At 40.8% G+C, this 143,524-nt stretch overlaps 8 protein-coding genes across 13 annotated transcripts in view; 5 read left to right on the forward strand and 3 right to left on the reverse strand.

The window, feature by feature from the left end:
* Window positions 1–12,958, forward strand: part of nr1h4 (nuclear receptor subfamily 1, group H, member 4) — a 13,062-nt gene extending 104 nt beyond the window's left edge. Inside the window, exons 1-10 of one of the 4 annotated variants that reach the window (XM_038705617.1) lie at window positions 1–97; window positions 791–966; window positions 3,336–3,713; window positions 6,028–6,168; window positions 7,349–7,515; window positions 7,638–7,736; window positions 8,513–8,612; window positions 8,745–8,891; window positions 11,131–11,244; window positions 11,381–12,958. The exon at window positions 1–97 is cut by the window's left edge and continues 104 nt beyond it. In XM_038705617.1, coding sequence (XP_038561545.1) covers window positions 870–966; window positions 3,336–3,713; window positions 6,028–6,168; window positions 7,349–7,515; window positions 7,638–7,736; window positions 8,513–8,612; window positions 8,745–8,891; window positions 11,131–11,244; window positions 11,381–11,619 — 1,482 coding nt within the window. In that variant the 5' untranslated portion in view covers window positions 1–97; window positions 791–869 and the 3' untranslated portion in view covers window positions 11,620–12,958. Of the gene's footprint in view, window positions 98–790; window positions 967–1,920; window positions 2,093–3,335; window positions 3,714–6,027; window positions 6,169–7,348; window positions 7,516–7,637; window positions 7,737–8,512; window positions 8,613–8,744; window positions 8,892–11,130; window positions 11,245–11,380 lie in introns of those variants that run through there. The other 3 variants (XM_038705619.1, XM_038705620.1, XM_038705621.1) reach the window with 3 other exon arrangements.
* A 47-nt stretch (window positions 12,959–13,005) lies between these two features.
* c1qtnf13 (C1q and TNF related 13) lies at window positions 13,006–14,924 on the reverse strand. The gene is given in 1 exon segment (XM_038705622.1): window positions 13,006–14,924. A coding segment is annotated over 1 exon segment (1,101 nt). The 3' UTR covers window positions 13,006–13,823.
* Window positions 14,925–18,554: 3,630 nt separating this feature from the next.
* ube2na (ubiquitin-conjugating enzyme E2Na) lies at window positions 18,555–24,094 on the forward strand. The gene is made up of 4 exons (XM_038706495.1): window positions 18,555–18,699; window positions 21,348–21,594; window positions 22,075–22,215; window positions 22,894–24,094. The coding sequence occupies exons 1-4, from the start codon at window positions 18,670–18,672 to the stop codon at window positions 22,938–22,940; spliced, it is 465 nt and encodes a 154-aa protein (XP_038562423.1). The 5' UTR covers window positions 18,555–18,669; the 3' UTR covers window positions 22,941–24,094.
* Window positions 24,095–25,897: 1,803 nt separating this feature from the next.
* nudt4a (nudix (nucleoside diphosphate linked moiety X)-type motif 4a) lies at window positions 25,898–39,944 on the forward strand. Of its 2 annotated transcripts, none has more exons than XM_038707212.1 (5): window positions 25,898–26,398; window positions 32,662–32,814; window positions 34,734–34,778; window positions 35,075–35,162; window positions 38,319–39,944. In XM_038707212.1, exons 1-5 carry the CDS (start codon window positions 26,300–26,302, stop codon window positions 38,543–38,545), a joined length of 612 nt encoding a protein of 203 aa, XP_038563140.1. In that variant the 5' UTR covers window positions 25,898–26,299; the 3' UTR covers window positions 38,546–39,944. The 2 variants fall into 2 exon arrangements, with proteins under 2 accessions (XP_038563140.1, XP_038563142.1); XM_038707214.1 differs by having other exon boundaries at window positions 32,704–32,814.
* Window positions 39,945–40,036: 92 nt separating this feature from the next.
* Window positions 40,037–63,420, forward strand: eea1 (early endosome antigen 1). 2 transcript variants are annotated; one of them, XM_038707210.1, is made up of 29 exons: window positions 40,037–40,197; window positions 44,070–44,147; window positions 44,284–44,396; window positions 44,504–44,558; window positions 44,642–44,707; window positions 44,824–44,854; window positions 44,936–45,040; window positions 45,331–45,452; window positions 45,988–46,143; window positions 48,932–49,048; window positions 51,365–51,703; window positions 52,338–52,487; window positions 52,751–52,870; window positions 53,251–53,454; window positions 53,777–53,977; window positions 54,131–54,244; window positions 54,390–54,545; window positions 54,678–54,817; window positions 55,780–56,110; window positions 56,268–56,369; window positions 56,454–56,648; window positions 56,818–57,000; window positions 57,239–57,424; window positions 57,518–57,649; window positions 57,986–58,171; window positions 58,274–58,512; window positions 60,161–60,281; window positions 60,431–60,529; window positions 60,641–63,420. In XM_038707210.1, exons 1-29 carry the CDS (start codon window positions 40,174–40,176, stop codon window positions 60,761–60,763), a joined length of 4,188 nt encoding a protein of 1,395 aa, XP_038563138.1. In that variant the 5' UTR covers window positions 40,037–40,173; the 3' UTR covers window positions 60,764–63,420. The 2 variants fall into 2 exon arrangements, with proteins under 2 accessions (XP_038563138.1, XP_038563139.1); XM_038707211.1 differs by lacking the exons at window positions 40,037–40,197; window positions 44,070–44,147 and having other exon boundaries at window positions 44,310–44,396; window positions 44,642–44,703.
* A 1,699-nt stretch (window positions 63,421–65,119) lies between these two features.
* On the reverse strand, window positions 65,120–80,400 carry plekhg7 (pleckstrin homology domain containing, family G (with RhoGef domain) member 7). Its single transcript, XM_038706682.1, has 17 exons — window positions 80,121–80,400; window positions 78,785–79,556; window positions 77,052–77,074; window positions 74,485–74,603; window positions 73,719–73,759; window positions 73,271–73,372; window positions 72,723–72,872; window positions 72,432–72,527; window positions 71,213–71,311; window positions 70,363–70,476; window positions 69,804–69,978; window positions 68,754–68,869; window positions 68,404–68,491; window positions 68,229–68,308; window positions 66,481–66,634; window positions 66,094–66,191; window positions 65,120–65,410 (listed from the first exon to the last, which is right to left on the reverse strand). The coding sequence occupies exons 2-17, from the start codon at window positions 79,412–79,414 to the stop codon at window positions 65,300–65,302; spliced, it is 2,196 nt and encodes a 731-aa protein (XP_038562610.1). The 5' UTR covers window positions 79,415–79,556; window positions 80,121–80,400; the 3' UTR covers window positions 65,120–65,299.
* Window positions 80,401–83,710: 3,310 nt separating this feature from the next.
* On the forward strand, window positions 83,711–140,156 carry itpr2 (inositol 1,4,5-trisphosphate receptor, type 2). The gene is made up of 57 exons (XM_038705548.1): window positions 83,711–84,112; window positions 88,742–88,812; window positions 89,107–89,225; window positions 89,321–89,407; window positions 90,572–90,730; window positions 91,577–91,675; window positions 91,960–92,043; window positions 92,183–92,329; window positions 93,156–93,251; window positions 93,567–93,611; window positions 95,397–95,548; window positions 96,465–96,564; window positions 96,662–96,822; window positions 96,916–97,057; window positions 97,320–97,478; window positions 98,386–98,558; window positions 99,079–99,198; window positions 99,426–99,608; window positions 99,765–100,016; window positions 100,091–100,238; window positions 100,359–100,506; window positions 101,299–101,486; window positions 101,585–101,708; window positions 101,828–101,885; window positions 101,995–102,160; window positions 102,520–102,687; window positions 103,214–103,300; window positions 103,386–103,511; window positions 103,642–103,764; window positions 104,014–104,214; window positions 104,734–104,985; window positions 105,186–105,311; window positions 105,483–105,611; window positions 105,971–106,091; window positions 106,333–106,514; window positions 107,167–107,309; window positions 107,912–108,020; window positions 118,298–118,418; window positions 118,733–118,920; window positions 119,047–119,227; window positions 119,963–120,216; window positions 120,318–120,518; window positions 121,943–122,053; window positions 122,505–122,600; window positions 122,717–122,836; window positions 124,349–124,483; window positions 124,633–124,825; window positions 125,027–125,152; window positions 126,440–126,615; window positions 126,701–126,865; window positions 127,007–127,190; window positions 128,630–128,716; window positions 130,538–130,659; window positions 130,862–131,027; window positions 131,130–131,290; window positions 136,923–137,084; window positions 138,798–140,156. The coding sequence occupies exons 1-57, from the start codon at window positions 84,021–84,023 to the stop codon at window positions 138,876–138,878; spliced, it is 8,070 nt and encodes a 2,689-aa protein (XP_038561476.1). The 5' UTR covers window positions 83,711–84,020; the 3' UTR covers window positions 138,879–140,156.
* A 2,393-nt stretch (window positions 140,157–142,549) lies between these two features.
* Window positions 142,550–143,524, reverse strand: part of sspn (sarcospan (Kras oncogene-associated gene)) — a 6,271-nt gene continuing 5,296 nt past the window's right edge. Inside the window, exon 3 of the mRNA XM_038705433.1 lies at window positions 142,550–143,524. This exon is cut by the window's right edge and continues 914 nt beyond it. The gene's annotated coding sequence lies outside the window, so the exon portion shown is untranslated.

Raw genomic sequence — 143,524 nt, forward strand, 5'->3', positions numbered from 1 at the left:
TTGATTGAGCTGAAGCTCACGGCGTGGATATCAGAAACAAGGCTGAAAAAGAGGAAATTTAGCGTGCAGGAATTCAACATCAAGTGGCCAAGATAAGGTAAGAACTATGAGATTGAGTCTGAACATATTTTATTTTTCACTGGTGAACAGGTGACTTCTTACGAGCCCTCAGTGTGCCACTGTGTCTGAGGTATGTTTGGCTGCTGTGTGGGTTGTGAGAGTGGACTGGAGGTTTCTGAATCCTTGTGGGTTGCTTTTGGACTCAGGGGAAATTACACTGAGTTAATTAAAAACAAAAAGTGGCAGATGAAGCCTATAAAAGTAATGTCTCACATGTGACCATGTTGTGGCCTTGACACCAGAAAGTTGTTTGTTACTCATGAGATACCTTCAAGAACATATACAATTCAGATTTTTATCACATTTTTTAAATGAGCTGTAGATTCTGAACACTCACATATATTATATTTGGTAAAATTACATTAAGAAAGACAACTGATTTTGTCATACATCCTGTCAAGTGAGCCTTTATGACACAATTTGTATTTGAATATGTAATGAGTGAAAACATGTAATTACTGCACTGACAGGAGGTCGTAAGAAAATGCTATTTCCATGACTCACTCTTTGGGAGGCCTGCCATGTGTCTTGCCATGTGTGTTGATGTAGAGACTCCCAGGCTGATGTTTAATTACACTGTGGTGCAGGTTGCAGAGGATCCTGCAGATCTATAAGGGTGTTCCGGAGATTTTCACCATGGTTTACAAATCACTGTTTATGCTTGTTGCAGAAGTTAACAGAGGCTTACTACTACTTTGTGGCCCAGTCCAACCTGTAGTTTCTGAGTTGGTACCTGTCGACCCTCCTGAATGAATGAGTGGGTGGGCCCCGACATCAATGTGGTGGGACCACTGGAAATCCCACCCAGCAATGAATTCGCCATCTCGGAGAGCTCCCACTTTTTTGGTAAGTTTACTTGTCAGGAACCAGCTCACAGACAGATGAAGCCACAGAAGAGTCTACAGCCGCACAGCAGTGCTTTGAGCTAAATGCTTACTTCAGCATGCTAACATCCTCGCAACGACATTAACTTGCTGATGTTTAGCAGATAAATTTTTTTACCATGTTCACTATCTTAGATGAGTATATTAGCATGCTAACAGTTCAAATTCAAATTCAAATCAGCTTTATTGGCATGAATGTGTAACAACAATATTGCCAAAGCTACAACTAAATTACAAAAGATCGATTAATTTCATACATTGTTTCATACAGCTAACAGTTTTTATTTAGCACTTAACCCCAAATGAAGTTTATGTCTAGTTTTGCAGGCATTTGGTCTTAAAGCAAAGGTGCAAAATTTGACCGAATGGCCTAACGTTAGATGAATTGTCAGGGGATCACCAAAGTTATTATAATTGATCCCGGGGTAGACTTGAATGTCTGTACCAATTTGCATGGCAATCCATCCTACAGTTTTTGAGATAATTCACTCTGGACCAAAAGTGGTGGTCCAACATTCCCTCATGGCCATGTCTCTAGCATGGCCAAAAATACGTTCATGCTGCTGTGTCCTTCCCAATTCTTTTATTCTCCATGGACATGACGACACAAATGATCCTCCTCTCCTCAGGTAAACATGAAGATATAGGCACACCTATAGGCTAAACATGTAAATGCATGAACCAGTTCACATCCATGTCTGTCGACTCACAAACTCAAGCAGCACCATTCAGTAGCAGTCAGCTGGTACCCAAATCTGGAAATGACTCCACACATTAGCCAGCTATTGTAATGATGTGAATAAATGTGACGGTGTGTGGTTAATGAGTAACCGTGGTGACCTTTGCTCTCCTTGGGATTTCTCAAACAAGCGCCAAGTAGTTCAGTACTTGATCTGCTGTTCTCACATCTTTTAAGGAAGGTTTCCCATGAAATGAAATAAATGGAAGACGATTTGTTAGTTAGAGGCAAAGGAAGGACTGATCTCTAAACCAAAGCTGGACTGTCGGGATCAGAGAGTGAAGTCTCTGAATAGTTTGTGTGTTTGGTCACACAGACATGGCCATGGTCCAGACCAAGTCTTCAAGAGGTTAGTGGTACATATACTTATACAGCTGTTGTATTAGTGTCAGGTTGCTTCGATGAACGCCTGACAACATTTCAGTGAAGTTGAGGGATTATTCTTGTGGACTTGACATGGTGTTTGAAATTGTGATCACCACCCTTCTGATGTTTTTAAAGGAAATGTCATATCATGAACATGTCACACTTGTTCTGGAAATCAGTAATGACTCTGCAATCCTATTAACATTCCTGTTTTTGTTTTAAAAGTGCTTGTTTTCTAAAAGACGTGGTGTTCTCTGTCCAAGCGAGTTGTTAATCATTTATGGGTTTATAGCGTGTGCTATGTGGGTTACCGACTACTGCTGAGCCAGTTCCTATTATTATATATTATTATATTGTTATTATTATAACATGCTTCTGCAGGGAAGCACTTGAAATAAAAACCAAACCAGATATATCACATGTCAGAGATATCAGAGCATGAAAATAGAAGTCACTTGACTTGACATTATGTAAAATTGATCTAGTTTGCTATTTGGCTGCTTCAGACACTTAAACTTCACCATTTTTATTTGAGTAACCAGTCCACATTATTAAACCTACACTAATCAATATTTTTATAAAAACAATATGTTGAATGACCTTAATGTGAAAGGGGTCACTCTTAGTGATGGTCCCTCAGATAATTCTCATCAGACTCTGCACCTCACAGTTCTACGACACGATTTAGCATCTTTCAGCTCATTGTTTTGGTTTTCTGGCCTGTAACTTTACTGTTTAGGTTCACTCTCTTGACTCTTATTTGCGTCATTTCCAGACAAAGTTGGCGACAAGCGGATGAACATAGTAGAGCTTAGCAGCTAAAGAGACATATATTTCCCTCTGTAGTTGGTGGAGACCAAAAACAGTTAAAAGATAGGGAATATTGGACTTTTATTAATCAGGTGGCCAGAAACATATCAACCTCTTATGGTAATGATAGGTCAATGCTGTGTTTACAGCTTGTTACTCTGCAAACCAAGTGGCCCAAAAAAAGTTATTGTTAGTTTAACTTTTGGTATCTGAAACAGATTTTTAAGCTCTTGGGATCTAAAAGTAAATGTGACTTGCCTATCTATTATGTTCAATTGTATAGGCATTAATGTTCATTCTTCACCTTGAAAATGGCAGATCGAAGCCAGTAAGTGGACCTTGAGTTGAGGGTTTTTTTGTCTTCTGTACATGCTGTTTTTAGGTAGTTTATCATCCCTCTCCTACTTCTGTCTTAGATATTCTGGCAGATCAAGGCAGTCCTCTCCTGCAGGATCCAGACATCTTACCCTTCACCAGTTATCCCAGCATGCAGTACCCGTCCCAGGAGCCAACCATGTCTTCGACACCATACTACTCCAGTCAGAATTACTACCCTCCGTACAATGTAGATGAATGGTACTCACACACAGGGATTTATGAACTGAGGAAAGGACCCCTGGAGGTCAGCTATGATGCTGAGATGGAGGAGGTGTCCCCTGTGGTGCCTGTTGTGTGCAGGAGGACCCGGCACATGTTGCAGACCGGACGGGTCAAGGGCGAGGAACTGTGTGTTGTGTGTGGAGACAAGGCCTCTGGATACCACTATAACGCTCTCACCTGTGAGGGATGTAAAGGTGAGGGAAGATGCACTGTAGCAACACAAATACGCTGGATTTAAATGCAGAACAGTTATATTGGTGATTTTTGGTCCCCTCTCTTCTGGCAGATTTGCTTGTATTTTATTAATAAGGGCTGTTGGTGTAAAGGGAGCTTTACTTTTTAAATATAATAAATAGTCCACAACAAGTTTAAACAAAAATTAGAAACACGTTCTGTAAAGAAGCTTCCAGGCAGATGATGTGTTTGTGATCAACTATTCAGGCAAAAGGCAGAGTCTAAATTAACAACCTATGAGACATGCATTGTATTTATCTGAGGTTGTGTTTGTACTGTTTAAAGTACATCTCCAGGCACAGGCAAAGGCTGTTGCTGGTGTAGAGTATATAGTAGATTATCATTTGGCATTTGGCATTTGTGCTTACTAAGGGGGCAGGTAAGGGACAATTGTTCAAAGAATATGCTTTGGTGCTGCACCTGATTTACTGTTTGTGTGCTACTGGTAAAAACAGATTGAGAGTTGTTTAATAGTATATTACTACTACTGCTGCACACTGTGGCATAATGCTGTTGATTGAATATTTAATTATATGCCAGGAACAGGCAGTAACATCCACGCAATCATACAGTGCATCAAGTTCAGATCCGAGTGTGACTTCTTCAGCTGCAGATAAGATTGAGGCCGATTTAACGAGAACAAAGGATGTATGAAGAAATATTACACTAAGAGCAAACATAACTTTACAGCCCCTCTCCATGTAAAAATGATCCACTTGGGGACAGTGGAGTTGTGGCCTTTAGTACCTCCTCCCCACGCTTTTATGGCAGTAAATTTGCTGTGATTCCTGCCAAAACACAGGGTGAATGGATATGAGTGTAATTCCACACTGTGAGCTTGGACAATGCCAGGAGTGCAGCAGCTGGCCTGTCCTGCCGTTTGACTGAGAATAGGCTCAGGTCTACCTGGTACTGCTGCCAGATTGGGTTCCCTCTCACCTTTCTGTAGCACAATGCAGGAGCAACCTGAGCTCAGTTACGCTAATGCATGCCATTCTGCTTAATGTTGTATGTCAGAATGTCTAATACCTGTTCCAACGTTATTCTGTGTGTGTGTGTGTGTTGACTTGGGCTACCCTCTGTGACACAATTCAGACTAAAGACCAGTTAATTGAGGACGGCTTGTCCAATTGGGTACAAAAGTTGTGTCCCTAATTAGGAAAAAGCAGATTTTTGGGTCAGTGGTTAAGGTTAGGGTTGGTTTCCAGGAATGAATGTAAATCTATGTAATGTCCCCAAATGTGACTTAAGCAAACGTGTGTGGTGTATGTGTCTGTGTGCGTGCTTTTTTGCTCTGTTGCTCTCTCCTTATCTGGAGCATTGCCAGCTGGATTCTCTCTGTGACATTATTAGAACAATGTGTAACCAATGAGGCTGGAAGAAGATCAGATCCTTTACTTATGTAAAAGTAGCAATACTAAATTTGAGTCAGTGTAAAAGGATCATCTGCAAAAAAAAGCAGTTATAATCAATGTTTTCATCTTAATAATCGCACAAATGACTATGTGTATGTGGAAGGGGTCACTCGCTATGAACCATTTAGCGTCTCATTATTTTGGTTTTCTGGCCTGCAAATTTTGTGTTGTGGTTCACCCTCACCAGCGTTCTCATAAGCGTTGTTTTGTGCTCCAGCAGCCAGCTTTAAAAACTGACTGTACACTACCTGCCCAGCACCAGACAGCTGACAGACACGGTTAGAGACTAGCTGGTAAACATCAGGAGCTGGTGTAGACCAAAAACAGAGCTAAAACATGTTCACCATATAAACATAATAGATGATATGTCACTGTTGTTTTCACAGCTTGTTTCTGCTGCTACCATGTGGGCCAAAAATCCCCCACTAGAATGTGATATCCAGAATAAGCTCTTCCAAAGTTGTAATTTTATTATCCCTGTCACATTTTATGCAAGCAGCCATTTACTGCTGCTTCTGAGATCATTTACACCACTTTATATCATGTTATATAGTTACTTACAAGATTGCATCATATTTGTAAGACAAATGTCTTTTTGAGTAGATCCTTAATCTGCAAAGTAACTAGTACCTATAGTTGGCATTAAATATAGTTAGAAAAATTTGTAAAAAGTACAGTCTGAAATGTAGTCCAGCAGAGGTATAATTAGTATTAAATTTGAGTAAGTACAAGTACCATAGAAATGTACTTAAATGCATTATTTTAAAGAATGTACTTATTACTTTAAGTGTGAACATTCTGCATCAGCATCTTCTGTGCCTGGCTCACAACCATGGCCTGTTTTGTCATCCGTGTCCAGGTTTCTTCAGACGGAGCATCACAAAGAATGCAGTGTACAAATGCAAGAGTGGCGGAAACTGTGAGATGGACATGTATATGCGCAGGAAATGCCAGGAGTGTCGGCTAAGAAAGTGCAAGGAGATGGGCATGCTGGCTGAATGTGAGTATCGCTTAGGTTATGGTGACAAGATGCCGAAACAATCAGTGCTACGGGAAATTAAAAAATTGTGGGCATATTTCCACTTGCTATCATGCATCAATTCAAACTGACGTGCAGCGTCCACATGCAACACACTGTCCTGTTAAATGCTGACGTGGTGAGCCCTCATTTTCCATTCTGACATGGCCTGTTGAGTTTTACTGGGGGATTGAATGTCACATATCACACAAGAAAAAAACAGACACCTTAAGCTCCATTTAGGAAAACTGAACTTCAAATTGGCTTCCGTCATTGAGAGTAATATGCTATGGAGTGCTGTTTGCCTTAAAAAGCTGTCTTAACACTTTTGGCTATCTGGGAATGTAGTTGTGTATTTTCATACCTCAGTGTGAAGACAGAACTTGTAAATGTGAACATGTACTTTCTGAGTCTTTAGAGGATTATTCGTTCTTGGGTCTATCAAGAGCTGTCAGTTGAAATGAGCAGGAGGATGGACTGGACTCCTGTTGTTCATAAATAATGAGGGGGAGTTGTGATGAATATTGCAGGGTGGCAGGAATTCATGACTCCACCTGCGGGCACAATAAGAGCTCAACAAGTTAGACTTTTTTGGTAATATTGTAAAAAGACAGATGCTTACTTACGGGAGAGGTGGCTTTCTGTCGTATTTCTTTGATCACTCCTCTAGCAGCATTGTCCTCTCAATTTGTGTTTAAAGAGGGAAATTATTTCAACACTATTTGATTGAAGTCAAATAGAAATTATGTAAAGAACTAACAAGGTTTCACATTCAAGAATTGTAGTTAGAAAAAGTTATCATACTAAAGGATGGCGAAGTGAAAAATGTAGCCATTACTACAGCAAAAGTAGCTTTAAAACAAACACATAATAAGGTCATAAAATGGAAAGTAAAAGAGTAAAATTGAATGAAATAAGACAATAAATCTAAAAAAGGAATAGAAACAATAATGCAAACATTGAAATTTAATTTTTGACTTATGGATCACTGACACGATTACGTTACAGTTGATATAATATATGATGTTTACAAAAAGAATAATTAAGATTCTCACTTCACTAGTATTTCTATGCAGTATTAGTTCTAACTTTCATATACTCTGAAAATGAACATTTATAAATGCTGTTGAATAAAGCGCTGTGAGGTATTTAACACACATAGTGAAGCCTTCATCACCGCTGGCAGGCCTGCTGACAGAGATCCAGTGTAAATCTAAAAGGCTGCGAAAGAACACCAAGGCCTCCCCGGGACAGTCTACTGGAGACGAGACAGAGGGGGCAGACAACACAGACAACAAACAGGTCACATCAACCACCAAAGTGTCAAAGGTAATCACAGCCTCTGCAGAGTCCTGAAAGATGGTGTTTTTTCCACCCTTGTTTTATATAATGTGACATAACCTGCATCGCCACTTAAGGATGTGTTGTCTCTGTTTTCTGCTTGTTTCCAGGAAAAAGTTGAAATCACCAAAGAGCAGCGGGCACTCATGAATCTCATCGTAGATGCTTACAACAGACATCAAATTCCTCAAGATATGGCCAAAAAACTGGTACATCAGCCTCAATATCACTTCAGACTTCAGACTACATCAACATTAAAAAAGATCCAATAGATAAGAATTGGTAACAGAGGGCGCGGCTCATGTCCTGGTTTGGAAACCTATCCTTAAAGAACAGAAACTCTCTGAACCAAATTGTCAAATGGTCTCGTAGACTGATTGAGTGAGTCACAGCTTAACCCAGCGTCCCTGTACACCAGACAGTTACAGTAGATAACTGGCTCGATTTTAAATGATGACTCACTCCCTTTGCACAATGAATTTCACCTTCTTCCTTCTAGATGAAGGTTTATAGCCCTAAAGTGCAGAACAAAGTGGCATAAAAATAGCTTTGTTCCAGCAGCCACTCAGAGAAACTAGTTGCACAGATGATATAGAAGCAACGCTTATTTATTTATTTGATTGATGATTGGAACCTTGAGTACTTTTATTATGTTTATCTACTGTATACTGCCCAGGACTATTGTCTGTGTTTGTTTCTAAAATGTGAGGATGACTTGTCCACTGCAAGACAAGTTTACCTATGGGTACAAATAAAGTAACCTAACCTAACATACTAAGCCAGAACAGAAAGATGCCACACTCGGACCATTCGGCTGACATCTATCTAAATTTCAGACACAGAAGTTCACATGATGACATCCCTAGATCTTTAATGCCGCTATCGATTCAGATGCTGAATGTTGTTGTTCTCAGACTCACAGCACTGCTGTAACCTACTGTTGCAGCTTGGTCTTGGCTGTTTACTCTTGTTGTTTCCCCTTCAGCTACAAGAACAGTACAGCGCAGAGGAGAACTTCCTCCTATTGACAGAAATGGCAACAAGTCAAGTTCAAGTTCTGGTGGAATTTACAAAAAACATTCCAGGTATTGTTTCCTAAATTGCAAATGTTATAGATTAAAGACAGTGTAACTCACTGATACCATAAGATCAGTACAAATCCAAATAGCTTCAGTGGTCTTTGCTGGATGTAATGAGTGGCGCGATACATCTGGCAGGCTTTCTCTCTCTGGACCGTGAGGATCAGATCGCTCTGCTGAAGGGTTCGGCTGTGGAAGCCATGTTTCTGCGCTCAGCTCAGGTTTTGAGCCGAAAGATGCCCAACGGACACACAGAAGTTTTGGAGGAGAGGATACGCAAGAGCGGTGAGTCAACTGAAGTGATGTATGAAAATGTAAAGTACTGTCTGATTCTACACACTGTACTTTAGGTACTCTTGAACAGCGTTATCAAAATTTAGACACATATCCTTGTTGTTATACAGTAAAAACTATGGCCTTAAAAACTCTCATGACGCAAATGAATTTTTAAGTGTGAAACTAGAATATTTTTGCTCTTAATTCATGACCTTCAAGATTCATGATCCTTTGCTCTACCAGATCAGCACTTTGCAGCATCATGACATTTGTAGTTCCACCTGCTGCCAAGCAGCCAGGGCTAGTCAGATCCTCCTTCAATAATTGATCTGCCTGATCTGATCTGTGTGATGCAGCTGGGAGATGTGTGCTGACCTGTTGATCTCTGGCTGGGTGTAGGTTACACACGCACACACAACCTCGCTGGGTACACTTTCACTCTGTTTAGGCATGTGTGTGGGCATGCTGACAGGTGAACGAGTGCATTCAAACAAAACCCAGCACTATAGTGGCACTAGGTTTGATTTATTAAAACACACACAAGTTGTTTCGTCCATGGAAAGGTTTTTCTCTCTATTTACACAAATATCCCACATCAAATAGTTTACTGCTGGGTGGTTTTAAATAATCATTCATATGTATCCGATGTGTCATTATGTCAACCAGGTTGGACAGTTAGACAGACAGCGGCAGTGATGGCAGGAGTATGTGTGAGTCACTGGGTCCCTCAGCGCAGCTCTGGTGTGAATGGTGGGGATAAGATATATTCACACTAAAGGCCAGTCTGGGAGAATAAGGGAGCAAAGCTGTCTGAAGAGACCATTGTTCCTTATCAAAACATCAGGAGTGGCATTGTCCACTTCTCTCCCTCTGAGCTTCACTGGCATTTCTGAATGCTCGATGATGTGTTCGAGCAGCCAGACAACCTCTGCCAGTTTGAAGAGGGTTGAAATTAGGAACTGTTGCCAGTGTGCAACAGCAAACTGAATGCAAACAAAATTAAATTAAATAGGGAGCAGTTTGTAATAATCATCCTTATTTATTTTTGCATCACTAGCTAAAGAAGAAAAGAACAGAAGTTTATATCTGTTACATGCTGAAGGGCTTTGCAGATATTTTCTCATTTTAGAGAATATGATCTGTAAAAATGTATGACCAGGAAATATATGATGCAAAGTACTTACAATCCTCTTGTGGAATGATGAAAATTTGAAACTTGTTACATAGAATAGATATTACAGCTAAAATGTTTATTATAAAAACGTCTATTCTCTAAAATTCACCCCCTTTCTTCTGTTTGCCTTAGTTAATCTCATTTATTTTGGATGCCAGTCAGGTTCATAAATATATATGTGCAGTATTTTCACAAATGGAGTCAAGAATATTCGTGTTATTTCTTTCTGGGCTTTTTTTCAGCTATTTTTTTCATCCTCTTACTCTCCTTTTCTTTGCCAGTTCAACTGTAACACTCACCTCAAAACAGTTAATTAGAGCATACCTTTGACCCTCTGATTTCTATTTGAGTTTTACAGTTAGTGTTTGAACCCTTGAGTAGTCAGTGTGAAATGCGATTTCAGCAAATTGTCAGAGTGTCAAATGTGCAAAACTGTAAAACGTTTAGAAAAAGTGTTAAATTTAGTCTGTTTTTAATTGATTACATTAACTATTGATAGTTGAATGTGTCTCAGGTTCCATTGTTACCATGTAAACAACTGAGGAAAAACTAATAACATATGATAAATAAATCATAACAGGCAAATATATGGGAAGGGGCAAAAACTTAAAGCATTGTTTTCAGGTTAGTTGTCTAGCTTTGTTTATGTCACTATTGATTTCAGTTTGACATTTTTGCACACATACTTATTTCATCTACATTGAGATATAGATCACTTCTTATTTTGAAAGGTAATTATTTCATTTATTTAAGTCAGTTTACAGTGTTTAAATTTTGACATCAAGGAGATTTCCAGTAGCCCATATATGAATAAATAGATTGTTATACATCTAGGGGAACAGCAGATATAAATCTGTAGTATTTAACCTCAACAGTCAGAACTTTGTGGTCAAAGAAAGGTTTACCTTAAATGTATCAATTTTGCATTGCTAATGTGTTACTGTATATATATGTGCTGAAACTACAGTAGGTAATAAAACCATGGCTTAAAAGACAGCTCATTCACTGATCACTGATCTAAGGTCTGGACATTCAGCAAAGTGTTTCTAAATAACATCTTGCTTATTTCTGCAGGTATATCAGATGAGTTTATCACACCATTGTTCAACTTCTACAAAAGCATCGGTGAACTCCACATGGTGCAGGAGGAACAGGCTCTCCTAACCACCATAACCATCCTGACACCAGGTGAGCCGGTATCAAGAGCTTTCAAAGTGCCAGAAGTAGTTTATAATGACACTATGTAAGGTGTTTTTTAAAATTCAAAATAATTTCAATAATGTTTTCATATTCTATCATCACGGTTCGCTCTACTCCTCTCCAGATCGGCCTTATGTGAAGGATCAGCTGGCTGTTGAGAGACTTCAGGAGACCATGCTGGACATGCTGAGGAAGCTGTGTGTCCTGCAGCATCCACAGGAGCCACAGTACTTTGCTCGTCTCCTGGGCCGCCTGACGGAGCTGAGAACACTCAGCCACTACCACGCAGAGATGCTCACATCCTGGCGAATGAACGACCACAAATTTACCCCGCTGCTCTGCGAGATTTGGGATGTGCAGTGACACACCAGGAGAAGTGAAGAGAGTGATGACGACGTGAACATTTCACCTTGCAAAACAAAGTCGGTCCAACTACAGTGCATATGTGTGGCCTGACCTACGTGGCATTAGTCATGTACTAACTCAGTCAGTCGTTTAGAGCAGGGGTTTTCAGTCTGAGACTCTGGGCCTCCCCTCAGACAAAGCTTGGAAAAAGGTGCCCCCTAGCCCCCTCTTAGTTTACTTGTTTAATTTCGCTCAATTTCTGTAGACCTGGATTGTCATGTTATGATTGATATTTCCGATAGGCTCTCAACAATGGAGCCAAGACATCCTGCTGTTTGACATTACTTCAGACTTACCAAATACATAAAAAAGGGCCGACCTAAGGTATTTATTAGTTTCTGACTCTGGGAAAGACAGTAAACTCCCCCAAAACAAATGTATTCTGAACTATCTCTGGAACCAGTCACATTTTGGCTATTCTATGTGATTTTCTTTTGATAACAATATTTTTTCACTGTCTTTCACTGAGCCTCCCCTGTTTGGTGCCCCACTGGGGAGGCCCTCCTCCAACTTTGAAAACCTCTGGTTTAAAGTATTGTTTGTGTTTATTGTGCTCAGTTTTTTTTATTTTATAGTTTCATCATGTCTTTTTACTGTGTGATTCTTGAGAATTGTGTCATTGTTGAGACGTTTGAAATGACTTATTTTTCACTGTGTAGGCTACATCGTGTAAAACATGTCCCAAGCGTGATTAGTCAGACAAGTACAAACACTGGAACTTATTCAAAGCAAAGACGGTGCTCATAAGAAGTGTGAGGTTTAGATTACATTGAGTTTAATAATGGGCTCATTTATTTTTTATTTGTAAAACTCACAGTATTTACTACATATGTGCTTTAAATATGTTATATGCCTCAATAAAAGACAAGATTAACAGGAAAAAGGTTGATGTTGGAACATTCATGCCTGTTAGTCAGCACAGACTATTCGAGCGTGCATATACTGCATGATTCTTGTTCCTCTTTAATCTTTCTGAAACTTCTTAATAATCTAATTCTCAATAAACTAAACTCAAATATGTTCAAATTACTTAAAGAGCACTGATCATGTATTAAAATATGAATGCCTAAGGGGTTTCCTTGATAAAATATGGTCTTCCACCTGCAACAACAGCTTACAAAAACAAGCACATTTTATGCCTTATTTATGCCTACATTTAACCCTCTGCTAATATTTATTTTCAGTGGAGCATCAGAACAAATGCACCACAGTTACAGGACCAAAACTGTGTTTAATTATAGAATATTTAACTTTGAGGTTGCCCATTATAATGTATACCATTACAGTGGTGAATTGGTTTAAATGTTTAATGTGTGGTTCCTCTGTTTTCCCTTTTTGTAAAGCTCTTTCTTTCTTTTTTTTATGCATAGTGACACCTGGCATACTGTTATTATTGCTGGTAGTAGCCGAAGCTGCTCATTGCAACAGCAACACCACCCCCACCTGGAGTAGTATTAGTATCAGTATTAGTAGTAGTAGTAGTAGTAGTAGTAGTAATAGCTGTAGTGAGGATCCATGTTTCGAGCAACAGACATTTACCACATTGTGAGTACTGTGTATACTTTAAGAGTAATGAAAATTTTAATCGGTTGCAGTAGCTACCCCACGCAACATAAACTTAACCGACAGTAAATTCACATTGTACTCAATGCAGTATATTTCATGATTAGCATTAGCACTAGAAGAAACAAGACCTTTAAATTTCATTGCAGTTTATTTATTTAGCTTTTACTTAAAATGCACAGAAAAAATAATATAAAAGTCTCATAACATAACTATAACCAACATGACCATGATGTATCTCTAAATCTTATTTTTACAGTAAGTAAATGTTAATAAACTATACATCATTTACACATTTTTCCATTTTTCCATTTTTCCGTAGTAAAACATATATATATTCTAAATGCAAAGAATTTAAAAAGTAAATAAAAGTAAATGTATCTGCAAACAAAAACTTATGACTTAATTAAGAAGTTTTCATATTTGTGATGTCTTGCAGCTAATTGCACTTTTAGGACAAATCTAACCAAGTTGCATGCTGGTTAGTGTCCACAATTGTATCATAGCACCATCTTATGGAGTAATCTGGTAACACATGTTAGCCCTGGAATTTTGTACTTTATTTTGTTTAGACAGGACACCATGAAGGGTAAAGACATTTAGAGGTGAGTTCTGTCCTGTGTGGTGGGAGGTGTGAGTGTTTCTGCTTCAAGATAAACCAGGAAGCCAGAAAATGTGGTGTACCTCCCCTGGTTGCTATAGACGGCATAACGCTCATCCTGCTGACTATACAGCCACACACTGTCGCCCCGGCGGAGAGACAGCAGCAAGCTCTGACTCTGCATCTCCCTTCTCTTCGACGTGTCCTCATCAAACACCATGGCCTGCACCTCGCCCTTCCCCGTCATCAGCTTCACAGAAACAGCCTTGCGGGGGTGTTTCCCCACAGTGAAGGAGAAGAAGTATGCACCCGGGAAGTGGCAAGTGAACAAGCCCGAGGTTTTGTTGAAATGCCCCCCAATGTTAACATATTCCACATCAAAGGTCAGAGGTAACTTGTACTGCTGCCTGCTACTCTGACCTATGAGTGTGGATGTCCGTGCCATAGAGAAGGCAGACCGTGGCTGCTCTGAGGTTTGACCTCTGGCCCAGGGGTCAGCCTGAGGGGGACAGTTTGGGTAAGACAGCCCTGGTGGGGACAGGTGGTTGGTGATGTAGCTGGTTGGGGAGATGTCAGGATACACAAGGTAACCAGAGAAGGTGATGTAAGGGCCAGCGTTGCTGTACAAAGCATACTGGGGACTCTGCTGTAAAAGCAGCCACACTATGTCCATTTCCTTCAAAGTGATCATCACACTTTGACTTTCAACTTTCCTTCCTTTCTTGCGGTAGTCGTCATATGCTATAGCCTGTACCTCCTCTCCATTCTTCACCAGCATCACAGAGAGCATTTTCTTTGGAAATTTCCCCACGGAGAAGGAGAAGTAGTAAGCCCCAGGGATGCGGCATCGGAAGTGACCGGAGTCTGGATTGAAATCCCCTCCTACGTTGACCACGAGTCTGTTGAATGTCACTGCCTTCTGCTTGCCTCCCACTATGCTCTTGGTTTGTGTGGCAGAGAAAGCAGACCGGAGACCTGTTGTCACTGGAGGATCATGAAGGGGTGAAACCGGTCCAGAGCAGGCAGTCATGATAACTAAACATGCCAGGTAGCAGTGTGCTCTCCACTGAGCTGAAAAAGAAAATCAAAGAAATTTCATTTACAGATGACCGACACCAAAAGTATTAGTGAGGTAGATATTTGAGGTGTTTTTGCTATACAAAAGTCTAGTCTTGTAGTTCCCAACATAGTGGTTGGTACCTCCAAAGGGGGCATAAAATAAATCTGAGAGGCTGCCAGATATTTAAAGGAATAGTTCCACATTTTGGGAAGTAGCCTAGGCTTATTTGCTTTTTTACAGAGAGTTAGATGAAAAGATTGATGTCACTTTGATATTTGTCATTTGAATAAGAAGCAACAGCCAGTGGATGCTAGCTTAGCTCAGCACAGAGGCTTGAAATAGTTAGGCTGGCTCTGTGTAAAGGTAACAAAATCCGCCTGCCAGCACTAACTTACACTTACACTTACATTATATCCAGTTTGTTGAATCCCTACAAAAACACAAGTGTAAAAACAAAAGTTGCTGCTAGGTGATGGTGGGCAGATTTTGTTACTGTTGAAAAGAGCTAGACCTTCCCTGTTTGTGCTAAGTTGACCAGCAGCTGGTGTAGATTCATATTCACCGGAAAGATATGAGAATGGATTTGATCTTCTCACCTAACTCTCTGCCAGGAAGCCAATACGAGTAGTATTTCTAGAATTGTGTAACTTTTACTTAAAAGGGTTGAGAAAGGAAAAAAAGTATGTTTTAGAAAACTGTGTATTCTCTGGCATTTCTATAATTTTTTTCTTGTAAAATGCTTCAAATAAAACAAATTGAAAAGAACACAATCACAGTTTAGCTGAACTCTTCACGATACATACTGTATCCTCTGATGGGGGGTTACAAGTATAGACAGTGATTCATTTAAACTCTCATTATCAAAGAAAAATACACTTCTTTTAGATTGAGTCTTGAACCCGTAATGCCTTTCTATAAAATATTCCAAGTCGATAAGGAAGTCTGGCTAAGCCCTGTCGAGATAGATCTTGCAACTCAAATCAGGCACTCTAATGTGGCTGATATTGTCTGTTATCTCTGTGCACTGAGAGAAGGGGCTAGATTAGGTGCTGGTTCATCTGTTCCTGTGTGTGTTGAACAATGGAAATTTTTGGAGGGTTGGTAAGGTGGGGCAGGGCAAACTGCTAAAAGATACCACTGCAAAGAGTAAATAGAACATGACTTTGAAGTGCTGGCATGTTGCAGGAAATCGGTTATTATTGTGAGAATATTTTCATGAAAATTATAGTTTTTTTTTTATTTGAGGGATTAAAAAATTGTGCCATTTTACCTTTACAGACATTAGAGAGACATATGCAGATTCAGACAAAAAATGATTATCCGTCTAAAAACTATTTTTTAATAATGTTTGCTTACATGCACAAAAATAGATCACTTTAAAATCCTACAAGCTCAGACTGGTCTGAAGAGCATCCGTGATCAAAACTAAATGAGCAGAAACTTGTACATGTAAGGCAACAAACACGAGCAACAATTATAGGCTCAGATTTTTACATCTGGCTGTTTCTCCTGTTGCCTGTAATACACATATTTTACAAAAGACTAACAATAGATTTTTAGCCTTCAACTGTGGTGGAAAAGCCAAGGTCAGTGTCAGGAAAAGAGTGAGCTGGCAAAAGAACAGATGAAAGACAGAATAAGTCAAATACTCACTTTCAGGTTAAAATAACATTAGGACATTAAAAAAACACGTCTAAAATATTAATTAAAAGTAACAGTAAATAAAGCCTGAATACAATGAACGAGATCAGAGAATTTATGATTATGACAGAATTCAACAATTTTTATAGTAAAACTTGCACACACACATATTTGTTATTCCACTTTCTATACACTGAATTCATGCTCAAAAGACTAACCTATTACAAGAGCATCAAACCCACCTGTTGGGCTTTGTCGGGACAGAAACTGCATGTTGTACTTCTTCTTAGTGAGCTTTTTAAAATAAAGTTCCTCTTAGTTTGCTGCACTCCTAATGCCCATGGCACAGGCCTGACACCCAAAGGGACAATACTTTTGTCCATACAGATATGACAGGAGGAGGAGCTCCTAACCCCCTCCAATCTATGGCTCTTATTCAGCCTGCAGAGCAAAATGCCTGCAGGGCAAAATGAAAATACAACCTTACTGGCCTGTGGAAGTGTTAAGTCTAGTTCATGATTTGTTTTGTCTAAAACAGGTAGAGTAGCTGTGGGACAAAGTTTGACTCTTCAACTTCAGGGAAATGTTCCTTCCTACTTCCAAATCAAGCAATCAGTTTAGATGAACAGGTCTTGGAAAAGTACATTTCAAAAATGAATGAAATCAGGTGCTTTAATGCTTAAAATGCACTTTTTAGATGTGATATGGTGAGATGGTATTGACAAAGTATTGTGGAGGGTCTTCATTAAACTAAAAAAAATATCACAGTGTAAAAATACACTGTAAAGGTTTCAAATGTTACTTTAAAATAGTAAACTGTAAAATATACAAAACAATCTATGTGTTAAATAGTTGCCACTACTACATGTCATAGAATTGATGCTATAATAATGTGTGTGAGTTTACAGTCTGCTCTCATGCCTTATTTGGTTCATACAAAAGCTAAACAAGGAAAAAATGAAACATGAACAGGGCTACATAAAGGTTTTCGAGGCACTATAGATGACCATTGTTTTGATGGCTTTCAGATTTTTTGTTAAGGTACATGTAGGCTATGCATACACAACTTTGAACCTTCGTCCCACACAACATTTCAAAAAAATGTTGCACATCTGTTCAAAAACCTGTAAATTCAGAAATGAAATGCATTGTTTCTGTGGTAAATATGACAGAATCCAGAGAAATATTTCTTGTTTGTTGGGTAGATTAAATGTGTAATCTTAAAATACATCCTGACTTTGTGACAAAAACTTGTTATTAGAAGACTAAATACATTTCCAATTAATATCGTCAACGTAAATTACTCAAATAATGCTTACCATTTGAAGTTGGAGGGTTATGAAGCGTAATCATATCTGTTGGATGTTTTTGATCCTTAATATTGATAAACATTTGTATAATATCTGTCCTGAACATTAGTTGTACATCAGATTTTTTTTCACCTTATGGACATTTTCAATAAACAAACAGGCATCTTTGTAACTGTTACACAGACCTAACATTAAAGTACATCTAAGCAGCAACAACTTAACAAAAAATAAATAAATACATAAATAAAAATAAATTAAGGGAATTTAATACAATGAAGGTGACTCAGAGAATCTTCAGGCACTATTCTCTTCCAGCATTGTCAATGACCAAAAAAATATCTTCAAATCATTAAAAAAAATCTACACATGAATATAAAATTTTGCTCTGATGAAGATGTTATTACACAAGAACTCATTGTTTTCCATAAAATAACCCAACTTCACATTATGGTAATCAAACACAGGTATTACATTCTTTGTGCCTATCCAATCATATAATCTTTCCCAGAACAATGTCACAAAATTTCAGCTGTAGAAAAGATGTTCTGAGATTCAATATCAGTCTGACAAAATGTACATACATTACAATCTAAATTAAATCTTACTCTTAAGAATTCATTACATGGATAAATATCATTACCTGTTTTGTTTTTCATTTTAGGAAACGAGCCTTGACAGTGTCAACTGATTGTACATCAGATAAATTAATGATTTGCTCCATCAGTCCCTCCATCCACTGTCATGACGCAAAGAACCCGGAAGACGTGTGTTTGCTGTCAATGCCAGCGACAGAGGAGGCATTGAGCGCTAAAAGCCCCCGCATCTAAGACAAGATGGCAGGACTGCCCCGCAGGATCATTAAGGTAGTTATTTCACACTTTGAACAGCAGCATGTGTGACTTTTCTGTCATGGCTAACACTCTACATACGCAGTCTAAACTCGCAGTGATCTGCTGGTACGCCCCGGGTTTTGTGTGCTAATGTTAGCATCCAGCAGCAGCTCGCTAACGCCACACCGAGACACAGTGGGCTACAAATACATCAGCGCTTTGTAAATATCTCGGATACATCTGATATGTGCCCGGAATTATCTTTTCTAAATAAACTTCTCAAGCACAACAGTGTTCTCAAGTTGCTACCGGTCAGACGGCAGTGCTGACTGAATAGCTGGCTAGCTATGCTAACCACGGCTAGTTTGTTAGCTTTGTTATTGGGTTTGAATGATAAAAACAGGAACAATTCACAAGCTAGCCTGTTAGCCTCAATGTCCCAGCGTTACACTTAAGATGGGACGTTTGCCTTTTGCAGTCTTTTCTTTTTGCACTGTTTCGACTTTTCATTTAGTTTTCTTATGGTAGCTACAGGGTAAACGTTAGCTGTCACCATAACTTAACGGTAGTCAGTCATACATGTGCAAAAGTATTGTAAATGAGGCATTTAATACTTAGATCAGAAATCAGTTACACTGCACACGTTAGCCGCACGGCCCCTAGTTTATGAGGCAGCATCAGCAGGTGATGTTAGCATCTAACTGAAGAGGGTTGCTCAGCATACTTACAGAAGGATGATACTGAAGGAGCTACATCCGCAGCCTTCAACTATATGATACTGATTCTGTTTTAACATATATTGTTGTTTTAAGATAGGTTCTGATTACAGAGAGTTCGGTTGCAACTAATGTTTGCATTTTTTTAGAAATACATATGCAATGGTTAATCATTTGGTCTATAAAATGTCAAAAACCAAAATGTTCCCAGAGACCACAGTGATGTGTTGAAAATGCTTCCACCGTCTGACCAGCAGCCACAAATTTTAATTAACAATTTAAATAAAAGTAGGTGATTCTTCATTTTTATATCTTTAAAGTTTTTAACCCATGCTTCACTTAGTGGTTAATAGAAAAGCCTTACTGAAGCCACTTACTTTCTCCTTTTTCTTTGTGGAACCTTTAACATGCTCTTGCTGTAATTGTGTATATATGTAGTCATTTATTCAGTGTACTTGTGTGACCATATTTACTGGAATTGCAGTTTATGGTTTGTAAAGGAATATATCTTAGCCTGTATTGAGTTTTATTAGGGAAGCAGTAAAGGACATGACTGTTGTTTAAGAGGAGGTTGCACAGGTGGGTGAGTGAGCAGACCGCAGACTAGCGTTGGTGGGAAAAGGTGGGAGGGCTGGGAACAGTACTTAGCGGACCGAGCCCTTGAGCCCTCAGAGCGTGTGACTGGGACTGGGAGCCCCTCTCTCGTCTGTGTTTTCACTGCATGGTTTTGTCTGTGGGTTATCTGAAACATTTCAGGAATCTCACTCCCAGTTGTATTCAGGAAAAGAACGTCAAAAGCCTGTTGGTAGGCTTCATTAGATGGTATATTTTCATACTTAGTTGGCTGTTCTGTTATTTATTTATTGGTCCGTTGTAGTGGTGCATATGTTACACAAGGCTGCATTTCAAACAGGCACAAGGGGATACTGGGGTTATAGATTAGGAAAATAATCAAAGGGCCTCATATAGCAGGATAATTGTATTATCAGTGCTGCAGTTTGGAGAATGCAGAATGTACAGTGAAGAGTTGAGAGCACTGCAGTGTGTGTCGTGCTCTGCAGTGAGCTTAAATGTTTCCATATCAAAAGCATCTCTCAGGTGTCTCTCATGCTGCCTCATGCATACCACAAGAGATATCGGATACCTGCTCCTCTTTCACAGTAAAGGTGTGCATTTCTGTATGTCACTTGGCTGTCCGCATGTGTTGGGAGAAGCTATCTGTAGTGGCTGATGGGAATGAAAGTAATGGTCTCTTGTGGTGCAGAGGCTGTTGGTGACATGTCTAAAAGATGGCTATATACAGCACAAAGCCACCCTCCCCTCTGTTAACAAATAAAAGCCCCACAGACTACAGTCCACCTCCTATCTATAACTTTTTTCAGCTCTGAGGTGTGGCCTAGGGCTTTAAAAACTTTCAAATTCATAATTATAATAAACAAGTTTTTCCATTATCAAATAAAAAAACTCCAAGGGCATTTCACAGGGCACAGGTGTAAATGTCATATAATTAATAATTATAAATAAATAATAAATATAAATAATTTTCAAATATCTCTGTTGTTGCTTTAAAAATGCTTCAGTAAATATCAAAAGATGACAATCTGCTCCTTTCAGTCACCACAAATGTTTTTGAACATGCACAGAAAGTTAAAAAAATAGCTGTATTCTATAAAAAAATGGCTCGTAATTGTCACATTAACATATCTTTTTATGCAAAAACTTACTTTTCAAAGTTTTTTCACATTATACAGTCAACTCATGTCTCAGTGTTGCCCTGCCCTAACACTGGGATTTGCATCCCTCCACTGAAATATAGAGTTCAAAAGCATTTCTCCACACATCTCGGTCTGTAAGGGGCTTCATGATAGTGACTATGAAAAGTAAAGTAAAACACTATGTGGCACCGGCTGGTAATGTGGTGGCACTGACTAATATTAATTTCTTTCTGTCTTTTTTCTGTACCAGGAAACTCAGCGTTTACTTGCAGAGCCTGTCCCAGGCATCAAGGCAGATCCAGATGAAGGCAACGCCCGCTACTTTCATGTGGTCATTGCTGGACCTCAGGACTCCCCTTTTGAGGGGGGTACATTTAAACTTGAACTGTTTTTACCAGAGGAATATCCCATGGCAGCTCCTAAAGTACGCTTCATGACCAAAATATATCATCCCAATGTAGACAAGTTGGGAAGAATATGTCTAGACATTTTGAAAGGTAAGTCAGAACTCTGTAACGTTACAGCTTATGCTTGGCCAGTCACGTGTGGTCTACATTGTGCTTGACCTTTTTAAAGGACATATTTTCAGTTGACAGAAAATGTGTCTTTTCCAAACAGTCACTTTGCATCTGTTGTGTCTTTGCTCTGTGGAGTCAGGCTTTACTAGACGTTACTGTAGGAGAGCCTGTATGTATTGTGTCCTGTGATGTTTGGCCTGTGATTGAAGTGAGGGATTTGCCAATTTCATCTTGCTCAAAAGATCAAAGGCCTCTTGCGGTACTTTTGTGACACCTAACTGGAGCTTTGTGCCTATGCTGCATATCAGCACTGTCTCTTCACTGCCCCTGTAGCTTCAAATGGACACACTATTCCTGTGCATCTTCTTTACTCCCCCCTCTCTTTCAGTGTCTGACACATTGTCCCTCTGCTTTTCTTGGTCTCAGTCGCATTAATCCCTCTGTTTGCAATTTTTTCAGATAAATGGTCGCCAGCTCTGCAGATTCGTACAGTGCTGCTATCTATCCAGGCGTTACTAAGTGCCCCCAACCCTGATGATCCCCTAGCCAATGATGTTGCAGAGAAGTGGAAGTCCAATGAAGCTGAAGCCATAGAAACAGGTGAGAGCTATGATCTGGATGGGTTCAACAGAGGGTTTGTTACGTTTTTCATCCAGCTCTTGCCTAGTGCGTCATTCGGATTAAAGGGATATCCAGCCTCAATACACACGTGTGCAAAAAAAACCTTCACTTTGCATTTTGGGCAGGACTTTATCTTGAACTAGTATTATTTATACCATATCCCTATTGTATACTGTATATCTTGGTTACTGAAATGTGATGAAGCTACAATATTAGAAATCATTTTTTTATCAATATACTGTATGTTAATACTTTGGTTTGCTTAATTCATGACCCCATTGACTTTCTCATGATTTTTGTGTTGCATATCTATTGTGTTTGCATTTGCTGATATTTTTATTCAATTATTTTATTTTTACGTAAGTTTTAATTTATTTAATGTTTATTTTTAATCAGGTAATTACAAAAAATACTGTCGTCCATGCTTTTGCACCCTTTACATGTCTGACCATCCTGGTTGACGATGAGTTTTCCCTTGCACTCATTGAGGATTTAATGTTTGTGTATGTATGTGTGGGTATGGGGGTCATTACATTAATGTTTCTTAATGCAGGCTTTGTAAAAAAAAAAAAAAAAAAAAAAAATTGAAAAAGCTGTATTGGAAATTTGTGACTCATGTTCATATTCTTTTTGTATTTTTTTTTTTTTATTTTACAGCCAAGTCATGGACCAGGCTTTATGCTGGAAACAAAAATGAAGTGTAGAGCAGTCTAACAAGTGGAAGTCAAGTGTGAACACTGCTCACGTTCTGCCAAGACCTCTTCCGACTTCATTTCCATTTAAAGGACACGTTCTTAATATACATATATAATATAAAATAAACATGAATATATTGTAAAGGAAAAACAGCTGCTGACAATTGATGATTTAAATGCACACTAATGAAATGACTTGTCTTTGTCCTAACTCACTACTGTTCAAATGCATGGGCAGAGGTTTTAGTCCTACTCACGTGGCTTTCTATGTCCATTGATTTTCAAAGGCTTTTGCCAACTGCTGCTTTAAAACAAGCATGTTTAGCAGGGGAAAGAGTGTCCTAAGTGGAACGTGTGGGGAGGAGAGGAGAGACTGGCTAGATGTGGCCCATAGTGTATACTTTTTATATTTCTTTTTACTTAGTTTTATCGCTGTTTGTTTATTAAAAGCAGCTAACTACTACTAGCCTACTGTATGTAGACACTCACCTGGAGGCAGACCAGTTTTTTGTAGACGGCCTAGCAGGACAAACAGTCATAGCCCTACTTATTATTTAAGTCATCTGGCTGCATTAAATACTAAATAATATGACTGAAAACCAAACTGAGCCTGCCACTGTCACATTAACTTTTTCAACCACCCCTTGCGTAAAGTGTAGACTTGTGGATGGTGTGGGAGGGAAGCGTGGACACTGTGGACCTTTTTTCTTAGTTTTAGCACATATGTTTTCTTACCATATCCAGTCTTTTATATGTGAATCTTTCTCCTGATTGCCAAACTAACTACTTTGTACCCCCCGGTATGTCATCACAGTCTAATGTTACAAAACTCAGTGGTTTACTTCTTCCAATGGCATTTATTTCACAAAGCAGTTGTTACATTTGAGCTGTCAGTTGTTTGATGATGCGAGTTCGGGTGGGTCTCATCTGTATGAGAGGAGGTGCTGGGTCGTTACGGGATCAAACTCCAGAAGATCAATGAAGGCTTTGCTTCTCAATTGTCGTGATAGGTCTTTGGCTGAAAAGTCTGTATTCAGTGAAGTGTTTGTAAATTCATTCTTTCTATTAATCTGGGGCAGAAATGTTTTCCTACACTCAGAATGCTCTGAAAGAGTCCACCTGCATACCATTATGTTCTGTAAATAAATCTGTTGATTAATATATAGTTGGCTGGGTGTATTTATTAGCAGTTGGCAAGACCAGGGCTCCATTGTGGGCACCGCTATGCTCATTTAGACAACATGTGGACACATCTTTATACACACGATACTATGATACCATGCTGTTGATTTAAACCAGTGGTTCTCAAACTTTTTGTCACGCGCCCCATTAGAAGGCAAAAAACGTTCAAGCCCCCCGACTCCAGCTAAAGTGGATTTCATTTTTATCCATCATTAACAACACGGCGATTGACATAAAACACAAGATTCAGGCTAGTAAAATAGCCTTGCTTGCCACCACATGAATCACATGCATGCAGCTTTAGGTCTGCTCAACATCCATGCCCCCCCCTGCAGTGGCACTATATGGCCCCCATTAGCCAGTTTGACAACCACTGATATAAACCATGAATAAATACCAACTCTCCCTAAATGCACTAAACTCTTATTAACTTTGTGCTTAATGCAAATCAAACCAAATCCATGCTGTTCTCTAAACTTTGTGCCTAAAACCTTCACACAGTTAACAGAAGAATAAGCTGTGTGTCCTCTCCAGCCACATGGGTCTGGTTCAGTCAGATGAAGTGAAAAGTTTAAAAGGGTCTTCAGAGTTGTCCCACTGGCCTGGAAAATTGAAGCTTGTATGCTTGCACGCCCCTGACATTTTAGTAATTATCTTTGGAGAGTCCTGGTCCTTGACTTTTCACAACCCTTTTAATCCTCATGTGAGCTTAGTGCTGCTTCTGATGTGGGTCAGTTTCCTTCATAATTCCTAGTATTCAAGACCTGGTTACTGCCAATCAGATGTCTGAGTCCTACGGTTATGAATGTCCATGTTCTGATTTATAGAATCAGTAGGCTATACCACGGACAATACACATCCAACTAGACCCTGTCATTTTCAAAGACTTCTTGTGGTTTAAAGACAATCTACATCCACTAGAGGGAAACCCTGAGTTTTGTAACTTCACATTATTTGCTTCACTACCTAACTACAAGAAATATACTGCTGTAAATAACTGGTTCTGCACTGAGATGAACAGGGTTTGAGGCGTCCATTGTTTTGTTTATTTGACCTTAAAACAGTTGGGAACGGCCTTTATGCTTGTTTCAGTTACTGTGGGAAGTTAGGTAGTCATGAGAATCCAAGTGTGACTGATAAAGCCCCTCCCCACATGTACCTTAGTTCTGCAGACTTGTGAGTTCAGGCAGCAGATTATGTAACAAATCAACAACTAGCTATCAGCTTATTTATTCAATTCATACCACTTCTAAACTGTCAGTATCATGTAATTGCTGATATAAATATAAATGTAATACAAATTTGCTGCAATTGGTGAAAAGAAGGGGTTATTTATTTAGGTATTTATCTGGGTGTTTTTGTTTGTTTTTGTTTCTGTCAGTGTAGAAATTGTCGGCCCCCTTCCATTCCCCCTTTTTTCTATATATGTTAAGTAGAGATTAAAGTGGAGTGAAATGAGGAAATGGGAGTTTTAATGCTGTTAAATTGGTTATATGCTGTAAACTGATAATAAAAATGATCTTAAATAATAATATCTGACATAGAATTCACAAATCTTAAACTATTAGTTTAAAATCGCCTGCTTTGTTAGTATCCCACACGAAAAGGCACTCAAAAAATCTTCAGAGCAACTTAAGTTTGGTGTTTGGTAAGAACTCACGAGCGGCACTTGAAAGCAGCATTAATTCTGAGAAAGGCATCGCTCACGCACGATGATACTAGGCAACCACGGCCACGCGGAGCTGAACGGAGACACGTGACCCATGTTTGGCTTATTAATCGTCGTGTTAATGATGAACATGAAGCTCTGTGTAACGCGGGGGCAAACAGGCAGCTTGTTGAGCAGCTCTCAGGTCAGCTGCTAGCTGACCACTGAACACAGATGTGAGCGAGATTCTTGTATTATGCTTGTTGACAGCGGCACTAAACCGCCGTGGTCGGTACAATATACGACCAGACGCAGTCTGACATTGACCAGGGATGAAAGAACCGACTTCACACTTTGTCACTGGGACTAGGTCTCTGAAGAAGGTTAAACTGAGAAGATTTCGGGGAGATACGCTGCTCCTGCCCTCCCACTTGCTCGGAGAGCCGAAGGTACGTTCTTCAGGTCTGGTTGGATCCAGATTTTGGCTTTTGCCAACACTTTTTTGACGTTTCCTGGCACTCGACGATTGGCAACATAAATGATGAAGTACAAGCCCAACCAGACCAGGACGTACGACGGCGAAGGGTTCAAGAGAAGAGCGGCGTGTGTGTGTTTCAAAAACGAACAAGAGGACGAAGTAAGTGTCCGTCGACGGCTGAAGCTGGTGGTTAAACCAGCTTGCAGTTAGGGGAGGGCAAATAAAGTTTATTTTTGACAAAGTCCACATTTAGCTAACTCCTGACATCTGGCTTACTATTATACACTACCCTGCTTTATCAGTGTAGCTAACAGACCTGTCTCACACACACAACGCAGTTTAATATTTGTGTGCATGTGTGTGAGAGTGCGTTCACGTGTCTGATACCTTTCATTGAGGTGTTGGACAGAGATGAACATAACGTGGCTGAAGGGCCAAATACTTTACCCATTAAAACAACAGGTGGCACCAGTACTGTAACCAACACCCAGCAGGAGACCATCGTTTTCATTTCCTGTCCAGGAGGAAATCCAGATAAGTCATAATTCATAAAGACAAGGCGTCCTCCTTGTGTCCTGGCAGTGCAAACTGTGCTGGCTGAAGTGTTATTCTACAGTGCGCAAGAATTTATTTTGATTTATATTTCTTCACAGCAGATGCATTTCATAGATGTAATATAGCATGTGATTATAACCTTCAGTGCCACCTCTTCTATGTGATGCACTGCAGCCTATAAATACCATCTGTCATAATATCTTGTACAGGCTAATTTCCCTATCAGCACGTATCATTGTGATCACTCATCCTTTGCTGAGACACCATGCAACTTCTGCACTGTTGCTGCTACATTTCTTACAATCTGTGCAATTGTGTGTTTTTGCTTGCTCTAAGCTGTAGTATGATTGCAAGGGAGTGCAGCAACATTAGTCTTGTCATGTTTAGTCTGTATTGAAATATACCTCCATAAAGGAAAATTAGCATAGGCAGGACTCACCCACTCAAAAATGCTTATCTTTAAATTAAAGGAGGGATTTCTGTAGTCAAATGTGACATGTCACCTCAGATACTAATATCAAAGGCCAAGGCCGTAGAATTGACACTACCAACTTCCAGCGACTACTGAATGGTCCCTAGAATTCATTTGGATCAAAACAATTAAAAATAACCACTTAAGACTTCAAATTTGATATGTAATTTCAAATCTTCTTAAAATGTACAAATGTGTGGTGTGTTAACAAGGTGACATTAAATGTCTGTCCTTGTCAAATGCAACATGCCACCCAACTGGGTAATGTGGCTAATGATGAACTTTAAAATGTGTATGTCCCCCATTTGACTTATTCTACAACTAACATGAATTCTTTAAAAAAACATGTAAAGATTGCAGGCATTCATTTTTCCCTTGATGGTGCTAAAATTAAGGGGATTTTTAGTTGGGGTAATAATTTAGACTGAGTTAATATGGATGTTTTTCAATAGGGACAGGGGCTGTCCTAGATCACAAAACGTGTCTGCCCAGTGACGGCGGCCCATCTCAGGACCACATGTGATAGGGGGAGTGGGGTCGTAGGGGCCTGGTTAGGGGGTTGAGTGTTACACTGTGTGCTAAACACCAAGTGACCTATCGGCTGCAATTTATAGAAACAAGGTGCAGGCACTTGCTGTCCCCTGACAGATTTGCTTTCCTGTCTCTCTCTCTCTCTCCCAATTCAGCTTTATTGGCTTGAATTTCAAACAATATTGCCAAAGCTGAAAATATAATGCAAAAGAACAATTCATTTCATACTGTTCATTAAATAAAAATAAATAAAAAGTAAGTGTGTTTGTTAAAATAAATATTTAAAAATAAATAAAGAATAATAATAAAATACAACAGTAAGTTAGTCTGAGACTGTGATGAAAAGTAACAGAGAGAGCTGATTTTCATCATAGTCTGGTCTCTCTTGTTCATCTGTGACTGAGTGCTGACATACGCTAAAAGTCTGTTTTGATTATTGTTGATTGCACCGGAAGATGATGAAATCACATCTCACCTCACATGCCATGCTCACTGTCTTTGCTTCGATTGCATGTGTCACACTTCATGTGGTAAACTATCCGTCCAGTCTGCATGCCTGGTTTACAGTCACTTCCTCAACATGTCAGCTGGAGTCCAGGAGGACAGGAACAGGTCTCCGGAAAAATACTACACAGATGACTTGACATTGTTTGTAGTCAGAAAAACCTTTCAATACCGGGGGAAACAACATTATCATTACTTGCTGTGTTTATTCTTTATATAATTGTACTTTCTGGCACATAAAGTGTTGTTAGTAATTATCCTGCGAATAAGAAACATGTCTCCAATTAATCAGTGGGTCTTACAGTGTAATGCAATTAGGGCTGAACAATTAATCAAAACTGCAATATTTGTTCAAGTTGATGTGTGTGTCATAATAAAAATATAACCAATATAAAGATTCATCATATTTTAAAAACATCTTTGTTTGGTACAGATCCCCACGAAAACCACACCATTATTCATTCAAAAGCTTTTCAATGAAAATGAGAATAATTATGTCAAAGGTCATTTCCCCTAGTTTCACAAAGCATATTGCAATTGCAATATCAGTCAAAATAATCATAATTAGATACTAAATGCAATCTAGTACAAAAATGGTTTCCAAAATTATAATGGAATTTGTGGTTTTGGCTGGGCAGTTAATAGATTATATTTATCATTTAACAAAAGGTAATGTGAGTGAACAAAAGGAAAATCTAAATCAAATCAATATATGGTGTGACCACTCTTTGCCTTCAAAATGGCATCAATTCTTCTAAATACACTTGCACATAGGTTTTGAAGGAACTCGGCAGGTAGGTTGGCCCAAACATCTTGGAGAATTACCCACAGTTCTGTGGATTTAGGCAGCCTCAGTTGCTTCTCGCTCTTCATGTAATCCCAGACAGACTCAATGATGTTGAGATCAGGGCTTTGTGGGGGCAGTGCCATCACTTCCAGAAGTCCTTGTTCTTCTTTACGCTGAAGATAGTCCTGACTTTTGATATGTTTGAGCTCTTTGTCATGCTACAGAATAAATTTGGGGCCAATCAGATGCCCCCCTGATTGTATCTCAGCATTGAGGAGAGCATTCTGACCAAATCCCCATCGCCATTTGCAGAAATGCAGCCCCAAACTTGGAAGTTCCACCATGCTTCACTTTTGCCTACAGACGCTCATTCTTGAACTGATCTCCAGGCTTTAGGTGCACAAACAGCTTTCTGCTACAGCCAGATATTTCAAATTTTGACTCATCAGTCCAGAGCACGTGCTGCCATTTTTCTACACCCCAGTTCCCGTATTTCTATGCACGAGTCATGTGGCCTTGTTTCCATGTCAGAGGTATGGCTTTTTGGCCTCAAGTCTTCTATGAAGACCACTTCTCTGGACAGTAGATGGGTGTACCATGGTTTCACTGTTTTCTGCCACTTCTGAGCTGATGGTTCTGCTGGACATCTTTCGATTGCGAAGCAAAGTAAGCATGATGTGTCTTTCATCTACTGCAGGAAGTTTCTTTGGTCGACCACTGTGTCTAAGATCCTCAATCCTGCCCATTTCTTTGTACTTCTAAAAAAAACCTTGGACAGCACATCTGGAAACCCCTGTCTGCCTTGAAATTTCTGCTTGTGTAAGAACTTGCTGATGCAGAATAACCTTGTGTCTTGTTGTTCAGCTCAGTCTTGCCATGGTAAAATGCTTTTCACATGTAAAATAAGAATCTCAATAACTAATTTTGTTAGTTTAAAATTGCAATTAGAAATTAACTGACTTTAGTAAAACAGTCTGAAAATATGTTTTTGCTGAAGTTGAATAATATTGAAGCCTCATAATCCTTCTTGTGATGTAGTAAAATAATTTAAAATTGTACTGGAAGCTTCATGAGGAGCATGTCAGTAGCAATGCTGTTGAATCGGTTTGCATTACATTGTACAGAAGTTATTATTGTATAGTATTCAGGTCACAGCACCAGACATAATTGTCTGAAAGAAATAGAACCTCTACTTCATGCCTCATGATCTCTTCACCTCTTTCGTTTAGCTTCGTATAATATCTGCCAACAGTATGTTAGCTGTGATTGTGATCAGATATCACCTTAAAGCTGATGTGGTCACTCAAAGCTCTTCCTCACTCTCATCTCTCACTGAGGTTGTGTCTGTTGGGGTCATTAACCTCCTCTGCTAAGCTCCTTTGTTTTCATACAGAAAGGCAACTGCTGATCCAGTGGTTTTTGAGTGCCTACGTGATTCATGTGGCGTTTGTGTGAAATTGCGCATGCATGTGTGTGTGTGTGTGTTGTGTGCATTTGTGTCAGTGAGGCAGCTACCAGTGTTTCGACAGCCCCCAGGGCCCTGCACAGATAGTTCATGGAGCAGAGATCCAAATGAGTCTCACCAGTGTGCTCATCCTCTGCAGCTATTAATTTACCACCTCATCATCACGCAACAAACTTTTTACACCGTATTAACGTTACATACAGTACGACATTCCTTTTGGACATTATATGAATTAGTGAGGGCCTGTATTATAAGAGATCTGCTTTAACTTTGAAACTACAGGTGTCAAAAAGCCATCTAAAATCTACTTTGACTCAATTTTGTGAGACATGAAACAAAACATGAAAACTTCCAAGGTGGGTGAAGTAGGCAAATAGAATCTAGGTTGCTACATTACTGATTTAAGTAAGAAATGAAAGTAGGAAGGTGCAGGATTGCTTCATGGGATGCATCATGTTTTGGCATCCTTTGGCATCTATATTATGCATTTTCTTTGTCTATAGCTGAGTATTGTTCTAATTATAATGTCAATTATGCATTTAAATGTCTTTTTAATTTAAAATGTCACTACAAAGAGTCATGTAATGAACCAGTGAGGTGTAAAGATCTAGCTCGGTAGGTTCAGCTCACTGAGTACACGGCAGCAAATCCATACACAAATATTGACAGAGTTAAGAATAAGTCAGATGGTCTCCACAGAGTTCTGTAACTGCAACAACGGAAGCAAGGAGAGTTTCGTCACACCCACATGCATTTAAGCATTTATATCCACATAATGATCCACAGCATGAAAACAGGTTAGTAAGAGCTCTTTGTGTATTGTAATAGTGTGCTAATTCACTATGAGGTTATTGACTGAATTCGCCGTCAAAATGATGTTTGAATGAAGTCCTGTCTGAGTCCTGAGATTTCTTGTGGGTTTTATCTTACTCTTTACCCGGCTACAGAATGAGTTACAGTCAAGGGTCACACAGCGTGACGTTTCACTCATCAGTCATTTCTGTGCAACTGAGACCAGCTTTGACATCAGTGAAGATGGTATCATTAGTGCTCTTCATAAATCTATCCACTATCAGGTCTCAGCAGGAATGCGGACACATCTCAACATTGGGAAACCTCTCCTGGAACAGTTGCCTGTAGTGTATGAATGCAAATAGCAAATTTTAGGTGCTGGTTTTTAATGAATCTTTGCTGTCATGAGGGCTATTACAGGACAATGTAGTGGCTGCTTGTGTCCGGCAGAATTCAAAAAGCGTTCATATGTGAACTTAATGTAGGTCACTGTGATGCCAGATAAGGTTTAAAGTCAAGTCACTGCATCTCCAGAGGGCATCATGCTCAAAAAAGGCCAAGCCGCATGAGGTGAATTAAACATACTGTGTGGCTTTAGTTTGATTATTTAATATATATTTTAGCTTGACATTCTACCTATTCCTCTGGCTCCTACATGGCTATTTAGCGTTAATTTTTTTGTCATGTGTTCCAGCTTGTTTAAAAAAATAAAAATAAGTATTATTTGTGGCTGAAATGGGGCACTGTAATGTTAGGCTACTTGTGGGACTGTTTCATAGAGGATTTTATTTTATTTTCAACTGTACTGTAATTGAGTTTTGAGGTTGTTGTATTATATAGTCTACTTAAAATATGAGGTATTCCTTACAGGTGTTGCTTTTAGTGTATCCCCCGGTAGTAATATCTCAGGCAGGAAAAGTGAGTTAGGTTGTATTGTTGGGATTTTGTGAAATCATAATCATATCATGTTGCTTCATACCCACAGTACTGTAATAGTAAATGTAAAGGTGGCTGTATTTCATGTGTATCAATTACTGATTTTATTGCAGAGAGATCAAATGGCCTGAAAAATCACACTGGTTACTCTCATTCACTTATTTTAATTATGTGGCACAGGATGTGAAATGCCCAGCAGTTCAATCCACACCACACTCATATTGCATTAAGGAAATGAACTGAATGATTGGCATGACATGTGAGATGTTCAATACACATCCTGCTGAATGAATAAGGCCACACTCAGCTGCCACCAGACACTTACAGCAGTGCCGGACTCTGAACCTGGGCATGCCGTTGCCGTGTTTTTGGCACCGCAGGTTCGGCAGCAGACACCTGACGAAGACCTTTCTCCTTGGCAGGTGCTACTGGTGAGCAGCAGTCGACATCCAGACCAATGGATCGTGCCAGGAGGAGGAATGGAGCCTGAGGAGGAGCCCTGTGGGGCCGCCGTCAGGGAGGTGTACGAAGAGGTGAGCCCATCCCCTATAACAAAATTAAGAAAACATGCACCTACAGATTGTAAGTGTTCTTCTACATTTTGTGGTTGGAGCTACTTTAAAGCAGCCAGTAAAACCACCAAATATCTATAGTGGTGTTTTTGCATGTTTAATTACAGATTGCATACACTTGTCATTGCTGCTGACCAAAGTATGCTGTATGTATTTAGATGATTTTCTACCTGCAAGGGAACCACTGTTTTAAGTTTGTGCTAGAACAATATGAAAATCAGCTGGTGATTTGCTTGAGATTGCTAATTTCTGATAGTTTGATCTATTTTTGAAGGGGGTCGAAGTTAGAATAGTTTTGAGAGTCCGCTGATAGCAGCATTGCTTTCACAAGCTGTGTTGTCATAAAATGAAAAACAATATGCAGAGATATTGTGAGAAGGATATTGTGAACTAGGTCATATCTGGCGTTCTAAAGGTCTGTGGTGTAGAAGCCAAGCCACTCAGAAGTTCCCACAGACTTGTGAACGCATCAATAAGAATGTTTTTCTTTTGTTTGTTTTTTTAAACTGAGGTCTGCATTGCCACATGACCATTATCATAAATAAGCAGCAACTCTTGGCAGTTAGTGTTGTCATTGTTCACACTATGAGATGCTCCCACTGTTGTACGAGCCAGATCGAGATGACTGATAGAACTATTTGGCAATGTTACATAAATGACCAGTTAATTGTTCTGCGGTTTAGTCAAATGGGGCTGCTGGTAGAGTGTTTGTCGTGGACTGAGCTGTGAGCTCCTGCCTTGGATAGTAGTGTGCTGACAGCTTTGAGGTATGGCAGTGACATTTGGGAAGGGTTTCTAGTTACCCACATCCTGTGACTCCCAGACCAGACATGTGCCTGAATATGGATGAGCTGCAAACCAACTTCAAAACGTCAACACATTGACCTCATGGTTGCATGTGATAGTTTTAATTTGTGTAAATGCGAGATTTGTCTGTCCTTTGAGGCTATTTTCAGATGTAACTGATGTATCCTTTTATAACAGGTATTTGGCATGGAGGTTGTGTGTGTGGTGTGGGGGGTTGTCCATGCCAACTGGCTAAAAGGGGGCGTAGCAATGGGAGTTTCCTATCGCAAAAAGGCGCATAACTTACAGACACTGTGTGTGTGTGAGAGTGCATGCCTGTACGAGGTTGCAGCTATTGCTAATTTGCCCTTATTTGTATAATCACTACAGCAATCAAAAATAGATTAGATCACTCCAAATACAACCATGACAGTGACACATCTTGTGTGGTTTGTTGGGCCTTACTTTAGTCACTGGCTTTCCAATTCTATACGGCATACTAATTCTCTATAGGTTTTGATGACCTACTTTTGTTCAAAAGACAGCAAACACACCACAAAATCTTTTGTTTTTAAGTGTGTTGTTGGTGTACAACATTTCACCACAATGCTTTGCACAAAGGAATTTGAGGTGCTCTACCTTTTCTACAGCTAACTTCAGGTGCCACGTTCTTCTAAATATTTGTCACCAGTTATGCAGGAGCAGAAATGGATCTCGACTCGTGCACCCTACTTGTGTTAAACCTTTCTCTCTCGTCATCCTGTCACTAAGACAGTTGATGTTTAGCTCCACCTGGTCATCTCTGCGAAGCTGCCTCACAGGCACGTGGCGATGCTAGGGTGGTACCGAGCCACGGGGCTTCCTGAACTAAATGAGACAAATGTTCAGCTGAGAATGTGTGCACACATTACAAGAGAGACAAGCTGTTCCTCATACCAGGTCACGCTTTCCTGTTGTGTTGCAGCCGTATGAATGGAAAAGATGGACTTAAGGGTTGCATGTCATATTCAGAACTTGTAATAAACAACCTTTGTATAGTTACTCAATCTAAGTTTATTAAATGAGTTCTTGATTAGTTTTCTTCATGTGTGCAGGCTGGTGTGAAGGGAAAGCTTGGCAGACTACTTGGGATTTTTGAGGTAAGTTTGTCGAACTGTCATTGTCCAAAATTGTAATAAATTCTGACGTGGCATGTAATACATTATAAAATGCTGTTTAAAATCCTACTTTCATGCCTAGGATGCCTATGAAGTCATGCCTCATGTCTCTGTGTTGGTGCTCAGAGTCAGGCAGAACATTAAGTTCTGTTCATGTACAAAGAAACCGTGTAGTCAGTCACATCATGTCTTTACTGCATATGAAAGCTTTGCATGCGTTGAACTGACACAGTTTATTGCAGTGATACAAAGTCGTGTCTTCATCCTAACCTCTGCAGCACAATCAGGACAGAAAGCACAGGACGTACGTCTTTACCCTCATAGTGACGGAGACACTGGAGGACTGGGAGGACTCTGTCAACATTGGTAGGCCTCTACCTTTAAGTCTGACTTTGTCATCATATTACCGATAGTTTTCACGTAAATTATGCTGCGGGTATTTACTCACACACAGAAACAAGCATTTTGCGACAAATATGTCTTTATCAAACTGAGGGACTACCTTTGTTTTTAAGCCGTTTTGGTTCTCTTAGTCACATGAGATTAGGCACACTTAGACAATTTTCTCTATTTAGTAAGTAATTAGGGCCCCTTGACCTGCTGCAGAGACGTAAATTAAAGGTGCCCTGTAGAGACTTCTTGTACACAAACACAGTTTCAGATTACATTCAGTGTTTCTCACCACATTGTGTGTATGTTTAAGCTCTCTAACAAACGTGTTGAATGAATTTTCTTCCTCCAAAAAACTCTTGCAAAGCCAAGTTTTTTTTAATATTATTGTGAAATATTTCCATGCATGTTTGCTAGCTTGCAGTCTTCCTTTTCCTTGCCATGTTACAGCTACCAACTGTTGATTAGTGGGATAACATAAGACCAGCAGCAGGATGTGAATTGTCGTCCGCATGCTCGAGCTTTGTGTGTCCTCTTGCTGTGCTGTGCTATGATAACAAACAGGGGACCCACAAAAACACTGCTACACAGCACTGCAAGTGGGGGGGGGGGGTCCTTTTTAGCTGAAATGATGAGTTGATTCATGGATAGGTCGATCAACAGTAAATTTATCTGTTTGTTGAAGTTATTTTGTCAAGAGAAAATATTTCCAGCTTCTCATCTCTGAGGGGTTGATTTGATTTTGGTAAACTGAACTTAGAGGTTGAACAGAACAAGGTATCAAGAAGAAGTCATCCTGGGCTTTAGAATTTTGTGATGAGCATTTTTCAGTATTTTCATTTTATAGTCATTTTATAGATTAAACATAATAATGGAAATAACCATTAGTTGCATCTCTAAAATTGCTTATCTTTTACCCCGTCACTGTAAAATGACTAATGTTGCAGGCATTGTAGAGTATGTAGAGGCATGTGATCACTATTTGTTTTGAATGTGTTTGTTATTTTAAATGTAATGCTTAACTAAAACATGAACTGTTTCTAACTGGTCTGTAAAAAAGTTGGTCGTAATAATGTACTCCCTTCACTCACAGAAATAGCGTTCAGCCTGTTGACAAGGGGGAGGAATGTTTGCTGTGCCTAGTCGTTTTCCAGTTATCATCACTCACCACAGCCCCCTCTGTCTCACCTTAGCTAAAAGGCCAGTGGTGGTGTACTTCAGGGTGTAAATATAAAGTGATTGAATCCCCCTCCCCACACACACACATACACACACACATACCACTCTCTGATAATCACAGGCTGCGCTGAATTCCTTCACAAAAATGTTTTAGAAAGGTTTGGTGACATGTGGACTTCATAAACATTAACTGAATTAAATGCTCACAAGTCTCTGAGCTAGAGTCCAAGTCAAGTCTCAAGTCTCTCGTGGTTATAAAGAATGTTGTATCACCTGCTGCGTTCAATCCAGGCTGCTTATTAAATTGCACAGCTATAAGGAATTCTGTAACTGTAACCCGATTTTCACTTACAGAGCACAACCATGTAATGTGCAATGCAATTAATGACATCTTAACTATTGTAAGTCAACATCAACCGTAGACTCTCAAACCCAGTGTAACGTTAAGTAAATAAAACAGTAACATTACATGATCAACAATAAACCTAGTAACCTGTTTTTCACTTAGAGAGAGCACAATGTAGCCTAATAAATCTACAATTAATGACAGTTTAACTCCTGTAAGTCAACACACCACAGACTCTCAAACCAGTGTAATGTTAATTAAATTAATTACGTTAATCGACTGCCACAAGTTTGGCAAGTAAACAAATGCTCATTCATCTTTTCATAACAAACGACAGTCTTAGTATGTTAAACCTCCGGTAGGTCGTAGCTAAAGCAAGAAGCAAGCTAACGTTAGATGGCCAATGCTGAGCTAAACATGTTTACTAACTTCAGGTTACTAACCTATTTTGCGTTCAGCGCTTCCTTGTTTGGGCCTTGTTGTATGAAGTTTTAAAGCCAAAGTTTATGATTAATGGCACAACAGCTGCCGGTGTTTGTTGTCCTCTCTCACGTGTGGCCGCGCGCGGCCGATACTACCCGTTTCGTAGGCAGGTTATATGTAATGCAGGAAGGGGAATAACGGCAAGCTCATCAGACGTTTCCTAAAAATAAACATTGTTCACGAGCCCCGCACCTCGAGTCCGAGTCCAGTCTGAAGTCACTGTGTGTGCGACTTAAGTCGGGCTCGAGTCCGAGTCTCAAACTCGAGTCCCCCTCTCTGACTGAAGTAGGTCAGGAATGTCCGTTTTCCACTCTGACTTTAGGGCTGCAACATGTGCTGAACAGTTTATTCTTGCTTGTTGAACAGCTTGTTTTATAATGTTGTAATTTAGCAATTTAAGGTAGTTTTGCCTGTTGAGCAGTCTTACTCACCGCTCAGTCAGGCATACAGTTACACCTCTGAAGAGCTTTAGTGAAGAATGCCGTGGTCTGCAGTGCAGTAGTAGTTTCATCTTGGTTACCGATCAGTTTCATTATCATTACTTCCATTTAAGAGTCATATGTCGGCACAAGACCAAACTTCTACTTCCAAAAGAAATTTAAGATAGCAGTACAGATGATTGTTATACGTGCATTTTCTGCTTATATTAGCATTTAGCTCAAAGCACCACAGCCTGCTAATGCAGATGTAGAGCCTTGGTCTTGTTTAAAAAATAATAAGACTTAAAGCCAGCTGCTCAATGTAGTTTTTATCACAGGAGGAGACAGTCCATTTGTTTGGGGCCAATTTCAGTGGTGGATTAATCCACATGTGGCACCACAGTGAGTATTTGGGGCAGCAGGCAGGTGTATGTGGGATTCAGTCAATGTAAACTACAGTGTGTTTGTGTGCGTGTGTTTTCATGGTGACAAAGGAACACGTCACCCAGTGCAACACTGTGGCTTGTTTATGTGTTTTAACAGTTTCTGGAAAACAAAAGAGCTCTATGGCTCAGATAGAAGAGATGTGACACACACACACACACACAATACTCACTTTGTTATTTGGTTTTGGTCTCTTGATGGGATTTATTGACGATAAGAAAAAAAGACTTTACTCTTGTCCTTTCTTGTATGTTTTTGCAGGGAGGAAGAGAAAGTGGTTCAAAGTTGACGAAGCCACCAGGGTGCTACAGAGCCACAAGCCTGTCCACGCGGAGTACCTGCGGAGGCTCACAACCACCTGTAATCCCACCTGCAGTCCTGTGTGTAGCCCGACTAACGGCAACACCCCGAGCTCCCAAGTGATGGACAACAACACACCTCACTATGTTGTTTGCTCCTCAAAGGGCTCAGATTTAGTCAACAGATAGGACCATCACCGGGATGGACACATCATCTGAAAAAGACTTCTGTATTGATCGCATTAGTAACGCAGCCTCTTAATATGTACAGTATGGACCTCTTTAAGTTGATTTGAAATCTATTTCGAGTGGGCTTGAAGAGTGCCAAAATCTTTTCCAAGTATATTTAAGATTTTATGTTATTTTTTAACAACCATAACCAGATAATAGAGTAAATGTGTCCCTGTAAAGTTTCCAGCTTTACATGGATTTTCTGTGTGCTGGGGATGCAATGTGAGATCCTTTTCAGTCTTAGATGGTGAATATTTGACTAGCAGTGCACAAAAGTGTTTGGGTGGTTTCCTGAGAAAGTCATATCCCCACAATGACTTGGTGCCAAAAAATGCCTTTCGGCGAGACGTTTTGAAGAGGAGTTGCTATATGTGTATTAATTGTGACATTTTTTGGTAGTAAAGCTAACTTCACCTTCTTCCTAAAGAGAGCTGAGGGCAATATCTGCTTTGATGCAACAAGTGTGAAAAACATTGCTCCTCCGGTAATTACCGTCTAACAAGTACACACAGCGTCGCGTCTCTAATCACTAGTAAGAGTGTAACACTGTAATAAAGATTAGACAAATCTCTGCAAACCAGCCACCACACTGAAATGGATACATAAGTAGTCCTTGCTCAAACATCCTATTACTTGTACATATATTTAATGTAGTCAGGCTGACAATATGTTGGCACAGTTAGATAAATATCAGCTTTGGTATAGTGGAACAAAACTGCAGTCAGCATAATCAAAACTTGGACATGAAAGAGACAGTATTCAACACTATAAACACGTAGACTATTGTACAAGAAATAACATTCTGAAGAAACAAAAGTGAATTCTTGTGAATGCCTTTGAAGACCATATAGAGGAGGCAGTGGCTTGAGAAGAGTGTTTTAGTCTGATACTTCGAACTGCCTTTACAAACACTAGTAAAAAGTGTAAGCAGTACAATGCCTCACAACCACACACACATACACACTGTTAAAATCAACCCCTTATATTTCTCAGCTGTGGTTATATTTACATAATAGGATGTTGAAGGAAACTTAAAATTGAATGTACATTATTTAGTGCGCATTGCCTGAATTTATTTATGTTTCATGGGGAAAAAACCCTCCCAGTATGAACAGGAAACTATGACAGGAAGTCATGGTCAGTGTGTAGGCTAAAGGGTTTTTTGTCAATATCCCAAAAACAGCCAAATGATGTGATAAATTCAGTTTATTGACTATCATTGCCTTTGTACTTAAAGGAGCATGGGGAAGATCAATGTTGACTAACCCTTTTTTTCTATTTGTGCATGTGTGACTGGAATACTCTGCTGTGCATCATGTTGTATACAAAACCTTTAAATAAAAAAACAGATCGATCATCCCCATTGCCACATGTTGTAATCCGTACAGTATAGCATAACAACACTCTAATAATCTTGAATATAGCCAGGCAGTACAGTCTATGGTCCTGCCTAACAATCCTTTCTCCATGTCCCGCCCATTCGCCGCTGCTGTCTGAGCTTGGTCAGGTGTTCGTTGTACAGCGACGTAAACTTTGAATTTGGAGAACAGATTGGATTTTGTGTCTAGACCAACACAGTCGAGGCCATGCTCAGACGGATACTTCAAATGGTAAGCTTCTGGAGCAACAAAGTCAAGCGTGTCGCTTTTGTTTATTCAAACCGAGTCGTTTTTCTTGAGAGACGTAGGCCTATCCTCCTCTGTTTTCATGGTGGGGACGCACGTTTTAAAACACAATATGTTGCCGGTGGGCGGGGATTCTAGTTTTGACCAACGGGAGATGCTCTAGTTGGAAAAACCTCGCTTCTCCGTCAGATCGTTGTGACAATATCGAGCGCTCCTTGTGCGGGGTTGACACAGCTAGCCATTAAATGCTAACGTGGTTCGACTGATTGATGCTACTCTTGACAGGGATATAGCAAGATAATGTACTTACAAACTAATTAGCTAACGTGTCCTCGTTGCCAGGGCTAGTCGAGTAAGGAATAACTTAGCTAGCTAACGTGCTTGGTCACAGAATCATTTTATTTTCACGGTTTCGGTTAGCTAGCTATGTTTTATAGCTGTAACGTTAGGTTGATTCATCGTCCACTCATCACATGCTAACGTAGACGTTAGCCACATATTGACTTTCGGGAAATCCCGTGTCAGCTGTCTGACCGCAAGATGAAGAAAACACGCGTTTTAATTTATTGAGCTTCTACTATTGTTAATGTTGACATGATTGTTGGGATAAATTACCAGCTTGCCACTAACACTACAAGTGGGAGTAGTAGGCTATAGGTTAGCTACTTAGCTAACCAGCTGGTGCTTAGGACTGCATTTACCACAATGCATTGCAAACGTTAACTGCATTGTGTATATTTGGAAGTCTTGGCTTTGTAACCATCCATCACTGATGTTAAGGATTGTCAGACTGGGACCTGTAACCCAAGACATTTTATTGCAAATAAAAATATTTTATGTTAAGAGTTATTGTTTTGTGAGCATACACCCGACTTGTGCAGTAACTGTGTGGCTAACAACACGGACATCACGGGCTTTATAGGAAACAATCTGATTAAAGATGATCCGTTGTGTAACACACATTTGCCCTCAAGATGAAAAAGGTTTGGTTTATAATATGGTCTGACAGTTTATGGGCACAAACACACCTCAAACTCTAGATTACACTGCCGAGGTAATGATAACAGTGCATTTCATTACTGTCATGTCAGAATTAGCTGTCACCTCTGGCCAAAATTTGCGATTTCATGTTTTAAACTCCTGGCTTAAAATTAATAGTGTAGTGGGTAGACAAAAATCATGTTGTCAACCTGTTTTAAGACAGTATAGTAAATCCCTAAAAATATATGTATCCATACTGAGTTAATTTTAGTAAATAATTTGTTTATTTAACTTTTTGTGGTTAGTATAATTATTTTAATGTTGGTAAAGTCAGTGTAGTCCTGTTTAAGTGTGCAGTTTATTTGAGTTGGGTTAAAGGTTGTTCCATGATGCAAATGTTTAGCCTGCTTTCAAAGTGGCTTTTGTCTGCCCTCCGATAGGCTCTGAGATGTTCAAAGTGCTCAGTGTCCCCATCCCAGTACTCAACCACACGTGCACAAACCCACACATTGACCTGATTCATTCATGCAAACTATTACCAGCCCAAATAAACCCATTTTGTGAATGGACCACCAGTGGTACATCCACCTCGTGTGTTTGGGCTTCAGGCCATTGGACTGAGTTGATCTGAAGTGACCCTTTTAAATCAACTTTTGAGCTGTGAGAGTTAATTTTATTTTACCTTGTCCCCTGCTATGTTCTAAATTACAATGTTTGTTGTTTAATGTAACGAGGTAATTGCCTCTCACCTGACCACATAGTAGTTGGAGGGGCGTGGTAATGCATGTATAAACATTCAAAGACAAAGGCGGCATATTCATTTAATAATCACAAAGCTGAACTGGAACAGAGAGCCCCTGCAGTTAGATGCACAGTTATCAGGAAGGCTCAATAGCTGGCCAGTCAGTGTCCTTGCAAAAACTGGATCATGAAAATAAAAGGACATTGCAAACAGCAAGGTTATTGGAAAGTAACAGTGGAGGGAAGTCAGTTGAAGAACACAAGGCAGTAAATATCCCATTCCCTATCATAAGATCAGTCATAAAAAACATGGAAAAAGATATGGCACAGCTATAAATCTTTCCAAAGCCGTCCTCAAATACGGTATATCTGTGAGAAGAATTATTGAGAGGTAGTGAGGGACACCAGAGGCCTGTGGAGACACAGATGGGAGACACTGTGCTTACGTTTGCCTGGGTGCTTCACCTGTCGCTCCTTTGTGACTGTTGAATAAAACTCATCTGGGTTAATGTTTATCAGAAGTTGCGGGAGACTCTGAAACAAACTGAAAAAGGTTCTATGGTCTGATGAGCTCTATGTGAAGCATTTGGCCATCATACTAAACGTTTGGTGTAAACCAAACCTCGTTCATCACCAGACCCGCACCATCCCTACCATAAAGCATGGTGGTAGTACCATTTGACAAACCGACTCAAGTAAAAGTATAAAAGTACTTGGTTAATAAAACAAACTACACAAAGTAGGCTACAAGTTACTTTGTGTTTTAATATTGTTGTTTGCCAGATACCCTTTTTTTGGAATTATAGCTAAGTGTTTTATGTGCTGTGTGTGTGTATCATTGTCAACTGTGTATTAGTTATTTCTAGGGAATGCACTTTACTTGTTGATTATCTCATACTTAGCTATTTCTGTTTAATAAGTAATACAATTAACTCTTTTTTTAATCTACATGAAGGTAAGATCACTGCAAAATATCACACTGCCTTGCTGCAGCCTGCTGATGTTGCCTATGCCTTTTTATTATGGACATGTAGCCAACCAAACCACTTGCTCTGTTATATATGTTATGCAAAGGATCTGCCTTTTGCATAGGTTAGGCATCCTATACATGTGATTATTCCTGAAGTAGAATTACTGAGGCAAAAAAATGGGAGCCGCCCATTAATGAAGTAGTAAAGCCTACATATTAAAGGCAGACCTGTGTGTCACGCGTAAAGCCCAACAGGACTGTTGTATTCTCTCTCCCTCTGCATCTCAAAACTTATTGTTTCCTGAATAAATAACAGCTGATTGAAAGCCAAGATCAGATTCACCGGCGACATTCAATTAAATTAATTTGCCGTCGGACATTGCTATTAAACAAATAGCAACAAAGCAAATTAGAGAAAATAAAAAACTATCAAAAGAAAGTCGGGCTCTGCCCAATAACAGTATTCTGCTAATTTAGGCTATCAGAATCAATCCAGTGATCATCTGACTTAGATTTTTATTCAGTGAGTAGCCTACATGTGTACTGCAGAGACTAAATAGGCTTTAACGTTAATGGTAGACGTTACACAGCAACTGGTGGAACTGTTGTCACCACATATGACAGTGTTGTTATTTCCTTATGCAACTAAATAAATTAAATTAAATAAATATGAAAGCATGTTTATTTAAGACAGTTGCATCGTGAAGGAGACTACAACACCACCCCAGCGTAGAGCTAATCATTCACATAATATTTGTTTAAGGCTAATAGGGAGCACCCAGCATAGTTGTTTTTGAGACGTGTGACTCAGGACTCTGTTGAAGGCCTGGGCCTCTTTTCTGGGAAGCCTGACGCTTCTTTTCTGAAATGAATTATTGTTCACTTGATTCAGCATTTAGCTAGATGCAGACGTTGCAAACAATTCAAGTAAAGAGCACACACATCAAAGTCAGAGGTCTGTGTGTGTGTATACTTATGTTTGAACTTATGTTCAAATGTCTCTGGAATAATGTTTGTAATTTATTTGGGAAAGCTGAAAATAGGTCATTAAAATCTGTATAAAGGATAAAGATCTTCTCCCATATCACAACTTAACTGCTTCTCTCAGTGAACAAAACTGTACAGAGAACTCTCGTACTAATCAAGTCCATGTTGTCCTCTCCAGACTCCTGGGAAGGGAGGCTCCCAGAACGCAGAGTCCGAGCAGCCCAGCACAGACCTTAACCATGATCAGACGTCAGAGGTAAGGAGGATGTTTGTTTTTTTGCTCCCATTGAACTCTTGTAGCTTTTTTTTCCACCCTGCGAGCAGAGCTGCCGAACTGAAGCTAATAATTTATTGTTGCGTGGTTGATTCTGATGGCGTGTTTCTGTGTTCAGGGCTTCATCTGTCCTCAGTGTATGAAGTCTCACAACTCTGCGGAGGAGCTGTTCAAACACTATGAGCTGTTTCATGATACCGGAGACCTGCCCGCTCATGTGGCCCCCACTCGGTGAGATGCAGCGATATAAATATTACTTTCGTTATGACAAAGAGTCTGACCTCATGGTGAAAGTGACAGAAATTTGATGTGTATATTTATGTGAATGCACTTTTTAGGGAAGACCTTACAATGCTGCGGCAAGAGGTTCAGGACCTGCATGCTTCTCTCAAGGTACAGTCGAGTTTCTGAGGCGAACTCAGGTGTGTAAATGGTCGGTTCATACAAAGACTGTTTGTGTGTTTTAACCTGATTAGGAGGAAAGATGGTTCTCTGGAGAGCTCAAGAAGGAGTTAGACAAAGTCCAAGGACACCTGAAGCAAGTAATTCCTTCAAGATATTTAACATGTATTATAATAAAATGTTGGCTATCGGAGTATAAAACTAGTTAATAAAACTTCTTACTGTACATATTTCTCTCTTTGCCTTGATTCCACAGAACGACGGACAGACGGGCTCAGAGGATTCAGGTTAGGGACATTTTTATATTTAAAATCCCTGCGAAAAAGACACCAGATGCCGGTCACTAATCTGTGGCGCTTTTTTCCCAGTCCTCGAAAGGAAGTTGAATGAAGTGGAGACAGAAAAGTTCAACATCAAGCAGATGAAAGACCTGTTTGAGCAGAAGGCTGCTCAGCTGGCCACAGAGATAGTAGGTTAGTGTGGGGCCAGGGAACTGGGAGGCCTGTGTCTGCGGGTCTGCATCATTTAACAACACTGAGGTACTTTTTTACCCAACCACTATCAAGCTAAATCCACCTGCTGTGTTTTTATCTTGCACAAGTTCATTCTTCAACATTTGCTTTTACGGTTTAGGTTTTGCATTTTTACACTGATAATGTTTTCCTCAAATCAGTTTGATGTTGTGAACAAGTTAGGTATTTGTGTATTGTTGATTTGGATATTATTAAATGGGCTATTATTTTTAAATTGTTGAATTCGACAGACTTAAAGTCCCGCTATGATGAGGAGAAGAGCCTGAGGGAGGCTGCTGACCAGAGGCTGGCCAGATTGACCGAACAGCTCCAGAGCGAGAAACAGGAGACAGAGAGACTCCAAACAGAGCTGGTACAACACACACTAAGTTTCTGTTGGTATTTATTCTCTTCTCGCCAGGCTTGAGACATGGTTTGCACTTTGTATGGACTTTTCTTTTATGAATGTTGTGCTTTGGAGTCTGAAAGAATAATGTAAATCGACACCATGAAATCTGTTTGGCTCTGAGCTGTGTGGTATGAAGAATCGGAGCAGATCTTACCCAGACGATTTCTTCACCGTTGTTATAGAAATGCAAAACAGAACCTCATCCAAAGAATTTATCAAAGAGCTAAAGTGTTTTTTTGAAGTTAGAGTTGTGTGGTTGCATTGTTATGTTATCTGTTGTTAAATGTCTTTAACTATTCAGAGTATTTAGAGAGGCTTCATATAAAAGTAGGATTGGTACTAGTGTTCACAAAGAGGCAGCAGCTACTGATGCCTCTACACAATTCAGCTATTACTAAGGACATCTAGTTTTGATTTATCTTAATACCAAAAAGCCTGTCCCACTCTCTGCCACCCAGTCCTCATGGCTATAACACAGTGCCTCTGCTCTGCCCCCTAGCTGCAGCGACCGGGAGTGGAGGATGTGGAGGTACTGCAGAAGGAGCTGGTGCAGGTCCAGACACTGATGGACAACATGACTCGTGAGAGGGAGGACGAGTCTGAACGCCTCAGAATTCACTACGAGCAGCTGCAGGCTAATTACGCTACCTCAGAGGTAAAGGGGGACAAAACACCGAAATTCTTGAAGGAGGAACCTTTTCCCGACGTGTTGCAACATAAGCCACCACTCTTCCACCCTAAATTGGGCTTGTTGCAAGCACATAAACACGCACACTGATTCCCACAGTTTACGTCTAGAAGATTGTAGTGTTGATGTGAAGTTCGTTCTTATTTTTCCCCCTTTCTATTTCTCCTGTCATTTGCTAACCCATCCACAGCCCTTTAATACACTGCGTGCACAATTATTAGGCAAGTAAGTATTCTTAATGGATCATTAGCTCTATTGCACTTTTTCTAACTCCAAACCTCATAAACTTGAATGCTTATTGGAGTTAATAATTTTCAGGTGATATGTATTTCTGTAGGGCGGCGCAGTGGTGCAGTGGTTAGCACCTCACAGCAAGAAGGTCGTGGGTTCAAACCCGGTTTCCCCGGCCTTTCTGTTTGGAGTTTGCATGTTTTCCCCGTTTCTGCGTGGGTTCTCTCCGGGTGCTCCGGCTTCCTCCCACCATCCAAAGACATGCGGACTAGGTTGATTGGTGACCCTAAAATTGTCCTTAGGTGTGAGTAGTTGTTTGTCTATGTGTGGCCCTGCGATGGACTGGCAGGGTGTACCCTGCCTTGCGCCCGATGTCAGCTGGGATTGGCTCCGGCGACCCTGTACGCAGGATAAGCGGTTGACGATTGATGGATGAAGTGAATGATTCCTTAAATCAAGGCTGCTTCATTACTTCAGGTAAAATAGGCCAAAAAAGACATTTAACTGACAATGAAAAGTCAAATACTGTAAAAAGCCTTTCAGACGGATGCAACACTCAAGAAATAGCTCAACTTTTGAGGTGTGACCACTGCACAATGAAACGTGTTGTTGCTAATAGTCAGCTCGGCCCACAGAAAGCGCATGGAGAACAAAAGGCCCTACCAGGAACCCATTATCCCCTAGTGGCACCATATTCCAGAACTGCAACCTACCTGGAGTGTCCAGAAGATCCAGATGGATGGGCCTGTGGCTGGATCACTGATGGACACGGCACCACTTTGACTCAGACACCAGCAAGGTGGAGGAGGGGTTCTGGTATGGGCTGCTGTCATTAAGGATGAGATAGTTGGACCTTTTCAGGTTGAAGATGGACTGAAACTTAACTCCCAAACCTACTGCCAGTTTCTAGAAGATACTTTCTTCAGGCTGTAGTACAGGAAGAAGGCCATGATCTTTATGCGGGACAATGATCCATCACAAGCCTGCAAGTACTCCACTGCTTGGCTAGCCAGCAAGGGCCTCGAAGATGCCCGAGTAATGACCTGGCCCCCATCTTCACCTGATTTGAATCCTACTGAGAACTTGTGGGCCTTTCTCAAACGAGATGTACAGTCAGGGAAGACGATACACGTCTTTGAACAGAATTTAGGAGGCTGTGGTTGCTGCTTCTGCGAAAGTTGATAGTGAACAGACCAAGAAACTCCATGAACTGAAGGCTCATGGCAGTTATTGAAAAGAAGGGCGGCCATATTGGTAAATATTAACCAATATTACTAAATATTTTTGAAAGGCCAAAATTTTTATTCATTTTGTTCATTCATTTCATTCACTCTAAAAGTTTTATTTGACAAAAAAAAGACAACAGTTACAAAATAAATGTCTCCAGGCAGAGTCCTAAATCCTATGTGTTGTGTCAAACGTGCTTACACAGAGGTAACTTCAAAATTTCCTATTACTATACACAACGCGACGGTTAGAAAACTGTTGCTCCATGTCCTGCTTGGCTGACCCTTTTTTAACGCAGCACATGCCAATAGGTGCTCTCACCTAATTTTTACTACACTTAGTTGCATTTTTCAGCACTTGAATAGGTCTGAGTTAACAGGGCAAACTAATGGAGCACAGCTACACATGTTAATTCGCTAAATACACACTAATGACATCTGTCTGAGACGAACACAAAATATTACCAAGTGAAACACATAAAGGAAAGTTAATTTAACTTATGAATACGAAATAATCCAAAAGATTGACCAGGTTTTCTTAATGGCTCTAATAATTGTGCACGCAGTGTATCCTTATTTTAAAACCGCTCTGAAATAGCCTACAAAATGGTTCCGATGTACTGTAGTTATGTAATACGAGATGGCTTTGAGCCTGATTTCCAATAATTAATGCCCTGTGAATAATTCAGCCTTATTTCCTGCATTTTTTATCCCAGTGAGAGAGGAGCTTTTATCAGGCTCTGTCAGGCAGCACCAGGTGAACATGTCCTTCTTCATATCTGTGCTCGCAAAATATATTTTTTATATTTTTACACATTGAGGGACCACATTTTGAATATATTTGAAAATGGTCTGGTTTTTGATCACGTGATGGCTCTCAGGATACACAGTATCTTCACTGTGTTGCAGACTGGCGTTTGCTGTTGCATCGTGACTTACCTTTTGTCTGTGTCTCTCTTTCCCTCCCCTTCTTCTCCTGCTCCTCACATACTGTATCTCCAACACTCACTCTTTCTTCAAGATTCGTAAACTGGAGGTAAAACATGTTCTTTCAAGTCGGCCCCAAATTTAGTTTCATCTTTTTGACTTTCTCCTCAGTTTGAAAAGTTTTTTTTTTTTTTTTTTTAAACAGTGTGTTGCCTCTTCATGTTTTTGTGCGACTGGCGCCTGGTTGTTAATGCATGTTGGGTTTGTTTTCTTCTTTTATGTCAGTCCTTCACAGTGAAGCTTCAGTTCCTTGAAGGTACTCTAAATGGCTTGCAAAAAGGGTGTTAACGTGTCTCTCTGTCGTATTGCAGATAACCATATCCCAACTAAAAGCTGAGCTGGAGAAGGGTCCACAGGAAGCAGCTGTCTACACACAACAGATCCACCAGCTGCAGAGCAATCTGAATAATTTGCAGCAGGAAAGCCAGGTAACACACACACCACCAGAACCAAACCAAAGAACAATTGTTATAGTCAAGATTACTGCAGGTACAAACATGTCTGCCACACATTATACTGGATGGATTGTGGAGGATTTACTTTTACTTCAGTAATGTTAACAGGCCTTGCCAGCTGTCCTTCAAGTAGAGAACACGCCATCTCAGTTTCTATAAACCTTCCTCTGTTGCTCGGCATCAGGCCCTATCACAATGCCATGCTGTCACCAGCCATCTCTGGTAATCTAGGCTTGTTGATAAAAAAATCACATGGAGCCCTATAATTAAACCAGCAGGTGTGGGGAGGGAGGGTCTCTGCTGCGCCAGCTCTGCCACTTGGAGTGAAATACAATCGCAGGTAACTGCACAGGTGCAGTGAGAACTGGGGAACGGACGCACAGAGTTCCTGCCAGAGATTAAATCCTCCCACATCAGGCATGCCTTCCAAGCCAAGTAGGTTTCCAGGTAAAATGGGGATTACAGAGCTGGATCTCCAGTGTGATGCCCTCTCCCCATGCTTCCCTGAGACCTGATACAGATACTCATCTCTTAAGAATAGAGACAAAAGTATTGATTGAGGATCAGGACTAGAAACAGAATAACAAAAGGGGTTTCATTAGTCTGTATCTCCAGGATTAGAAAGGAGAGTCCCAGCAGGGAGCTGTGAAAGTGACACAAGAGAAGGACAGCAACAAGGCAAATGATCAACAAAAGAGGAGCAGACAAAACATAAAGTGTGTAGAGAGGATTGTTAATGTCGGCCAGCTGCTGCGGCGGCCTGCAGAGGTTTATTGAACGACTGTGAAGTCCAGGTGACCTGTCACACTCCCCAGTTAGCAGCACGCTCCACTATTAACAGCATTTTGCTCTTTATCACCCTGTTGCCAAGTTTATTGCCAGAGCTTACACTAGAGCAAGTGCTGTACACCGCGGTATTTCAAGTCCTGTGTCGTAAACTCTCCCCTAGAAATGCCATACCTCACTTTACTCTTGGCTCTCGACAGCCGACTGTTATTTTCCACAGCTTGTAGCACAGCAGGCAGGGCTGTTTGTGCCTTGTTGCAGCTCCTATCACACCGACTGTTTTAATTTAAAAAAGACAAATGGTTCATGTTATAGTGTGGCTTAATTAATGAATCACTTATTCCTGATTAACCTTTCAAACCTTTCAAATCTTAATCCAGTGTTTTACATTAATTACATAGACTATGGAGGCCCGCCACAATCTAATTTGTTCCACCATAGTTTCAAAATGAACCAAAGATATTTTTACACTTCTCTTAATAACATTAAAGACCTCGTTGAGACTTAATGTTGTGGAAGCTAGCCACACCAAATTTGGAGTGCACACGTATTCGATCCTTCATGGTAATTGCACTGAAATGGACTGCAGCATTTTCTCACTTTACAAAGACAAGTGTTGCAGTATGAGAGTCTTACATGAAGATAAAGTATTAAAGTCTTAATTGTACATGTTACGAACCCAACATACAAAACAATTTCTCAAATTGCGTCGAACTTGGTGAATTTAGCTTGAGGACACACGTGTCGCAGTGTCCAGTTTTCAAAATATGGTGTTAACACAAGATTAATTGGATTATATTCACAGGAAGTATAAAACATATTACATGTTGTCCATTAAAATGGTGATGGCGCATAGATAAGATGCTTGTCTTTGGTGTGGGAGACCTGGGTTCGATTCCCGCTGTGACCATCCACCATTGTGTCCCTGAGCAAGACACTTAACCCCTCGTTGCTCCAGAGGCGTGCAACCTCTGACATATAGCAATTGTTAGTTGCTTTGGATAAAAGCGTCAGCTAAATGGATACATTTAAATGTAATGTAAATGTAATTTTGGGTTGCTTGAAAAACAGTAAATATATTTGTCGACTTTTTTGCTGCATCATCACCATTAATATCTATACAATGTGTTTATGAACAAATTGTTAACCAGAGCACAAAAGCGCAAAGTTCTTCATAGCTCTAGCCTCCTAATTTTACTGTCAAAGTGCACCAAATTAATGCATTTAACTTAAAATTTGCTCTGGGGGCATGCACCCAGACCCTCCAAGAAGATGTGAGGTCCACCCACCATAGTCTCACAAAATCCTGTGGGTAATCCTTTTTCTCAAGACCCTGCTCCCTCTAAAAATGTCAGAAAACAATAATTTTACCCATTTGTTTTTCATGTATTTGCTCCCTGGCTTTCAATTCTACTCAGGGACATCTTTCAATGCCCCATAATTCCCAAACTTCTGGGCAAACAGCGCTCATCTGCCTCATGTTGCCCTCTCCTCTTCTCACAGAGCCTGTCTGAAAAGCTTGCACGTAAGGAGAAAGAGTATCAGGAACTGGAGGAGCGCCTGGGAGCTGAGAAGGCTACCAAGAAGGCAGTTCAGGATAGCCTGAGGGAGAGGGAGCTTGAGGTTCAAGAGCTCCAGGCTCGAGCCACAGGGGCTGAGGCCTCCCTGCAGAAGGCCCAGACGGAGCTCGGAGAGAGGGCTGACGAGGTGGCAAAGTTGAAGAGCGAGGTAACGGACCTGGAGGTGAAGCACGCAGAGCTGAAGGTCGAGAGGAAACAGTTGGAACAGCAAAGGGAAGAAAAAGAGAGCCATGGTGCTCAGCAGCAGACCGAGATCAGTCAGGTGAGGGCGGACAAAAGCCACACACACATGCAGGATGACCTACATTAACAATTGATATACAGATGGGTGACTAAAGAAGCCTTCAGAACAGCTTCAGTGTGCCTTGTGATAGATTTCTCTGGAACTCTGTTGGAGGGATAAACACCAAATGATATTCCCTCATTTGATGTTTTGATGATTGTGGTGAGCGCAACACGTTGCTCCAAAATCTCCCATAGGTGTTAATTTGGGGTAAGGTCTGGTGGCTATGAGGGTCATAGCATATGATTCACGTGCTTTACACACTCCTCAAACTATTCAGTGCCCCCTCAAGCAACGTGGATGTAGATCTGTCATCCTGCAAGAGGGCTCATTTACATTGCTGCAAAAATAACAAGGCTTTTGTATCCTCATGACATCAAACACTGTAGTGGTGAGACAGTGAAGATTTGGCTTTCAGTTAAGAAGAAAATTCAAAACAACAAAATTGACAAAGATGCATATATTTTATGCATTAATATGTTAAAAAAACTAGGTCAGAGGATTCCAGACATCTGCTTTCCTCATCCAAGTATCGACTATATTTCTTGTTTGTAACTTTGACATCTTGCGTTCTCCATCTTAATCATCACCCCTCTCTCTGTGCTCTGGCTAGCTGCACGCCAAACTGCTGGAGGCGGAGAGGCAGCTGGGCGAGGTGCAAGGTCGTCTTAAAGAACAGAGGCAGCTGTCTGGGGAGAAACTAAAAGACCGCGAGCAGCAAGCAGCCGACCTGCAGCTCAAACTGTCCCGTGCAGAAGAGCAGGTAGGCATCAGATGACACTTAAATGATCGCTACAAGGAAAGTGAATTGGTGTAATAGAAGAGACAGGACATATGTTTATAAATGTGAATGCTGTTTAAGTATGCGTCATAAAAAAAACTAAAATTAGAGATATTTAAAGATTCATCAAGATTAAGACCTAACAGTAAGATGCCCAAAGTGACTGTTACCAATGCATTTAGGTTTAGGGCAAAAAACACACAAAAAAAGATTTAAGTGCTCTCCTCTGTGTTTTGTTTCTTCAGTTGAAGGAGAGTGCCAGTAAGAATACAGACCTGCAGCACCAGCTGGAGAAAGCCAGGCAACAGCACCAGGAGCTGCAGGTGCTGCAGCAAAACACCAATGGCAAACTCCGCGAGGCACAGGTACTGTTTACAAGAAAAACTGGCAACAGAACTGGAGAGCATAAAGCCGAAGGCGTTTTAAAATCACTAAGCGTTTCAACTAGTAAATTATATTATACGAAGTTTTGATCTATAGATGTAGCCAGAAACTAGATTGCTCACTTATATATTATATCTAGAAGCTTTATAAGATTATAGCATATTTTCCAAGATCCTGACGCCATAACATTTTGTCCGTTCACAAAACGGGTGTATGAACGTGTGAAAATTGGTGCGGTCTACAGGACATCCCAATATATACCTTAGTCACAACATAAAACCCAGACATGAAATGAATGAATATTTATGCCAAAATACTTAATGTTACCTTTCTGTTACGCTGACTTGCCTTCATGCTGTAGAATGACCTGGAGCAGGTGCTGCGTCAGATTGGAGATAAGGACCAGAAGATCCAGAATCTGGAGGCTCTGCTGCAGAAGAGCAAGGACATTGTGAGCCAGCTGGAAGCCGAGAGAGAGGACTTATGTGCCAAGATCCAGGCCGGGGAGGGAGAGACAGCCGTGCTGAACCAGCTAAAAGAGAAAAACCATGCACTACAAGAACAGGTGGGTGCAGACACACACACACACACACACACACACACACACACACACACACACACACACTCTCTCAAAGGTGAACTTGCTGTAACTTGTAGTGCAAAAGTGATATGAGAAAAGACACATGCCGCTATCCCCCCATCACACTCACACACACACACACACACACACACACACACACACACACACACACTGAAGAAATGTATTGTCTAACTAATACTTGCAGTGTAGATTAAAAATCACAATATAGAAGAGCCAGTTTTATTTAACAATAAATACAGGGAACTTTTGAACTCAACCTTTTTTTTTGTATATGTGCGTCTTAAAGGTCACACAGTTGACAGACAAGCTGAGGAACCAATCGGAAAGCAACAAGCAAGCCCAGGATAACCTACATGAGCAGGTCCAGGAGCAGAAGACATTGCTGCGCTCAGCCCAGGACCGAGCCCACACCCTGGAGACCTCAGTCACTGAGCTCACCGCCCAGCTCGCTGACAGCAAGGAGAAAGTAGCCCAACTGGACGCTCAGGTAAATCACTGTGTTTATATATATTTAATAACATATAATGGGGTTGTTGATGCAGTTCTCCAGTTTGTATTCACAGATTTTAAAATTTTATGTTATCCTACGGAATTTTTTTCAAATTACAATAACAGTTTCTGTGGGTGTGTTTCTCTTAAGCTCAAGGCAAAGACAGAGATGTTGCTATCTGCAGAGGCAGCCAAGGCTGCACAGAAGGCTAACCTGGAGAACAGCCTGGAGACCGCTCAGCATGCATTGCAGGACAAGCAGCAGGTTAGTGCCTTTTTAATGTGCCTTATTTCTTTCCTTTGAAAATATGTCACTCCCTGGCTTATAGATGTTGTTTTCTTCCATTCTCCCTTCACTCTACTTACCTTTTCTCCTCTTATCCTGTACCCTCTCCCACCGTCTTGTATAGGAGTTGAATAAAGTTCAGAAGAAGGTGGAGGAGCATTCTCAAAAGCTCAAGGAGAGACAGGAGCAGTGCACACAGCTGGAAACCAGTCTGAAGAAATGCAACGACTCACTAATGGCATCAGAACAGCGTATAGAGCAGCTGGAGGGGCTTAATAAGGTTTGCATTGAGTCTTTATTTTAGGTACCTGATACTCTACTGTAAGAGGGGTAAATTTTTCCTGTCTCAAGTGCCCTCAGTTTACATATATCTTGTTTTTTTATAAATTAATCTGGTGTTTGAATCTGACAGAAATTGGAGTCACAGGTTGGGGAGATGCAGGCCACCAGGGACCAATTGCACCAAGAAGTGCAGATGCTGCAGAAGGAGGGGTCAGAGGTTAAACGGAAAGCCAAGGAGCTGCAGCGCTCGCTGGAAACAGAGAAAGCAGGGTGAGATAAACTATACTAGCGCATTAGCTTCATTAAAATATGATGAAGATTTCCAAGCAACAAATCCAGCTGTAATTAACAAATTCAAATACAAATCAGCTTTATTGGCATGAATGTATAACCACAATATTGCCAAAGCTACATATAAATTACATAAGAACAATTAATTTCATACATTTCATTAAATAAGTTATGTTACATATTTTAAAGATATATCAAAAAATAAAATAAAACTAAATAAATGAAACGGTGGTGCAGTGGTCCGCACTGTCGCCTCACAGCAAGAAGGTTCCCCGGCCTTTCTGTGCGGAGTTTGCACGTTCTCCCTGTGTCCGCGTGGGTTCTCTCCGGGTGCTCCGGCTTTCTCCCACCGTCCAAAGACATGCAGGCTAGGCTTAATTGGTGTCTCTAAATTTAGGTGTGAATGTGAGTGTGAGGTGTTGTCTGTCTATGTGTGTCCCTGCAATGGACTGGCGACCTGTCCAGGGTGTACCCCGCCTTTCCCCCAATGTCAGCTGGGATTGGCTGGATCCGCGACCCTGTACGCAGGATAAGCGGTTGACGATGGCTGGATGGTAACTTGTCTGTTATTATAATAATATTAATAATGAAAATAAAATAGATAAAACTGTAAATGTGTGTGTGTGTGTGTATTAATAGACAAAAAAATAATTAATTTAAAAAAAATTTACATTTATAATTATATTAATTACTAAAATATCAAACAATCAAAATAATAATTTGTCAGTCTGAGTTTCCACTGGTTGTCCTCAGTTTGTGGCATGAGGAGATATTTTGCAGCAATTATTTGACATTTGGCCATTTCTCCCAGTAAATAGGGGAGTTTCTGTGTGTAACCTCTAACCCTCTCTAAATGTATTTTAATGATGACACAATATTTGTTCTGCTGTATTTTAATGAACAACCCCTAATATAACACAAATGTATTTCACACTGTTAAGGGCTACAACACTACAGGAGGAATTGAAGAATAAAGCAGCTGCTTTGAGTGACATTCAGCAGCAGATGGAGCGCAGTGAGCAGGAGAAAGTCGCTCTGAAGGTGAACCTGGACAAGGTGACCCTGGAGGGAAAGACTAAGCATGCAGAGCTGGACAAGAAAGCTCAGAGTCTGGCAGTAGACTTAGACAAGGCCCAACAGGATAAAGAGGCTCAAAGAAAGGAGCTTGCCTCTATGCAGGGGAGCCTAGCAAACGCTAGTAAGGCACTGAAAGAGAGTCAGACTCAACTGGACACAGAGAGGAAGAATCACAAGTCAGCCATGGAGGAGAAGGTAGGTTGAGTAAGCTGCAGTCAAAAACAAAACCAGTTTAGACCACACCGACATTATTTTTTGACTTAGGGAAATTTGTCTTTAAACAAAGAGTAACAAATAGCCGACTAGTTAGAACACTGGGACACTGACAACATTAATCTGTCTTAATCCTCAGGAAAAGTCCAATGAAAAGGCCAGACAGGAGCTTCTGAAGAATAATGAGGCCGTCACCAAGGCAATGAAAGAATCTAAAGAGCAGTTGGAGCAGATGAGAGAGGTAAGCTTCTGGGAAAATGGAAGATCAGGCATTATTGTTTTGAAAGTAACACCTAAAGACCTGTTGTGTGTCTACAAATGTCAGACAGAGAAAAAGTTGAAAATGCAGCTCACCACCGTGGAGCAGCAGCACTCAAAGGCTCAGGAGGCACTGAAGGAAAAAGAGAATCAGTTGGAGAAGCTGCGGGCACAACTTAAGACGGCCCAGGGCTCCTTTGAGGAGGAGGTGAAGAAACTGAAGGGCCAAGTGGCAGAGTTACAAGAAGTTAATGTCAAGAAGGCAAGTAGCATTTTTTAAATACAAATACTGACATTGTCATTGCACTTAACCACACAGCTATATTTACAGTGAGAGATTATCTGTATTTTCCACAGGGTTGTTGTGAAGTAATTTGTGTAAGTACAATCTTATGTGTATGTTTACGTGTGTATTTGACTCTTATCTCCAGGCAGAAGAAGAGACCAAGCTGAAGGCCCAGGTGTCGGGGCTCGGTCAGGAGCTGGCCTCTGAGAGGAGTCGGACAACAGAGCTGCAGAAGGCCTCGGAGCAAAGCCAGCAACGCTTCACTAAGCTTCAGTCCGACTTCTACGGCAAGGAGTCTGAGGTCTCTGCCCTCCGTCAAGACCTGAAGGTAGGTTTATGAAAGAAGGGCTGGAGGAGTAGGACTGGCTTCATTTAAGGGATGTTATGTGATGCTGCATCATGTTGAACAAATTTTCAGAGATGGATCGCTGACAGGGAGGGGTGGTTGAATGAAATGTTTGCTAACAAAATGGACGTGTGCTCATCTGAGCAGTTCCCTGCTGCTTTTATCGATTTCTCTCTCGAACCTCCCCTGTGAGTGACTTTTGACCTTTCTCTCACTGCAGGCGTCAGAGGAGAAGCTGAACGTGGCTAAGGAAGAGTTGGCTGCTAACCGAACCCATCAGACAGGTTTAGAGGCTCAGATCCAGGAACTGCAGAAGGGCCGGGGCTTGTTGGAGCAAGAGCTGGCAAAACGGGACCAGAAGCTCCAACAGCAAGAACAAACCCTGAGGGAACTGCAGAAACAACAGGTCAGACAAATGGATTTACACAAACAGACACGAAAACTTCCATGGCTTGATTTGATTAAGTTCATATATTGTAAATTGCACTTCATCACCCAGGGTCAAGTAAAAGAGGAGGTGGAGAAGGAGAGGAGCAAAGTGGAGGAGCTGAACAAAGCCAAGAGTGTCCTTGAAAAGAGTAACACCAGAGTGACTTCAGAATTAAAAGCATTAACGGAGAAGAGCGAGAAGGTTAGTCACTTTTCATTCGAAGCAACAACTAACAATGTCGTTCTTTTGATTTAAAGGGGGAGAGAGAGGCTGGAATATACTTAAATTGTTTGTTGTACAAATGTAGGAGCCCAGTAATTATCATTTTATGTGCCATATTGGCTTACTTGACCTGCTTCCCATGCTTGTGTCTTATGTAAACGTCTTCACTTAGGAAAACTGCAGGTCACTAGGGCCACATTCTTCAAAATTATAACTTTGCGTGCTTGAGTCAATACTTTTTTCAGTTCTTCAAAGCCATCACTAACTTTCCTAAGCTCAAGCATTTTAAAGTTTAACCCCATTGTTTCTTTTCAGGAGCTGGGTGAGTTGCGGGAAGCCAAACAGCTGTTGATCCAGCAGAAGCTGGAGCTGCAGGGTCAGGTGGAGGCAGCACAGAGTGCCATGGAGCAGGAGCAGAAAGAGCACCAGGCCACCAGGGACAGCAGGAACCAGAGGGAGGAGCAGCTATTTGCCCAAACCAAGAATGTCCAGGATCAGTTGGTAGGCTACACCCGCCAAATCATTTTAATTTTATTAGCATGTGAAATGTCATTCTCCCCCTCCTGATCCCTTTCGTGACGTGATCGATGCTTCCTTCCAAAGTTGGCAGAGAAGCGAGCCAGAGAAGAGCAAGTGAAGCGTAGGGAGGAGGCCGAGGCTAAGATGGGTGTGCAGGTGACTGCTCTGAATGAAAACGTGGCCACGCTGAAGAGGGAGTGGCAGGGCAGCCAACGCAGAGTCGGTGAACTGGAGAAGCAAACAGATGAGCTGAGAGGAGAGATCGCTGTGCTGGAGGCCACCGTCCAAAACAACCAGGATGAGAGACGGGCTCTTTTGGAAAGGTGCGTCTGATATTGTTTTAACAACATGGCCCCCGGCATACAACAATTCTTTGTTTCATAAAAGTACTTAAAAGTCTTAAAAGGTTTTTGCATTTTCATGAGTTAGGAATGCACAGATGATTTCCAGAGGGCACATACAGATTATTAAAACAATTTGCATCCAGTGCATCAGAGGTCACCAGGATTTTATTATTTTTCTTCCAATGTAACACATCCCTTCAAAACGTGCACTCTTCAGTTTCAAGAAGAAAAAAAAAACAATTAGGCAGTGTGAAATTAATTTAGTTTTAAACATTAATTAAAATAATAATAATAATCTTTATTAGACTGTCACTCTGAGCTGCTGAGCATTGCTGCAGGGTTAGTTTTGCCCACATCTCTCCTACAACTTTAAATTTACTCATTTACAGTCTCAATTTTAAAGAACCTAATTTCCTTGGGCATAGCAAATGATAATTAAAATTATAATGTAGAAAACTACCAATTCATTATATATTAGGCCTATTATAGGATGGTACATGTTCCACCGCACCACACTCACAGAGGAAAAAGGAAAATTTAGAGTCACTAAGCAAGAAGGCATCAGTTTGGACAGGAGTAATAGAACATGGAGGGCTGACTACACGAAGGAACAGACACTGAACGTGAGTCAGCAGGTTCGTCTATATACAGTATGTCCAATTTCTATTTGCTTCATCTTCCAAATGTAGGGAAAGCCATTGTTCTGCACTGTTAACAGTACACCACATTTACACCTGGTATTAAAATGCTATCTGTAAATCCGGATAAAAAAATCGCATGTTAATGCAAGTTGTAAATGCATCGTGATCGGATCTGCCTGACCACATCAGGAGAGAGTCAGGGCCGCATTGTGTTTGGATCTTAGGTAGGTGTCTCTAGTCCACAACAGATATTTGTTTTTAGCGAAACATAAAACATAGCAAGCGAGAAGGCTGAAAAGGCTGTGCAGCTGATCTGCTGTGAACAAGGCATATCATTGATCTAGTCACAGAGTAGCTTACACGCCGGTAGTCTACTGCAACACACCAGGACAAACCAACACAGTATTTTTCATATATAGAAAGGAATAACTTTATGCATTACGTTTACAAGAGTGGACAAATAAATAAGAATTTGCAGTAGACAGAATTTCACAAAGTTTATAAAGTTTCCCTTAACTCACTAACTCACAAAACAACGTAACTGGTTTTTAAGGGAGTCTTGGGCGGACCACCTCAAATCAATAACATGCAGGAATTGCTCTGAAGGACTTAGATCCGGTCTCAGTGAGGATAACAAGTACAATAACATATCCGTATACAGATCACAATACCAGGTGACACTCAGACAGTGGCGCACTGCACGGAGTACAGCTCGTTGTTGTAGTGTGTACTGTGACAGGGCAAAGCTCCTCATTTCCAAGTGTGCGTAGACCACCACTGTGCACTTAGCTGTACATGTGGTGCACAAGTCCTCAGAGTACTGATGTCTTAATTTTTTTTATTTTAATTTTGTGCACTCCCTTATCTAATCTTTTAATACCACCATCGATGAGTAACTCGTGAAAACATGGATTAACTTAGCACAAAAGTCTCCACTAGTTGACATGTGCACCCAAACTCATCAGTGTCCTGTGGTTGTGTTACAGGTGTGTAAAGGGCGAAGGCGAGATCGAGAAACTGCAGGCCAAGGTGGTTGAGCTGAGGAGGAAGCTGGACGACACGACGGCAGCCATGCAGGAGCTCGGCAGAGAGAACCAGTCGCTCCAGGTCAGTCGGAAAACACTCGAAGTTGTACAGCGAAGTAAAATAACAAAAGACTACAGATATGTTCGGCGGTCATGTACAGCAATTGTCAAGTTTGCTTTAAGATTCTTTATTGCAGACGCTCTGAATGTAAGTCCTGCTGTTGTTTTTAGATCAAGCAGTCACAGTCTCTGACCAGGAAGTGGGCTGAGGATCACGAAGTGCAGAACTGCATGGGCTGTGGGAAAGGCTTTTCCGTCACCGTCAGGAGGGTAAGAATGAAGTTTTCTTAAGGGTTGGGGCTAGTAGGCAAAAGGACACACATTTCACTGTCTGCCTTGTAACATGCACCACCTCTCTCCTTCTCCCCTGTGAATATCCAGCACCACTGCAGACACTGCGGAAACATTTTCTGCGCCGAGTGTTCAGGGAGGAACGCCCTCACGCCGTCCTCTAAAAAGCCAGTACGGGTCTGTGAGACGTGCTTCGAGGAGCTCCAAGGCTGATTCCCCCCCCCATCCCTTTACCTCCCCCCACCCCCCCACCCCCCTTCCTACTCCTCCAGCAGGCAGAAGAAGGCGTGTCTTTGTCATATTTTTAATGTGCACTATAGAGGACAGGCCCACTGCAAAGACCTCCCACCTGCATGTGACTTCTGGCTCTGGTGTGGAGAGAAATTACTGAAGAGACACCAGAGCCATGTGATGGGATTGGTTGGGATTGTCTGTGTGTGTTTTTGTGCCTTTTGCTGCTCCTGTGGACTGCCAGAGAGCAGAGACAGTGAGAACTAAACACCATCCATCTCTTTTAAGTTGATATTCACATTCTCCATCGTTGTTTGGCATCATTGGCAAAATGCAAAGTGGTTGCTTTGTTGTATTGCAAGAGTGACTGGGGAAGTTGAAAATCACTGCTGCCCTACAAAGGTAAATGCAGGTAACTGCCCCCCCCCCCCCCCCCCCCCCGAAAAAAAAAAGGTAAATGCTCGATGAAACATATTTTCTACTACACCAGTCTAATCACTAATTAAGACATTTAAATTCAGATTTTTATAGCAAGAAAGTTAAACTCTAAAATTATTTTTGGATATTTTTGGGATTATTTTTATTCAGTGTGTGTAATGCAGATTTGACATGTGCATACAGAGAGAGGTGTGTTGAAATAGTTTTTTGGAACCGAAAGAAATCATTATCTGTGCTTAAACATGCTGTCTACACCCAAAACAAGGTGATCAATGCTTGTTACTTTATCAGCTGATGTTGATGTTTGTTGACATGATTTCATGAAAATCTAAAGTGGAGATATTACATTTAAGTATATGAATTATGTTTTTGTAAATACTGTTCTGTTAACTTTTTGTTCACAGCAAAGATGTTTCAGATTTTAGGATCAAACGGCAAGAAAAAAATGCCCTAAAGAAAACAGTTCATCAGTCGATTTATGCACCAGCGATTTTCTGTACAGGACTTGAGATCAACCGTCAAATCAGTTACTTCACGTTTCCTTTGTACGGCAGCCTGTTTGCGTCTTTGTTGAAATTTATGTAATGTATTCAGCCTATTTCATGACCAAAGAATGTCTGCAGCAGGAATACAGCCGAGATGAAACCCCTGAGTTTGTTTCATAGTTCAGTATTTTTCTAAGTAGGTGTCTCTATTTGAGTTGAGCTTTTGAGTTTTAAATCACAGGGTCCTACATTTTTATCTTGAACACAGCATGTATGACGACCTGAGCGGCTTTTATGTACCGTCACTTGTTTTTGCTGTGCCACATTTCTCTGTTGAGGGTTAATTTCTGCAAATTTTGGTGCTTTCGGCAGACTGGTTATGCAGTCATTGAAGGTGCCTGCGTGTTGATGTTTTTTTTCCTGCTGCTTGTTTCCACTGAGCAGCACTGACTACTGCTGGAGCTGTGTGTGCGAGTTTGAGTGTGTTTGTGTGTATGCGCGCACGCTCTGCTTTGAAGCAATAACTGTGTGTGATGTTGCTGTAACAGAGTGTGTGTTTTAGTGTTTAGGCCTGCTGTGTCTGTGTGCTCAGATGCACTGTACGATTGTTGTTCTGCTCAGAACCTCAGTATCTCTCTGGCACGTTGTCTGGATGTCGGTGCTGCTTTCAGGTGCAACGGTTGCTGTTGCTTCTCTGTCCAACCAGCCTGCAGCTGAGCACACTGTCAAAGTAAATTCCTGCTTTGTATAATTTATAATTGTTGATAGTGGTAAGATCTTTTGTGCAATTGTCTGAAGACTGGAACAGGCGAAAACACTGTAAACCAGGCGATAACGCAGGCTGTTCTGGCATTCTGCAACAAGCAGCTTGCTTCAGACTTTGGCTTACCAGATTAACTCTTTATGCTTGTACGCTCAGTAAAAAAAAAAAAAACCACGTCCATCTCAGTTGCAAGCACTCAAGAACACCTGTCTCTTTTTGTGTTGCATTGGTTTTGTTTTGTCTACCTCAGATTGGCACAGGAAAAGCACTATTTCTAAATCTTAGAGATCACAAATGTCATTGCTTGCATTTCAAAAATTTGTGATTTATCTGTCAAACTGTACAGTCCCTTAAAATACCTAGAGAAATGATTTGCACCTTATTGTATTCCGGGCTCGTTCGTATAAGAATCCAGCCACAAACGTAGGAACACCAACTTTATACAAGCTTCAGCATTTCTAGCCCTGATGTACTTAATTGCTCATTAATACTAAGGCTGTCACAGTTGTCTTTGTAAATGTTTGTAATGAAAGAGAAAAAGGAACTATATAACACTTGTGGACGTAGACACATGATGACAGTGAAAATGTGTGTGGACTCATCAGTGTCTTAGTCATTTTTACAAAATGGCTTCACAGAGCTGTACACACTGATTTGTGGCTTGCTTTGTGTTGCTGTCAGTTATCATGCATGATGACTCAACTGGCCCACACGTTTCCTCCACATTTAGTGGCATCATACAGTATTTGATGGTTGTGAAGGTGTGCCTTAGGCCAACGTCTTGTACGTCACTGCTCACTGTCAGCGGTGACACACACCGTGTATTTACCACAGTCAGGGTGACCTTGGTTCACCAGAAGGGACGAGAGAAATAATGTAATTTATGTTCACATGCACCAGTTGATTTTCTAATTCATCGTCATGACCTAAATAAAACTTACAGTATGTTTCTATTTCCTCGTGTGTTGTTTTTTTTTTTGTAGACAATTACTAATTTAAGAAATGCATAATGGTTTTAAAAATAAATGACTGTATTTTATGTCTTGATAAATACAGCTGCTGAATTCATCAATACGCCTCATCTCTCTTGAGGTAAAATTTGGTTTAATTTTGAGTTTGTTCACCAAGCAAGACCTTTTTAATTTGAGGATCAAAGCTCGTTCTTGACCTTGGAGACAGCAGTTGGAAAAACAGTCTCACCTCAAGGACCAGTTAGTGTCTGCTCTGGAGCTTTCACCCAGTTGTCGTGGAATTGTTGATCTCCATGTTTCACTTTAAAGCACTTGTTGGTTTAAAAAATTGAGACTCACACCTCCAAGACCATGTGATATGATCAAAAGCTCAAGAACTTCTGGAACTTGAGGTGAAACTGTTTTGTCAAGTTCTTAAATGTCACTGTGAGAACTGCATGGAGAAAGTACAGGTGCTGGTCATATAATTAGAATATCATCAAAAAGTTGATTTATTTCAGTAATTCCATTGAAAAAGTGAAACTTGGATATTATATTCATTCATTACACACAGACTGATATTTCAAATGTTTATTTCATTTAATTGTGATGATTAAAACTGACAACTACTGAAAATCCTAAATTCAGTGTCTTCGAAAATTAGAATATTACTTAAGACCAATACAAAAAAAGGATTTTTTGAATTGTTGGCCAACTGAAAAGTATGAACATGAAAAGTATGAGCATGTACAGAACTCAATACTTAGTTGGGGCTCCTTTTGCCTGAATGACATGGAGTCGATCAGTCTGTGGCACTGCTCAGGTGTTATGAGAGCCCAGGTTGCTCTGATAGTGGCCTTCAGCTCTTCTGCATTTTTGGGTCTGGCGTATCGCATCTTCCTCTTCACAATACCCCATAGATTTTCTATAGGGTTAAGGTCAGGCAAGTTTGCTGGCCAATTCAGAACAGGGATACCATGGTCCTTAAACCAGGTACTGGTAGCTTTGGCACTGTGTGCAGGTGCCAAGTCCTGTTGGGGAAAAAAAATCTGCATCTCAATAAAATTGGTCGGAAGCATGAAGTGCTCTAAAACTTCCTGGTAGACGGCTGTGTTGACCTTGGACCTCAGAAAACACAGTGGACCAACACCAGCGGATGTCATGGCACCCCAAACCATCACATTTTTGAATGGGTTTTGTTTCACAATCCTCTCCACAGTGCGGTTATTCCTATTGTTTTATTTCTACCACATCTTTTCCTTCCCTTCGCCTCTCTATTAATGTGCTTGGACACAGAGCTCTGTGAACAGCCAGCCTCTTTAGCAATGACCTTTTGTGTCTTGCCCTCCTTGTGCAAGGTGTCAATGGTCGTCTTTTGGACAGCTGTCAAGTCAGCAGTCTTCCCCATGATTGTGTAGCCTACAGAACTAGACTGAGACTGAGAGACCATTTAAAGGCCTTTGCAGGTGTTTTGAGCCAATTAGCTGATTAGAGTGTGGCACCAGGTGTCTTCAATATTGAACCTTTTCACAATATTCAAATTTTCTGAGATATCGATTTTGATTGATTTGATTTCTTCTTCTTCTTTTGGGGTTTTCATTAGTTGTCAGTTATAATCATCAACATTAAAAGGAATGAACACTTGGAATATATCAGTCTGTGTGGAATGAATGTATACATTATACAAGACACTCAAACCAACTTTTACTACATAATCCGATATTTATTGTACACAACGGCAGCAGCTGACTTTAAAAGGCAAACATTTAGTTTACAAAATTATCCTAGTGCTAGTACAGTCATTTACAAGACGTCAGGAGGAGAGTGAAGTGCACATTGACAGTAGACTCATTTCTGATGGCTTCTAGTGTTGGTTGCTGGGTCATATCTGTGAAGACTCCAGCCACAGGGCGGAGCTCTTGAGTCGAGGCTGCTGAGAGTCCAGCTTCAGCAGCGCCGTTACAGCGCCCTCTATCTTTGACATCCACACTCTCTGGAAAAGTCACACACAAAGTTGTTCAGAAAGTGAAGTCTCACCAAGTTTACACTCCAGCACTTAGCAGCTCAAGATGATAATGATTTACATGTTTGCATATGTCTTCATTTTTTAAAGTGGATTGATATGAGCAATCACTAGTTCTGTGCTAGAGCTTACAATATGGCCCCACACATGTAAGATCATTACTGACCACTGACATAAATATTTTCCTTTCATTTATAGAAAGGACACAGTTACATAAGATTCACTCAAGTAGAAATTAATGTAAATTATATTGTAGTGTGCACAAATCTTTGAACTAATATGAGTTCCTAACTGCATGACAATTTATAAAGTTTAAGACTAACTTGCAGAAGAAAACACATGAACACTGTAACTGCAAGAATATGTGGTAAATCTAAATTAAGTGATGAAGTTTATTTGGAAATCCTCTAAACCCTTATACAAAATTGCCTTGAGCAAAACATTATTTTTGTGATACCAGTGACATATTTTGTTGATCCTACACAGACAGCAGAAATGCTTGGATGTAATTAACAAATTCACACATGACGTTGCACATCTGTATGGTATTTGCATGTTATTTTAAGGGACAGTGTAATCTGTGCTCTGCTAGCTTATAGAAGACTGCATGCCTTTTGAAACTTCTGAGAAATTCATAGTGGAAGTGAATCTACCTTGGCAGATTCAGACGCGGCTTGCAGGATGAATGCACCGATACATTGCTGGTAGCGGTTTTGGTGCATGATTATGAAAGAGTGAGGCAGCCCAGATGCTGCAAGAGAAGCACAAAATTCCATTAACTTCCATCAACTGTAACACACAATGCTGATATACAGAGAAGTTTATCAAGACCCAGCACGACCATTTGATTCTGCTGTGCGCTCTGAACATATCCACTCACTGATATTAGATAAATAATCGAATCATTATAATAAATCGTAAATCATTACTACATGTGACAGTGAATAAGCAGCCTGCAATGTGTCCTTAATGTGGGATATGTTTAGTGCTTGAAACCCAATGAACTCAACAAGAAAGAAGGTCTAAATTACTGTTATTACTTGAGGCATTGAGCTGATCGATGTTCTTGAGCTGGAGTCGGTCCAGAGAGATGGGCTGGTCCAGGACTGTGAAGGTGCATCCCTCCTTCAGCAGCTGATCCAGCTCCAGGTTCTGTGGCAGCCTCAGAGGATTCTGCTCTGGACCGATGGACCGCTACACAGGAAGACAGGACACAGCATGAACAGGCTATGAAGCTTCTCTACAGTGTTACAACAGCCTAATACTGAATATCTACTGTGGTCCAGGGGTCCATTCGCGAAAGCAGGTTTAACAAACTCTGACTCTAACCCTGAGTTGATGAACCCTGAGAAAACTCAGTTTTCAGTTCCAGAGCAGCTGATCAGAGTCACACAGGCTCTGGCAACAGGTAGATAAAATGCAGGCTGTGCACATTTATCTTTAAAGAAAGCATCTGATTCAGAGTGGGGAAAGTGTCAGTAAGTTAAGACAAAGTTTTATTCAGTGTTGTCCATTAATTCATCATTAAACAGACGATAAAGATGATAAAGTGGTGCAATCTGGCTGTGTGTTACATTTTAAATCTATTTGTTCAGCTTTAATCTGACGGGGACAAAACACAGCAACTGAAAATGAAAAATATATAGATCAAAGACATAAAGACTTGACTGTAAGCTCACAATCTGCTCCAGTAGTAATGTGTTGACTTGTTCACTTGAAAATGCGCTGAGGTTAAAATACAGCCGATTTTAAATTTGAGATATCTATTTGGATCTCGGCTCAACAGCATTCATTGGCTTTATTTCAGCTGCTTTACTTCAACAAATGTAGGAAATACTGAAATGCTGTTAAAACATGGTCAGACTATACGCAGCCTATTTAAAAAACAACTCACTTTCAAACTACATTTTGCAGCTGCACCACAATCCTGCTCACAAATATAATACATATAATATAACATATAATGCCCAATATTAAAGGAATTATGTTCCATCAGTGCGACCAATCACATCATTAGTGATAGAGATGGTTATTCACTGATCCTACATATCTCGATTATTCAATTTAAACTGAGATTACACATTATGTACACCAAACATTTTACTGGGACTGCTCTGAAAACTGGCAGCTGTATTGTGTGCAGAGTCAATGTTGCCATGTAGTTTTATTCTGAGCTGTCATGCTGTGAAATATTTAAATGAGATGGCAAAAACCGCTGTTTAAACAATTGACAGCACATAAAAGTGGTAACTTTAGATAGTCCTGAGTAAGAAAGTAATATCCAACCAGGATTTAGATTATGATATACAGGAAATCTTCACTAACTGATGCACTTTCATACGGACTGAATCAATGAAGAAATCAAACTGTGTGTCTGGCTCTGTCAGAGGGAGGAAACAGAGACAAACAGGGTTTGTTGAAGAAAACATTCCAGCGAGCAGTTTGATCCTGCCAGTAACATATGCTTGTGTCAGATTAAGCCATGCAAGTCTAAGTTCATGTGGTAACGTGGTACATTTAAGTTTAAGTTACTTCTCTTTCAATTAAATTCAATACAATTCAAGACCTTTACTTGTCCCTGAGGGGCAATTAGTTTTACCGCAGTAGCAATAAAATTAGACAAAACACAACAATGACAAAAGCAATGAAAATTAGCAATACAGGGGGAGACAAAAACATAAAAAACGTTTTCATTATGTTCCTGGAACTGAAAACCCAGTTTTGCTCATCTCAGGGTTAACTAACTCATTGTTTTCACTAAACCTGCTTTCTGGACAGAGTGACGTACCTTCTTGTTTCTCTTGATCTTGGTGATCAGCAGGAATTCGTCAAACAGGAACAGATAAACATCTATCAGCTTTGTGTTCTCTGGTAATGAACCACAGAAAGATGGTGTTAAGATTTTGCTCAAATCGAAGCACAAAGCACGCAAAAGGTGTTGGCATTATGCCAGCTGTACACACCTATGAGCACAAGTTTCCCTTCATGCAGCAGACTTCTGTGGGAAATAAGATTCTCCAGAGTGACAGCCTTTAAGAGATGTTTCAGATTCTGAAAGAGAAGCGGATAAGCCGATAAGAAAACATTTTCACCTTTTGACACATACGCTGATCTAATTTTCTGATACCAAAGTAACAGCTAATGACACACTGTGCTGTAAAATTCTCTTGCTTTTCATGAGATGTGATTTCGCATCCAGATAAACGATTGGATCATCTTATATGCACACAAAAGGTATTAGAAGATAAAGTGCTTGTGCATATCTGCGACTTTTATGCTTTGCTCTGTCAACAAAGCTCTTAACCAGACAGACCTCAGGGACGAAGGCACGCTTGTCTCTCTCCCACACAGGCAGCCACACCAGGGCATCTCTCAACTGTTTCACTTTCTGGTAGTTATCCAGCCATTTGACCTTTCCCTCTAAATCACCTGGAAACAGAGAGCATCATTTCAATCAAGACGGACAAAGACAGACAAAAACCACTGACTCTGAAACCTTTCAAATGGTTGATTTCTTGACTTTTAAGAATGTACTATACTCACATAAATTACGCCTTTTATTCTAAATGACAGATAAAATTGTTCCTTACAGCGTGACAACATGGATAATAGAGCACTACGTTGTTATCTTGTTGTGTTTTCCTGTGTAGTGATGGTTGCCTGCCAAACACAGGCGTTACCATATCGTGATAGATTACAGTAAACTTTTAAAGTGACTATCCTTCCACACCCAGAGGACATTGCCCGACACATCTTACAATAGACGTGTTTGCAACACTCCTCATCACCTGTGCAGCCCTGCCACACCTTTTTAATGGTTTATTGTGTAATTATATATGTTTGAGCCCATGCCATTTTAATTTTTAAGGTTATTTATTCAGTACAACAAAATGACATTGAGGTGCAGTGCTGCAGCAGAGTTCCCACGGCCTGTCCATCTAGTTACAGAGTAAACCGCCACAACAGGTCTGCAGGCAGAGGCATGCTGTGAAGAACAAACGGCCAGGGCCCCTGGCTGCCATCCAAAGGCATGTACCCTTTATGCTCTGAAAGACAAACTGTATGCGTTTGTGTTGACGAAAGTAACGTAATTTACATCTGTTAAACATGATTCTTGTATCTCAATACTGGTATATTGTAAACCACCTGCTGACAAACACCCGACTCATTATCAGCTTAATGACATCGCTGAGATGTCTGACACGTGAAGCTCAGAGGAAAGTTCAGCTACAAGTGATATAACTAACCCCACAACAGTACAAAGTGGGGAAGAACATCACTGTTTTGTGTAAATAAGAGCATATTTTATAGTGATGCATGCTTAAAAAAAGGGAAGTAAGTCAGTGTGGTGTATGCTGCTCACATATAGATGTGTCCACTTGCTCAATTATAACCTGCAGGCCTCTGGTCTCGTCCTCCGTCTGGCTTCTCTTCGCAATATTCCGCAACAACAACGGGTATCGAGTTAGCCTCTGCAACGGCGCCACCAACAGGTCACGCAGTTGCAGCCTTCGGCACTGTTCGTTCCTCTCACACCACTGGGGAGAAAGAGGGGAGAAAGAGGGAGGACAGGGTGAGAGGTGGAAAAAGAAGGAGGTCAGAGGGGTGAGCCAGCACATCACTGTGTTTGTTAGCCCAGAAGGGTAATGTAGGGGGATGGGTTTTGAAAAGTGTGTGAAGACAAATGAGATTGAAGGCCTAAACACAATGAGAGCCCTAACAAATACATAAGCGTGATGACAGGGAATGTTACACAAGGGACAGATGGCCACATTCCTTTCATCCTCTCTTTGGCAGGCCTCGGTGACACCAAACTGGTTGTTTGCCATTTAAGCAGCAATGATGCCGTGTGTATCGCATTTGTCAAGGTACATGGAGTCCTTGCCACTGCCTTAACTCAAAGGGTGAGTTCCCTCCCGCACCTTCACGTAAGATCCAAAGTCCTCTCTGAGCTTCAGGCTGTCCAGATAAAGCAGAGCTGTGGAGTAGTTGAGGCAGTACTTCTGCAGGCAGTGACATATGCTCTCCTGGTAAGCCTGGCAACAGATAGGAGTGTTATACAAACATCAGGATGCAGACTGCTGGGTCACATCAGCAATTAAGCTGTAGATAAACAGATCATAAAAAAGGCAATAAGGTGCCAGTCTTTCTACAAGCACAAAAAAACTGAACCTGTGCGTCAAAGATATTCTCCAGGTACTGTGAGGTGAATTATTTCCTCTTTGGTGCTCTTGTGATGCATCATTTAACAGTATGATGAATAGGTTTTGACGCTCCAAATGATTTATCAAAGAACAACATATTAAACTAGGATTGTTGTAGTTTTGTTTTTTCACAGTGAGTCAGAGGACGTGTGAGCTCTTCGAAGCAACCTGATCCAGTCACAGTCATGAATATGATTTCTTCTTATTAATATTTTATTCTGGAGAGGCTCCTGTGGTGGGAGATGAGACTGAGAACAGACTGGCAACAGATGATGGTAAAAACATATAATGTAAACTATGAAACTATAAACTATGACTATGAAAAACTTATTTAAAACTAACGAACTATTAGTGACAATACAAGTCACAACCACTGTACTGTATATAATAGTAATAATTGGTGATATTTAATGTGTTTAATGGGCACACATATCCAGCATACATTTAGAAAGTTTTGTCTTCAAGTGTGAAACACCTATGAACGTCTTATCAGTGGAGTTTTACAAGTGAATGAATAACTGAGTGTAGACTGCAGTGAGAGTCAATGTTTTAGTGTGTGTCCACTTGCCTTGCGCAGCAGCTCCAGCAGGGTGGGCCCGCCACCCTCAGTAATCTCCAATGTGTCCTTGATGACGCGGAGGAGGTTGTTCAGGAAACCAAAGCTCACCTGCAGCAGAAAACACTCAGTGTCAAGTGTCAGCGCACAGCAGTCTCACACCTCAAGTCACTTTCAGTTTGCTAACAATAGAAAGAATTTGATGAAAGAGCAGAATCATCTTAACGTTAAGTGCTGTATGAAATTAGATATGGTATTAATGTTTCGTCTTAATTACTTGATTTACAGGACATTGTGACTTTATCACAAAGTATAATACTCCTAATAAAACAATGCCTAAAATGACCATCCATCCATCGTCAACCGCTTATCTTGCGTACAGGGTCGCGGGGGGGCTGGAGCCAATCCCAGCTGACATTAGGCGAAAGGCGGGGTACACCCTGGACAGGTCGCCAGTCCATCGCAGGGCCACACACAGACAAACAACCACTCACATCCACACCTGAGGACAATTTTAGAGACACCAATTAACCTAGCCTGCATGTCTTTGGATGGTGGGAGGAATACTCAGTTAACCCAGAGAGAACCCACACAGACATAGGGAGAACATGCAAACTCCACAAAAAAGGCCGGGGAAACTGGGGCTTGAACCCACAACCTTTTTGCTGTGAGGCAACAGTGCTGACCACTGCGCTACCGTAAAATGACCAATATAAAAATATTATTCCCTATGAACGATGCAGTCCTTTGATGTCCCCGGTCCCTTTGTTTTCACAAGTAACTGTAGGTTAACTGTGAGAATGCTGTTGCAAGATGCATCATTCACCAAAAGACTTCCCTATGAGTGAATTAAAAAATTCAATAGAAACTCTCCTCATCACCTCAGTGTGGATACCAACAATAAGAACGCTATGTATGTCATAAATTAAGTAATTGATTTTATTTTTATGGTTTTATGCTGTTTATGTTGTTTCTAGGATTAAATATTTTATATGATAACATTAAAAATGGTCTCCATGATTTCTCTGTTTAATTCAGATTTTGCTACTCATTGCTACTGATCCCAGGGCTCTTCAAAAAGAGATGTTTAATCATCTCGTTAAATGAAGGTGTAATAAATAAATCATTCATCATCATCTGTAATTTTTCACATTTCGATGCTTTTGTAAATATTTACATAATACACTTAAAAATAGCAGGCCTCACACTACTTATTTGCATTACGTCTCACCAGGCAAAGCTCATTGAGGTTAGCAAACAGCCTCCAATAGTCGACATCAGTCAGGCAGTTCCTCATATGCAGGTTTGTGAGTGTAGCCAAAAACACCTGAAAGCAACAAAGAAGACAGAAAGAGAATTGGCTATCTGTTGTGCTAGCATTAAATTTCTAATCCACTGCTCTAAAGAATGGAAAACCCGAAGAGACTTTTAAGCAGGTGTTGGGTTTCGTGTGGGTTTGGTCTATTTGTGGTCCTGTGTGTGTGTGTATTTACATGTGCGTGTGCATTATGAGGCTTTGTACCTCTTTGAGAACCATGATCTGATCCAGGAAGTAAACACACTCGCTGGTGAAGAGTTCCCAGATGGCCTCCTGTCTTTTGAAGCCCTGAGGGTCAGAGGCGGCACTCACCTGGGAAGACTGGTCCTGCAGGAACTCTGCCAGAGAGTAGTCCTGCACATAGACATGCAGAAAAACAAATTAATGAACTAGAAATGTTAAAGTCTTTCTTAAAATACAGATAATTGAGACATTTATCTACAACCACCATCAAGTTTATATACATGTGTAGGATTGATCTAGATGGTCAGAAAAAAATGCCTTGAAATCCTGGTTCTTGCTCATTTGTTATTTAAACATGGCAGAAGCTTCCCTTTAACTGGCGTCCTGTTATTTGTGAGTCACTTGTTAAACACTTAGATCTATTTGATTTGGAAATCTGGATCTTAGTTGTTCAAAGTCTGACAGCTTGGATTAGAAGTCACTGCACAGTCAGAACCAACATGATGGTTTACATAACAAACAGCCTGGATGCTTAGGGGCTTTTGCTGCTGACAGTCTTTACTTCTCACCTTATACCTCTGAAGGTCAGAGTTTCTCCAGTCTTGAATCTGTGATGTTGAGAGACACTTTTCAATATCTGACGCTGTGCCTGTCTGTGACTTCCCTTTTGTCTGAAAGGTGAAGGACAACAGTTATATTAGGCAGATTTTGAAAAAGGACTTTCAGTTATGGATGTTTGTTGATCAAGGGAAAAGAATATGTTTGTGGATTTGTTATTTTGTTCAAATGTCCCTCCAAAATTAAACTCAAGTTCTGCATTTCATGTCTTGACCAATTACAAAAACTGTGGGCCAAAAGGGATAAGAAGAACCACATTAATCTGCTTTGAGAAGTGGGTCAGAGAACAATGTCCAAACCAACTGCTAAACAAAGCACACCAAAAACCAACCACAAGCACCACCACCATTGGCCCAGCATCAGCCACACACAACAATAACTAAAAAACAACACACCTACCGTACTACGCCTTGAAAAAGGCCACTTTGACTTCTTAGTATCTGTAAGAATCATAAACATAAGATACTGATTATTAACAAAAGAACAAGCAGGAATGTGTGCTGTGCAATAGATGGGATTAGAATCAAACAAACAAAACAGTGTGTCAGGATAAAAACTGTGGTGGACTTGGGACACTTAATGGCAAGTGTAAATGGTTCAGTTACTTTTGCAAAAATGAGTTTAAATTACATACAAATTAGCACACAAATACTGTACTGTATGTGCTTACTGGATTTGTTATGCAATGATCATTTTGATGTGAATAATTTCATTTGCATTCAAGGTTTCTCCCATATTTTATGGCCATCTCCCGGCGCACTCCCATAATTTGCATGGCCCTCAAACTTTATTATGAATAATCGTCATACACAGACCCAAGTTTTGTATGTTTGTCTGACGCCACCCAAGTTGAGATCATCTATGAAACACAATGTACACATGCAATCTGCACACTGAAAACAATTTCATCCTATCTGTCACGCAACCAGGCCACCCACAACCCGATCCAAGGGGTGAGTGCGCAGCTGCTCGCTGCGCAAAGAGACAAGACTGCCAACTTACCAGGGGCTATTTAATTGTGTTGACTAATAGCAATATATGTCAATTGGTTCATGTGGAAGCATCACTTAAAACAGCGGGTGGACCACCAGCACACTGTTGGGACTGACACGGGTACATGAGCCACTTGGTTCGCAAAGTAAGAAACAATACCATAAAAATTTACCAGAGAAGTTTGAATCATTTAATATGTCAGCTGCTCCATTGGATACAAAAAGGTCTCCTGGTGAAACATCCAATCCGGGCAAACTGACCACCACGGAGCTTCGTCTCCTTTCCTGAAGCCTGAGGGAACAATTAACAGGTGAGAAACTTCAGACGGGTTTTGATGGCTGCCAAACATGCTAAGGTTAAAACTGGTTGTAATGATTGACATATTCAAAGCATCCTCATTGGACATCTGAGATTCACTGTGACAAGAACCAGTATTATTCTATTGAAAAATGTAATACAGAGTGCAAGCCACAGGAAATAACAGAATTCCTTTTGTCCTTTTAGATGTTTGAAATACCACTGAAATACCATCTGCACTCTGCAGCAAATTGGCGATTAACATGAGTAGCAGAAATTATAAAGGATAAGTGTTATATGTCTGGCTTATGCATGGAAATCTGCTGGTTAATGGATCACCCTATTTGTGTGGAAGGAGACGAGCTGTCAGTGTGTGCCAGTTATAATCCTCTTGGTCTCCTTTTCATAGTTAGTAACCGAGGCATGGCTGTGGCTGGAAAAACACAGGCCTGCCTTTTAGCCTCAGGCAAAGCTCAAACAGCCACTGTTCTCAAGTGTTTTGACTTATCCTCTGCTGTTGTACTTCAGGGATTACTGCTGAAAGTAAAAATGGACTTTTGTGTGTTGAAATTATAAGCCAAAGACCCTACTGAATGTATTTCAATTATGTCATGGAGGTGTGGGTGATCTTAAACATGTATAGTCTACTAAATTTCTTGAAAGGGCATGGCCACATGAATGTTTTCCTTTGTTACAAAAATAACAGATTCTCAACATAGTAAAACTTGATCGGTGACTTGAACAATCACAATCCAAACAGTGGCAATGCTACCATGAGGCTTCTTGACATTTAACATGACTGCAGTCAGCAGACACAAGCAGGACACCAAAAGGACAGGTAGGTTTTGGCAAAAGGTAAGGTTCACTTTCAGCACCACACCATGCTGTGGTTTCAATCCTAGATTTTTCTGGCTCGTGTGGGTTTTTAAAAAGAACTGTTTAGAGTTCAGAAATAGATAAAACAATAACTGATAAAGGATAAATAATAACATAACATCGTTATAGAATCTATTTCACACCATTGGTAGATGATGATGCTAAACATATCCTCATTACATTGTGGTAGATCAACACGCTTTTTAATCTGATAAAGGTTATAAGGACGTGATCATAAGGAAGCCTAGCCTACAGAACAGGGCTAATGACCCCATTTATGACAATACAATAAACTGGAGCAGAAGTAAAAGCAAGAGGAACAATGCAGGTACTGGTTTGGTATATGTAAAATCTGCACTGTTAGACTGAATGGTCTTTCTTAGACTTTCTTCCTCTTAAAGCTCATTAATATCCCCTCATACAGTAGCTGCATTCTTCTGTTGTGCCTGCACTGTTGCACAAGTAGCAAACGAGACTAACTCAAATAACCATGTAGGCAACATGGATGCAGAGTCAACCTGTACACTTAGAGGATAAGGTGGCCTAAAACTGAACTGGTAAGTTTTTTTCCTCCAGGAGAAAACTGTGAAAGCAGCAACTGTTCGCTGCTCCCACTGGCTGGGGTCATGTTCTTCCTGGTAAACTGATACACCCCCCCGCCCCCCAACACCAGATCAATGTATAGACAGGCAGTTCTGAATCAACAGTAAAACAGATAAGAGTCAGCAGCAGCACATGAGCACTGTAGAGGAGACGTGGTGAATGGGACAGTAAGAGAGGCACGATAACTCTTCTAAACCAGGTCAGTGCTTCCTTGCAGCTCATTCCACAGCATCCTCACAATGACATCCTGTTGCTTTGTGACCGTTCAGAAAGCTTTCTCTGTGTCAGCCTTTCTAAGAACGCTTGTGAAAATGAGTGTTTTGTTCCCACACAACAACAGAAATAATGATGCCCAAAAACAAAACTGTCCCAACCAATAGCTCGCCGGGCCTGGTCACTGTAAGAGGCACAGTGCCAGGGTGCAATTACAGGGACAATAGCTGCCTAATTATCCAGTGAGGGGAATAGTCCGGCAGCCCATTGGGAGGGGTGTGGGTGACAGTAAGAGAAAACAGCCTTAATGAGTGTTTGTCTAGCCCATATATAACCATGGGACTCTCAAAACGTAACCCACCAAGTTTATGCTCCATTAACAAAGACATGAATGACAATACGCAATGGGGCTCCTTAAATCAAAGATCCAATGATTCTCACTTATGAGTGTCCCATCAGCACAACAGGCATGGCACTCGTGATGAAGTGACAAGATATGGCTCAAATTTTTTTGTTAGTGGAATGATTTGACACCGCTAGATTTGACAGTCGTTCACTATGGAAATTACAGACGGGTCAGAGGGACGAAACAAAACAAATGTGAGCGCTGTCGTCCAGTTTATCAGTTCCAGGAAAAGTTTTGCTACAGTACATTCCTGATATGCAAACATGTTCTCACAAACTTGAAAGGGAAGTCCTTGTGTATTTGGCTACACTGACAACATGCAAAACAGTCCAAGGTACACCTACCTGTCATGGTAATGCTCTTTCCCCTGCAAAAAAAGAGAAATATACTGCGTCAGTCAATGAAAAAATTGTAACTACTCTATACATTTAACACATCACTGTTTGCTGAAAACACATATTGTACTGAGATGATGAACCACTTTAGCACCTGCTTGAGAATTAGAAATAGGTTTTGAAGTTACAGCATAAATCAAAACAAGTCAAAATCTGATAATTGAACACGCTGAAAATAGATTCCAAAGTTGTAATTACTATACTATTTTCATGCCATATCAGCACTGTCATACTGTACACTCAGCATTAAATAGAGGGTGCAAATACCTCCTACTGCTAACGACACCACAATATCACTTTCAAAGACGTTCAAATTTGAATCAGTGTTTTAAGTGGTCACATGGATTCAAAAGCCTCTGAGATCTGTGGAGAATGCTGGGACTCTATTGAGAATGTGCTCGAGCTTGAATACCACGAGCTGATGAATAGATCTCCCCATTATCTTTTTCCATCGCTCACTGACCCCTCCATTATTGGGTGACTGCTGACTGTGGTGAATAGGGGCCCAAGGAGAGCACTTCCCAGGGCTCTCCAGGCACTGGGTTTGGTCAGAGCTGTCAGTGCATGTAACTGCTGATTCATTTGCTGTCAAAAGCTCGCATTGTGAGTGACCACCGCAGGAGGCAAAGCAGAATGAGGGAGAGAAGGTTTCTCCAAGGAAGGAATGTGTAACCATTTAAATGATAGGCTTTAGGTAAAAATCCTCACCAGACTACAGCAAATGACTCGTGGTGGGAAGAGGTTTGCAAGATGCTTAGGGAATCAAATGTTTTCTGCCCAACTATATACATATATATCCACAGTATATATATCTATAAATATAAAAACTAGATACCATTAATTCCCAACTCTGTTTGCAGAAATGCAGTGCCAAACTTGCAAGGAACCTCCACCATGCTTCACTGTTGCCTGAAGACACTCACGCTTGTACCGCCCTCCAGTCCTTCTGCTACAATGAAATATTTTAATTGAATATTTACTCATCAGTCAAGAGCATTTGCTGCCACTTTTCTGCACTCCTGTTCCTGTGTTTCCGTGCATAGCGGAGTCGCTAGGTCCTTGTTTCCATGTTGGTGGTATGGCTTTTTGGCTGCAAGTCTTCCATGAGGGCCACACTGTTTTCTGCTAGTTCTGAGCTGATGCCACTGCTGGACATCTTCTGATTGTGAAGAGAAGTAAGCATAATGTGTCTTTCATCTTCTGCAGAAAGTTTCTTTGGTCGAACACTGTGTCTACGGTCCTCAACTTTGCCTGTTTCTTTGTGCTTCTTCAAAAGAGCTTAGACAGCACATCTGGAAACCCCTGTCTGCCTTAACATTTCTGTCTGGGACAGACCTTGCTGATGCAGTATAACTACCTTATATCTTGTTGCTGTGCTCAGTCTTGCCATGCTGTATGACTTTTGACAGTAAACTGTCTTCCGCAGCCTCACCAATTTATGCTGCTGAAGGCAAAGGGTAGTCACATGAAATATTGATTTGATTTAGATTTGTATTCTGTTCACTCACTCTGTATTTTATTAATTGATTAATTAATAAAATAATGTCAATTAATTAATTGACAGCATTTTTCTACACCTGCCTGAAACTTTTGCGCAGTACTGTACATATATATTTACACACACACACACACACACACACACACACGCTTTAAAATTACACAGAAGACTGGTTAAAGTTTACCTGTACTTCACTGTCAGGAAATCCAAAATCTTCAATAAGAGTAGGATGAGCACTGCTACATTCTTGTCTCTTGGAAGTGATACCGTTGTCAAAAGTCTTTGATCTTTGTGATCTGATTCTCTGTCGGTTGGAGGACAAAATTGGCTGATGATCATGACAGATCTCGCCATCAGAGAGGGGGCTTGCTGCAAGAGAAGACTTGACTCTGTGTCCTGGGGACAGGGGGATTTCGGAGGATGGCTCCTCCTGAGTGCTACCCATCTTGACAGGATCCCAGGTATCCATCAGAGGACGTCGGGTGCTCCTCATCCTCCTTAAGGTGGGAGACGTGGAGATGCGCCCAGGGGCCTGCCTGTCAAACTGGAATAAAGGTGCTGCCAAGCTGTCTGTGTCCACCAGGGACGAATGTCTCAGCTTGGAGTGTGTCCGTGTGAGATCTATGTGCATAATGACCGGGCTGCTGGTCTGACTCTCCTTGTGCTCAAAAGGCCCCCATTCTGTTTGTGTCTGTGCATTTGCCACACCTGTGGTGACGACTTCATTTTCAGCCCACTCGATGTAACTCCAGTCCAGCTTCTTCTCAATGTCCTGGTCTTTATCCTGTAGAATAACGTGGTTCATCATAGACATTATGACCTCAAAGGCATTGTAAGTCAGCAAAGATCAGAAAAGGTGTGATCTAATGGCCTGGTTGCTTTGCCTCCACCTAGTTAAGGTCAGATGATAATCCTGTTACATTCCAACACTGTTCACAGCATTCACTTCCAAGCTTCTGGGGGGGGAGAAAGTAGAAACCGTGTCAATACCCACAAGCAAAATGAAGCAGGCTGAGCACAAAACTAACTCCTAATCTTCTGAAATGGGATTTCAAAATGGCCAGTTGGCAGTATAGTCGCCTAAAAAGATAAAGTACGAGTACAACACATCTCTCTCTTTCTCTCTCTCTCTCTCTGTGAAGAGGAGTAAACCAGTCAACAGGGGAACACGCATGCTGCAGCACATATTACAGTGCACAGTAACTGCATAGGTTGTCAATGTAAGTCTAAATAGTGTGGTATGAGACACAAAGAATCAAAGGATGCCCTGCACCTTATTTCAGCTCTCCTGGCCCATCATTTGGTCCATTGTTTGTACAGTGATATTGATAATTCTCGCCCTCTATATAAGCGACATAGGCTACACCTATTAACTATCCTTTTTATTCCCGCTGTTCCACCATATTGGCTTCATTTCATTGTTTATTCATAGCCGCGAGAGCTATTAACTCGACAAAAGTAAGAAGCAGAAACAACGTATGCGAAAGTTTACAGCAATAATCATCTGTAGTGAAACTCACCTGTGTGAAAGCAGAGAACGCACGTGCTCGTAAGGGAACTCATAAAAATTAATAAGTCTGGTTTACTTAGGCTACATCCACCGGTGTCTCGCGACGACTTGAACGACTGGTGGTGGAGTGAAGTGTGACCGGGAGAGTCCTGCTGCCGGTGTCAGAGGCAAACTGAGCCGGCTCAATACGGAGCTCATGGAGAGGGAGAAAGTCCCGACGGTGTTTCGAAACAGGTGTATGTTGCGGAGCTGCTCATAGCTGGAGCGGACGACAAGTGCGTCTGCACTGCCTGCCTGGGAACATGTCTCTCTCTCTCTTTCTCTTTCTCTCTCTCTCTTTCTCTTTCTCTCTCTCTCTCTCTCTCTCTCTCTCTCTCTCTCTCAGCTCAATAGACACCAGGAACAATAGCCTACGTAGTTACATGTGTAAGTATAAATTTGTCACAGAGGTATCACAGAAGATGGAAACAAATAAAGGAATAGAAAGAAGTGTAGCTATAGCCCTAGATTATAAGGACGTTCAGAATGTGCCTCCTCGTTTTGATAGGCTTTTTATTCTTTTCTCACAATTAACATTCAATTGGATATCTAATCTTATCATACATTGTATATTATTTTATCATTTGTAAAAAAAAAAATTGCAATGATTTCTTTTTCTTTCATCACGCCTGGCTGTACAGCTTAGAAGGCCATGGTGGAAGGACTCCCTTTACTTATAAGCAATACGTCTGAGTAAACATACTGTTACAAGTAAAATTCCTGCAGTTATAAGCAGCAAAATGAACCTTAAAGTGCCAAAAGTAAAAATAAATTTTAAGCCCTCTTCACAGTGTTATTTATTATAGGCTATGTATTATATTACATTATTATGCATTAAAGGATAAGCTGCATTTTAATGTTGCAGCTGATCCAGGTGGGGATCATTTTAAGTACTCCATATGATATTGGGTAGTTTAATCTATATAAATACATGATTTATTTGTTGATCAAGCTGTCAAATAGATGTAGATCAGGCAGATGTACATCAGGCAACTGTATGGTCATGATTATTTTAGATAAGATAATTTCAGTTTAACAGTTACAAGGGTAGGCTACCTCATCCATGGACTACAGGGCGTTTCTCCTACTCAGGAGTGAGTCTGCCATTATATAGCCTAACCAAGGGCGGATATTTCATGTCACTGTTGGTGGGGACAATAAAAACATCTTGCAGCAGGAAATTTTTTAGAAATAAAGTTGCATTAGAGAAGATGAGTACAGTAGCTATCAGAGCATGTGTGGATTAAGGCTAAACTCAAATAATGTAGGCCCTATTGAAAAATAAACACTCAATATGCGGCAAAAATAGCTTATATGTTTTATTTAAAAAACAACAACAAAACAATTGAGAACAGCAGACAGCTCTCTTTAATTCTGACCGGCCTCTGTCATGCTGTTGCTGCACTTTCTCTTTCCCTCCATCAGCTGTTGTGCGCCTCTACAGGAGAAAGACAGAGACCCGCATCTGCTTCTGTATGGCTGCTTTATATCAAGACAGCAGGATTATCATACAGGCCTAGCCGTATTCCTGATATTATATTTGCGATTGCAATTTCGATTTAATAGAACTGCTCTTATGTCCAGTTTACGGGAATTATTTGATCAAGGGCATATATTTCACGTCACTGTTGGTGGGGATAATAAAAACAAAAGATAGGCAGCGGATCAAACCACTGTGAGGCATGAGGGGGGAGGACATAATCTTTCACAATTTAAAAAACGCATTAGACTCGTAGTAGGGAACAAGAGCTGTTAACCGTTTGTGTACCAAATACATTTATTAGACGCTGACGGTCTACAGTGTTATATTTAATTGTTTTGATCAAAAGTATTGACTCTGCCCTCTTACACATCATCTCCTCTGCGGTTCCATTATTCCTATAGCATATGAAGTATAGTTTATAGGCCAACGTTCTAATTTTTTATTTTATATAATTAAGTTAATTAAAACAATTTTGTTACATTTTATGGTCTATAATCCCTCTAAAATCTATCAATTGTTACAACAATTTTTTATTTTTTTGCTGTCGATTATCCATATAGATTTGTATCACTGTGTCTCACCTGCAGACTGTGTATATGCCTGAGGAACCAGTTTTTGACGCCAGTATGAAAAATACTTTTCTGGTCCATTTATTGGCATTGAATGCACAGATATAGTCAGAGGGAGCAGCAAAATCATCCGTTTATTCAAAGTGAACACTAGAGGGCGACACAGGTCAGATAATAAGATTGCTTGTATTGCAGTGCAGTCTGACCCCTTTGAGGCTTGATTTCTAGGGGCAACTGATGTATCAAAATAAGCAGTACATTATTAGATTGTTAATACTGAGCTATTGATATGTAAGCAGTGTTTTACTGTTGTAGCTGGTTGGTTGTAGCTAGTTTTCACTTTATATAGGCTACAGCTTGGTAATTCAGTACAGTGGTCCCCAATATAGGGGTCAGGACCATCCACAGGGTCACAAAATAAATTTGAGGGGCGATGAGACAATTAATGGGGTAGGAAAGTTCAGATGCGTCATGCACCTTTTGGTGTTTCTCTAATATTTGGGGTGTTTTGCAAAATAGATAATTTTACCTCTTTTAGCCTTGAATGGTTGTTTGAATGACTGTTTAGAGGGGAAATGTCTCTTTGGTGGAACTGCTAACAACTCAGAGTCCTCTGAAATGACAAGGAGCCCTGCACTAGACACTATTCACAATACAAAAAGGTTGGGAACTACTGGTTTAATCAGTGACAATGCATTGTATTAAATACATGTATCATGGATTTTATATTTAAAATCCTAATCTGAAAAGTAAATAGTAACTATAGCTGCAAAATAAATGTAGTGCAGTAAAAATGATCACAGCATTTTTAGAAGTTCCAGAAGTTCACTACCAAACTTTTGTGATTTGTCTGGCAAGACACTGCCTGTGTGTGTGTGTGTGTGTGTGTGTGTGTGTGTGTGTGTGTGTGTGTATGTGTTAAATAATCATGCTTAACCTAATTATATTGATGTAAAGAAATCAGATAATGTGAAAACAGATTTCCACAGTTGTTGCTGTCTGCTGTCTTTATTTTTTTCTGCAAACATTTTTTAAGAGGTAAAGTAAGTGCTTGCCACTGGCAGGTTGTTAAACCTTCTTGTGATTTCTGTTTTGTTAATTTATTTATTACTTCTTGGTGATATGTTGCTAAAATTATCATTAAAATGTATTATTCCATCCTGCTTTCTTTCACAATAACAGCCTTCACTGCAGGTCATTTTTCAAATTTTATTTCAGCAGTTTATATTTCAAAATGTCTACTGAGAAAAGAAGCAGGCTGCAATAACATCTTGTCATGCAACATTCCAACAGAAACAAGTATGTTGCAGTCTATTAAGCATGTGATACATTCTCAGCTCCCAAAATATCTATATATGTTAGAAATGTAGGCTTACAATATCCCCTACAGCTATAGATATATTGCGATGTATCTATTCTAAAAGTTATTGTTGACTGACTTGCACTTTTCAGAAGGCCTCTCTGAATAAAAACAAACATGTCATTGAACGGAATTAGCTCACAGCCCTGACAGCAGCAGTCTCCTCCCACTGAAGTGGATGCGAAGAAGACCTCGGTCTGGTTTGTCTGACATACAGGAAGAAGTTGAATAAGTGTAAAAACACAGCGCTCTCTCAAAAAATAATCGCCACCAGTTTTTACACTTTTTCCTCCGTCGACTTGCTGAAATGTAGAGCTGGAAGAATGAAGGTGAAACCGAGGACTGCTGCTTAACTGGAGGTGCTGCAACGTGTGGATCACTTCACCAGAAGAGAAGTAGCCTACCATTCGTTTTTAAATGGGAAACCTGGACAGATCTTAACACGTTTACTCAGTGAAAATGTCAGAGCACAGATCCAGTTTTCTTCACATTGGAGACATTGTGTCTCTTTACGCAGAAGGCTCGGTGAATGGCTTCATCAGTACTTTGGGGTATGTTCCTCCTGTTTGCCTCTTACTTTCTACTCACTGGGGAGTCCATATGGATTAAACCTCATATCTTATTACTTTCAATTTACATCTGACACCACATCCCCGCCCTTCGTCTACGTTCACCGTGAACTAAGAGTAAACTTAAAATGTGCGACTTGTGGCCGAGGCCTGTCAGCGCGCAAAATGCCGCTTCTCAGGAAATTATTCACGTTTACGCAAATGTAACAGGAATGCAAAGCAGCGTGTAACCCTGGTATAAGAGCGGGAGTAGTTACAAGCAGATGTTTTTGCTAGGGCTCCCAAAGTTGGGTCCCGGAAGGCGACATGAGGCGGTGTCAGGGGGGCCCTCATAGTATCACTATCCTTCATTTGAAGTTAGGATAAGGGGTTAAAATCGATTTTCATGCTGCTCACTCACTCCTCCTCAAATGCTGCATGAAATTCCCCATTTATGTAGATCAACAATCAAAATATTTAGAGACATTTAGACCTATACAGATATTTGGGGTTTGTTGGACCATAATGAACAATTCTCCTCTAATAATCCTGATTTGGGAAACCAAAGTAACCAAAGAAGTGGAGCTAAAAAGAAGTTTCCAGCCAGATTCAGTCACTAGGTCCAGACCTCTCCAATGGGTCACAAGATAAATCCTAATGGGACAGGAAAGAAGATTTAATCAATGTTTCTATGAAATGTGTCACTTTTTTCAGCTTGTGATGAGGGTTTGCAAGTAGATTTTATTATAAGGGGTCACAATCGTAAAGAGTTTGGGGAACACACAAGTGTGACATGAGTCAGTCTGTTCTCTGACTTCATATTTAAAGCCGTGTGTAGGTGCGATGGAAACTTCTGTTCACCATGTCTTTCTCCACATGACATTGCAAAAAGTTTGTTTGGCTGCAGTTCCTCCTGAGCTGAACGCTTCAGTGCGAGGTGAAATGCTTCGGTGGTTCCGGGTGCACTCTGGCCTCTGAGCCTATAGAGCAAGCGTGGAGGCATCGACTGGCCCTGAGGAATGAGTCTGCCCCACCCACCTCCTCTGCCTTTTCCTCACCCTGTGTTTCTCACACTCACACTTTCCCTTTTCTCCCTTAAATTCCTCTTGCAAACAGTAACTTCACAACAGCTGTCATATTCTGCCGTTAAAGCCTCAAGATCAATATAAAACATGTTAGAAGCTTGACTTACAACCTGCTTATACGCAACAATATGCCCTGCCTCACTATCTGCAGGAGTGTACACAGCCAACCTACGTTATTTTAACTGTAAAGGCCCCTGCAAATGCAAATGCAGCAGCGGCAGCACACTGGGGCTGTAAATTTCAAAATGCAAAAGTGCACAGCGGCGATTTTTCACAGCTCCTGTTGTTGTGAGGCAAAGCAGTGAAACTCTTATCAGTGATTCAGTAACTCATTTAGTTTGAAAGCTGAATTTTTTCCTGTGCCAGAGCTCGCCAAGGCTCAGAGAGAGCAACAGTATTAAAAGTAAAGACCCCGCAGGAACCTCCCTGAGCCACAACCCTTGTCAGCACAATGCAACCTCAGCTACACAAGGCTGCCCATGTTTGCTTAGGATAACATTAAATCTGCAAGTTCACACGCCTCACATTGCAAACACTCAAAAGCCAAATCCCCTTTGTGTTTCTAATAAGGTCATATGGCTGATCCAGATTCATGAGTGACCATGACCTCTTGGATCTCGTGCTGTCCCACCGTTTTTAATCATCACAAAAGTTAATTTTGGAGATCCAGGATATTTTTTATAAGATAAGAGATACATTAAGAGACAAATATAGAATAACTCAAACTGTATCATTTATAGAAGTGCTTAGTCTATGATTATTTTAACTTGCACAGTGAAATAATGACAGGGTACAGTTAATGAGGAAGTGTATGACTCAATTAGATTACTGGGCTGCATCATCAGCAGGTTGAAACATGCAACAACAGACACTCATTGTAAAAACCTTTCACACGTGTACTTTTCTTACTGATGAGTACTTCTACAGGTTTCTTTCATTTTTTCCTTTATAAAAAACGTAACAGAAGAAACATATCAGATCTACTGCTATACATTTATTTCTGTGTTGTTTTCTCAGTCCACTCAGCACAAGCAATGGAGCTAAAATTAGCTTGTCTGTGTCCAGACTGGTAGATTTATCACTGGTTCATGTTTAACTCGGTTACGGAGCAAACTCTCGTGGTGAGTATAAGGCTCCGTCAAAACCTCTCTGTTTAAACTAAAGCCCAGCTCTGTGCAGACTTAATGTTACTTTTGAGCTTGAGGGGCTTTTCCAGCCTTCCTGTTCATTTAGCACTTCACTCTCCTTTTTGTTGGGCTCTATTGTTTATCATTTAGATGTAACTCTGATACAGAGTCAGAGGAAATAATACAGAGCCTGTGGATTGACACTGATCAAGTGCTGTGGCATAAATAGGAAATGGCTCAGCTCACTTCAGCAGGGCTGCCTGCTTTGTATGAATTGGAGGAATTGTGCGTTGCATTATGTTTCTCCTCAGTGGACGGGGTGAATGGATGTGCTTGTGCTCCTCGGCCTTTGGTGCAAATAGGACGAAGGGAATGGGATGATACGGAGTCTTTGATATAGAAATTCATAGCTGGTGTCATAGAATATATTTCAGCAGGTTGAAATTACAACATCGCTCTGGTATAAAGCCATCTGTGACTGTAAAACTGCAAACAACCTACAAACACGTATGTCCTAAACAACACACATGGACACTCCCTCAAACACTGTGACCACTGTGACCCTTGCCCTCAGAGAACTGGTTTCCACACAGGAATTCAACCTGGTTCACGACTAAACTGCACTTTTCATATTTGCTTTCTCAGATGTGGTCTGGTTGGGTTGATTTTGATTTAATAAACCAATTTCCTGAAGGCGGATTCAAGTTAATCCAGGACGAAATGAAGTCTTAAAGCTGGGTTTGAGAAACTATCAAGAGAAGTCTAGATTTTGAAAAAAAAACACCCCCACACTTTAGGCCTCCCTCGCAAGCCACTCCCCAAAACACATTTTCATGTACAGTGAGAGCAGGGTCAGAGTGCACACAAGTAGACAGGCAGGTAGGCCAGCCCATCATTTCATTTAGATTGAATTAAATGATTGGGTGTGCTTATTACAGTCCTTCAACAGCCACAGATACTGGATTTTTTTTCATGTTTGTGTCAGAGCATTTGATTTATTGATTGTTGTTGGGATGCAAAGATAATTTCCACAAACTATAACAAAAATGCTTCTGAAAATAATTGCCTACACAAGCTTTAAATAAAACTTTCACGGCAGGTGTAACCAGCTAACCAGCTAAACAAGGATTTACAGGAGCAACCAATTCCTTTTGATCAAACTCATGTTCTGTACTTTTCTTACACTTTCAAAGCAGATGCAGAAAGCATGATTTCACTGCTGTAGCCCAGACCTGCATTTGAGTCACAACAAAGAAAGCCTGTTTTAGGTATTCTGCTCGTAAACCTGCTCTGTTTTCCGTCTCCATTGTTTTTGTTGCCTGCTTCTACTCTCCAATTCCATTAAATAATGGGCTCCGTGCCATTTCAGCTTTTATGAGCACCGTCACCCTCAGTCTTCTTGTTTTTTAGGAAACCATTTTTAAACTACGGTCAAATATTCAAGATAAAGATCCACTCCTGGTTTAATTTACCCCCTGGGAAAATGTTCAGTGACAAGACAAACTTCATGCCATCAGATATTACTAATCTTTACCGGTTCCACTGATAGATGTGACAGATTAATACATGCTTTTTAAAATGGTCTTTTTTGGAACATTAACCCACGCCAGTTAGCTTTTGTGAACCAGGGCATTTACTCTAGCTTCATAACTGAATGTCAGTCAAAGGTGTGCATCGTTCCTCACCTCTCGTTGAAGCATCTCTAGAGTGTAAAATAGTCAGTACAAAATGCTTGAATGTGTGAAACAAGGCAGTTATTTACTGGATGACTCCCTCTCAATGCCCTCTAATCAACCCTGCACAGAAACCACATGGTTTCCTCTGGAGGCAGCAGCCCACTGCAGCCTATGCACACTCTAGTAACCTACAGTTGACTTTACAGCGAAACTCTGTCTTCAATGACCAATGCAGTGTTCACACTCAAAGCTTCATTTTACATTTTACACACACCACGTCTGTTTTTGTTATGTATAATGTGAAATGTGTAATGTGAAAGCCACAGAAACTTGGATGTCATTTGACCATGGTTTATCTATCTAGATACAAACCACAAGACTGAGCAGATCTCCCCCTGCTGGGCTGGAAAGCGGAGATCAAAGCGGCGTTAAATTAGATGAGCTCCATCCAGAAATGTTCAGAGCATCTGTTCAGATACTGCGAGAACTCTAAGGAAATGTAAATGATGGTGAACAGAGCCGTCACTCTTTCTTTGCATTTGACTGTGATAACACAGTTACAGTTTGTACCATGCAAATCTTTATTTTTAAGGCGATTGATTTACTGACCAGGAAAGTTTAAGTCACAGAACACTTGCTTATCAATTGCACTATATGTACATAAAAGTTCAAATGAGTTGCAACCTAATGTACTTAAGAAAAATGTTGATTGAATTGTTTTCATGTTGTTGCTCTTCTCTGCAGACTTGTCGATGACAGGTGTGTGGTCCAGCCTGATGCTGGAGACTTGGCCAACCCACCCAAAAAGTTCAGAGGTGTGTAGGAATATAGTCACACTGGTTCAATGTTACAAAAACTACACCGAAACACACACAAACTCCTTTTTTTTAAAAGAAGGCTGACCAGATAATTTGCGCACAGCATTGTGTGACACAAAGTTGTGGTTCTAGAGACATTCTGTTGCCTATACGTGACTCTACAAGCCTCTGGTGGGTAAATAACCATTCACCTAAAAATGCAGTTTCACCACATTAAGACTCTTGAGTGGCACTTAACCTGACTTGCAGAGAGTGACTCCCGTGTGCCTGAATGCTTATCCTCCTCTCCAGATTGCCTCTTCAAGGTGTGTCCCATGAACAGATACTCAGCCCAGAAGCAGTTCTGGAAGGCAAAACAAGGAAAACAAGGAAACAACAACACACAGGGAGACCTGTTTAAGAAGTTACAGGTAAAACTTCATTTTTTCCCTCACACAATCTGCATCTAGATCCTAACTTTCATTTGCATCCCAATGCTTTAGTAAATCTCTGTTTCATTACTCAGCATGCAGCAGAACTGGAACAGAAGCAGAACGAGTCGGAGAACAAGAAGCTGCTTGGAGAAGTTGTCAAATACAGTAGTGTCATCCAGGTACAGCCCATCTCCTCCGTAAACACCCGCTGCGTCAGATTGTCTTGAGTCCAGAGCCTTGTGTTTGTGTTACTGTCATCCGATCCTTTATACCTCAAGCAATTTGTTAAAAAGTCCACGGCGGTAGTGTTTGGTTTCACTTATAAACCCTTGTTTCAGGGGTTGAATTGAGAAAAGCAACTACACATTAACTGCTGTTGCAAAATGCGTTCAAGGCAGTCTCTGTTCTGTTGCTTCAGTAAACAGGCTGTGTCAGTAGGCAATTTGTGAGGGTTGACTTCAAACACTGAAATAATTTAGCCCTTGTGTGTTAAATGGAAACAGGAAATGTGTGGTACTACACACACTTCTTCAGATGTATTTAAGTTGAATAAAATAGTAAACCAACCTCTGACTCAAACAAGCAGTTACCTCAAAGCAATAACCAACCTCTACTTTATTCCCCAAAAGTGGATCTGCTAAGGTACCTATGTACATTAACCCAAGTACTGTACTGAAGTACAAATTTAACATGCTTAACTTATTAGTATTTTCTTTTCATGCCACATTCTACTTCTCCACTGCAATTCAGAGGGAAATGTTGTACTTTTGAATCCACTACAATTGACAGTTTTTAGCGATTGACAGAAAATGATTTTTCATGCAAAAACATTTTATTGTATCAGCTTCTCAAATGTGAGGATTTTCTGCTTTTCCTTTTAATGATTAAAATAATTTAAATTTATTTCTAATAGTTTTGAGGTTTGAACTATTGGTTGGGCTCAACAAGCATTATGAAGGTGTCACTGGTTAATTGTGTTGTGAATTTCTGAAATTTAACAAACCAACCAAGCTATTGATTGAATTTTTTTATTTTTATTAATTAAAATGTAGCCAACTACAACAGTAAAATACAACTGACATGTTATTGGATGAGTAATAATCATCTAATTATTTCATATTTAATAGTACAACAGTCACAGGGACCATTTTTCTGCATTGAGTACTTTCACTTTTGGTACATTTTCCTGATTATACTTGCATACCTACTTAAATAACATTTACGATGCAGGCCTTTACTCTTAATGGAGAATATTTACAGTGTGTTACTAGTACTTTAGGATCTGAATACTTTCTCGATCAATGCTCTTGGAGTATCTTAACACCCTGAATCTTCTTTCTCAGCTCCTGCACATCAAGAGTAATAAGTACCTGACGGTGAACAAGCGGCTCCCTGCTTTGCTTGAGAAGAACGCCATGCGCGTGTCTTTGGACCCGGCCGGGAATGAGGGCTCCTGGTTCTACATTCAACCCTTCTGGAAACTCCGCAGTGAAGGAGATAATGTAGGTTTCCCTCCACTTAGTGTCACACACATCTTTTTTATAGACCGGAAGTACCATTACAACAACTTTACATTTCTCTCTGTTACACGTACAGCAGAGGTTGTTTGGTGTGTGAGCCAACTTTTTCATCCTATACACTGACAGTTCATTGTTTGTCCTGTTCCAGTAACATTTCTGATTTTTGTCCTTCCCCTTTGGCTTTAGCATCCTATGGTTAAAGGTATTGCTCTTGATTGTGCATGGTGTTTGTGCTTTATCTGGTCAGACACAGAATATCATGTAAAAAGCATGGGTGCACTGCCCTTCCCATTGCATGTAGACTTTTAGGTTGAGCTTTCAAAGCATCCAGCCAGTTGTTACTTTCTATCTCCTGTCTGCCACTGATATTGCTTCACTGTATTTCAAATGTTTTTGTTTTTATTCCAACATGGGATTGGAATAAGTGTGACGAGCCACTTCTGAAGCCACAGTGTGCTCGCATGAGGCTGGTTAGAATCTATTATAACTTCGATTGGGTTAGAGAGCATGTATTATGCAAGTGTAGATACAATAACAGGTGGTGTACTTTTCAGTCCCCATATCTTTGTATGCTGCATTCTTGTCCACTCACTGTATGAATAAACTTGTTTTCTGTGAACAGCTCAACTATTCTCTTGTTTGAAGCTCGGCCTGTTGCTCAGCACATAGCACCTTTAAAAAAATAAAAAAATAAAATAATGGGATGATTGCAGACCTTAGTCAAATACCTTGCATGGACACACTCTTACTTTCTGTTTCTGAACACTGTTGGAAGTTTACCAACCTGTTTCTCCTGCTGCGATAAGACTGTTTCCATCTGGGTTCAAGGTGGTGGTTGGAGACAAGGTGGTGCTGATGCCAGTGAACGCAGGGCAGCCTCTTCATGCCAGTAACATCGAGCTGCTAGATAACCCTGGCTGCAAAGAGGTGGGACTAGTTCATTTATATCATTTCTGATAGTGCTGAAACATACAGCTGTTGCAATATAAAAGCTTACAACAATTTTTCTCCAAGAAAAACCTGTGGATTGTCTTCTGGCTGTAGTTTATCTATCTAGTTTTTAATGTAATTATATATCCAAAGAAGAAGAAAAACATGTAATCCTTTAACGGTTGTTGGATTTCAACTGGCGACATGTGACTTGTGTATGATTTAAAAAAAATCTTCATTCCATGTTGTGTTTGCCCCTTACTCTCTGCTTTATGCTGCAGGTCAATGCTGTAAACTGTAACACCAGCTGGAAGGTCACCTTGTTCATGAAGTTTAGCGACTACAGGGAAGATGTGCTAAAGGGGGTATGTTGCTTTATCGCTTTTAGATCTCTTTCCTCTGTGCATCTTTTTTAGCAGGACCGCATTTAGGTTGCATGTCTGGGGAGCAAACAGCATGCTGTTACCTTGCAGCAGTCTCATGTTAGTATGTGTCCACCGTCAGGGAGATGTGGTGAGGCTGTTTCACGCTGAGCAGGAGAAGTTTCTGACCTGTGACGAGTACAAGAAGCTGCAGCATGTCTTCCTTAGGACCACACTGCGGCAGTCTGCCACCTCCGCCACAAGCTCCAAGGCACTCTGGGAGATTGAGGTAAACACACACACACACACACAGGAATTAACAATATCTCTCATTGATCATTGATGCTACTTGATTAAAATCAGTGTTTCTAGAAAGAAGTTGCGTCCAGGTAACTTTTTGGCATGAGTGAAGAAAGTGAAACTGAAATCTATCTGTTATCCTTTAGTAACAACTAGCTTTACGTCAACAAACTAAAGACCCAGCTAATGCCAGTTGAAGCATATACACCAGTTGAAATCAACGTAGATCAAAATATGATGGATTGTATAATAAAACCCATAATTGCCCCTTTTATACATACTGTATAATGTCTGCCTGTCTGACACTTTTACTTCTGTGTAATCCACTCTCTGTTGTACTGTATGTTACTCTTTATCAGCTTCCACTAAATTGAAGTTCCTGTTGTCCCACTGCTGTTTGTGCCCGAATGTACTTATGTTATCATATCAGTTGCTGACATGTTGTTGTGTCGGTAGGGCAAACACAAATTCCTGTTGTACTTTGCACATAGGATGACTCTCATTCTGGTTAAACTGACTTTGGTGTACTAGGTGAATAACAGTCACCCTCTGACTGCTGTTAAACCAATCCTGTCCTACTCAGAGCTGATTTGTTTGCTGAACAAAAAACAGAAACAAAATGAACAGTGTTGTAACGTGCATACAGACATAAACTGAAAACAACAATGTTATAAGAGTCCCACAGCACTATATCAGGTAAGGAAAGACTGACACTAACCCACATACTTGCAGAGGACAAGAAAACATCGTTAACAGTGGACAAAAACTGATTTTTCTAGGTGTATAATGCTCCTCATTTTGTCTGTACGTGCCAGGTTGTGCACTATGACCCCTGCAGAAGTGGAGCCGGCCAGTGGAACAGTCTCTTCCGCTTCAAACACCTGGCGACTGGGAATTATCTCGCAGCTGAGGTGAGTTTTCACTCTTTTTGTGTTTTCATCCGTTTCATTGTGTTTAATAATAGTACTTTTAGAAATTAGCTTGCACTCATCATTTTGTCTGAGTCACTTTATTAAATCTACTTTTACAGTTTCTGAATAAACACTGTTGAAGGGGATTTTAGGTGATGTGCTGTAGGTGGCAGTATTCCCATTGATATGGCCAATATCGCCCATCTTTTGCTGTTGAATAGTTTTGATGGGATTTGGGTGATGGGGATGGTAATGACACAATTATCATCCAGACTTTCTAGACTTGAGTTCACTGACCGCTCAGTTTCTCTGCAGGTGAACCCTGAATTCAAAGAAAACACAGTGGAGCCTAAAGGAGAGGTGAGTCAGTCAAACAAGCACATTTAGCTGCAAAATCACATGCACCTAACCTGCTGCAACATCGGTTTTCACATGATTTATTACTTATATAATTATAAGTCTTTTAGATAGATATCTATAATTCAAGACCTCTGCAATGCCAATAAATTGTAATTTTACACCATATATGAGTCAGAACACACTTAACAGAAATAGAGAATGAGTTTGTGAGCAGTAGAGAATATTATGTGTTTGAATGGAAAGAACAATTATCTCAGCACTTATATGTTGTCTGTCCAACCTCAGGCCCTTCTCTCTCTCTCAGTCTCCTCATCCTTTGGTTATGCAATACCACCAGTTCTCTCAGTACTTGTACATGCACACACAAACTCTGAATCTATATCTAGACATTTCTTTCAGCTATTAGCCACCTTGCACATTTGTATTCTGGCAATGCACGGAATGCACATGCTGAATTTCAGACACACAGGGGGCTCCTTACATAACGTCTGGGTGTGGGGGTGCCCTGTGAGAGGGGATGGAGGGGAGGCAGACGTGCTGTCTGCTCTGCTCCACTCGCCTGTGCTAAGCTGGTGGGGTGAGTCACCAGCGGAGGGGGAGGGTGGAGGGGAGGAGGAGTGGGAGGATGGAGAAGCTGAGGCGTGGAGGCAGCTCTGGGGAGCTTCCCATTGACATGCAGAGAACAGTGGGAGAAATTAACCCTTGCCATTATCTGCTGCATTTGCACAGACTGTACCAGCCTACGTACCGCAGTGTCTAACACACCACACAGAGAAGTCATGGCTCTCTGGCTATGTTTCTGTGTAATTTGATACCTCATTAGTGTAAGAAACTGTGACAGTATAGTTTGGCTCACATCCATCTGTCCTCAATTATAGATTTTATCAACAGTTGGGCTCATTTGTCAGTGTTTACGTGAGCATGTATGGAAAGTTATGGCAGCTTGACACAAAACATGGCTATGCTCAACTATTTGGTTACATAAACTTACTAATACTTGAATGAGGCAGAGTTTTTTAGAATATAACAAGATGCATTTAATTTATGAAGACTCTGAAGTGTGTGAGTGTCTGTCATGTATAATGTCATCATAAAGTAACATACTAAACACTAGCTGGTTGCAGCTATAGAAATGTTTTTCTTAATCTTATTATTAGAAAATTAATAAAGCGGATATTGCTTTTTTTATACATCCACTCAAAAACCAAACATATTCAATTCACTATCACATATGAAAAAGAAAAGCAGATCAAACATTTTGATCCATTATCGAATGGATATTTGCTGATGAATTTTCTGTTTATATGTCTAATCATACCAATATTTCTTTATGGTTATTCAACAAAATAAGCAATTCAATGCATCTGTCATTCTCTGAAAGCTTTTTTTGTAAACCTAACAATTATTACAATCAACTAATGGAAAACCATTTACAGAATAATCAATAACCAAAGTAATAATTAGTTGTAGCCTGTACCTGCTCCATATAATTGACTGCGACAGTGTAAAGACACTCATGAGACCTGCTCTGCATGCATCTGTCATTTATAGACCAATATGGAGTGAGCATACACAGGGACATGAACTGTGTACTGTTTGTTTAAAGATTGTAAGGGCAGTAGTAGTAAAAACTGTGTGGATAGCATTGCTACATGTAGTAAAATGTGTGAATATTGACAAACGACTTAACTGCCTGTGCCATATAACCGCTGACACTAATGTCTTCTTCCTCTGTGCATGTTTGTGTGTCTGTGTGTATCCTCTTCGTGTGTGTGTGTGCTGCAGAATGAGACAGATATTGTGTTCTCCAAGAGGAAGCATCAAGCAGCAGAGAAGATTGCTTTCACTCTGGTTTCTGTTCCCCATGGGAATGACATTGCCTCTCTGTTTGAGCTAGATGCCACCACTCTGCAGCGGGCCGACTGTCTAGTGCCCAGGTCAGTCACCCACATGAGGGCAAGAGTAACAATAACAAGTTACATCGGCTGATATTGTATTTTAGAGTTCACAGCACGGAGCACAGTAGTTCTTGTTAAAATACCCCTGCCACTGGGTTGAGATACTGTCACTTATTTTGACACCAAACATTTGCTTTTGAGACTTTTCTTCAGTGTCATTTTTCTTGTTAGTAATACAACATGAAGTGACACTTGTAACAATTGAAACACCAGGCATTCATTTGGTGTAAAATATATTTATTTTTCATGCATTTTATAACAAGACTATGAGTCCACATCCATGGTAGCTTCTCTGTGAGACTGTAGCTAAATGCTAATGTCAGCATGCGCTGCGTTAGAATGCTGACATTCACACTAAACACAAAGAACAGCTAAAGCATATGGGAGAATTATGCATTTTGTAGGTATCTGGTCATAAACCAAAGTTTTGGACAAATAAATATTTTGGCCTGATAACGTACTACATGAAAAATCAGTTATTACAATTCATCCTTAGGGGGACATGAGTGTATGTGCCAAATTTCCTGGAAATCCAACCAATAGTTGTCATTATAAAAAAAAACAGAAATGTTAACCTCAATGTGGCGCTAGTGAAAAAGTCAGGGATTCACCAAAGTTAGTAGGTTTTTTCTGCTGGGGACCATGGGTGTCTGTCCAAAAGCTAATGGCAATCCATCCTATAGTTGCTCAGATATTTCAGTCTAGACCAAAGTCATGGACCAAACGACAGGTCAGCATTGTTATTACTTAAAGAAAATAATTTAAAAAAATAATATTTCAAGACTGGATTTACAGATTTATCAAGATGGAAATGTTTCACCTCAGTAACAGCAGAAAACATACAATCAACAAACTAGTATATGTGCTGTAAATGACTCGTCCCATCCTTCCTCAGAAACTCCTATGTGAGACTTAGACACCTATGCACAAACACCTGGGTGACGAGCACCAACGTCCCCATCGATACAGAAGAGGAGCGCCCAGTTATGCTGAAGGTCCACACACACACACACACACACACACACACACACACTCTCAAGTAAAACAAACATGGATGCTGTAATCGAAATGTTCTTTTGGCTCCATCAACAGATTGGCACCTGTCCCACCAAAGAGGATAAAGAGGCTTTTGCAATTGTATCTGTTCCGTTGTCGGAGGTCAGGGACTTGGATTTTGCCAACGATGCCAACAAGGTCCTGGAGTCCACTGTGAATAAGCTTCTTCACGGCACCATCACTCAGAATGAGAGGAGGTACAGATACATGTGCATGACAACACAGCTGACAAAAGATGGAGTGCGTGTTTTATGATTTCATGTTCTTTTTTGCCTTCATATATATTTCAGGTTTGTGACTAAGCTCCTGGAAGACCTGCTTTTCTTTGTGTGTGTGGTACCCAACAATGGTCAGGATGTTCTGTCTGTGGTCACCTCTACACCCAACCGAGAGAGGCAGAAACTCATGAGGGAACAAAACATCCTCGCCCAGGTCCGCCTGAGTACACACACACACACACACACACAAACCCATGCACACAGAGTCTTATGCTGGGACAAAATGCAGATTGATCTGAAATTTAACACCAGGGCTCAGGACTGACAGTGATGCCCAAGGCAGATCTTTCCATTAGTGTGATATTTTACAATAAGCAAAGATTGGCCTTAAGAAGAGTTTTTACGTATTTTCCTGCTATAGTCTGCTGATTCTCTGTTGATTCTTCGTCATTGTATGCGGGTTTCTGTTCCCCCAGATCTTTGGCATCTTGAGAGCTCCATTCAGAGGTGTGGATGATTGCCCGATGCTAAAGTTGGAGGATTTGGGAGACCAGCGTTATGCCCACTTCAAGTACATGTTCAGCCTCTGCTACAGGGTGCTACGCCACTCCCAACAGGACTATCGCAAGAACCAGGCATGTTTCTGCCTTCCACACAAGTCTAGTATTGAGTAGTCTATAGCTAGATACACCTGGAGAACTGATTCTGCTGAGTGATTTCACTAACTTTAGACTTTACTGTACTTGTGCTATAGTTGTCCTGCATTTTAGCATGTTACAGATAAGCTTTTGTGTGGTTTTATTACAAGAGTAAAACAAGAAGTAAATATATGGTAACTCACTAGAAGACATGTTTCGTTTGTTCTTGTTCCCCTCACTCTCTCAGAGCTCACCTAATCTTTACTTCATTAAAACAACAAACAATTTGACATGTCACAGAAGGAAAAGCACATGTGCAAATAGTACAGTTGATAGTACATTGATCACACTGTCATGGCTTACAGGGACACTTACTCTGAGGACAGAGCTATTGTTAATATTTGGATCACATGTGCTTTGCTATTATAAAAAGTCAAAATGTCTTCTGTGAAAAAGGCCTAAACTAACTAAAAGGATATATATATAAAGGGACATTCAATGATTACCACTTACAAAATAACTACAAAAGGTACATCATTGTTTTAACCAATTTTTACAAACTAAAAATGCCCAATATTTGCTGTCCTACAGCCTGAAAATAAAATTTGCTCACTTCTCAATTTCATTTCTTTACAAATACAGTAAGTGTGGCTTTTTTGCAGCCCTTAACTAAACACAAATAGCTCATGTTTAGCTGCTCAGTGGAGGTGACAGGCAGCTCTCAGGTGTAACTCTCAGTAATGTCATGAATGTGAATCAGTGATTTAAAAAAAGTTATCTTGTTCAACAAGTTCTCCCTGGCTAATGGCTTAATGAACATTTGCATTTAGCCATTGTCTCTCAGTGTAATTCTACTACCACTTGTGGTACTGTTTATAACCTTGTGTTTCTTGTGCCACTGTAGGAATATATTGCCAAAAAGTTCTCAATCATGCAGTCACAGATTGGGTATGAGATCCTGGCTGAAGACACAATCACTGCCCTCCTGCACAACAACCGCAAGCTGCTGGAAAAACACATCACATCCAAAGAGATTGAGACGTTCGTCAGCCTGCTGAGACGCAACAGAGAGCCCAGGTCAGACATGTACACCTCCCAGTGCATGATGACCCAGGGGAGCAATTTAATAATAGAACATTTAGGGAAAATATTATGTTGTGCAGGAAAACATAAGACTTTTGTTTAAATGGTTAATTTTGTGAAACATGAACTGAATAATGCATTATACTTGTTGTTATACATTATAATGCAATCCAATCCAATATGTGAATTGTACCATCTTAACCCTCCTAATATGAAATGTAAAATATTATTATTTCACCTATGTGGTGTTGTATTGGAGTGCATAATGGGTAGATTATAAGGTGTGGAGGTTTTTGTGTCCCCCTGCTTTACATAAAATACAGTAAATACTATAAGACAGAAAACCTACAAAATCTGTCATATAAAACAAGGGGGACAGACAAAGAATGCTGCGTACAGTCAGGAACATACTCAAACTTCCATGTGTACAATCAGTTCACATGTTCCTATGCTGAAACTTTGTGTGTAAAACATTGGTTAAACATGGTGATTCATGTCGGGTCTATTCTTCCAGATTCCTGGATTATCTCTCAGATCTCTGTGTGTCCAACAAAACTGCCATCCCCGTCACACAGGAGCTTATCTGTAAATTTATGCTGAACCCCGCCAACGCAGATATCCTCATCCAGACCAAGTGAGTCACACCCTGTGGCATCTGTATTTAAAAACATCCAAGTTGATCCTGTCATATTTCAGGCGTTCATTTTTTAAACATGTATAAACACGCACAAGCAGTACTCTCCACGGCATGTTTCTTCAAGTGTTGCTTCTTGTGGAATTCAGCAGCAGCAGCTCTACGTCAGAGTGTAATATGTGCAGTTTTACTAGTAACTGATTTATGTCACCACCCCCACCCCCCAGACTAATGTCTAACACAGAGACCACCCTGGACTCTTCACCGCATGAAGAAGTGGATGAGGAGGAGGAGGTTTGGCTCTACTGGATCGACAGCCACAAGGAGCCTCATGGCAAATCCATTCGCCATCTGGCCCAGGATGCTAAGGGCAACCACAAGATGGATGTAGACATCATCACCTATTACAGGTGACTTTCCTTTAGTTCCCCTATATGCTACACCTTCTCTCCCCGTAACACAAAAATAGTTCATACAAGCAAGCACGAGTGAATGTTTTTCTCCTTTTCTTCCCATCTCCAATCTGCAAACAAACATCTCTCCCCTTGTCTTTTGCTTCCGTGTAGGTACCAACTCAACTTGTTTGCTAAAATGTGTCTGGACCGTCAGTACCTAGCCATCAACCAAATCTCCTGTCAGCTACCTGTGGACCTGATCCTGCGCTGCATGTATGACGACTGCCTTCCCTACAACCTCAGAGCCTCCTTCTGCCGTCTCATGCTGCACATGCATGTGGACCGTGACCCACAGGAGGCTGTGGTGCCTGTACGCTACGCTCGCCTCTGGACCGAGATCCCCTCCAAGATCACCATCCACGAGTGAGTGACTGTCTGTATGATTATATGTGTTAGTGCAGGCTGAGATTGTGATTGTGATTGTGCTTTTTCCACAGGTTTGAGTATGAGTCCACTGACACCTCAAGAGAAGACATGAAGAGGAGGTTTGCTCCCACCATGGAGTTTGTGGAAGAATACCTTAGAGACGTGGTCAGCCAGCATTTTCCATTTGGGGATAAAGACAAGAATGAACTCACACTAGAGGTAAAATAAACTCAACATGGTGCATATGCATTTCAGATATGATTAGAGTACTTTAATCCACATTTAGTTTCTCACACAGGTTAATTTCAGTAATGTGCTTGTTGTACTTCTCTCTTCCAGGTGGTGAATCTGGCTCGTAACCTGGTTTACTTTGGTTTCTATAGCTTTAGTGAGCTGCTGCGTCTCACGCGCACCCTGCTGGCCATCCTGGATATTGTCCAGCACCCACTCACCTTCATGAACAAGCTCAACAAGAGCCCAGAGGCTGGTTAGTCCAGTTACACTGCAGAAGTCCATTATTTCATTGCGTTGGTCAGCTAAGCTTTATTCTTTTATGTAGCACTTAAAACAGTAGATAGAAAGTTTAAAGCTAATGATTTAAACTATATTTTGTTGTTTCGTATTTATGGGACTAAAATAATTGAAGGGGGAGGTTCTATAATTTGGTGGCTAAATAAAAAAAAAAAACCTTGGGATTCACCTTAAAATGATGACCAAATGATTTATCTTCTCCAAGTGAAGGACAGACAAGAGGCCAGCGTCGTTAATAAATGTATGCAGGAGCAAGGCTATGCATAAAAACATTAGGATTTAGAATTAAACAGAGTCGAAGGAGAGGGGGAAAAGAACTGGCGTATTAGTCTTTCTTTTTAGATCTTCTAAGAATCTAAGAAGATAAAGGAGCCTGGGTGTCAGTAGAACCAAAATATGAAGTTACAGAAATGGACACATAGAGATATAAGGTTAAAGATGACTTTCTGCAGATCAGAGAAATAAAGGACCGATCTGCTCTTGGAAAATGATTCAGGATAGATTGCAACTGGATTGAAAAACCTTTTTGGAAATGTTTAAGTGGACAAAGTAGTAAATAAAAAGGGTGGTTAGGTTTAAATGTCTGAAAACAATAACTCTAGATTTATTTTTTGGTCGCATGGAGAAAGTTCTGGGCCATCCATTTGATGTCCTCAGGGAATTTGTTTTAGCTTCTATGACACGAATAGTCATATGCTTGAGCTGAAATATGTCAACTATGTAAGAAGATGATGAATGTTTCCTTTAGGCAACAATGTCCTGCGTACGATCCACGGAGTTGGGGAAATGATGACTCAGATGGTATTGAGTCGTGGTGTGCCGCACAGCCTCCCTGACACCTCTCCCTCTCTGCGCTATGGGAAAGGACTCTTCCTGCCGGACAATGAGGATGTCATGGTGATGGACACCAAGCTGAAGATCATTGAGATCCTGCAAGTAAGCGCCACCTACTGGATACACTTTTAGTGTAGAGTTTGATTTCAGTGCTTAAGTCTCTTTTTGTGTGCTTTTTCTTTCACATGCATCTCTGTTAGTTCATCCTGAGCGTGAGGTTGGATTATAGGATCACATACTTGTTGTCCATCTACAAGAAAGAGTTTGGGGACAAGACTATAACCGACAGCTCTGCTTCTGTGGCTGATTTCCCCCTAGTGACACGTGAGACTTTATTCTCTCTTAATGCCAATACTGAAGCCTTTTTATGTTCTAAATGAGGTGTTTACTACTGCAGCCTGCTGTACTTCACTGACCAGTTATCCACTTTATATTTTCTCCAGCTTCTGAACCCGACATAGATGAGATTGCAACCAAAGCAGAGAGCATGTTTGCAGGGAGGTAGGTGAAGCTGTGCTGAAATACACTGGATGATCTGCTCTTAGTCTCTTTGGATATGATTGCATCTGCTTAAAACCCCCCGTCTAAGCTTGTATATGTATGATTTCAGCTCAGAGTTAAGTGCGGTGGAGCTGGACGACGAGGGTGGCCGGACGTTTTTGAGAGTTCTGATCCATCTCATCATGCAAGATTACCCCCTGCTGGTGTCTGGCTCGCTGCAGCTCATCTTCAAACACTTCAGCCAGAGAGCCGAGGTGCTGCAGGCCTTCAAACAGGTAGCGACACAGCAGTTAAACTCAAGCATTTGATACTTGGTGAGCAGACAGATGTGGTGTTTGTCACTTCCTCAGCTAAGTCATTTTTGTCATGGTTGATGCAATCAGTTTGGATTAAGAGGGTTCTTCAAAGTGCCAAACAGCAGATGCTGTAAACTATCTCACTAAGAGTTTCCTCAGCTGGAATCTAGAGCTGCACAAGCTCCCGTTTTAACAATGTGCTGACTTTCCCAAGTGGTGCACTAAGACTTCTTGGCAGAGATAGGTTCTCACACACATTTGTATCTTTTATGTCTGGTTTATTTCTCATCCTCTGTGTGCGTGTGTGTGTGTGTGTGTGTGCGCGCGCGCGTTTCCAGGTCCAGCTGCTAGTGTCAGAGCAGGATGTAGACAACTATAAGCAGATCAAGACAGACCTGGATCAACTGCGTCTGACTGTTGAGAAGTCAGAGCTGTGGGTGGAGAAGAGTGGAGTCTACATTGGTGAAGACCTGGGGAACAGACAGGGCAAAGAACAGAACACTGAGGTGCTGTACCATCATGTAACGGTATCCAGCATGTAAAAACAAAATTCCACACTTCAGATTTGAGTGTGACATGTATTTCTTCACAGGAAGTTACTATATTTATCCTAAACATCCCATCAGTCAATCAGATGCACTCTAAATGGCGTCTTTGTTTGTTGTTTGATTGTTCCTCAAAGCTGATGGAAGGCTGCTTTGTTAGCTTAGTACTTAGGAATAATGAATAATAATGTCTGGCAGAACAGGATTCTGCTGTAAGTCAGGTCTGTAACATGTAATGTTGTCTTCACATCATTATTGTCACACTTATGCACAAGGATCGGTGCGGGGACTTTTCCCATCACACTGTGCCAAATGCCTGGTAATTAGAAACTGGATGTAAAGGTTGTGGCATGCCAAAGATGAACCTTTTGGAGTGAACACATAAGAATTGTGGGGCTTTAGTAACTTAGTCATAAACATACTTAGCGTACTTTTATTTATACACTGGATTACATACTCATTTTCCTTCATGCATGTCTCTTGCCAGGAGGTTGTCCTGAGCCCAGTACAGGATGGAGATAATAAACCTCAAATTGATAGCGACAAAGCAAACAACTACAGTGTCGTCAAAGAGGTGAGCTCCGCATCTTTTATTTACAGAGTTTTCTTGTCATTTTTTTCTGTAGTGTGTCTACAAAAGGTGTGTGTCTGATATTTAGATCCTACAGCGGCTCAGTAAGCTGTGTTATCCCAGTAAAAAGAGTCGTGTGCAGCAGCAAAGGCTGCTGAAGAACATGGGGGCCCATACTGTCGTGCTGGACCTGCTGCAGATCCCCTATGAGAAGGTCAGTAACAACCAGAACAGGCAACTGAATAACTTGTTGCACTTGATGTTTCTGTGAAGTGTTGGTGTGACATGGTTTCTGACTTTCTACTAATCTTTCCCTAAATTGTTTTGGTTCTGCCTTTGCACAGAGTGATGAGAAGATGAATGATATCATGACCCTGGCGCATACCTTTCTGCAAAACTTCTGCAAAGGAAACCCTCAGAACCAAGCTCTGCTAAATAAACACCAGAACCTCTTCCTCACTCCAGGGGTATATTGATATAACCTCACTGCACTTTTCCCTTGACATACCTTACAGCCTTTTGTAGTAGAGCATGCAGTACGATCAGCAGAATGAAAAGTACAAGGTCCAAAACAACAGCAGCCTGACCGCTGAAAAGTCATATGTTGCCTTGATTAGGAACAGCTTTGATTCTTATTTCTGTTACCCAAATGAATCCATATGCTGTTTTCATGACGATGATCTTCTAAAAGACTGAATCGTGATGTTTTCCACCAGCTGCTGGAAGCTGAGACAATGCGTCACATCTTTATGAATAACTACCAGCTGTGCAATGAGATCAGCGATCGCGTGGTCCATCATTTTGTCCACTGCATTGAAACACACGGAAGACACGTTAAGTACCTCAAGTTCCTGGAAACCATTGTGAAAGCTGATGGGAAGTATGTGAAGAAATGTCAGGACAAAGTCATGACAGAGGTGAGAAATAACATATTTGTTCACAGCACATCAATCCACATGATGGTTCTCCCTCAACAGTAATATTTTGCATAAATTGCAACCACCGATCACCAGAAAAATGTAACATGTCTCTGTTATTACTATTACAGTACAGATTACAGTAGAAGGGAATACTGAAGATGTCTAATTTGTTATTTATTTCTTTAGTGTATAGTATTTAGAAGGTTATGTCATATGGAGTACACACATACCTTACAGTTGTTATGTTTACTGTTTAGGTACAGGAGCAGTTTGCTGCATTTAATTACAAAAATGATCAGGATTCTTAAAATTCAGTGCTATAAAATATCCAGTTCATTGTGGTATTGCCCATGTGTTACATTAAGAAATATTTGCAAAAGAAAACACTTGGGCTTTTATGCATTTGTTAGTATAATTGTTTACATTGAATATGTTCTGGTGATAGTGGCAGGACCTCAGGTAAACCCTGCATTTACCTCATGTAACGTTTCTTTGGGTCTCTGTTCATCTGTCCAGCTGGTGAACGGAGGCGAGGATGTGCTGGTGTTCTACAACGACCGCTCCTCCTTCCCGGTGTTGCTGGAGATGATGGGCTCTGAGCGAGACCGGGGAGATCTAGATGGAGCTCTGGCATACCACAACACACTTGTGGAGCTACTGGCTGCTTGTACCGAGGGCAAGAACGTCTACACTGAGCTGAAATGCAATTCTCTGCTACCACTGGACGACATCGTCAAAGTTGTCACTAACATCAACTGTATACCCGAGGTAAAGGCTTGACTATTTTACTAGGAAAGAACAATAATATAGCATGAGCTTTATGGTACATGCGTGTGTGTGTGTGTGTGTGTGTGTGTATGTATGTATGTATGTATGTATATATATATATATATATATATATATATATATATATAATCTTTTATCTGAAAGTAACCAGGCATCTTATTTTGTTATTTCTTTATCCCCAGGTGAAAACTGCTTATGTGAACTTTGTGAATCACTGCTACGTGGACACAGAGGTAGAAATGAAGGAGATCTACACATCTAACCATATCTGGAAGCTCTTTGACAACTTTCTGGTGGACATGTCCAGTGTAAGGCTCTGTCAGATTGAAAAGTCACACGTGTCTACCAGATAACAATACACTGAGGCTTACTCATATGCTGCATCTATTCACATACTGCATGTGCAGAGAAAATGAAAAAGATGTAGTGTGAGGTTGAGCTTGTTCAGAATTTTTCCTCTATTTCGTTTTGTATTTAAGGTGTGCAACACTACCACTGACCGTAACCATGCTGATTCTGCCCTGGAGAAGTATGTGACAGAGACAGTGATGGCCATTGTCAAGGGTTTCTTCAGCTCACCTTTCTCCGTCAATCACTCCAACCTGCAGGTATTGTTTTTCACCTCTGACAAGCAGGTGAAATGCGCACGCATAGGGAGAGTCACTCATGTGCATGTCCAAACCCTTTGCCAACTTTTAGATACTTTACAGTAAAAATATTTGACAGCAGACTGCCTCCTTCACTGCACCTTCTCCTGGGACCTTCCAGTATCATTGAAGACATTTGTACCTAGAGCGGCTGCTTGAGGTGTTTTACGCAGAAGTCTGTACTAATGTCTCCTATCAGAGAAAATATTGAAGGGTTAGACAATATTGAAGTGTTCCCATCAGGATTGTCTCTGTCTTTCTCTACACTCACGTCCTTTAAAAAAAACACTATTCCCTGCTCTCTCTCCTCTTTTTCACAGACAAACCAGTCTGTCTTCATCAAGCTACTCCAGTCTGCTTTCAGGATCTACAACTGCACCTGGATCAACTCCGCTCAGAAGGCCAATATTGAGAGTTGTATCAAAACCCTGGCTGACGTTGGTGAGTGCTGTACTATTAAAATGTAAATTAATAATAAATGTACTGTTATAGTAAATGTATTGATTTTGTTGTATTTATTCAGATATGTGTTGTTTTTCATGTCACAGTAGAAGTATGAGCTGCACAGTACTGCAAGAATCTCTACTGGATCACCTGGGGTTACGGTGTCTGTGCTGTGTTTGCTGTACGAGCAGAACAAATAAACTCACACAAACATCTAACCTTGCATGTTTTCCCACAGCTAAGGCACGGGCCATAGCCATCCCTGTGGACCTGGACAGTCAGGTCAACACTTTGTCTCTCAAGGTCCATAGCAACATGGTGCAGCGAGCAGCCAAGGACTGGAGGATCTCTGCCCGCACACGTCCCCGCAAGGAGCCCCTGGGTGGCCCTGACTATAAGAACATCATTGAGAAGCTGCAGGTGCACTTTTTTTTTTAACCAAGACTACAAGTCGACAGACATGCTAGTGGAACCGAGACCGCATGTAGGCACATCAGTGCTTTGAGCTTAATGCTAATGTCAGCTTGCTAACATGCTCGTAGTGACAATTGTTAAGCAGGTGTAACATTTACTCTTTCAATCTTAGTTGAGTTAGTTTAGCGTGTTAGGATGCTAACATTAGCTAATTAGCCCTAAGGCTGCTGGGAATGTCATTATTTTGCATGAGAAGTTAAGGAATCACCAAATTTCTTCATTCTTAATGGGACACGATTGTCTAGACCATATTTTATGGCAAGCCATTAAATACTTGTTGACATATTTCACTTAAAAATCTAAATTGTCAACCTCAAGGTGGTGCTAGAGAAAATGTCTGTACAAAATGTCATTGCAATCCAGCCAACAGTTATTAGAGAGTATTAGAGATATTTCATTCTGTACTAAAGTGGTGAACTGACTGACCAACACTGCCATCCCTAGAGCCATGCTGCTAGCGTGGCTAATAAATTACATGAACAGGAGAGTCCAAGTTGAGAACTTTTATGTGAGCTCTATTGTATGGTGTTCAGCAGTGTCAGTCACTGCAGGACAGCATTTGATTGAGCTTTTACGTGTGTCTATCTGTGATGTACAGGGGGTTGTGTCCCTTCTGGAGGAGCAGTTCAGTCCGAAGGTTCAGGCAGAGTTTTCTGTGCTGGTGGATGTTCTTCACAGCCCTGAGCTGCTGTTTCCAGAGGTTGCTCGGATACGCTGTGAGAGCGGCGCTTTCATGTCCAAGTAAGTCACTGTCTGTAGCCTGTGTATGGAGCAACAAACTACAGACAAGACCAGCAGATGAGTTAAGACATCAAAAGTTGCAGATAACTGTTTATTTCTTCTGATATTTATCATATTTATTTGGGCTAAGTTAAAGATTGGCATTGGCAAGAAATATAGGACTTAACCAGGATGGAACAACTAGTATTAACTAAAACCTACACTGATGAAATACTGTTAATTACTGTTACTATTATATTTACAAGTTAGGGAGTCTTTGGAAAACAGCTAAAAGTGAAGATTAACTAATTATCAAAACATATTTGAATAATATTACAAAGACCATCATTTAGCTTTAAAATAAACAAATACATATAAAAAAATTTAACTGAGTGTATCTGTGGTCAGGAGACCACTCAAACTAACATATTAGGTATTTCATAAAAATTCAGTTTGATACATCATCAAACCTCCAGGTGTGCTGTTACACTGCTGCTCTCTGACCTGAAGAAAATACCTATGGTGATCAATAAAGTATTGCTTTGTTTTCACTTGTGAGCCAGTGACTACATTAGCAGGACATGACTGTAAATGATAGAACACTTCTCTTGTCACCCTGTCAGACTGATCAAACACACCAAGAAGCTAATGGACAAAGAGGAGAAGCTGTGCATCAAGATCCTGCAGACACTCAGAGAGATGCTGGACAAGAAGGAATGCTTTCAGGAGTCTGTGAGTACCTGACCCTGCATGGGGATGTCACGGCTATCATTCAATTGTTTCTCACTTTTAGGATTCTCAAACACTGTGTTACTCTGTTACTGTAAAAAACACATGAATTAGGTAACATTATCTTAAAGTTTGGAGTTAGCTCTGTATTCAAGTGCCAGCAGTGCTGTACACCTATCAGCAGTGCAGTGTAGTCCTTGTTTCCCATGTCTATCGGCCCAGAGCCCAGACTCCCCTTAATCAGTATGCTGTGGGCCTTTCTGTGTTACATAAGGCAGGGAGGCACTTGAGGACACACTCATACTGAGAGGGAGAACAGGAGGGAGGAAGTAAGGAAGGGGGGGTGGGGGCAAACATTGAACAAACAAATCAATACTGCAGCGAGTGGGGGTGCAGGAGCCTGACTCCTGCTGCACCCCCTCTCAGCCAGAGGCCTGGAAAGTGAATGACAAGAGTTGGTAGAGGAGAATTAAGGAGGTGGCTGCATGTGTGTGCACTAAGGGGGTGGGGGGTGAGGGCCAAAGTACAAAAAAGTCAAGTCTGTGATCACCTTTGAAAGGTTTAGGAGAGTTTGTTCCAGCTGCGTGGTGAGAGGAGGCGATGCTGTGCAATTCACACAACACGAAATGAGCTGCTCCGGGCAAGACTTCAATCAGTGTGCATAAGAAGACAACAACTCCAAAGAATCGTCCGTTGTTTTGCATCACTAAGAGCTCAGTTTATTGTACTAACTGTTGTCCTGAAGTAAACTTAGGAGAAAACATGTGTCTCTGTCCTCTGATGTGGGATTTCATGCAGACGTGGTTGTTTTTGGCGGACAATGCTGTCCTACTGAAGGCTGTTTTTGTCGCACCAGAACGTGGTTGAATGAGTGTTAAAATAGAATATATGTTGCTTTACCCCCCTTTAGTGTAATTGCATTAGTAATACTGTCAAGACTACCCTTCTCAATATAGTACATGTCAGCCAGTGTCACTTACAGCTGCTCGAGGAGTGAGAGTTTTGTTTACCCTATTTGTGGTTGCATCTTGTGTCAGTCAGCCAAGCTGTTTTTTCGAAAAGGCAATTTATTCAACAGTTGTGTGGAACAAGATCAGAGGAATTCAAAGTGGAAAAACAGCCACTTTTTTAAAAGCGGCATTCGAGAAGCCAGACAGTGCGGTAACGATATGTGAAATGTCAGTTTGTGTAGGTGTGCGTGAGTGTGCTCAAGCATGTATTTGTGGCCTCTCTTTGTCATATCCCTGTAGCCCAGAGCGTGGAGCTGCAGCCTCACTGCACAGGAGAGAGGGAGAGGGAGAAAGAGAGAGGGTGAAAAAGGATTGATGGAAATAATGAGAGAGGGAGAGGCAGACAGACAAAAAAACAGAAGGGGGGAGAGAGACAGAGTGACAGCAGAGGTTGGTGGCTCCCCTGGGGTGCAATGAGTGGGTGGAGGAGAGTGAGAGAAAGAGATGGAGAGAGAGTGATCGAGGAAGGGAGGGGGGGAGGGAGGGAGGCAGCCATGTGAGGAGCCATGTGAGTGGAAGGGGCGAAAAAAAAGTGGGCAGCGGCTGCAGAGTGAGGGATTGGAGAGAATCGCAGTCTGCTCAGTCCATGAGGAGACAGGGCAGGGGGTGCGCTTACGTAACAGCCTGCAGTGGCTGAGCCAGCGTCACGTGGACCATCACGTTCTCCCTCCCTCCCTCCCTTCCTACTCTTAGTCCTCTGTCCGCTTGCTGCCTCTCTCTTCCTCCTTTGCCCCCTCCATGCTTTGTCTGAGTATATCTCATTCTGTCTGCCCGCCAGAGTTATTTTCTCTATCCCTCTCCCCTCTAGTACCACCCAGGCCCTGTTCTCTGTTTGCCTGGGTCATGCCAGGAGCACTGCTCGGGCAGTGAGAGGAAGATCTGCAGCAGTCACAGTGTAAAAATGTGTTTGCTCTTACTGCTGCACTTCACTTGTTTTGGCTGTCGAATAAGGGTAGCTTTATAAATGTTTGTGCTGCTACTTGCCCTCAAGATGTCATGGATGAGGCTTTTCAGGGACAAACCACCTGAAAGAATGTTTCATACATACGGATACTAATATTACAAGGGTAAAAGTATGCATAAAATACCATTGTAGACTTAAATGTTGTCTAATCTAATGCACTTTGTCACTAAAGGATAAGGCCGGTGTAATTCTATACTTTTGTGATTGCATTAGAAACCAAGCCAATAATGCAGCGGCCTGTCTCTCTTATACTATGCTGTCTGTGATACTCAGCTATAAGCACATTTGTTGCTACTGAAGACAATACATTTTTCTAAGTGGGAAACAAATATAAAGTGTCATTTTAAAAACAGGCTAAGTAATATCTTAAATCATCTGGGCGCTTTAGTTTTTCACAAATGTTACTCAAACAGGAATGAATAATGCTGTTTGTTGCGGACTATTTTCATTGTAAACTGTGGATTAATGCACTTTTTGTTGTGCTACTGAGTATTCAAAGCACAAAAGTGGTGTATGCTTTTGGATTTGAGGAAATTAATTGTCTTGCAGAATTAGAATGCAGGGCAGAGTATCATGATGGCCTATTGGCTAAGATGCATACGATATACTATGATTACAATGTCTGCAGTTTGATTTTACCTTTTGTTGCATGTGACAACCCCACCCATCTTATTTCCTGTCACCTCTCCACTGTCCACCTTTGCAAAGTCAAAAATAATAACTAGATGCCACCAGTCCGTTCCTGTACAATGTATATGCTCTGGACAACATTGAGTCAAAATGCATGGACTCATAAACTTTTTTTCAAAAATAGTTTTTGGACAACAATGAAGGTCTGTGGCTCAGGGGCTCAGAGGTTATTTTGTCCATGGACATTGCTTGTTAGCAGGATCATTGTGTTTTCACGGGACTGGTTGACAAGAACTTTTTTTTAACGTGTTTTAGTTGTTATTGCATGTTTTCTCTGAGCAAATACATGCATATATATAATATGCTGTCATGTGTATGTGCATGCAAGTGTGCCCTCTTTTTAACAGAGGATTGAAAAAGCGAGTTATGTAATATAAACCACTCTCACACTCTCTTTCACACTCATCCCTGTCATTCACACACTCACTCTGTCCTTCCTTCTCTACCGTCCCTCTCACTCTTTCTTTCTTGCTTGCCAAGTTTCACACCACCTGCCCAAGGCAAAGCTGATTTTCAGATTACCACCCTCTCAATGCTAAGCGCATCACACGGATGCATGTAGACGTAAAGCTTCGCTCAGACAGACACACACACACACACACACACACTGTCCCAGGTATGCATTGTCATGCTGGCTGTAAAAGTGCGAGCTCATCCTGCAGGGTTATCCCTGTTTGTCTGTCTTCTCATGTGAGTAGTGGGACATGGCTTAGGTTCATCCACAGGGGTAGGGTCAGGCAGAGCTTGGTAAGCTCATGGATGCCTTGTATAGTTTGACTTTTGGCTGTATTCAGGCTGACACAGCATGCTGAGTCAAGTCAGAAAGTTGGAGTTGGTAGTGTTGTAGTCAAGACCACCCAAACGGAGACCGAGACAAGACCAAGACTTTTAGGCTCGAGTCAAGACCAAGACCAGTTCCCCACATTACATGACACACAATAAAATGTGGAATGAGATCATAGGTACTTCTCAAATTGATCTGTAAGATCCACATTCCCATTAAAGCGTCCACATACAAACACTAAGAGCTGAAATCAACATAAGCATCTTTAGTCAACACTCCTTTTCCATGCTTACCATCACGAAGAGGGGTGACAGTCGTTAACAGGACAATTAGGGTTATTGGTTGCATTTGAAGCAATCCAAGCAATCCAGTTTTACATCCAATCAAAGTTAAGATGTTAACAAATAAATCAGACAATGCAAAAGCAATTTATTGATGTTCCCAAAGTCATGGTCTTGACTGGTCTTGAAATAAAATCCCGAGTCCTCAATGTCCGAGACCGAGACAAGGCCGAGTTCTAATGCGGTTGAGTCTGAGACGAGACCAAGACCATCAAAAAGTGGTTTTAAGGCCGGTCTCAAGACCAAGACTGGTCTTGTGGATCCCAGATCTTTGGGATCCTTTGGGTTTCATACATCTTTATTATCCAGTGCAAAAAAAAGAAGGTTGAGAAGGTTCTCCCTTCCTTCCTCTTGCCCTCATTTCTCTCAGTCAATCAGTCAGGTGTCTCTTGGTTGAGTATAATGTTTTGGTTTCCATGGCGATGAGGGATTAGCACATGTTATTTGTCTGTCTGGTCTGGCCGTGACTGGGAACGGGAAGTCTGTGAATATGTGTAGAAATGCCTTCAGACCAGGAGCCTGCCGAACTCTTTTAGCTCCGAGCCGCGGAGGAAAGAGACGTCCTGTAAAAACCACTTATAAAAATGTGAAAGGCCCTAACTTTATGCATCTGAGGGCCACTATGAATGAGATCAATTGTCACTGTGAACAGTGTTTCGACACAGTTCAGAGCATGTTATTTGAATCTGATTGAATGTAAGATAGGTCTCTTGTGTTCATAGAGGCACGTGATAGGCGACAGGATGAATTGTAAACTTGTGTTTGGACTGATTAATTCTAGCTTTCAATTTTGCTAATGCACATTGCTGGTGGATCAAATACTAGAAACACACTTGCACTGCAGTAAATAAGAATTTAGTGAACCTCATTTTGTTTGATCTTTCTTGACAATGTCAGAGGGTTTATAGGGCTACTAGGGCCTTTTAGTCTGTTTTCATCAGTGCCTACTTTACCTACATTGTTCCTCTTTGCCAACACAGTTTTCCTGCTTTTAACACACAGTGTACTTTACCATTAGTTTGAGACTTTTCCCCCTCACCACATTACATCATTTGGAATCATTTGTAACTGATGTACTTGCAATTTAGGTAGCAACCATCTGGCCTTTGTGTCCCTCTGTATGTTCTCTTATGTTGCAGCGATAACACATTTATAAAATGAATGATCACACCTCTATTAAAAGTGGAAATCTGTATTCAATTTGACTAACTGCTAATACTAATTCACACTATTTAATTGTGATTGACTGAATTGTTGTATCAGTCACAAACACTGGAAAATGATGTAATGTAGCATAGGAAAAAGTCTGAAAATCATGAGAACATGTGCCAGTAGTCAAGAGTAGACTCTCGCTAACACTGATGGAAAAAAAAATCTCCACAGACTCAAAAATGATTGGTGAGATGATTCAGCACCTCAAATGAACAACACTCTGCAGCCACACTAGTAGCTCTGTACTTAGTGGTTGCCTTGAGCTAAATGCTATCGTCAGCAGCATACTAATATGCCAAGAATGACAATGCTAACATGCTGATATTTAGCGGGTATCATTTTTTTTACCATGTTCTACCATTTGCTAATAAGCACTAAACACAAGTACAGCTGAGGCTGATGGGAATTATATAAGTTACCTGATGATGGTGCTAGATGAAAGGTAAGGGATCACCAACATTATTAAAATTCATTCTTTGGGGGACATGAATGTCTGTATAAAATGTTATGATAATCCATTTTCACGGTTATTGAGATAGTTCAGTTTGGACCAAAGTGTTCAACTGACCAACGGACAGAAAGACTCATTTTTCCATCCATAAAGCAATGCCACCAGCGTGGCTAAAATCCAAAGCAGCTCAGCAACATTTTATTAACTGCAGGGATGTTTCGTTGTAAGGTGTTTCTCTTATTATGTCCACCTGGTACACATGCTCAAGTACCAGTGAGCCAGCTAACCTATCTTCAACATTACAGCCTTCCTAATGTCACAGCCTGTCTCAAAAGTATGTGACAAAAGAGGGAGACCACACATAGTCTATAAATAATACTAAATGTTTTAATTACATAAATTAAGTAAGCAATACAATATGCTGTGTCGCTTAGCTGTCTGTTTGAGTGGTGGAGAGTGTGTGTATGAGTACAAACAAATGACAATATCAGTCGGAAGGCCAGGGGAAGAGAGCGAGATGATCTTGCATGGCTGATTTATAGCATAATAAGCGCAACCTGTTCAGGTGTGTTGCATCTCTGACAAGGTATCAGCTCCACCCATGAACTTCCTGGAACAAAGGGAAAAAACACAAGGAAGGACAAGATGGGGCCAACCCTGAGGCCATCCCACTAAAAAACACAATTAGCACTTAACAGCGTTAGTGAATTGCATGTAGCACTTTCATAGTGAGCTGACAGCTAACAGTTGGCCTTTTTTCTGAATGCTTGTTTATGCTGCTGGTCTTGTATTTCCCTGAACCAGTCTCACCAATTGCTCTCACATGTGGGCTTAATTTGTTTTGCTGATGTGCTTGTTTGTTGGGCAAAAGCATTTTATGTGCTGTGGAATTGCAGCTTGAAAAACATCTTAAATGGCGGCATGTGATGTTTGCGCATGAGTGTCTCTCTTTATCAGATGCATGTACCATGGTAGACTGTTGGCCCTGTGTGCAAAGCTGCAGAGACACCTGTAGTGACTGTGGGTCAGGAAACGTTTCATAACATACAGAGGGAAGACATTTGGAGTGAGGAAGAGCGGAGATGAAATGCAAAAACGGTTCTGTCTGCCTAGCTTAACTGAACAGCATCACCTAATATAGCTTAGAGGTTTCTGGGTCTGCCTGAAAAATCTGCAGGTTTTTAACTGAAAAATCTAAACTCTAGCAACATTGCTAAAAAAACAAATTATTCCCAGAAAAATGCAGAAGACATAACCTCACTGTCCTCAATAGTAGCTACAGCCCTGCCTGCGTCCTCCCACGTTATGTCTTCTCTCCCCCACTTCATGTTGAAGTGTCTGTACTAAAACAGCATGATGATGTGAATGTATGTGTTATGATTTCCTGATTTTGTCCTATTCATGAAATAACTCCCTTGGTGAGAAAGCCTTGCAAAACACATTGATATGGATATGTGTTATATTACGGAAGGCTCCCACTTTAAGCTTTTCATTTTCCCTCCCGTTCTAAGCTGTGGAAGAGCTCACTGACTCCTTAGAGACAAGTGAAGTCTTTATTAGAAAGCATACAACACATCATTTATACATGATCATTTTGAGTTTGAGTTATAGTATCGCGTGCTAATGACAACAACAGTATAGGAGGTGGAATTTCATTTTGAAACTCCTCACTGAACAAAGTGTGTTGACTGCAGTAAATGTTGCTTCCTGCTGGTAAAGTTGTTGGATGTTGCTCAGCCCTCACATTGCCTGTGGGGAAACACTACTTGTGCTGTGTCACAGTGTACTTGATCAGCTTTCCCCACTGTTTACAAAAGACATGCACCCAGAGTCCTGTCAGGTTTCTGTTGTGGGAGAAAGTAACACAGAAAAGAGAACTATGAGTACCCCCCGACTCCCCCCTCGATCTGAACCCTGTTTGGATAAAATTCTCCTCCTCTGTGGCCTGAGTCTCCGCTATGATCGACCTTGTCTGACCTGAGCAGCTCAAGCCTCCCCTGTCTCCTCCTGGCACTGTCTGTCTTGGCTCACAGCTGGTGCTGCCCTCCGCTGCCTTGGTGAGTTTCCAGACCACCTAAAGAAGCATAGGGCAGGCTGGTGTCATTGTCTTTTTCTCCATGCATCTCTCCAGAGTCGGAGAGATCTGTAGACGGTAGAGCTGCAAGGGGGCTGGAGGAGGGAGGGGGGGAAAGGGGGTGCGAGGATGCCGGAGGTGGGGATCGGCAGCTCATCCCCAGCTTGGACACCATAGCCGCAGTGTGGCGTGCCGGTGCACATTTTAAAACACCATGACTGTCTGCTCCTTGCTAGGTTTTGTTTGCTCCCCCCACCCCCCTCTCTCTTACTTCTGTCAGTTCTTCTACCTCTATTTCTATCTCTCTTTCTTTCTCGTGGCTCTTACATCACCTGACTGGAGTTTTTTCTCGTCAATGCAGCAGCAAGCAGATGAGTCAGGCTGGGCTGACTCTCTACCACCATCCCGCCGTCCCTCTTCTCTGCTCTCTCTCTGCAGACTTAGCCAGCAGACTGCATCTCCCAGAAGGGAGGCGAACAAGAGATAAAAACCCCCTTTTCAACTTCCCCCCTCTGGAGTGTTTCTTTCACTGGTGGTTTGAGAGTAGTGCAAAACCAACACATCCTCTGTCAGAAAAGGGGAAACGTTAAGTCAAACATGATTCAATTTGCAATCATTCAGAGCGCAAATTGGGATGCGCTGCAGAATGTAGTGCTGAGTTTGTAGCTGCATCGAGTGTGCATTGCTCTGTGGATATGAGAAAGGCTAGCTCACCTTCAGTTCAAGAAGTATGTGTCTGTCTGTGTGTGTGTTTGTGTGCATGTTTGTGAGACAGCTCCGCCAGACAGTGCAGGCAGACAAGTGTCTCTGCTGACTGCAGATGAGATGGAGTGTTTACCGACACAGGGAGCATCAGCTGCACGTGCTCCTCCACTGCACTTAGTTTCATGCTCTTCGACTGGACTGTGCCTGGGCAGCCTTCGTGGCGAGGCATGGAGGTGCCTCATTTGTCTGATCTCTCATTGGCAAAAATTAATGCTCCTTTTTTTTTTTACGGGGGCCTTTTGGAGTGTTGTTGAAAATATATCATCAGTAGCGACCAGTATTGCTCTTTGATAATTCAGTTTCAGTTTTGCGACGTTTGCAATGCACCAGCAATTTACTGTAAGCAGCAACTACTGTAAACAAGCTTATGAAGGCAGCTACACACTACACGAGTGAGTCATATTATCATAAGCTGAATACCAATTATCACTCGTGTCAGCTTTAATAGAGGTGTGACAATCATAATAAGGGAACTTGCAGAGGGACAAAGAGGCCGGATAGTCGCTGCCTGAATTGTCGGTGCGTCAGTCGTAAACACTGCAAAATAATGTAATGAAAAGGTTTAAAACTTATGACAAGTGTATGCCAAACGATTAATCACTTATTAAAATTTGTGGCGATTAAACAGTTTGTGGATTGACTAAAACTGGTTATTTGCTAGAATATTTCAGCAGTAACTTGCTGAGCAACACCTCAAACTACACTCATTAAGTTGGATCCTCAGAGCCACCTGTATCTCAGGGGAAGGCTGATTGTCCTACACTAATATGTTTCCATGGAAACCACAGGTTGCTCCCTACAGTCCATTCTTCCTTTTGCTCTGCCCTTCAATCAATCTGTTTATCCATCTATTCATCCACTCTGTTGATCAGTAGTGACGGGGATGAGCTGTCATCAAAACAAGGCCATTTTGAGTTGTTTGGTTGCCATAGAAACTGATGCTGACCACTCTTAGCGTCCATACATTCTTTATGTGCCATCCACCCATTACTCCCTTTATGTTAAGTTGTATTTTAGGTGGTGCTGAGCACAATGCAAGTCATCAACCTGTCAATCACTTGCGCACTTCGATTACACAACCACTGTAGGGAGATTATCTCCATGAATCCTTTAATCTCGTTCCTGCCTGCCTGCGTCAAATGTCACAAGAGATGCACTGCGATTTTTGTGAGAGATTGGAAGAAAATTAATACAGTCCTTGGATAAATGTGTAACTAGATGCAAACTAGTGTTGTGTAATGTATTGTTTCGTGCATATACATAAAAAATCATCACACCACATGCCGCCTCCATTTATCACCTTTCAGCACTACAGTGATTCTGTGTCCATGACGTGTGTGTTACTTTGTCAGAGTTTATGTTATCTCCATCTCTGCTCTTCCTCCATTTACTGCAATCACAATAATCCACGTTGGTGAAGTTGATCTTTATGAAATTTAAATTGAAGTCTTCAAGATGGTGTGTGTTCAAGATAGAATAAAGAAAACATCATAAAACCTAAAAGATTTCAGAAATGACTGTCAATAGTTATAACTCACTTTTTGTTTCTGTCTCGGGTGCCATGTCAGAATCTTTTATAAATGCTCCGTTAGGATTTAGATTTATAGGACACTATTATTGTCATACTTCTCAATGAAAGACTCCAATTTCTGTGTTGATAAGAGCCTTGTCATCCTAGAAGCCATCGTCCCAATCAAGAAAGAAATGCATCATGGGATGACGGTGATCATTCCTATTAGGTGTAAGATGAAATCTGCTCAGCTCTCTTGTATAGATGATTGGGTGGATTTCAGGCCAGTGAATACACCACACCACAAATGTTCTCTTGGATGGGACATTTGATAACTTGTCCTTCTTTTTGATGTTAGTTTTACGGTCTTGGCTCACGAAATGGCACCTTTTTTTCAAAATGTATTAATATGTGTATTTGAGGCTGGTTCTCTTTCAGACTGTGATATGGATTTAACATCATGATTTTTGTCTCCACAGGGAGACGAGTTGAGAAAGATTCTCCTCACTCGCTACTTTGGAAATCAAAAGCTTCTCTCTAAGTCAGAGCTTGGGAGTGGAAACAGCTCATCTGGCGGCTTTGTCAAGCCGTCATCCGGAGGTACTGAGAACCCCAAATAAACCCAGCAGACATTGCAATAACTACTCACTGCAGAGGAAATAACAGCAGCTAACATGACAGCACTCGGCTTCTTAGGAATACTGCTGTTTGACAATTCTGGCAGACTTTGTATCTGTTTCAATCGATTCCTAAAGTACCACATAAATACAGTACAGTATACATGAAGTTTTAATGTGCCAATAGTTGAGAAATATATTTAGATTATAATTAAAAATGTATAATAATGTGTGCAGTTAGTTCTTAGTTAGTTCTTACCAGGGCAAAATTATGTTAAATGTTGATATTCTCTGCAGGAGGTTCTCCCATGCTGGACTCTGACAAGCCAGGCAACAGTGTGATGGAGATCCAGTGTCTCTTGGACAGCGTTGGGGCATCAGAGCTGGTGATTGACCTCATCGTCAACACCAAAAATGACAGAGTGTTTGAGGAGAGCATCCTTCTGGGCATTGCCCTTCTCCAGGGGGGAAACACACAGATACAGGTGGGCGACACAGACACTCTGATACCTTTTATTTGCGTGCACACCATTAAGCTAAAACCCATACGCACACTCACTCAGAGATTCAAATTTAGATTTGTGTTCATAAATACTCTGCTTCCCACCCAGAACTCCTTCTATAACCAACTGTACAAGCAGAAGAAGTCTGAGAAGTTCTTCAAGGTTTTCTACGACCGCATGCGTTTGGCACAGCAAGAGATCCGAGCCACCGTGTCCGTCAACATGTTTGAGCTCAGCTGCCGAAAAAGGGATGATGACAGTGATGTCAGTAGCATCAGGTTCAAGAAAGGTACAGTCGCGCAGTGAAGCATTTTTGACCTTGAACTATAACCAACACACCATGTAACCTCTTCTTCACCCATTTGTGTAAAAACCAAAAAAACATTTGTCGCCTTTGCTGTCTGGAACATGCAGCACACCACTGTGTCCAAACAAAGCTGTAAGTTTATATAAAGTGAACCAACTGGCAATAATGTCAGAGGTACCTAGAGATGAGCATTTAAAAGTGATGTCATGTCCTGAGCACAGCTGAACATTTCCATAGAAACGGGCCTGGAGTCGGTGAAAAGCCACAAAATAGGTTCAAATATAAACTTGAAAAAATGCTTTTGCAGTGTGTGTGGTCTTCACATTCAGCTCGGCCTGGAGTTTAAACAAAAGTGGAGGATAAATCCATAATGATTTGGTGTTGCTCTGCTGACCTCTGTGCAGAATGTTGTTCCCAGTTCCTGCAGTCACATGTCAGAGGCCATGTGACGGCCCACATCACAAGCCTATCAAAAGGCCATTGTATCAAGATTGTGTACTTTCATGCTACAGAACCCCACTCAATCGGGGTGGGGGGGTGGGGGATTTCTTTTTAAAACTTTGTCTAGAACGTCAGGCTCCCATCGATCCTTACCTGAAGTGGTAACTATTTACATGCAAACTTGTTTTCCTCCATCCATGCCAAATGTTACTGTACTGTCAAATCATTTAACAGTGAATCATGTTTGTCTCTTTATATCTGCATGCTGTTCTCTAGGGAAAGACTCCGGGCTTCATATGAGGGAGGACATGCGAGGGCAGCTGAAAGAGGCCTCGTCAGTGACCTCAAAGGCCTTCTTCACCTACAGAAAGGAGCTGGATACCGACCTTGAAGGCCTCGGCCAGAACAATGAGATAGTTGGGGCTGAAGAGGCTATAGAAGAAACTCAGATGAGCGCAGCCATCGCCATCATGAAACCAATCCTACGTTACCTACAGCTGCTCTGTGAGAACCACAATTCAGAGCTGCAGGTACTGGCCCCTTTTGTGGTTGAGCGTAAGAACCATAAAGTTCAGCTACTGTTAAACTGACTTCTAGCTGTTTGACTGTTGTTTTCCTGCTCTGAATACAGAACTTTCTACGCAACCAGAATAACAAGACAAACTACAATCTGGTGTGTGAGACTCTTCAGTTCTTGGACTGTATTTGTGGAAGCACCACTGGAGGCCTCGGGCTGCTGGGCCTTTATATAAATGAGAGCAATGTGGACCTGGTTCGCCAAACTCTGGAAACTATCACAGAGTACTGCCAGGGCCCCTGCCATGAAAACCAGGTAGGGTGAGGGGTTAATTTAGAGTTGACAGTAGGTTTAGTTTAATGAATAGTTTAGTAGGTTATACTTTAAGTATTAAACAGGATGAAGAGACTATATATTACCTGAGATTCTGGTCATTTATTGATATAGCTTGTATTCAGTCTTTTCCTCAGCGCAAAGAATATAAAATAGGAACATTACGTTATGGTAGTTTTGAATGTTGGAACGTATTATCTACAAAGTGTATGTGTTTAAATATTAACTTCCAAGCATTTTGAAAGGTATACCATAAGTATCTATGTCTGCAAGTTAATGTTGATTACATGCTGACATGAAAGTCTATCAGAGTGAACCTTTTGTGGTCTGTACCTTTGTGAAAGTTATGTTGCAACATGATTTTTAAAACGGTTCCTTGCTATCAGATATGATATGATTGAATCTCAACTGCCAAAAAGTGTCATATTTATGACCTGTATTGTCAGAAACTTGAACCCAGAAGAAAAAAAACCTCTTATCAAGCATTACATTGGAAGAAGTTTAGTTTAAATCTGGTAGTTTTCTTGAATTTAAAAACTTTCAGTTTGGCAACTAGGGATGGGTATCGAGTAGCGATACCTTTAAGGTATCGACCGAAACAGCCCAGTATCAAGTAGTATTGAAATGTCTCCAGTCACACCAATACTTCATTTGATACTTTTTGTTAACAGATCGCTGCAAAAAAATATTATTTTTAGGGTTTTGCTTGCAGCCAAACACACAAGCAACACACCGAAAGAAAGAGAAGTGCACATCTCTTTTTCCCTTTTAAGTCCATGCAAGATTTTAACAGCCCCTCCACCTTTTTGTGGTCTCAGGCATGTTCGTCACTGTTGCAAGTTTATCACCACAAGCTTGGCTTTCCGTTGGTTTCCTCTTCTGGTATCATTTAACACTTCTCTGTACTTTTGCTACAAAAAAACTCCCAAGCTGAGGATGACCTAATTAGGATGAGGAGTGCTCTGATACAATTTCCCAATATTTTTAAGTAACAGGTTTATGAAAAAAGAAAAAAGAATCTCCTTGCTTGTCCATTACACCAAAAAAAATAGCAAGGTATCGAATGAAGTACTCTATTGGTATCGGTATCACTTTAAGGGTACTGCTTTTGGTACTGGTATAGTAAAATTTTAAACGATACCCAACCCTATTGGCAACTGACTTTAAAAAACTCATATGAATCATCTTTAAACACTGATGTGCTTATCTTGCTGTCCACACAAGTCTTCACTATACACAGCACTGGTGTTTCAGCATCAGTTGTGGTTTAATATTGATGTTACACTATTCTTTTTCCTGTGTGTGTGTGTTTGCATGACTTGTCAAGCACATACACGTATTCTTTTGATGAATGTTGTTGCTGTCCAATGTACTTTCACTCTAACTAAACCTCTCATATTTTCCAGACCTGTATAGCCAAGCATGAGTCAAATGGCATCGACATTATTATAGCACTGATTGTCAACTCCATTAACCCCCTGGGGAAGAATCGGCTGGACTTGGTGTTGGAGCTCAAGGTGAGTAGCAGGTGTCTCTGAAAGGCTGCTTGCTATGACGCACACACATTACTGTAACAGTACTTACAAGTTGCTTTATAGTTGTAATTACCTATAGTGCTAGACTGGGGAGCAAAATAAATTAAGGTAGTCTTACCAATTCCCCAATGTTCAAAAGAGCAATATGGCAAAAATGTGATTATAATGAATAAATGGATCCATTTATTTCTATAGAGAAAATGTTGCACCTTTTTTTTCTTGTGATGGTCTATGTTTGTTGGCACACATTGTATCTAGCTGTTTGTCTGCTGAGGTTTTCAATCTCACAACTCTTTAATGAAATTACAACATTCGAATGCAATGATTCTGCAAAATATTGCACCCATCAAATCATTAATTCCTGAATTACTCAGCTCTGTAGCCTGTAGTTGGTCAAAATGTAAAAGCTCATTGTTGAAGCCTTGTGTTGTAGAACAATGCCTCTAAGCTCCTGTTGGCTATCATGGAGAGCCGCCATGACAGCGAGAACGCAGAGAAGATTCTCTACAAGATGAGACCTACTGAGCTGGTAAGTTTGTCTCAGCATCTATACACACACACACACACACACACACACACACACACACACACACACACACAAGTTGTTTTCAAGTGTAACAGCAGTAAGATTCTTTTGTGCGTCAGGTGGATGTAATGAAGGAAGCCTATACTCAGGCTCTGGAGAGTGATGAGGATGAGGACAGTGTTGGAGACCAGATCAAGCCCAGAGACGTCGGACACAACATTTATATCCTGGCCCACCAGGTAATAAAAATGCATGAGCTTGCTTTTGTCTGTGACAGAGGCATTACTGCATTTCCTCTCTCTCTCTCTCTGTCTGACCTTCTGCCGATCTCAGGGCCGTGCACTAAACTAGTTAATGTGTGTGTGTGTAGTCCACATGCATGCTCCTATTTAAGCGTGTCCTCTGTGCTAAGTGATGGAAGACTGCTCTTCTATGAACGAATCGCTCTGCCAGTTTTCTAAAATTAGCTTTCAGGATGTGACACTGGTTCTGCAGACGTAGGTGTTCACTGTAGCAGGCAGTAGCCACTGTATTACAAAACAAATGTGGTTTGCCTGGTGCAGTGTATCAACAGTAAAGAAATGAGAATGGTGTGTTGTGCCACAGAGAAAGTAGTGGTATTTTGTGTGTGTGTGTGTGTGTGTGTGTGTGTGTGTGTGTGTGTTTTTTTGTGTCTCTGCTTTTTTCTGCAGTTTATGTCAGTTGGAGAGGGCAGAGTCTAGCAGGAATTCACTTCTGCCTCTTTAGAGCCACATGTCAAACTGTGTATTTTTGTCCAGCAGTTTTCTTTTTTTACTCTTCAACTCTTACCTCAGAAAGTGGAAACATACAAACACACATATCCACTGATGACACAAACTTAGACATGCACTTGAAGATATTACATGTTATTTGCTCCTCAGGGCAAGATGCTATTCACTGTGACTGGTGTGTGAGATAAGAAAGAAATAATGAATAAGTAAATTCAAGAAAGAATGATAAACGATAGATCAGAAAAATGCAGACAGTAAACTACTGTATATATTTTTTTACAGGCAACCTCAGCATTTACAGACACAGAATTAGAAAAACTATATTTGTCGCCTTGTTTTGGCAATTACATATTCTAAATACGTACATTGAAAAACAAAAATCATCTTGCACCTCACAGCACATTGTCCTTTACATTCCACGGTTACATGACGGGCATCTTTGTTGTTACTGTTGTCTTTCATAATTTCCTCCCACAGCACTGTGACACATATTTAAGGCTAACTTTAATCAGTTACACTGAGAAGCAGTACAAAGGAAGGAGACTTTTGAGCTTAGGTAGGAGATTATCTTACCTAACTTGGCAAATTTAAACAAAACAGGCAAACAAAACAAAAACACACACACACAAAATCAAAGTCCTACCCAATTTACCATATTTCTTAGTGGCTATAATTTGTATTTTTATAACGATGTGTAGAATGATGATGTGACAATGTAGAAGGGGTCACTTGTAGTGATGAAACTATGGAGAATTATCACCCGAGTGTGCAGATCTCCTTAGCTTTACAGAGCTTTATAATGCCATTGTTTAGCTTCAGGACCACAACTTTACTGTTTTGGTTCACTGGCAGCTTTTTTCAGTGAAAAAGCTCAAAAAACCCACTTTACACTATCTGCTCAGCATCAAACTGTAGACAGACACGGTCAGCAACAGCGGTTAGCTGGTGAACATTGTGGATCTATAATAATTTCAATGAATTCATGTTTTTGGATCTTAGTTGGCCCGACACAATAAAGTGCTTCAGCAGAGCCTGAGGCCAGGGTCAGTGTTGGGGTCGGGGTCAGGGTTGGATCCCGACAATGAGAAAGATGACGCTCTTCAGTACTACGCCAAACACACAGCTCAGATAGAGGTAAACCATGTCATCAAGCCATCCATTTACCCTCTGAATCTCTAAAACTTTATTTAACAAGCAAAATCACATTTTTCCTATCTCTCAAACAAACAAAATTATAACTATAAACCTGCAAAGAGGATTTACTGGATATATCTGTTTACCAGATTGTGCGTCATGACCGCACCATGGAGCAGATAGTGTTTCCAGTCCCTAACATCTGCGAGTATCTCACCGAGGAGTCCAAGATGCGTGTGTTCACCACCACTGAGAGAGACGACCAGGGCAGCAAGGTTAACGACTTCTTCCAGCAGTTTGACAACCTCTACAATGAGATGAGGTGGCAGAAGAAGATCCGCAGTAAGTCTTTACTCCAGCGCTTAGAAAAAAAATAATGATGGTGGCAGCAGAAGCAGACTGCAGGATGGTAAATCATGATTATCATCCAGAGTGTCTGGTTATTGTTATTCCAGAATAAATTGAAGGGCCTGCAGCGACTTTGTGTGTTTGTGTGCTGAGTTTGTGTCCCTGTACTTTATGCTTCCTGTTCTGTTTGTGCAGAAAATAAGGCTCTGTTCTGGTTCTCACGCCACATCTCTCTTTGGGGGAGCATCTCCTTCTACCTGGCCTGTTTGGTCAACATCGCTGTGGCTGTATTCTACCCCTTTGGTGATGATGGAGATGAAGGTGAGAGTATTTGATTTTTTTTGTTTTACTGGTGTTTTTTGGCCTGAGACTGACTGACAGCTTTGACTGAGCATGGATCAAAGCTGTCATGTGGTGAGGCTCAGGCTAGTCTGCTTTATGCTAGATAGACAGATGTTATTCATGTTAGTTCCTTGAATTTGTCTCATGCTTTCTCAAACACATGTATTTTTTCCCTTGTCAGTGTGATAGGTGGACCTCTATCAAAATTATTTGACCTTCCCAATGAAATCAGAAATGTTACCTTAATAAGATGGGTCTGAACTGTTCATGTTTCAAAAATCTACAGTAAATATGACAATATAAATGTCATATCAAACAACCATGTAGAAACCAATAAGAAGCCTTGGCTGTTTGATGGGTCGTTGTGTGGACGGCTCCTGGTGCTGAAATAAGATCCAATAAACTTACCAGAGAACTATGACCAGTCAAAATATCTGCTGGACTGTGTTCGCATTTGAAAAAGCCTGTTCTATATTACCTGAGGTTGTATTTATTTAAAGGCCCTACACACCCACATTCCACCCAATCAGGGGTTTTCACTTACGTCCTGAGCAGACTTCTGTTTAGGGCAGCGTATGTGCATGCAAAATGTGCATCATTGAAATCTCCCTCACTCTCTAGCTGCACCTGATGAGGCGAGACAGCTTAGACTTTAATCATCTTTATTGGTATGTTGAGACTGGTGACCTAATGTAATTCCCTCCATAGCTCCGCCCATCTTCTATGTGGGACTGCAAAGGCTTTAACCAATATATATTACTTTTTTCTCCTCTCCCACGTCATCCCTTCATGACCTCATGGCATTTATCTGCAATGTTGCGAGATTGCATTCAGGTTTTGTTAAATGATCAGTCACATATCAGTGTGTTTTTAAAGACCTTTTACAGATGTGAGCAAAATGTGTTTTATTGTTGTGTCATGTGTGATTGAATGGTTTTAGCTTCACTGAAACGTGAACATATATTGGTTCTTTTGCATTTGGGTAATGAAGTGTTGGAGTATTTTCCTGAAAGTCTCTTTTTATCAATAAAATCATCAAAATACTGTAGTTTCCCAAAGAATTGTGAGCTTTACATCTGTGAGACGCCTGTTATGTGTGATAAAGTTGAAGGTCCCTATGGACCACTGTTTGACATTTTAGTGTTGCCTCTGACTTGTGCTAAGTTAGGCACTTAGTTCGGGTGAATAATTCATTAGAGAAATGCCACAATGTTAGAGAGCACTGATGTGTGGTACCTTGATTGATGTTTTTTTTCTCCTGTCCAGGCACCTTGTCCCCCTTCTGGAATATCTCACTGTGGGTGGCGTTGGGGGTGTTCACCACATTACTTCCTGTCTTACCCAAGCCATGGGGCATCCTATTCTTCCTGGTGTCCCTCATTTTACGTGCCATCTACACTATGGGCCTCGGTCCTGCTCTGTTGTTGCTGGGCACTGTCAATGTACGTAAGGGAGGTTGAATGTCTTTTTATACCCAAGCTGTTGAATGTCTTTTTATACCCAAGCTTTGTTTTCTTTCTCTTTCAGCTGTTCAACAAAGTAGTCTTTCTCGTAAGTTTTGTGGGCAACCAAGGGACGTTCACTCGAGGCTACAAAGCAGTTGTTATGGACATGCTCTTTATCTACCATTTGGGCTATGCCATCATCTGCGTCCTAGGCCTCTTTGTGCACGAGTTCTTCTACAGCTTTTTGGTAAGAATTATCTTTCACATTTCACTTACATTAAATTGTGACCACCACACTTCAGAGACAAACATTCTGATCATGCAAGATCATTTGTTATGAACAAATCAATGTGCTGATAACTCAGTGAAAGCTTATCTACCACCACAGTTGTTCGACCTGGTGATCCGAGAGGAGACGCTGCTCAACGTGATAAAGAGCGTGACGAGGAATGGCCGCTCTATTATTCTGACAGCCGTTCTGGCCATCTTCCTTGTCTATTTCTTCTCTATTATTGGCTTCCTCTTCCTCAAGGACGACTTCCGCATGGAGGTGGAACGCCTTCCTGCTCCAGGTCAGAACGGCATGAAATGTTAAAACACTCTTTGTCATTTTTAGGGACCAGACCCTCTGCCTTAAATAGTTCCTACAATGTAAAGTAGGTTCTATCTGAGGTGTGGCTTTACTCTGTCTTGGCAAAATAAAAATTATTCTGACAGACACTGCCCATCATGTTTTCCAAACAGAATTAGCAGTGCTTGGGTCTTTGCTACTATATTTTCTGTGGCTGCTCTGCTTCTGAATTAGCATTAGTTAACCTTAAATATTAACCTGCACTCTTTTGCAGCGCTCTCATAAATGTCTATGTGCTGTTGGTGTGTTGTTTTTCTGTTCTAAACGTATAAATAACTTGAACTAGACGTTGAACATCCTAGAAGTTAATGATTTTCAAACTTCCAGCAAAATAAAAGTTAACTGGCAGGCTTGGCGTGGATCTACATACAGTATATCGGGCACTAAAACACTGTTGACAATAACGAATCACAAGGATTCTTTGACTCAGAATTAATCCATTGCACAACTTATTTACAACATGACAGTATTGGATTTTATGTCTTTTGTCTGAATGTCTTACCTTTTCGGATTACAGTGTATTAATAAAAACTGTAAAATCAGTGTTTGCATATATACAGTCTCCATGGAAAAATTGTAGAATGAGTACAGTACACTGTATACACATCCACTCCCAGACACATGTTTTGAAAACACTGTGTGGAGAGTGGGAGTGTTAATGAGCTCCGGCACAGTGCTCGAATGGTCAGGAAGACAACCTGCCAGCACATGTGCACCTGTTGCATAACCTGGTGGCCGCACCATCCTGTGTTTTGCTGAATAGAGCAGAGCAGACGCAGCAGAGCAGTGGTGGGTTATGTAACCAGCTGGGCTCACGCCTGTCTGTCTGTTAGCTGTTTGGAGAGCCGATGCACATCCAGAGTGCCATCAAAGCTGAAGAGCACCATGTCCACACTGCTGCTGCCTCTGGGCTGCGCCCCCTGCGCCCCGCCTCAGCCCCCTTGTCCCTGTCACGCTTCTTCCTCTGCCTCTTGCCTCTCAGCCCCGCCTGATGTCCTCTAGCCTGTCAGTTAAGAGGACCCTTTTGGTGACACTCTGGCTCAGGTGTACAGTTATCTTTCTGCCCGTCTGCCTGAGCTGATCACACTCAAGTACAGCTCCTCTGCTGCTCAGGGCTTTGCCGATGTGCAAATGATTTGTTCAGGTTTTTTCAGCAACTCTTCACCGCCCACCCAGCAGCTGCTGCATCAGTTTACATAATGTCTGACTATATCTTTCTTACTGATTTTACCGGTTCTGATGAGAATTAGCGGGAAGGGGTTGAAATACCAGAGCACAATTTAATTATCTTCTTTTATTTTTAAATTCTCAGTACTGTTATCATTAATCAACTTCACTTTAAAAAAAACTAACTTTTTCCTCTTTTTTTTCTTTGAAAAGGAAAAAGGGATTTATTGACTAACCAAGAAGTTGCTGACTCGTGTACAAAAGATAGCTGCCCTGTTTCAACACCTATACCTGTTTCTGGTAAGTTTATGAAATATTTAATGTAATTAAAATTAAATTTTTATTTTTATTTGTATTTTATGTAGCCTTCAGCCAAAAAGTCGCTGCTGAGTGGACAAGTTTAAGAGTTTGTGGTTTGACCGGCATGTGGGTCTGTATGTTACCTTTCCGGCAGTAGTCAGTTCCTGAAAGGTTATTCACACACAAACGCACACACACTGAGACATGCACACACACAGGCATACACTATTATACACACACACACACACACACACACATACACACACACATATACACACACACACACACACACACAGGCATGCACACAAAGAAACTTGATGAGGCAGAGGGGGTGACTCACACTCTTGTTTGTTCTCCTGCGTCTCTATGGATCACCTGCACCATAGGAGCACACACGTGATCTCATCCACATCCTTCACCTCCTCTTTCTCCTCAGCAATCACGCTGTGCATGCCATTTCCTATTTACAGTATATGTGCGTACATCTGACATTTCAGGAGGCGAGGGAGCTGAAGGGATCCATTTAATTTTTAGCCACACCATGATCAACTATTTCCATGCAAAGGTGTTTTATTATTAATAACAGCTAGGAAAGCCAGCTGAGCGATAATGTTTTGAATTAGGTCAGATTGTGGTCAAGGGATAGGAGTTTCTTTCCTGAACTTAAACTTGAGTGTTCTTGAACTCTTTCACACACTCAGTTTCAGTTAATTCAGTTCAGTAAAATTCAGATGAATGATTTAAATAATTAAGTGGTTGTGAGAGATAAAATGAAAACAGAAATTTTTATGTATGTCAAGACAATCTTGTGTAATTCTTGGCTCATTTGATGTTGATTTCTTAGTGGCTGTAACAGAAATGTAGCCATTCAGAAGCCAATATTGCATCTTTAACCCTTGTTCTGTACTATTTGTATGTGTGTTCTCTAGTAATAATAATCATATATTTCTTTATTTTAATAACTTCTTTGTCACTCTCAGTCCTATTCAGAGATACTCACAAGTCTTTGAGCATGAGTCCAAGTCAAGTCTCAAGTCTCTTGTGGTTATAATGAATGTTGCGTTCAATCCAGGCTGCTTATAAAACTGCATAGTTATAAGGGATTCTGTAACTGTAACCAGTTTTTCACTTACAGAGCACAACCATGTAATGTGCAATGCAATTAATGACAGCTTATTAACTACTGTATGTCAGCACATCCCCCAGACTCAAACCCAGTGTAACGTTATAACTAAATAAAACTGTAATGTTACATGATCAATAAACCTATAAACTGTTTGCAGCCAATGTTAATAATTAACGTGATGGCAGCCAGCGAGATGTAAACGTCAATCGACTACCACAAGTTTGGCAAGCAAACACTCATTCATCTTTGCATAACGAACGACAGTCAGAGTTAACCTCCTGTATGACGTACTAAATCGAAAGGCAAGCTAACGTTAGATGGCCAGTGCTAAGCTAAACATGTTTACTAACCTCAGGTTACTAACCTATTTTGCATTCAGTGCTTCTTTTGTTAAAGGCCAAAGTTTATGATGAATGGTACAGCAGCTGCCGGTGTTTGTTGTCCTCTCTCACGTGTGGGCAGCTGATACATAGTATGTGTTACTTAGGCAGGTTATAGTTAATGCAGGGAGGGGAATAACAGCAAGATCATCAGATGTTTCCTAAAAATGAATATTGTTCAAATATTGTCCCACACCTCGAGTCCAAGTCAAGTCTGAAGTCACTGTGTGTGCAACTTAAGTGCGACTTGAGTCCGAGTCTCAAAATTCTATCTTTTCTTGCCCCTCACATGTTGTCCCTTGTGTCTGGTTATAGATGAAGACGATGGGATAGAGCGGGTGTGCGACACACTGCTCATGTGTATAATCACAGTGTTGAACCAGGGACTACGTAATGGAGGAGGCGTGGGAGACATCCTCAGGAGACCCTCCAAAGAGGTAAGACAACCTGAAAATGACAAAATTGTGTGTCAATTGTCTTCACTTTTTACAGAATTGTCTGGTTGTAATGATTTGAACTATACATAATTGCATTTCCACTGCATCAGCTTCTGTTTAAGATGAAATTTAATAATTGTTGTGATGGTGAGAGTTAAATGATGCATTTTCTCCATATTTTACCTGTAACCGGACCATCCAGGAGCCTCTGTTTGCAGCTCGAGTGGTTTACGACCTTCTGTTCTTTTTCGTCGTCATCATCATCGTTCTTAACCTTATCTTTGGTGTCATCATCGACACCTTTGCTGACTTGAGAAGTGAGAAACAAAGGAAGGAGGAGATTTTGAAAACCACCTGTTTCATCTGTGGTGCGTACTGCTGTCTGGTTCACCTAATGCTGCAAACAATAGTGAAGTCATAGACCAATATGTTTGGAATAACTCCTATTCAATAGAGCTACTTTCTTGCAGGGTTGGAAAGAGACAAATTTGACAACAAGACGGTGTCCTTCGAGGAACATATCAAATCTGAACACAACATGTGGCACTACCTTTACTTCCTGGTTCTGGTGAGGGTGAAGGATCCGACCGAGTACACCGGCCCTGAGAGCTACGTGGCTCAGATGATTGTGGTCAGTAGATCAAACATGCACACAGCACCTTTTGTTGCATCACACAAGCTGCTCTATCATAAAAAATACTGTAGCGTACAGTGGAGCATTTTTACTTTGTATTTGCAACAAGTTAATGATTTAGGAATTTGAGACTACACTGTCTTTTTATGATGGCCCACAAGTACATAAAAACACCCCAGGCTCAGAGAATTTGTTTATTATTCTAGGAATATATGGACAAACAAACAATTCATTTCACCCCCTAATTCATATTTTGCTGGCAAGATGTACCATTCAGCATACAGATGTCTCAGTGTTGGAGTCTTAAAGTTGTGCAGACTTCCTCACTTTGCAGACTTGCACAGTGTGCTAGGGGAGCGTGAGACTCTACAGCAGACGTGCAATCGAAATATGAGACTGAGCCTCAAGGCCTGTGCCAAGCATCCCAATTTATTCTCCTTCCCCCTACGCTGCTGGAGAGAGATGGGTCTGTGTGCTGAGGTAGTCTTCACTATACTGAGCTCCTAACCTGCTGGGACACAGTGTGGTTAAATAGTAATTAAACCCAGTCCAGCTCTATTATCATCAATGCACCAACTTTCTGCACTGACACACAGACAAGAAGATGAAGGATGTAAGGGCAGCTAAAGGTGTTGCCGTTAGGTTAATGGATTCAAATGAAGCCTTGGAGCACAATGGCACATTTTGTGATTAACATTTGGCCATGACGGGCATAATAATGGTGGTATTAGAATGAAGAATTTGCATAACAAACTGGTGACAGACATTGAATTAATATGCATCAGCAGGTCTTCCAACAGGTCGGTTCTGTGATGCCAGGCCAAAGTGTCGCTGTGTGATGAGGTAATGATGAGTCAGGAAGTTATTTTAACACATCCTAATATGCTGCAGAGCAGAAACACACACGAAAGGGAAACAGTCTCGGGCTAAAACCACCTTTATTTCCACTTTGTTTCTTCAGGCAGCACGGATGTATTTTATAAAAAGATCTTCTTGAGTCTCTTAAAATAATGTAATCTTTTTAAAGCCCCTTAAAACTTCCCAGATCTTTAGTCTTTCTCAGTAACATTAAATATTCATGTCTAAATAAGGAACTATTAGTTTTGAAGGGAAAAAACACAAAACTTGTAATAATATTCACTAAATTGTCAGACATGTATGTAACATGTATTGGCTTGTGGTCAGCACTTTGCAGAGAATATTTAAATATGATGAGTATGGAATTAAAACAAATTTGCAGATATATACTGTAGCCACTAGGGGAACACATCCATGCTTACAAAATGAGAATCTTACCTTGCCTTCAAACTTATTGCTCATCTTCTGCAAAGTTCTTGTCTTGTCATGGACTATAAACTTTGGCTAGCCTGCAACTTTGTAACAGAAAGCCTGTTTGACAATGTGAGGGTGAGGGTGTGGAGTTTGAAGGAAAGAGATGTTATTGTCAGCCATCTTTAGCCTAAATCTTAGGAAAAAATGCCACAAAAGGTCGATGAGGCTCTTCAGATGCAAAAATCATCTATTTATTTCATGTGCAAAAGGTGATAAAACATGAAAGAAATGTGAAAACTTGTGGAACTTTATGGAAGTCTAATACCAAATTAAAAGAGTCCCCTTTTAAGGAAGACCCTAATCTGCTCACACACGGTACGTTACGCTGGATGAGAGAGCATAGGTGCAGTGACAGAAGCTGTAATGGAAAAACAGCTGAATTAGAAAGTAAAGGGATGTGTGATGTTTATCTCTGCAGGAGCCTGCTCCATCTGTCCTCTCCACAACGCAGACTACAATAGGGTTTGACTTGGATGTGAACGTAGGGATAAGTGTGTGAGGGCAGGAAGGGGGGCAGTTTTGCCGTTTAGGGCTGTACTTGTTAAGCCCCATCTATATTCTAATCTCCTGCACTGCTGCACCACAGTTTTTGGAGCGACAACTCAACATGAAGCTGCTGGACTAATAAAAACTCTGCCCTCCCCTCTCCTTGTTGGAAAAGAGCTGAAACCTGATGACCTCAACATATACACACACACACACACACACAGACTCTCATAATGAGTGCATCTGGTTGGGTAGGATAGAGTGATGTGGTGCCAAGCAAAAGAGTAGGATCGTGTTACACTGAGTGTCTGTGGTGTGTTGTACATGTGGATGTGAATCAGTGTGCGGGTGTTTGTGTGTAAATTATGACAGCGACTACAGGCCTAGCAGGTACTGCAGCAGCCACAACGCTGTTACATAACCCATCTCAAGTGGCCTGCTAATAGCTCAGCCCTTCCTGGCACGTGCTCTCCTGTCCCTTTCTCTCTCTCTCTCTCACGCATGCACACACACACAAACACACTCTCATGTCTCATTATGAACCCATAATTTACTTTACAACAAACATGTGGCACGTTGTCTGTAACAAACGCAGCTACAGTTCGGTTACTGAATAGAAAAGGAGCCTGCACTTGTGATGTAAAGTGGGGAGAGAGGTCAGATTTTCTTTTATGAGATGTGGTACCTCTTGACACTCATTCTGTATCTTTGTGGTTGTTGATTACCAGCATTGTATAGCTACAGCTACGTCATTCAGCAGCCACAACTCCACTATTGTAAGTTTAAATTCCTGAGCAAGGAAATGCACAGTATAGCAGAAAAGGTAAATAATGTATTTTCCTGTGGACATGAATCAAGTAGTTAACTAAAAATGTATATATGGTATACCTGAGAAAGTACTATTGCCATGGGATTGCATTTGCCCTCTTCTCAAAAAATCAAAAACATAGTGATGGCTGAATACATTTGGGGGGAAAATGTAGTATTAGTGATTAAGACAAGTAGCAACTGCAGTGGGAGCTCAAGATTTTCCTCCTTGCCGGAATTTGACTGTAGCATCTGACATTGGTTTTTCCCACAGTATGTCTGAAGTGTTTCTCTCTGCACAGCTGAAGTACAGTATGTAGTACATGTACGTGGTGACACACACAAGCAGTATGGTGGTGGCAGCAGCAGAGTGAGAAGCACATGAAATTCATGCTCACTGATGTGTTTAAATGGATCAGTGAAGCAACACTAAAGCCTTGACTCATTCAGACAGTGCAGCACCGCACACAGTGGACTAATGTACAGTCTAATGAACAGCAACAAGACATGAGTGGTCAGGTTCTGTACAGTCACTGTTTCATTTTCTCTCATTAATCTGAAGATGGTGCTTCAACCGACATGAGTGACTGTACATTCAAACAGGATATTGTGTTCACCCCCATATAATGTCTCTTAGGTCTCTTTATTGAATCTTTGAGGTTAATTAATCCATCAGTTATGGCTGACTCGATAAAACAAGCATCAGATTGTTCTCAGTTTCATTGATGTTGAAACTTTGTGTTTGAGCTCACAGAGACTCTACTGTATTTTTAAAGCTGTTAAAAAGGAAACTATTTTTTATTTTATTTTATCAGCCTCTTGATGCCAGAGGCCCAAATTAGCCCGAGATTTTCAGGCAAGCTCTTATAGAATGACTCGATTCATACTGTGTACCTCAGCAGTCATACTTAATCAGACTAACTGCTTCCCCTGTAGCTGGGGATGGGAAAAAGTTTTCTAGTCAAAAGTAAAAAGTAGTCGGTGTTGAAAACAGTCAAAATAAAATGAAAGTAAGGTGAGTCAGACATACATGTTTACATGTACTTAAATTACAAATAATAACTGCAAAAACGCCAATGGGGGACACTGACTATAATGGTGATGACAACATATTAAATGTTAGCATTTTGCACAGAATTATGCTAAATGTTGCATGTTAAATGTTAGCTAATGAAGCTGATGGATTATGAGCTAAATGTAAAAGTCTTAAATAATAATAATTTAGACTAATGAACACTGAGTGAAGTGAGACAAAGCTAAACCTGACAAACTGAGTCCGCGAGACTGCATGGAAGATAAATTCTGTTCATTTAGGTAACAAAATGGCTGTAATTTTGTCTATTGCCATACATATATCTTGAGTTTTCTCTCAACTTCTCATCTATTCAACAGTTTTGTTTAAGTGAACGTTACAGGGCTACTATTGTGACGATAGACTTTTATTCTTCGTTTTCTTTAACCTGAAGTTACTGGTAAAAGCTCCTTTACAGTACATTTATGTTCTTATGTATGGTATACATGATGAAATGTGGCATACATGCTGTGCATTTTATAGCCAAAGCATAGTATAGTTGGTATAGTTGTTTAGATTTTGACTGACTTAAATTCAAGAATGAAGCAAGGGTTTGTCAACGCTGGTTATTAACATAATAATAATGATTTTTAAACTTCGTTTCTTGGTCCTGTTCATGAATTTCACAGGCAGAGTTAATTCAGATTTGGAGTGGCAATCCCGTGATATGTTACGGCCATGTTGCACGCAGCAAAGTGTGATAAACTCATTAATTATGGGAACAAAAACAAATAACCAACACACCCCACATTCCCCTCCACCCTTACCCACTCTCCTCTCCTCATGTCCTCTTCTCTGTCCTCAGTGTCTCGCACTCTGATCAGCTTTTCTATCCCTTTAGTCTATTCTTATATAAGAGTAGGTGGGAGAATACCTCACTCCTCCTACTGGACTTACTGTGGTGCCAGTCAAATCCCACTCTCAGCACCTTTTTAAGTAATTTTTATCAGAAGAACTGGCAACGGAATATTACGTAAGATCAGCTGATGGCAGTCTGTCTCTGTGAAACCTATCTCACTTTCAGAGATGCACAAGAGCATGTGTGTTGCACAACACACACTCTGCAATGTACATATCCATGCAGATGCACACCAACAGAACACACACCCACACGTGTACAAACACAGACGCACTTAAGTCTATTACATAATGCTATATGTTTGTTTGGCTTGCTTGTTCCTCATGGCATCGCAGAAGATGGTTTGCTCTGTCCACTGCACTGTTGGAAAAACAGATAATAATATAGTACATGTCTCATTTGGGCGCCCCAGTAGCTCACCTGGTTGAGCGCGTACCACGTATGAAGGCTGAGTACTTACAGCAGCATCCCAGGTTCCAATCCGCCCCAGGCTCTTTGCTGCATGTCATCCCCTCTCACTCTCTCTCACCTTTCCTGTCTCTCTCTACTGTGACTATCAAATAATAAAAAAAACTACATGCCTCTAATGCATGAGAGCACACACATATAAATAACACTATACTCCCAGTTGTGTTCTCGATAGACGACAGTGACTCATCCCCACATCAACAGTGTGTTTATGGAGTGGGTGAGAATTGAAATGCCAGTTACTGTTCATTTAGTATATAATTGCTATCTGCAGTATCCGAGAGACGGTAGTGCTGCTTAAAAAATTTTACACAGTCAAGCGCGAAACAGAGGGCAGCTTCCATTCTGATGGAATGATTAATATTATATCTCCACGCCTGTCTCCAGTTACCAACACCTCTCTGTGTATTCTTCTCCTGCAGTCTGGCGTTCGCTCTGTAATTCTCCCTGCATGTCTATGCAAATCCTCCTTGTCGTTGTCTCTGCCAACACACTGTTGTTGCCGTCTCTCTGACCCACTGAGTCAGCTCTATTTTAGCCTCGTACTCCTTTCACCTTTCTCACTATTTCTCTCACACCCCATCTCTCCCTCTCTCTCCTCCCAGGAGAAGAACTTGGAGTGGTTCCCCCGTATGAGAGCCATGTCTCTGGTGAGCAGCGAGGGAGACAACGAGCAGAATGAGATGCGCTCTCTGCAGGAGAAACTGGACAGCACTGTCACTCTGGTAACTCAGCTGTCTGGCCAGCTGGCTGAGCTCAAGGAACAGGTAGAGTACCACTTCAGGCCGTCTTTCATGCTGTGGTGGGAAAAAGCTCTGGTCCGAGCACTGTAGTAGTCTGACCTGAATGCCTGATGAGTTATCTAAAGCAAAATCTGTTTTTAAAAAGTATTTATTATAGTAACATCTTCTATAAATGTATGCTGTTCAGCCAACCATAGCACATGGACTGTGAACTCCACATGCTACCAGACCTTGAGACTTCTTTCACCTAAAAATCTCCCGGGGTCAAGAGGTCACATGGAAAAGACGCCATCAGCACTCTATTTTGCTATCCATCTCTGTACTGAACTCCATAACTTAAAGGGATTCTATGATTAACTATTGATGGACCAGTAAATGCAGCACAACAGGTGACTATCATGTCAGCGATCAACGCAACTGAGAGCCGCTACTGAGCCTCTGGCTGTTTGGATGACTAGCTCTACTGCTGCAGTGTGACTGATCACCTGCCTCCCCTACATGTGATTCCAGTCACAGGCCTATCCTTGTTCCTGTTCTGCCAGATGTTTGAAAACAGCTCCTACTGGAGGATCACACTCCAATAAACAAAACAACAACCTCTGTCAACGTCAGCAAGCAATTAAGTCTGTAACATCTCCTTGCTGGCTGGGATCCTTCGTGTGATCCCCGTAACAACCAAGTTTGTGTGCTGTTAAAGTGAAACCTTATCTCAGAATCTGTTGTTTGGGTGAAAAACAGACGATTTATTATTCTAATCTAAGTTTGCAGCAGCATAAACCGACAAACATGTAGTCATGAGGTTGGCAAGGATGTCACTGTGCCTTTATGATAAACAGAGATTTTATGCAGGACCTCTGCAGTCATGAGTGGAGGCCTGTAGGTCTCACACCAGCCCTGACTGAGGAAAGTTTCTCCTGCAGCTCTCCCCTCATTACAACCTCTGCTGACCTCGGCAGTTTACACTATCGCAGCTGAGATTGTGTGTGTGCTAGTTTTTGCCTGTGTGGGTATTGGGGTTCTGCACAGTGTACCTAATTTCCTTTGATCTGCATGTACAGTTTATGGTTTACTGAACCAGTGGCCTTCATTTATGACGTCAACACTGAAACCACTGCAAACAGCCACTTCTGATTCATGAAATGTTCCCCCCACATACACACTTACACAACATCCAACGTGCAGGTCACAGTTTTGCACACAGCACATGACGGTGTTGTCTTATGAAGTTTCCAGGGGAGCTTTTAGTTTCCAGTCATAACAGCAGTTGAACAAAGCAATTTGCATGAAACTGTGAAGAAGATTTATCTCCTTTTATAACATCTCTGTCAAATGTTGAGAAGGAAATTTTAAATTAACACTAAAGCTCTCACAAAGTAACTTTTAACAGTGTTTGAAATTACTAATGTGCGAAGTCTTGTTATGCAGTTTAATCACTTTTTGTAACCGATCTAATCCAGTTTCATTTCCTAAAGTAATGAGACAACGATTAATTTTGTTTTGTCTTAATGAATTTACTCGCTCTTAGAGTAGAGATTTAGAGAGTTATTTTACCTGCACTCCAAGTTCAAATGGGTAAACACTCGGCTCTGGAATGTAATAATTACATGAGAACATAGTGGTAACGTTGTGCCCACTAGAACAGTAATGGCACAAATACAGATTTCCATATCATGTGTTTGCTACATGCAAAATTAAAAGCCATGCGTTGATGTTTTTCCCTCTCTGTCTACTCCACAGATGACAGAACAGAGGAAGAACAAGCAGAGGCTTGGATTTCTGGGTCCTCCTCAGCCCAACCATCACATCCCGGCCCACTAAGGAGCTTGAGGCTCATACAGGACACAGGCACGGGCCACTTGACTGCAGGCTCGCAGTAGAACCCAGATAGAAGTGCCTGCCTTGAGAACAATACATGTACTGAGAGTACACTTACAAATACTGATGTCAAAGTGCAAGAGGCCATAGTGCCTTTTTTATGACATAATCACTGCCTTACGGGATACAAACTGTGCCTTTATGTCCTCACTTGGCCACTAGGAACATGCTTTGTTGTATACACCCTCGTACAGAGGAACTCTTCTCTGTGAATGATTAGCCAGGCACGCCACACATCTGCCAGTGTAGTGTTAGTGTGCCAGACATAGGTCGAGGGAAATGTTAAAGTAAGGTTAATGGTTAAATGCTGTCAAGTCTGTAGATGACCATGTCATGGCCTTTGTTCCTCAACTGCCTGCGTCAGAGAGCTGGTCGAACGGCCGCACAGAGGTCAGTGATTGGTGGTGAACAGAGAAGGTTTTGTTGGTTTTTTTCTTGCATCACAGATTGGCCTCTATGGAAAGTGTGTATGTGTGCACATTAGTATTCTCCCCTTTCCCTTTTAAGATTTCTGATGGTATTTATGAGAACATTTGTGGTTCATAAGTGGAGTATTATTTTTGCATTTTGGAAAAGGAATCATGCTGCCTTTCTAATTAACTTTTATAAACAGTACATTGCAATTGCTCAAAGTGCACTTTTTAAAAAAAGGGGTAAGAATATAAGCCTGTAACTGAAAACTGGTTAGTTTGGGGTATAATTTTTGCATGCTTTGTTTAAAACTGCATTCACCATTACAGATGCCTTTTTTTTTTTTTTTTTTTTTTTAACAGATTTCTACAGAGTATATAAGTAAATAACAGAAAAAATGAATTAAAATAATGAAAGAGAACTTGAAATTTCTTTTAAATCTAAATCTTGTATTGGTATATATTGTAGTACTGACTGAAGATGTTAAACTTATAGTTTTTTGTTAAACATCTCATGTTGAACATCTCATGTCTATATAGATGTCCGTTAATACTTTTAAAATTTACTCTGTCTGCTCATATCACCTTTGTCTTCTACTGTTTCTTAAAGTATCAGTTTTTTAGTGTAAACCATCCTCACTAGTCTCTCTTGGACTGCAATTGATTGTTAAGTTTAAGTTTAAACTTACACAAACTAATGGGAGATTATGAGTCCATGCACTTGATGGTAACTGTTCTGTGACACATTCTGTTAAAGTGTATATAAAAATGGGTTTTATGTGGTTGGATTACGAATAAATTTGTAACTAGATTCATTGGCTTGATTTGAGTCAGCAGCTTTCTAGCAGAGTTTGCCTCAGTCCTCATTGTCGTTGTTGGGGATGAATGAGCAGTCCCCCATGCTCACCCTTACCCCCTCTGCAGCCACCCACACACACACTCACTCAGTGTCTACTCACACTTGTATTTGTCCATGAAGGGAGCACAGGACCTAGGAAAACACTGCATTCATACAGGAACATATTTCAGCTCATGCATAAGGGATAGTCATCTAATACTAAAAGTATAGTTAACAGATGGCTGCACATGCCATCACTGTACTGTTTTTATGGAGCTCATCTTGACATTTAATTGCAGCTAATTAACAGCTGATATGATGCACAGATACTAGAAAAAACATCCAGCTTCTGCCATTACGAGGTAGTAGTATTAATGTTTTTCAAAAAGTTTGAAAGTTTAAAATCATTTCAAATGAACACATTTGAATTATGACTTCATTAGACAAAAAAGGGTGGGAAGGAGATGTGAAATAGAAAGCATCTAAGTTATTCTAATTGAGTGCTTCTATTTATTAAAAATGGCTGAGTTTCTTCCTTTGTGATGCAGCGTGTTTATTCGTAAAAAAATTAATTTCCTTCACTGGTATGAAGCATTGATTATATTTAGGCATGTCATCCACACATCATATTGTCAATTTAGCACTCAGTACTTGTGGAAATGGATAATTCGAAGCTGTGGCTGGTGTACGTTTGTGCTTGTGTAACATATTTCAGATGGTTAAAGGAATCACAGAAAGGCCTCAACTGGTCTTTTATCCCATATTGTCATTTACCCTCTACAGAGAAGCCCATCCTTCTTGGCTTCAGTTTGATGTTTACGCTGGCAGGCCTGCATTTGCTCCTGCTGCCTGTGACAGCCATTAAAATTAGCTCACGCGGTGCCATAATGGTGAGCAGCTGTCACTGCACAGACAAGAAGGGTAAAGTGCAGCATTACTGGAATGTATTGGACTCCGAGAGGGAGGAGGATAATACCAGGACCATCATTACTGTTTGGCAAAAGTCTTATAGCCGTTGTATGATACAAAACAAACAAATACTACTGGTCTGCATCACCTCCTAAACAGTCCATTTTATCAGCTGAGAGTTGATTTGTTTATTTTGATGATTGGGGGTGGCGGGCAGTTTGGTTAATATCGATAATCTATGAAAGATGGTCTGTTTCATTTCATCCTCTCAGTACACACTGAACCTTTTTAATGCATGTGAGCAGTGTATTATTTACTTTTATGAACACAACCGTACACACATTTGGATCACAGTCATGAATCTCATTGCAAACCGCAGTGGAGAGTCACGTGCTTAGTCCGTGTGTATTCAGTAGTGAGAGAGAGAAAGCACCGAGAGAAGGTCAATAAACACAAGGCAATGTCCCAAACACCTCTGTGACTGGAGGAAGTGCTTTACCCAGTGTAAAAAGAAGGAGAGATACTGGATGAGAGTTCAGTCTGTTGTTTTCAAGTTGCTGTGAAAGTGGTTGAGATTTGTGTCAATATACATATTGATCTTCTGTCTTCTGCATTCTCCTCTAAAGACTCACAGCAGCGTCAGTGGCCACCAGAGCAGATATCATTCATTGTTTTTTGCCTTGAAAAATCAATTAACCACACAGGAAGTTGTTACTGACCGAGGAGGAGGGTGGAAGGTCCCTCCTCTGTCATTTTTATAAATAAACATGCTCCAGTGATGACTGGCATGTGACTTCCTGTGTCTGGCTGTGAGATTGAACCTTTGTAGGCTAGATGCTTCAACGCTAAGCAAGCGCCTGGAAAAACACAGCAAATGAGCACACCCACCATCACATGTAGATGCAGTATGTACAGTGTGTGAAATGTATCATTAAACAGAATTAATCAATCATTCCCACTATAGTACAAAAAACAGTGTTTAAAAGAAAGAAGAAATGATGAATGTTTTCAAATATGTTGCCTGAGAGATTGATCCCCGAGGATTACATCAGTTAATCACTGTGTGCAGTCACACAAGTCAACTTGTATAAAGGAACAGTTATGATTGCAGTAATTCACTTCCAGGCTTGACAACGATGACTTTGTCCCTTGCTGATGTCACAGATTAGTCGTGCATTTGATGTAGTTCTGCCTCAACTACATTGTTGTTAATATAGATGAGAAATTCTGCTAAAATGTGTATATTCACACACTGCGTTTTGTGCAGATTAAAAATGTTTATGGCTTGGAGGATGCACACATTCTTTTTCTGCTCAGTTTTCAGTCTTTACAAATCATGGCAGGAGCAAATCCATTCATTTATGATCCAAAATGAGTGACATTTTGGGTCTGAATGGGCTCTTTTTGTGTATTAACAGTACATGTGTGGTGACAAAACAGGAAAAACGGGAACCATACTGAAACAAAGGCTTGTATTTGTTACCATAAACAGTTTGACAGTCTTTAAAGAAGAAATGCACTTATTGGCATCTTTTTTATCCAAATGAAACGCACCTTTCACATACACCACATTTAAGGCTTCTGTGAAATATAAAAAAATACTCTTATACCATCAGTCAAACTTTTTTCATCACTGACAAAAAAGATGTAACATTGCAGACTAATTACACTCCCCCTGTGGGCACGTTTCATCTGATTTGCTACGTAAACTGCCTCCTGTTTACCGTTCCCTGTTTAGCATGTATAGACAGTAGGTGACTGCTGTCGGAACCTGAGGTGAGAGTAAGAATGAAAAGAAGCTGAAGTCCTGCAGAAAGCATTTGGAAAAATACAAACTTAAAATTTAGGGGATGTTTCATTCCTCTTGCTCTGTACTGCCTGAATGAAAACATTTGAAACATTGTTAACACAGTGAGATGATTTAGTTACCTCAGTCCAGCTGCCTGTCTGAGCCCCCCTTTCCTCACCCCGGGCCCTGCGCCCCCTCCCTTTGTGGCTGCAGTAGTTTGACTCCTACAGGCAGTTTGAGTCATGCTGGCTACTGGCCTGGCATCCACCTTCGCAAGCCACAGCCCAGTTCAGTCTGAATCCAGTTTCATGAAGTGTCCTCTTCCCAGACTGTGTTACTGCTGTCAGGATCCATTTTTAATGCCTATAAGTAGGTTGTTTGGAGTATTACAGAGATTACATCTATCAGCAGAAAAGTACTTTGCTATTGTTTTTCATCAAGGATATTACAAAATATTTACAGAGCTTTATATAACAGCAAAAGAAAAAAAACAGAGTCATTCATTGAAAGTTGATTTTTTTGTTTTCTGTCCAACAATGTGATAATGAGTTGTAGCAAGCAGCTGCAAACTTAGTTAAAAAACTTGATTGAACTCTGTCATTCAATTAAGATAAAAAGCATACCTTACTAACATTTGCTCCTG

This window comes from Micropterus salmoides, unplaced genomic scaffold, assembly GCF_014851395.1.
Source record: "Micropterus salmoides isolate LMB-PRFRI ecotype aquatic unplaced genomic scaffold, ASM1485139v1 Ms_hic_scaffold_8, whole genome shotgun sequence".
Lineage (NCBI taxonomy): Eukaryota > Metazoa > Chordata > Actinopteri > Centrarchiformes > Centrarchidae > Micropterus > Micropterus salmoides.

Excerpts from the sequence above, each read along its gene's own strand:
- ube2na (XM_038706495.1), top strand. The coding sequence starts at position 18,670 with ATGGCAGGACTGCCCCGCAGGATCATTAAG. Across the intron at positions 21,595-22,074 it reads ATGTCTAGACATTTTGAAAG|ATAAATGGTCGCCAGCTCTG; the intron begins GTAAGTCAGAAC and ends CAATTTTTTCAG. Across the intron at positions 22,216-22,893 it reads AGCTGAAGCCATAGAAACAG|CCAAGTCATGGACCAGGCTT; the intron begins GTGAGAGCTATG and ends TTTATTTTACAG.
- nudt4a (XM_038707212.1), top strand. The coding sequence starts at position 26,300 with ATGATGAAGTACAAGCCCAACCAGACCAGGACGTACGACGGCGAAGGG. Across the intron at positions 26,399-32,661 it reads AAAACGAACAAGAGGACGAA|GTTCGGCAGCAGACACCTGA; the intron begins GTAAGTGTCCGT and ends TTGGCACCGCAG. Across the intron at positions 35,163-38,318 it reads GGAGGACTCTGTCAACATTG|GGAGGAAGAGAAAGTGGTTC; the intron begins GTAGGCCTCTAC and ends ATGTTTTTGCAG.
- eea1 (XM_038707210.1), top strand. The coding sequence starts at position 40,174 with ATGCTCAGACGGATACTTCAAATG. Across the intron at positions 46,144-48,931 it reads CTAATTACGCTACCTCAGAG|ATAACCATATCCCAACTAAA; the intron begins GTAAAGGGGGAC and ends GTCGTATTGCAG. Across the intron at positions 60,530-60,640 it reads TTTCCGTCACCGTCAGGAGG|CACCACTGCAGACACTGCGG; the intron begins GTAAGAATGAAG and ends GTGAATATCCAG.
- plekhg7 (XM_038706682.1), bottom strand. The coding sequence starts at position 79,414 with ATGTCTATGATGAACCACGTTATTCTACAGGATAAAGACCAGGACATT. Across the intron at positions 73,373-73,718 it reads CTTTTTCAAGGCGTAGTACG|ACAAAAGGGAAGTCACAGAC; the intron begins GTAGGTGTGTTG and ends TTCACCTTTCAG. Across the intron at positions 69,979-70,362 it reads ACTTTGGATCTTACGTGAAG|TGGTGTGAGAGGAACGAACA; the intron begins GTGCGGGAGGGA and ends CTTTCTCCCCAG.
- itpr2 (XM_038705548.1), top strand. The coding sequence starts at position 84,021 with ATGTCAGAGCACAGATCCAGTTTTCTTCACATTGGAGACATTGTGTCT. Across the intron at positions 124,826-125,026 it reads GTGGCAGAAGAAGATCCGCA|AAAATAAGGCTCTGTTCTGG; the intron begins GTAAGTCTTTAC and ends CTGTTTGTGCAG. Across the intron at positions 128,717-130,537 it reads AACACCTATACCTGTTTCTG|ATGAAGACGATGGGATAGAG; the intron begins GTAAGTTTATGA and ends GTCTGGTTATAG.